Source organism: Aphis gossypii, chromosome X (genome assembly GCF_020184175.1).
Source record: "Aphis gossypii isolate Hap1 chromosome X, ASM2018417v2, whole genome shotgun sequence".
In the NCBI taxonomy this organism is placed as follows: Eukaryota; Metazoa; Arthropoda; class Insecta; order Hemiptera; family Aphididae; genus Aphis; species Aphis gossypii.
In genome coordinates this window covers 12,052,170-12,196,348 of record NC_065533.1, presented here as the reverse complement: position 1 = coordinate 12,196,348, position 144,179 = coordinate 12,052,170, and the positions used below count along the sequence as shown (strand labels likewise).

Genomic DNA, 144,179 nt, shown 5'->3' with positions numbered 1-144,179 from the left:
TTAGATGAGTGATGCAAAGTGAATATCCAATAATTTGATACACATCACTTCATATATCTATATAGTATATAATATTATACAAATATTCATAAACACTAGATGAATTTAATTACTGATTCTTTATTTTAATTTTTTTACAGGTACATCGTAATGCTCAGAAAAATAATCTACTTCGGAATTTGAAATAAAAAATGTATATTTTTGTTTTAAATGGTAAAAAACTAGAAATTATAACGATTATAACGTTATTAAAAAAAAAATTAACAATTTTGTGCCGTGAATTTTTAATTATGTAAAAAAGAAAAATAATAATAATAACAACACATAAATAAATGTTTCGTGATAAAATATAATCACCCTATATTATAACGTTAATACTTGTTGGACATTATTATAAATTATAATATCCTCGTTTGGGATTCAAATGCACCAGAGCGAGAGACGGGTTGATTATATTTTTATTTAGTCTTAAGCTTTGACAACATTAGTTTTATTTAAAATACATTAGTGCAATATTTAAACGAGAACTTATAAATTATATTATTTCAAAGGGTTTTATTTTACTTGTGTAGAATTAAATAATTACGTTCAAATTACGTACTGTGATAATTATATATGTGTAGTTCAAGGATTTCGTATAGGTGATCATTGATCGGGTAAGCCATTTATTCTCTCTCTCTCTCATAAAAAAAAAAAAAGGAAAATACAATTTTTTTTTTGGTGCAATTTAATTTAAAAATTTCAAATTTTGTACGGGAATCAATTGAACACGAATACCTTCCGGTATCAGCTGTATATATATATATATGGGAGACGTCATTCAGTACAATATTATTTTTAATTATGTGCTTTACGCTTTATTGACGGGTTACGACTTGTATACCTACAGATGAAAATCTAACAGCACATTGATAATATATAACATGTTTTAACACAGTCCAAAGTCTATTGTCGACTTTGCGCCGTATTGTGTTCTTATACATTTCGTACGAAACGCGAAGGAAAATATAATATAAGAAATCAAAACTCGGGTGTTATAAACGGTGCTGGGCAACCCGAGGCGGTTCGTGGGCGTGTCGGTTATAAACGTTACGAGACGTGCGGGAAAGGAGAGCAGCAGGAAAGGTAAACCGCAAGTTTATGCGGCGCGATTTCCGCACCACTTTTACTTACATATTATATAGGGCATTTCGTGTATAGCGTTATGCCGGGACGGCGCTCGTCGGCGGGGGTGAAATAAAATAACAACTTCGCTCGATATTTGTTAGCAACTATGCGAATTTTCTTCGGCGCAGATTTGATTTTGTTTAATAATAAATATTATATTATATATATACTTATCGCTAAATATTTTACTATACACGTCGCGTTTGAACACGATTTGCACCCGGACAATAATAATATTATAGTATGTAATACCAATAGAAAAAAAATAATAATTTGCATGTGTATATAACTGTGCAGATAACGACAACAACAAATCCCTGAAAAATCCTGTAATTATTATTACTCTATACTGGTATTCATATCGACAATAATATTGTTAGTGGGCGGCGGAGGAGATGATAAAGTAAAACAAAACAGTATATCATACATCGCAGTGACGCATCCAAAAGTGGAGAGGGGGAGTAAACGTACAAACAAATCCGCTGGTTTTTTTTTTCAGAGAAATTAATAATTCAATTGAACAGTGCCTATTATTATAGGTACATCGATATGGGTTTGTTATTGTTTTTTATTATTATTCAAATCGTTAATAAATACATTTTATATAGGTACCTATTAAAAGGATAAATCGTACAGTACAATGTGACACGTTTATGAGTAAAAAAAAAAAAAAAAATGCACGAGAATAATATTTGTGTTTTTAAACGTAAACGTTTTATATATGAATGGTCCCTCAAAGATTTTCATTTTGGAGTCGTCCTTATATCAGTACCTATATTGTAAGCACAACAAAATAATACGCACGACTGTTGTCGATATCTGAAGCAAAAAATAAAAATGAAATAGCTACAATAATTCAATTTATTGAATAGGGCCGGTCATATTAAATGCCCATCCGTCTATACTAAAACAGTTAATCGTATTGAAAACTAATGTAACGTATAATACGCCGGTCGCGGGTAAAAACAACATATTTGTAATTTAATTCAATATAATATTGTATCACTGAAAGCGATTTGTTGTGTAGGAAAAAAACTAATTAATTTAACTTTTAATTTTTTTACAAAACGCGTAAAGGATTAATATTAAAATCCATATAATACTAATTATATATTATATTTGTGAAATATTATAATATACGCTGTACACAAAATTCTCAATTTAATTTGTAATGCAAATTATGTAAATTTGTTACACTACATACACGAAAATATTAATATTTATATAATATTATATTAACATTATGTACCTACATTCAAAATAGTCATTAGGGTTATAGAAGTAAGTATACGTCTCCCCGGACCGGAATAAAGTGATAGGATTAAGGTTTGTGAGATAAAATAACTGTATCAAGTTTATCGCATGAATTTTAATACCTATAGTTTTGTTTTTTTATTTCAATTTTTTTTTTTTTTTTAGATATTATTTATTAACTTTATTGTTTCAATCAAACACCACAATGAACATAAGTATATATTACACTGCCCATCTTTTATTGTATAACAATACAATATCGAGCATTTGTTGAACGATAAATAATTGTTGTAATTTGCCCTTTTGGCTACCAGTTCACTCTGTGTACACCGTAAAATCGGATGATACCGCACGAGAAGTAATGTGGTCTACCTATTCGGAATTTCAATTTTAGAATAAACAACATATTGTTTGTCCGTTAATATTATTTTCGGACTGAGTAAGTCCAAATACGTTCATCAGAGTTTTTATATCCAATTCAAATTGATTCTTATCATAATAAATTATAATGAAAATCCATAAAAAATAAATATATCGAAATATTATCTTTTCCGTAAGATGTTACTTCTTTTCCTCTGCCAAAGTTCTACCTCTTAAAATAATCAGTGCTATATTTATATCGATTTGAATTTAATACTTACAACACAGTATAGTGTACCTAACTGTTAAAATATTTTTCATGCAAAATAATACATTTTCTTTTCATAGTTAAGTCATTACGAATGACTTCCGAGAGTTATTCGATCATCAAGGCCATTATTGCATTTTGAGCAATATCCTACCTATCCATCTTCAAACCTTCATAAGTCATAACCTCTATCGTTAACATTCCACTAGAGCAGCCGAAAATGTGTGATTCATTATAATTTCTAGCCGACTGCGGAATGATAATATAGAAATGAAAAATTTTCATTCGTAATAAATCGCAAACACAATTATAATTTATTTTATTTTACTACACACAAATTCGTAACGTTTCTTAAATAAACTAAAAGAAATTCAATACGAATAATATTATTCAATTGAAAACAATGTGCACGGCGATGGTCTCATGTTTGATAACACACGAGTAGAGGTACGCTGCAGTAATGTGCAAAACAAAACTATATTTATTATTATTATACAATAGGTATCCAATTGCATTGACTCTTATCACGGTGAACGAGTTAAAAATTAATTATAACTTACAAAACCTATCGACACTTACAACTTCACAATAACTGTAAGCACTAACAGCATTTGAGATCGGAAACAAGTCATGTTAAATCCAAAAAAATAATATTGATTATGTTATTTTTATTATTTTATTAACAATAATAAATATCATGAGTTATGGTAAATGGTAAATTTGTACAATTATTATTATATTAAATGTAATAAAGAAAATTACGATTTTTATTTATTTTGTGGTGCATTTATATAAAAAAAAATCATACCTCGAGTTAAAGGTAGTGTGTAGGCGTAGTTAATTAACTTGGAAAATAATTAATTATAAATAATCAATAATCCATATTCAAAAGAAAATAAGTCAAACAATATATTATATTTTACATTTTTAGGATCTGAAAACTTCTAAATATTCTAAAGACACGAATAAAATAATAGTCAACAATATACTATTATTTTATCATATTTTGTATGTTTTAAACAGTTATTTTTTTATTTTTTTTTTTGTCTCCCGAAAATTATTGTGTTTTTACTCATTCCCTTTTATCCATACATTTTTCATAATATATATCATTAGTCATTATAGGTGTAAAAAGTTGTTGATTATAATGTATTCAATTATTTATTTAGTCGTAGGAAATAATAAGATATCAGATATGTATTGGCAACATTCTTCCTGCATGCCTTAAATATCGAACGTAGAAAATAAAAATAATTCGACAAAATACCTTTATTTCTCGGAAAAATTATTTTCTCATATGTCCATTTTGTTATGCTTTGTGTGTGTGTGTGTGTGTGTATAAGAGCGAACGAGGGAGAGAGAGACAATAACGCCTACGTACACAGGAATAATGGTAAATGAAAGGTATACTATAATGGCCAAAGCTTTTATTTTGCACAAATATAAAGTAACAGGGGCGAATTTAAGGAGGGGGCTAGAGGGGCCTGCCTCCCCCCACAGCCCAGAATATGTGGAAGAATAAAACTATGACATAAAACTTGTAATCACGAAAAATTCAAGTTTCTGATTTTGTTTATTTGCCCCCCCCCACACAAAAAAAAAAACAAAATCGTAGAACCACCACTGTAAAGTAATAATTAGGTACTTCATTATTTTAGAATTTTTAGTTGCCTATATAATTTGATTAATGTCCTAATCTATAGGAAATTTGCGTGTATACAACCAGTGTGAAATACCTATAAAGAATAGATATTTTGGTATAATATCAATGAGTAATAAGAAAAATATTATAAAAAAATTTAAATTATTAATCTTAATTTTTTCGGACGATATAACTAAATGTATACATGTGTATAAAGTCCGCTAGTCTTATACTTCAGATTAAAATATTTTTTCATTAACTATAATTTATTTATTTTATTTAAACGTTCACTTAGGTACTTACATAATTTTATTTGCTATTATTTGAAATCAATTAAACGTTATTATACAGGCTCTTAAAAATAACGTAAATAGAATAACATTCTTGTTTTTGCTTTGAAAATCATTCAATATTTTTATCTTTTCATTTCTTAAATTCAAGTGTCACGAAGGGTTTCATTTTAACTCAAAATACATGTACCTAATCTATTTTTCCGCTCAGCTAATTTGATTTTGGCTACCTTCACTATTATATTATAATCTATAATCTCCAGCATCTGCAATTAATTTCAACCGGATTCGAGTTACTTCAAATTCGCCTAAAGAAACTATAAAACTAGTTCAGTCTTTGGAGCATTAAAAAAAAAAAAATCAGCCAATTTAATCATTCTTATCTACTTATATCTAACCAGCAGTCTTCCATCACTTTTTCTAATAATCCGACTCATCAACTATAGCGTAAAGAGCCCAAAGTTTTCACATTGTACGAATATTATGTAGGTAGTAGTCTTCTGTATCGTTTGATATATTTTTGATACTTAATAATCAGCTTTTGTGTAGGTTTCTCCGGGACTTTGTTCAATAATTCCGAGCAGTTATTTTACCTCTTTGTCAATTGTATGTATAGACGTAGACAAATAAATAATAGTATTTAAAGTATAGGACATCACCGACCTGACAATTTATATTTTTTCTTTTATACGTATTATTTAACGTATTTAGCTCTTACAGATTACTAATTATAGATATTTTCATTTTTAATAAAAAATATGTGTCCAACAGATAAATCGTAGAAAATTGGGTTCGTCGTGTAATTGCGCCATAAACCATGCAATAAATGCAAGTCTACGATGAGAATCACCTGGTACCAACTTTTGTACTAAATCAGACCTATACGGACGTAATTTATTTATTTTTTTTTAATTGTATGAACTTCATTAATAGAAACTCCAATTTCGTTGCTTAAATGTTGCTTAAAATCGAAGAACGAGGGTTTAATTGAACATATTATGCTAATACCTGCAATTCGTCCTGTATGTTTGCCTCTCTAATCACCTGTCTTTGATTTCGTCGATTATTACCTTGTCTTGCATCAGGTAGCTCACCACTATCTCTCAAAGACGATTCGATTCGGAGAAAATAACTGTGAGGAGGGTGATATTGTTTAGGGTATCGTTCTGCATAAAGTCTAACGGCATTACGTGAATTACGCTGACATTCGCCATAAACTAAAAGCATATCAACTTTTTCACTGTTACTTAACATTTTTAAAATTTCAATGAAATACATGCGTTACATGCGAGTTTGAAACTTGTAATGACTTTTAATAACCACATTTAAACAAACGCTATAACTTAACAGTTATAATAAGTTATCAGTGTCAGATTTATACGAACTTTAAGATAATATCATTCTTAGCACACGATAAATAAATTTGGTTTATTTTAGTAAAGGCTACAAATAAAATTATCATAGAGATTACAATTAATTACTCACTTCTATCACAAAAAATAACAATAAATGATATAATTAATAATTTAAATTGAAACTTTATTAATAGAAGTTTAGAGAATAAATCATATCAGTTTATTTAATCTTTTCTTAGTAAATTAAACATTTACGTCTAATTGGGGTTAATTTATTCTTCAAAATTAAATAAAATTGATTTAATAATGAATTAAAATCTACAAATACAAAATAAAAATACTAAACATTAATGACAATTCATAAAATTCTAGGATGATTGTTAAAAAATGCAATAATTTTAAATAAAACTTTACCTCGTTGTCATTTAGTCAATTTTGGTTTTAGAGCTATGGTTAAGAGGACCAAATTGACTTAGAAAAATTCGATCTATCTGAATTTGGTATTCAAAACACCTGTTGCCTTTTAAAAAATGCAAGTTTCATTGCGCATGCGTACACGGAAAGATCTAAAAATATAAAAATCATCAAGAAATATGTAATTTAAGTATTCCCTCCCAAAAACTGCATATCAATCCGATGTCACTTGACAGAATTATTTAGTGTTTTCTTTAAAACGAAACACACTTTTTATAAAATATGCTAAATAACACACACTGAATAATAATAATAATAATAATAATAAATTGTGCGACAAATAATGTGTTGTTTTAACTACTTAGCGGTAAGGAAAAAATGTAATAGCGCGTTTTTACTGTTTTTAGACACACATTACAAAGCATAGGTACGCAGTTTGAACTTTGGTTCGCGAAAATTAAATAATGTTCACGAGGCAATAGTGACGTTTTAAATCGATAATATTGCCTAAATGCATGTTTTCATTTAGAAAACAGAAATGTCGCAATTGATGGTTTATAAATAAAGTAATTACGTGGTTAAAAGCAGCTCTATATATATACGGCTGCTCCTCTACCACAGTCATTAATATATTATTATATCATATATAAACACTCGTGTACTCGTACTATACACCGCAACTACTGCGCGGGATAACCGTTCGAAAACGACGCCTCTGAACAGTATATATTATATATTATTATAGTCGCTGCAAAAGGTTCGTATTTTCAAATGCGTTTTTTTTTACGAGAGCAAAAAAAATAAACGAAGCGCTCATAAAATATTCATCAGAACACACGGTTTCTTACGGCGACGATCAACTACACACTTTTAGTAGAACTACACCGGGGACGTTTTCGAAAAATTGTCGCGCGTCTGGAATCCCGTATATACTTAGACGGTACCTATATGCGACTGCGGAGGCAGCGTTGTCCACTCGACCGACTTCGTATGTATTGTATAATGCATGGGCATACGTTTAAACAATGATATAATATAATCGCAGCGAGCGAGCACTGGTCCTATGTCGTATAGGTACCTGCTGCAGATAAAAAAAAAAAAGCGGAAAAGAAAAGAAAAAATAAATAACAATAACAATTTGTCGCGGCCGTATCGTATACGTACTTGTGTAGTTTAGGCGTATATTATTATACGTTTTATTATATTGAATAATTCAAAATGACGAACCGTCGCGCGGCTGACGTTCGATATCGCGTTTTTTATAATAATATAATATATATTATGTATTTCAACGAATTCGTCGATGTTAATTCGTTGCGTCTAAAACCCGCTGCCGCAGCAGCATATTATAGTATTATAATACACAAATATTATATACCTATACGTCGTATTCCTATTATATAATGTTGTTATTATTATTGCAATATCATAAATGTATAGTTTGGTACAAAAAACAATGGAAACTGTTTTTTTTTTCAACTGCCGATAATGATCTGCAGTAGGTGTATTATAATATTCTAGAAGCTCTCATTTCTCCCTCCCACACGACTCTAGCACGTGTTGGATAGCCATATCAACCCGCAAACGAATTATTGTCCTGCACGTCATATTTATTATAATATTATTATTTTGTATTATGCGGTCGCGTACACGTGATTTTTGAATGTCGGCGGGGGAGGGGAAGAGAGTATCGGAATCAATTAACTATGGGGGAAAAAAAAACTTGGCCAATAAAATGATAATAATTGTGTCAGATATAGGTCGCGGCGTACGTATAGATCGACCAAAACATTTTTTATGCATTATAATAAATATCTACACGGAATAACCTCAGTTCAAAATGTCTATATGATAAAAATCGTATATTTTCCTCGAAATATAAGAAACGCTATAGATTTAATAAATTATAAAATATCGAATAGGCAATTAATCAATCAATTTTGAATTGCCACCGATTTAGTAAGAAAATTAAAAATATGTAAAAAAACACAAAGCGAATACTGCATTATTTTAATAGCATACTTCAAAGCTCTTTTTTTACTCGTATCTATCCATTGTCTTAACAAAAGTTTTGAGTATACGCAGGGTGTGATATTTAACAAGTAACACTCATAATTTCGGAATATACTAACGTTTTTGAAAATATTACTTTGGTATTATTTTAAGTCATTACAAATTATATCTGTTACAACATTTTGGGGGGGAAAAATGATACTTTAACTATATTTTTTTTTGTTTTTCCCTCATTTTACAACATGTAGGTATTTTTAATTTCATATTACTAAGCAAAATATTATTCAAAGTATTATTTTATTTATAAAAGTCAAATTTTGGCCAAATAAATTATTAGTTATAGTCTATAAGTATTGACATTTTAACGAGCTGAAAACCTGAACCAATATTTGTGGGGTTGTACTCTTCTACAACTTCGATCAAAGCTCAACTTAATTTTAAACACTTATATTTTAAAAAATTTTGATTTATGTATAGAAGTGTTCCAAAAAAATGTTCTTTTTTGGAATAAGAAGATCAATATGAATGTTGACATTTTAAAACTTTAAAAAAATAAAATGTTTACAGAATAATATTGTAAAAAAAATTTTATAAAAAAGTTAATCATTTTATAAATAATGATAGTGTCTCACATTAAATTGATCACCAAATATATAAGGCGTAGGTACTTGCATAGTTCTTGACAACCTACAACTCCATAACCTAAAAAAAAAAATAAAATGAAACATACGAGTACACATTGAAAAAATTCTTAGAATGCCAATCACTTACGTTGTGTATACTGTATACATTTAACCAAAGATGTTGAAATTAAATTAATTCCTAGCTGCATTTATTCTTATGAGTTGCAAAGAAACATATCGTATTGAGTGTCGGATAAAGTATAATATAATATAACCTCAATAGAACTCATACATTTATTAAAATCTGAAAGTTCAAATAATCAAATTTAAATAACTGTACATAACTTTAAAATATTTAAATATTTAATTTAATTTGTACAGTTAAAACCCCAAATTACATTCGATAATAATTATTAATATTAACTATTATAGTTTAGCGATTATTATTTCATTCATCGAAAAATAAATAAATTATATAAATAATTTGATAAGTGAAATTAATTTATTATTTATATTTATTGTTATGTTATAGTGACTTGATAAAGTATTATCAACATTAGTCAAACACTTATGCGATTATATGATAACAAACCAATGTAAAACTTTCTTTGTAATCCAGTTTGAATAAAATATGTAAATTTCGAAATCAAAAAATATGACTACAAGTCGGATTTAAATTTTAAGCTAAACGTAGTACTACTAGTACTATAATATGATTTAATGTATAATATTATATTCTTTTTAATATATGGTAAAAGTGTAATGAAATACAAAATAGTTAAGTGTCTAAGAAATCGAATGGTGTTAAAATATAAAGTATGGACGTTCACACACCGTGTTTTTTTAACATCATAAAAAAAAAGATAGATATTCAATTAAATAAAATCATATTTAAAAAAATAGAATATTACTTAAGTTCAACGAATGTAAAATAATTTGTTCAAGTCCTAACTGATATTCGTACAAGTATAAATCGACTTATCGTTCTTGATAAAAAACTAAGACGAAATAAATATACAATGAGCTCAATTATTGTTTTTTTTTTTTATAATTTTACTTGCTAAACATTTTTTATTAGTGCTAAGTAGTAAGTACCTGTCTCTTCTCCCCCACACACAGGCGATTATTAATTTAGTTTCGTTGTAAAAACACACCTTTTTTTACATTTATTTATTTTTAATTATTTCAACAAATGTCTGTTTTTAAAACGATTTTAATAAATATGAATTAAAAGTTAAATTAATTTTTTTAGTTTACATTGGATGTATAATATTTTAAACAAGCAGGAAATGAAATTTATAAAATTAGGTATAATGTATGAATGTTAGCGAGAATTCAGATTCAGATAATAATCTCGATGTTGATCGTAGAAATAGAGACATCCTGTGGAAGGCGTATGATAGCACTCTGCATATTATTGTTCTCTTATCGATTTCATAGAGAAAGGCTTCTTTAACTGAGTTTAGTTGTAAGTAAAAATGTTTTATTGGTCTTTGATTTATATGTACAGTTGAGGATATTCCAATGTCGCTTTGGAACCATCATAAACCGCTATGATATATTTCGATCTATAGAGTTTTGTAAGTCTATAAAATTGTACTTTCAAGATTTTTATTCAGTGTAATAATAAGGAGTACATTAATAATATTGAATTATTTATGATTTTTTTATATCACATAATACAATAATATATTGAAAAATGTGGGTCCGAGGACTGATCTTTGTGAGTTTTTATTTGGTGAAAAAAAAGCCACTAAAAGAAGTAATCTTCATGACGCTACGAGAAAGGGAGTACGCACAACTGTGAATCGTATTTATAGGGACATCTCGATTTCCCATCATTCTTCCGTGTTGCAAATCGAACGAAAAAACGGTAAAAATATATACGGTGGGCCCTATACATATTATATTGTAATATATATCGGCGCCATGCCAGCTCGTGTCACGGATATTAAAATGTAAAAAATACCGTTCGCGTTTACCTTATCCGATCGAATTACCCGACGTCAAAAATATAAAGCGTTGATCGACGTTCACCCGAATGCACGCAAGTGGTAAAAGGAAACGTATTTTGGCGGGGCGGAAACGATCGCTCGAGGGCCACAATACACCGTTGTATAGACGTGTGTTCAGGCCAAATAAACCCAGAACATTAAAAAGACTGAAACTATATATGTGTTTGAGACCCATTATACCTACAAGGAATACCTATTATAATATTATAGCCACCGTAGTGTGTGGTCTGCGTAAATTTCATATTACATAATATACGAGGTGATTATTTCAACGGAGACCCGAACGAGGGTGGAAAAATCGGCAGCGGATGGGCGGACGCGACAGCTCTCGCTAAAATACACCATGATGATTATATAATTATACTATATAAATATTGCAATTGTTATGCTGTGTGAATTATATATTGTATTATGACAGTAAAATGAATGTAATCAAAAAAAAATGGTCGTAGATAAAATGTCAGAATTTACAAAAATTCAAAATTCAAAAAAATGTAATACTTTTCAAAATAATGACCGTTTACAGCCGTTGAATCAATATAATATTAGTTATTCAATGCGACAATATTGATTATAATATCTTTATACGTGTCAGTATGTTAATTACATTATAACAATATCATAAAATATTTGAATAGCTTAAATAATATAATATTGTCTATTTACGTAAAAAACATAATATTTTCTACCACAATATTAGTAGGTAGTGAAGTGTCACTATAAGTATATTTCATGGTATGTTTTTTTTAAGTTTTTTTGATATAGCTATTAAAGTAGTTTATTATTTTACTATTATTACTGCAGTAGTCTGATTTAATTTTTACCCCAAACATTGGATTTATATTACATTATTAATACAGTGCAGGAACCTCGATAACTCAAACCTCTATAAGTGGAATTTTCGATAGCTCGAAGGAATGCCTTTGCCCCTGCCTTACAATATGTATTTTATACATTTACTGTAAGTCAAATTCTTGATAGCTCATTGTTTTTCCATTTTTTTCATTTGTTTTTCCGCCTCCAACTTATTGGACTTAATTCACTGACTCACTGTATATTATTGTCATAAAATTTTAAGTCAATTTCATATTAGTGTAAATCAGTGTGAATAAGTTTATGGTATAAATATAACATAATATATTAAAATTAATCTTCAAATATTTTGAAAACTACTTTGTGTGTACTATAATAATACAATTCATAAAATAAAATATAAAAGCGTCAATAGTATCTATAAACAATATTTTGGAATTATTACACGATATCGTTAATTATAGCTAGGCAGTTTAAATTTGAAAATTAGTTCAAATTAACTTCAAATGTCTAAAAAACAACAAAAAATGCTATGTATTATTAATATTTTTAAATAACTATAGTAAAAATGTATAATAAGGAGCCTTTTATTCAAATCAAGCAAAAAGCTTAATTAAAAAGAACCATTCAATAATTTTTTATCAATAATTAAAAAAAATTTTAATTTTTAAAACCTATAAATTACTAAAAGAGAGTTAAAATCTTTTATAAGTTTTACCATATATTACATTATATAAAACCACAATATAAAAGTTTTATGAAAATGTCATGTATTAAGGATAGTTTGTTTTTAATTTATAACAAAATATTAAAAACCGATAAAGGTGAAATAATTATTTTATGGGTGAATATCCAATATCCTAATACTTTGAACTTCAAACACTCATAAACATTTGACGAGTCTGAAGTAAACTTTTTTCTATCAAGAAGAAAACTAAGAAAATGTATGTATGTACGTATTATATTAATTATTAAAATCTTTGATATAAAAAGAAAATGTTTATAAATTTCTAATTATAATATAATTTTACTAAGATTTTACGAATTTCGTCAAAATTCTAACTACACACATATAAAAAAAAAACGTTACCATACATGAAATATATAAGTATTTTGTTACATCAAATAAATAAAATTTCATCAATATGTATAAATAAATTTGAAAATTTGTGATAGCTATTTAGCTCAAAAAATATGAAATATTTAAAAAATTACGGTATGAGAAGAAAATTCCATCATGAATATTAGGTGGAAATATATATCTGCAGTTATTTGTCTTTAAGTTAAAAATAAAATCGATTTTGACGAAGTAATCTTATTAAAAATTCTCGTTCTTTTAATTATTTTTTTTCTCGTGTTATTTTAAAATATACTGAGAATGTTTTTCCTTTCGACACCCCCACACAAATTTACCAACTAAATTCATTATCGTACCAGCAATCACCTCCAAAGTAGAAGAAAATTAAGTTTTTGATGCCCAAAAGGCGATGAAAGTATACATAAAATACACACATCATTGTAAAATTAATACTTTCATCACTCTCTCAAAATCTAAAATTAAATATATTCATTTTATTCTTTTTTTATGATTTGGAAATTTTAGAATCCTAATCGCCACACACTTTAAATTACACAATAATATTATTTTTTTTCTCTTATTATGATTCTTTTTATTTTATTTCTACATTTTCTTATAGTTTTATTTTTTTATACATAATTTGATACCATTGAAAAAATATTATTAAACATTTTTACTTATTATCAAACACTAGCATGTTATATTTTTAATTTTATATTTCCAGGCAGAATATTTTTCTGAGAATTTTAAATTTCAATGTGTTATAAAAATCGTTTTCAAACAAGTAGTTAATAACTTATAAGTATTTAAAGTTTTGACGAGCACCTCAATATTTTACGGAATAACTCATCTGGGCCACTGCACTCCACTCATCTAAACTCTGTAAATACTTTAGACTAATATTGTAAATTGCTATATTGTAAATTATTGAGATAATAAATTATGAGTATTTACTGTCTCCTCAAAAAATTATGGTGGAAATGCCTATATAGCTATTTAGGTACCGGCAGGTGTGTATTCGTGTGTTCCTGATGGATTTGACAATTTATTACACGTTTAGATCGCTGACAAATCATTCAGCTGACATATTATCCTGTATGCGTTGCTATACATCGGGCTAAAAGGGCACAGTAAAGTTGATACTATATCGAACTACACACGCGTCTGCACTATCCGAGTATACCACATAATAAACCGTCATTCGTTATATGCGAATTATTCGTGAAATCAAAAAGCAAAAAGCAATAAACTCAAATAAGCTTTGTCTGTACCGATAAACTGCTGAAATAAAGGACGTTAAATGATGTATAGTGCCTACCTGATGGAAACTCTCTGAGCGTGTAATAATATTTTTAGGAATTCTATTGCGACTCGTTTGCGCACCAAATTTTAAACAACGAAACCCAATAAGATACCTTCATTAGACGCGTATTGTAACTCCTGCGAACGACTTCATTCACCGACACTGTGATGAGTATATTTTTATTACAATCGCACTATTGATAAATAATGCATCGCATTATACATTTTTGAGTTTAATATTTTTAAGTTTTTAGTGCATACATTGCAAATTTATCGAAAACTAAGTAATTCGCTAAATATTTTTTGTGAATCAAGGTAAATACCTATGATTATTTAATTAAACTGTGAATCTGACGATAGTAAAAAATATTTATCTCAATGATGGATTAGAGTATAGGTACAATATTGAATATAGTTAAAAACAATAAAGTTTATCAAATCATTTATTAAGCTTATTTTTGTTTTATATTACGGATAGTACACGGTAGTATGGTACAATAATTATTTAGTTCATCCAGTGTATTCGTCTATCAATCATCGAGTGTTAATATTTAACAATATACCAAAAAAAAAAAAAATTGTAATTTATATATTAATTAATATATTATATATTTAGCACATATTTGAATATTTTTAATTTTGTGATGCATATTTGATGAATTTTTAGTTTGTATAATTTTTTATGGATACAGAGAAAACACATAATAAATATTAATCACAGAACGTAGTAGGTACACGCTCCAGTCGCGGTTTTTAATTCGTCGAATATTATAATTATTATTATTACAACTCAATAATAAAAATATAAATAATATTAAAATAACCAAGCTGTGCAAATTATGTTTAAAAATGTTATTTATAAATTATAATCAATATAATAACCGTGAAAGTCAGTAGTCACTATATATTATTTAGTAGGTACCTATGTCGTACGTGTCGATTGTAGGTACCTCGTCATTGAGTGATTCAGTGTTCTGGATGTGTTGAATTTAATTCGAATTCAATGAAAAATATATTATTCACGGTGAAAAACGATCGGCTTATATTCCCAAAGAATATTTTACTTATGTATTTAAATATCTGTTCAATAAGTAATTTATTTCTCTGACAATAGTAGTACGGTAGGTTGAACAATATTTTGCAAAACAAATCGCGTATCATATTATTACAAGCTATTATTAACCTTTAAGTCAATATCGACGTACTCTAGAAGTTTGTTGAAGTTAGGTAGAACGGTGTAAAAAGGTTCATGGTATAAATAGCTTAAATTTAATCTAAATACTTGAAAAATTCCATTGTGTACAGTAAACAATAATAATATTATACATGGTAATATAAAGTTTTAAGTTTCTATGAATAATATTTTTTTGAATTAAATTTAAATATGTTATATTATATAATTATTATTTAAAGATACTTCAAGATGATTATACTTCATTTTACTAAACAAATTCTTCGAAATTTATTCTTGAAATGTCCGATTCAAAATATCCACGCATTTGCGTATTTATGGGATTTTAGGTTTCTGTAAGGATTCCAAAATATTATGCTTTGTAGATATAAAAACCAAAATTGTTATACAATATGTTCAATTACAAAATTATTTGCATATTTACCTAAGTGATTTTTGTTACTTCAATGATTTTTATCGGCATTTGAACAATATGATAAATAATAATATTAACAATTGCGCCTAGCTGTGTAATTGTATTCACAGATATATTATAATAACTAGATAGTTAACTGATGATATATGAAGAACTATGATGAAGAAGTCAATGTTTTTGTTTATTATCACTTTATCAGTTCAAATTTATTGTCATAATATTATATTGTTATTTGTATGATGTATTATAGTAACATATTTATGGCTAAATCCAAAATATAGGTAGGTACCTACTTCTATGTATTTAATCAATATTAAAAATTGATTTAAAGTTTTCTAAGTAGTGTCTACTATATGTACTAATTACTAAGTAAAAATTCCGACTATCTGTTCAGTTCATCGCTGTACAAATTATTGAGCAAATAGCAAAATCGTTTTACAATACATATTTAAAGTGGCTTTAAAACAAATTCTCATGAAAAATGCAATCAAGTATAAATCAAACGGTAATTGTTATAATTTTGATGATGATGTATTTTGTGCATTACTCGAATTCAAATTTAGTAAAAAGAAAGATATATGTAACATAATAATATTCAATGTCGATGAAATTTATCAAGAATTTCTCAATAGTATTTTATTAATTTCTACTAACTCAATTGTAAATTACGCTAAATCTAAAATACACTCTATATCATATAATAGGTGTGTAGTAAAAAAGTTTCACTTCATATTGATCGCAACAGTTGCATTGAATCACTCATGAGTCCAAATTCCAGAGAGCACAATTATTATCATCTGCCACCAAATTATTCAAAATTTATTTCTATAAAATAACCAAGGTGGATTATTTTTTTCATATGAGTGTTCATTCAAAATTATTCATGCTGCAGAACATTTATTTTTATTTCTTACTGATAACTTGAAAAATATAAATTTATCAAATTTAGAAAAGAAAATAATTACACATGTCAATAATAAATTTTTTCTTGATCATAATATTTTTAAGACACTGCATTTTGAAAATGTTTGTTTATCTGATAGGCCCCATAAAATGTTATTAATAACACTTTTCGTAAAGAAGTTTTTAAGTGTAAGATTTCATTCATAGGGAAAACTTTGTTCGAGTGACATATTAAATTCTGTTAGTAAAAGGCAAAAACTAATCAAAACTATACTATTTTATAACCAATAAGGCAACAACCGTTTTCATGTATATTATAATAGAATCCGTTTTTAGAAAAAGTTATTATTATTCTTATTATTGTATTCAGTTTTATAAAAGTTGTAATCATTTTTTAAAGTATTTTTGGACCGATCTTCAACTTAAACCACTTTTCTAGGAGCAAAGTGAACACAGATCGTACTTTAAGTGACCGAAACCTAAAATGTCCTAATACTTTTCTTATGTGTTATCTTACCAAATTATTTTTATTGTAAATAAATACTAAACTTTACTGTGTGTAAGTAAGTATTATATTGGTCGAGTACTTCATGTTTTTACCTGCAGGTTATAGGTACTTGTTTAATCTCTTTTATATAATATTATATTACATAATTATTTACACTCTTTACTCGTAATTAACAATTTTATAATTTTATAATAAATTATTAACACTTTAATTTTATAGTGATAAGAAATGATAACAATAATTAATGTTAATAATAAATTACTACCATGCACATAGCGGTTGACTTCCAACTGTTATGCTAGTTAGTTATCTACATAGTTATTGTATATATCTGTGATTGTATTGATCATATGTGCCTTTTTTTAATTATTGTAATAAGGCAAACTTATTAAAGATTTAAATGATTTAATATTATATTTTTAAGCTTTTTAGAAGAAATTAAAAAATTAAATATTTGTATCAATATTTAAAAAATAAAATACAAACGTCTATGCTTAAATAGTTTGAATATAAATATTTTAAAAATTTTATCGTGTAAAGTAAATGATAGCTTAAGTAATAAATAACATTTTTCATATTTCTACTTAATATAGAAAATCATAAAAGAATCAATTATATTATTGTTAGTTGTCAAAAAAACTTCAATCGCTCAAACTTAGTGTTTGATTTTTTTTTTTTAATTCCCCAGTAAAATCTACTTATGATGAGTTATATTGTATTACATTTTTAAATCTAAAACATGATCATTAAGTATTAATAATATTAAACTAAAAATAATTTTCAAACGATGTTGATAAACTTTTTAAAACGGGAGAAAGAAAAAATTATAAAAAACTTGAAGTACAATTTTCAAAGTTTTTACTCTAAAACAAATATTTTATAATGCATAAATTGAAGAAAAAAATCACAATGTACTTTTATATTTATTATTACGTATTATTTAAATGTACGTCATGCATTATTTTCAAATTGTCGTAAATGTCAACCATCTTTATCAACAAAAAGTGACAATATTCTAGACAATCAGGCTATAATTAAAACGTACTATAAATCCTACTTTAACAGATCCGACACTAAGGCGATTTATATTGGCAGCCTATAGATACATATTTTATTCACTCACTGAACTTGTACAAATACATCAAATGATAGAACAACAGATACACTTTAATGAACGGTTTTTATAACGGTATTTTTTTTATATTATCTCTTTTACATTATTATATAATTTAATGTTTGATACATATTTTCATTCATACCTAATTAATGGTTTGGAAAAATATTTCTAATATCACGTTGTTAAAGACCATAAATGTTTTACTATGGTTTACGTTAAGACGACACAGACGGCACGATTTTATTTATAAAGCTAAAACAAAGTAGGTAACCCTAATTATTGACCTATTTATTAGATGTCTTATAGTAAGTGTATATAGATAATAATAATTAAGAACATATTATAACAATTAAGAGAGATTTGTATTATAAAAATATTGTAATTATTTATTTATGATTATCGTTTGAATCACTGCATGGAAAACTTATGAAGTGTCTTATATTAAAACGTTAAGCTTATTATTTTTACCGATAAATAAAAAAAAAACACAAAAAATATCACGAATTTCCATGCAAAACCAATAGTATTTATACATATATATAATATATATATGTATATATAAAATAAAAAAATAAAAATAAAAAATTTACCAAGAAATCTACTAGATATTTCAAAATGCTGTACCATAATTTATTTTTTTTGTTTAAGACTTTAAGTACTTACACAATTGCACATATTAAATAAAATTATTAACAGGTACTTTTATGAGATAACATGTATTTTGAAATTAGTTTTTTAGGTGACATACGAATTTAATCTTTTTTTAATCTTGAAATTCGGATGCAACCATATTTGTGAATTGAGTCACATCTGTGTGATCTAGTTTTTTTTACCCTGTTAAGTATTAGTACAGTACATTATTTAATGTATCTCTAGAGTAAAATTACCACAATTCAAAATGGATAATTTTTTTTTTTTAAGAAAAGCAATTTGAAGTTTAAACTAAGATATTATTTCAAACGGTTTTTCATATTTTCTTGGAACCAAAAAAATTAGGTACCTACACGTAAAAATTAGTTTTTATATGGCGCAAGAAAATAACAATTCGAAATAAGGCAGTCTTGAATTTTGGCTCCAGTGATTAATAGGATAAAATATTAAAAAAAACCTTTATTGCCATAAAGTAGGTAAATATAGCTCCGTAATTTGAAACCTAGCTAGAAATCTAATAATTCAATACTGACACGTATTTTTAGTTATATTACTGTTCGAAAGTAGTCATAGCTCAAAATGTATGATTTTTTTTATAACTGTGACAGTTTTATTCTAGAAATGGGACATGTCAGAGTCAGAGATTACAATAATATCATCGTTACGTGATGGCATCATCTTAGTTAACATTATTATTTATTATATGTACTTTTATAACCAATCACACGAAAATTAAATTATTATTAAGATAATTATGTTTTAAACACAGGTCGACAACCGCGACGGTGACAGAATATATTACATCCGATACATATGATTATGGGAATGGTATGTTTATTATTATTACAATAATTACACTTCAAACCTTTTTTATCTGAAGGCGACACGAACAATTTTATTATATTACTGAGTACTGACCCAATACATTGTAATATAGAACCTATACATTTTAAACCCAACAGCACATTTAACTTATTCGTCATACTATACTGATATCAATGTCGTCGAATCCCAAATAATATGCCTCAGACTTCGTAAAAATCGAGTACCTATAATAATAATAACACAACTTAATAATAAAATAAGAGCGGCATAGCACTATAAACACTGATAGACTGGCTACCTAGTGGTTATATACGACACAATAAAACACAACCCAAAATATCGTATAGATATTTTTAGGTTTTTTTTTCAGTGTCTCTTAATAACGTTTTCTCCGTAGTTATTTGTTCTCGTGCGCAAATAAGTTATACGTGTTGTTTAAATTGATAGTTTGAGTTAGAAAGTATTGATTTTTCTTAAGTCTTATAATAATTATACTTATAAGTATAATTACAGCCAGTGTAAACTATTGAATTAGTTATATATTATCATAATATACATCACACAAAATATTAAGTGCATACAATATACATTATACATACTATAATAATTATACTCGTCTAACTACAACTGATTGTAACTAATTTATAATATATTATTTTTTGTTTTTCAAACAAGAACGGAGCAAAGTTTTGCAACGGAATGTCTACTCAGTTTTTAGCGACATAAGGTGATGCACATAGTCATAGTAGAAAGTTATACTGTGCGCATAAACCTAATCACATCTGTATAAAACCCAAATTCTTATGTTCTATGAAAAGTATTTTAACGGTTGAAACGCCAACGGTGAAATTGTTACTATACTAGGGAAATAGTTGGAAATCCAAAATATTTCGCATCATGACAGGCTGAGAATATTTTGGGGTGATTTAGAACAAATTTTTGGGTGAGCCAATAGGTAACGTTAGACTTTCGAGACCAATCGTGCAAGTAGGTACATAAGAAATATAATACTAGCTAAATATTGACATTGGATAAATTGCAAGAATTTAATTTGTGACGCGAGCAGAGTGGGAACACGCTAATATGTCACTGACATGCCCACTCTTACTAAACTTTAAAGCACACCTATTTGAAATGTGTCGTGCAAATTCTTGCTATTTACATACTAAATAATCGCGCAAAAAATTACATTTTATACTAGAAATTTATTTTTATTATAATATACGAGTATAACATCGCAACAAGCGTAATGTGACATGTGCTATCGAGTTATTTAAATGTTTGAAAAAGACAGATAAAAGAAATTCATTTTGTTCCGGAGTACTGTCGACTTCATTTGATGTATTTTAGAGGGTAGAAATTATTTCCGCCGTTCCTGGATATATTTTACACATCATATTGTTATACATGACACATCCGGTGTTGTTCGGGATGAAACAATTCGATGCGGAAGTGGACGAGTAGCCTTTTGGAAGTAGAGAGGTTTGGACGTCGATATTCAACTTGTATATAAATGTTAACGTTTTCAGAAACATTTGGACCACGTCAACATAAAATTAAAACAAATATTTACATTTAAGAAATGATTTCGTAGATTTCTTTATGTACAAAGAAAAAAATTGCTAGGTAGTTGGCACCATATTTTGTAACTGTAAAAAATTATTAGCCAATTAAGCAACTTCTTTTGGTTGACTTAAGGAGACGGTCAATTACAAATTGCAAATGTCCCTTTCAACATCGCTACATTTCCACTAAAAATTTGGAATTAATGAATCGATCAATGAATTTTTAAGATACTCGTAGGTTAGGTAATATTAACAAAAATAAAAACCGTTTAGAGAAGTAAAATGTTATAGACATTGAATCAAAAATTACTATAGTCTTCACAGAGTTCGAGCTGGACGAAATGTATTTTGCAGTCATCTTGAAGATCCTATTAATTTATAACATTATATAATTTGCAAGTGTCGTAATAAGTTAATCATTTCATAAAGTTTCGTCATTGTTATCGATCACTAACAAAATTCATTTATGAATTTATAAAAAAAAAAAAAACGAAAACGTGCTAAACAACATTTCCATCAACTAATTTATATGTGTTTAGTACCCCTAAAATCTGATATTTTTAATGTGTTATAACTTATAATTTACTATTTTCAGGGATCGTTCTAGGACAATACATTCCAAGTACATAATTCACTTCACGTAAAGGATATTAAAAAATACTTTGAAGGTGAGACATTTATTTTGCATGTTTCGCTTTTTTTTTATATTCTTAGAGCATTTTTTTCGGCATTTTCAAGCTTAATTAATTTTTAGCACATATACATAGCTTATATTAACACATTGTACAAACTTAACGTAAACGAATAAATTCAAAAAATAATGTTTTCATTTAGTTGTTCTATTTATGAACGCGATAACGAATATAGGTAAGATATATATTATTATTTACTATTTGCGTGCGTGCGTAATAACAATCGACATAATTATGAGCATATATTTTAATTTTTTCAAAACTTATTTATACTCGGTGAGAGTATTAGATGCGATGTCCCTCTCTTTCCGAAAAAAAAAAAATGATTTACGCAGGTAGGCGTGCACTGCAAATTATTGATAAGTATATAGTGTTACGTATCATTATTTCATTTTAACACGTCAACAAGTGCTTACCGCAGTACCAACTTATACCATTGTGAGTTGTGACAATGTTCAATCCAACACTGCATTTATATTAAATAATGAAATAAATAATATATCATTACATTCATGTCAGACAGCGATAAAAACGGTGTTGTCTAACTGTGACGTTATTTAAAATACATTTATCTGCTAATAATATTCGCCGTTTATAACTCGGCAATATACTATATAAATTATTTGTTTTCGAGGCAGAGGCTACGACGGTGCGGAAAGCGCTAAATAAAAAATTCACCGTAACAACTGAACAACAAGAACTGCGAGTATAATAGACACAACGTTTCGACGTAAAAATTAGATTTTTCCTTTTTTTCCCATCCGAACACTGCACCGGTACCTAATAAAACGTTTGCGACTATAATATAATGATGTTTTTTAATTAAATTCGTATTTGTTAGCGATATACTTAATAACGATAAGTAGGTATATAATATACTTCCTACCCATTTCGACTCATATTTTTAATTACGATTTAATATCACGTTTAACGGGTAATCATTCGTATATTATATATTATTATAATTCACTGTTTACTCGCAGTGACTTAAATAATAATAATACCTACTCCGTTTCAATGAACCGACTTTTTTTTTAAATAATAACCGGAAAAAATCTTATTGATTCTCTGTACAAAGAAATGTAATGTATGGCACGCGTATCGTATGACATCGATATATTATGCTAATAATATATATACCTATATTACATTATGTCGATATTTATTGTTCATTAAATTCGCTTCCCCCTCCCCTATAATAATAAATGCTAACAGGTCATTAGTTTTACATTATTATTAACTATTCACGATTTCACGGTACATATATCTGTATATACGTGTACAAGTACGTATGGTAATTTTATCGTATAATACACTTATATACATTACCGGTATAATAGTATTGTGTGCATATCGTTATAACAATTATATTGCAATATATACGTACTATTTAATAGGTAGCTAATATAATACTGTGATTGACTGTATAACTCGTGGGACTTTTAAACGCCTATGCACGCTATATATAATATTATATCACCGCTGTACGACCACTTTATAATATTATAATACGGAGCGAACCGATGATAAGTGTCCAATAATTAGCGAATTATTACAGTGTATTTTATCCCGTACGAGTATCGACGCGTGTAAATGATTAGAATTTGATGATGTCATATTGTATACGCTAATAATTATCGTCATCGGTGCCAAATCTGTCGACGAGAAGTATACACATTGTTATGATTTTCTTTGCACGTCAAAACCTTATCGATTTAAGTATAAATAATTATCATACGACATGTATATTATAATTATATAGGTTTACGATATCTACTGTATTGGACACGATTTTGGGAAATCATAAAATATCATCTAAATTATACATTACGCGCAAATACTGAGTATTCAATAGCATCACTCCACGGATAAAAATCAAAACGAATGTAAAAAAAAAAAATAGTAATAAAAAAATATAATGTTACCGAGATAACTTAAAAAAGTATAACGATAATAACAATATCGTAGATAAGCTTACGAATTATTATAATTATATTATATTATAATATATGTAACGTCAATCTGGTTATCATAAAATAACGTATAATTTCAGAAGACACGAAGTGAGTCGCGTACACACAAACTACGGACGATTAGCGATATTATAGTTTTTATTATCGTATACCGATCGTTAAATAATATTATAATATCATTTCTATGGTGCATGATCGTTATAGTTCAACGACTGTTTATTTACTTTTTGGAATATTTCGATGATAAAATCTTGTCGTGTTGTGTAACATCATCACAGTACTGTCGGCAGCAGCTGCAGCAGTAGCATACTATTATAATAATTATTATATTTATAGTTGTAAAATAAAGATTACTGTGAACATAATATAGGTATGGTTTTTATTTCTGACTGGCTATACTTTACTACAACTATTTAGATAATAATAATAATAATAATAATACGATGTTTCACGTCCGCAACGGCTTAAAACGAGAAATCGTAAAAATCCGATTGGGAAACCTTTGAGAAAATGACGTGTCGTCGCGGTCATTCGATATAATAATAGGTGTATAATATACTGACGATTTTTATTGTTAAATCTATTGCGTCTTTTGCGGGTCACAATATTGTTTTTCAAACGACGATAATAATAATTTTATAGACGACGACGACGACGACGACGACGGTATTATATTATTATTATTATATTATTGTATTCGTGCTGTATTCGTTTACATTAATATGTATAATTATGCGGAGGAGTTGAAAACAAATGTTTAAAACAACGACCACTCCGAAAATACAATAACGGTGGTGTATTACGTAGGTATATATATATATTATATATATATATATATATATAATATATAGTCATAACGAATTCAGCGCCGGGCTACACATAATACGGTTATTGCTTTCCGTATTGATTTGTAATTCTGCCCCGGTAAGTTTATAAATACATCATCGCCGTGCGAGCCGACGGACGTACATCATTTCGGCCATGACATTATTATTCCTATTACCTATACCTGTATATTATATTGTGTTTAATACGGCATTTCCGAAACGCATTTTATGGGGGGGGGGGGGGAATAAAATAAAACATCGGAAAATTATTCGCATTATTCATGTGCTGCGCGTGATATATGGCGCTCGTGTTATTATTGCCGGAACCGTGTTCGTCGCGTATAATAATATGCACATCGAGTTCTCTCGTTATTATTTGTTCGGCACGCAACGATTGATAAGCTATACATATTGTAGACGGTACTTATGCATGCTCGCGCCTTTGTGGATTAGTTTTTCGTGTACTGAAGACGCGAGCGAGACGCGCGAACCGTGGCGGAGCGGGCCACTGGGGATGGCGACTCCGCAGCCAAAGACGCGTCGTTATATATCATATTATAATGTTTCCGGAGGTATGTTATAATTCAATATAATAATATGTTAGTAGAACACGATGTATTCATATACATATATATATATATATTATATACCACGGTAAAAGCCGGCATAACGTCAAAATCGATATGTCTTACAGAATTATAGCTGAAGTATAAGACTTGGCGACGTGTATAGGTGTACGTATTATTAATATTATTGTACGGGTAATAAAACAGCTGCAGTGCGACTTGAATTTCTTTGGGCTTTCCGAAATTTTTCTGGAAAACTTAGAAAACATCAAAATTGCCTTTTTCAATCGTAACAATAATAACAATAACAATAATAATAATACATCTACCATCCGAGCAGTCTGGATTTCTATATAATATTATAATAATGTATATAATATATATAGTGTATAGATATTTTACGCCGAACTTTTAGAGCACTTTTTTCGCATGAAAACATGTTGATAAACGAAAGCAACTAAAAAAAAATTCAAAAGTTATAAAATTAAAACCAATACTTTCATTGTAAATAAGTTAAAATAGCGTACAAAAAATACATTTGTTTATATTTTGGTATGAGAAAAAAGTCATTAATAATGAAAAAATATTAATACAAACCATCTTTAACCGTTTTATAAAAAACATAATAAAACATCTAATAAATAAATCGTTAAACTAAAAACTGTACTCGGAAATCAATGAATGATATAAAAAAAAAAGTACCTGCTATTTAGGTTTGCATGAATAATTGTGTAATATGGTATCATTGTATATAATAATAAAAATAAAAAATAAGTTTGTGTACTCTGTTAATTATTCGTTTTAAAAACAGTATTGTCTATAATATTATGGTAAATATTTTTTAAATATTTATTTTACTTGAAAATCCATTATTTGATAATTTATAAAAGGAGTATACTTAATTAAAATTGAATTGTCTTTTTTAAATCATATTTTAGTAACTCCCTTGAATTATTTTAAATTCTATAAATAATAATGTTCAAACTTTTATAAAATCCATAAAAAAAAATGTGTAAACTATTTTGTAGTTAGAAATTCATAAAACACTTAAGATTCAAACATGTAATATAGAATTCTACATACTATACTATTTTTTCATAAAAGTTAAACGAAACTTTAGCGTAAGCCCACATCCATTTTTTTTTTTTTTGAGTAACTAAAATTCAAATTTTGACGAAATGAGATATCATAATATGGCATATTATTTAATTGTGATTTATTATCTAACGATTTTTGTTATTATTAAAAAAAAATACTAATCTTAGGAATTCAAAACAATTCATTATTACTTAAATAATCATTTTTTATAAATCTCATATTCAATTTTTTCAAATTTTCTAAGCGCTGATAAGAAAATCAAGGTTTATTCAAAATGCTTAAAAATGTTTACAATTCTTAATTGTTGTTAATAAATTTAAAAATATTAAAAATATATCTTTTTACCTATTATTTATTTTTTTATAAGCTTTTGTACCTTATACAGTATATTATATTGTATTTTAACAACATTTATCTAAACATTCTAAACAACGAACATTTAAAAAAAATATACAAATATCACAAAAAATATATATATATACCTAGCTAACGTTCAACAGTTAAATACAAGGTTCCTTGTAAATTATTCTTACAAAAACCAAAAAATCTATATGAATACATAATTTGCACAATTTTTTTTATAGACAATTCAAGTTTAAATTTTGACAAAATTAATATCCATAGAGACTTGAACATTTTCACTACTATACGTACATTGTACATAGTTATTTATCAAAGTATTAAAATTAATTGTTATCTTTTATTATACATGAAGTATGAACCCATTCACACTGTTCTACGTATAGTTGATAGTGACTTAAAATCTAATTATGGCTAGTCATAATACTGTATCATATACGATTTTTTTTCTGCAAAAGTTAGTTATAAAAAAAAACTGTTATACCAATTTAAATATATAAGTATTATAATGAAATATCCTATGATATTATTTAGGTTGATGTTAATAATTATTGATATATTAGCTTAGATCGTATTTTATATTATGCAATGTTTTATCATTGAATTAAAATTTAACACATACATTAATACTGTGGTCGAATGATGAGGTGCACTCAAAATTTACCATATAGCAGGGTGACTTCTCCGGAGTATTTTACTATCTATTATTATTAAAGTAACTTTCGAAATTTCGACCAGTGCAGGTTAATGCTATGCAATTGTTAAACTTTTATTTTTACTTTTATTATTATTTATCTAATAAAATACTACTGATACTAGCAATATAATATAGTATTTATACTCTATTGTGAATGTTGCGGTTTATATAAATGTAGCTATTACATATTATAGTACCTACCTATTTACATTGAAAATGACCAAAACCTAGAAGATAAAATCTTTATTAAAACCAGCAATAATGGTTTCTTTTTGTCATATTTTGTATAGGTAAATATAATTTTACAATGAACCTTCTGTGAATCAAGTGGGGTAACGTAGTTTTCGTTCTTCTTTAGCTAAAATTTGCATTCCCTCTAGTTTTATTCCAGAAATTGAGGAGATGTTTTAAATATATATTATAAATAAATATACCTACAAATAAAGCAAAAATATAATGTATGATGTGTATAATATAAATGATAAAAGTAATATTATTTCAATTTATATGAAACTATATTTTATATTATAATGATTATAATCAGTTTCGTATAATCGCTGTGATGATATCCTGTCGGTGATGTATATTATCATTTTTTTTTTTTAACGAGACAGTACTATGAATTATCAATTTTAGAGAAACATTTCATAATATCATGAAATTGATTAATCGTTTATTATGACCAATATGATTGATAAATCTTATCAGCTATTTAAATTCATAGTTTATAAATTTGATGAATATTTTGTTATCGTATAAAAATATATAATTAATAAGCATGGACCACATTATATATTAAATGTTATTATATCAATATTAGTAAATATGTATTTTTTGTAAAAATTTAAAATGTTCATAACAAATCAATTAGAAATATTTTAGTTTTTAGTGATTAATTAAACACTTTCAAGGTATAAATATTGATTAGGATTTTGAAAGAATATTTTTAGTAAAAATATTATAATTAGGTACTGTATAATTATTATAATTTTGATGAAAAGCAGTTTGTGTCAGTTTAATATCTACTTCTAGTGAATTATCCTTTCGACTTATTAGTTGTTGTATAAATAGCAGAGATTGTAAATACCTCGTTCATTTTAAAATGTATAGGTATTTAAAAAAAGAAGAAAGTATTTATGATTCAAATATGGTATAATAAATATAATGCATTAAAAAAAATAATGGTCTGGGACGCTTATAATTTTTATTATCTATATATTCTATATAATCCCCTCAGCGATTTTTTCCCACTTTAACTTCTACGTCTATACAGATTAAAAATTTGATATTGCGCAGCTCTGTACACGAAAGTGCTTATTTTTTTATCTGTAGTTTTTTAGAGTATTGTGAGAATTAAATTAATTCAAGAATTATTTAACGAAGAGACTAACTGATTTTTTTATAAGAATTATGTTATTTATGAGACCTAACATTTTTATTGATTATTTATTTTAGAGTTTTTCATTGTTTCTCAGTTTTATGCAAAACGAATATACATATTTTTATTTTTATTTTTTTGTTTTTTAATTATTTATCTAATTTGTTTGTTTCTAATCTATTTAAACATTTCGTTTTTTAAGCATTTAATCTAAAATTAAATTTACCACTAAACATAGATGCCAATAAATAACCTACATTTTTGTTTTGTTTAAAGGCTTTTGATATTAACAATGGTATATTTTAGATTTGAAATCTGAAAGTTTAAAATAAAAGGTAAATTATTATATTATAATGCTAGTCTATATCGTAAAACTTTACGATAATCATAAGACATAAATTCTGTAAGTATAAATTATGAAAAGATTGGTAAATTCAATTCAGGAGTCCTACAATCACCACTACAAAAAGCATTTAATATTCACATTATTTTATACGTGATAGTTCAAGTTTGTAATTGTCAAAAACAATTCATAAAAAATATGAAAGTATATTATATTCATTATTCGTTTATTTACCTATACGTTACCTAGTTACTCAGTCCATTATCAACAAAAAAATCATTTTATAAATCATTAATGATAATAATTAGGTATTTAAAAACAAAAAGTCTAAAATAAAAGTATACATTCAAAGAGGTGAATGTAAGTTTTTACACGAGACCTAGCAGGTAAACAAAATACATATGTTAGTTCCTACACAGTAAAAAGCAGGAACATGTGTGAGTTCCTACACTAGGTACATTTATTACAAGTTATCAATCTAAAATCATTTATATCATATAATACTGTCATACATTTTAAACCTTTATTCTATATAATACATAATTTATAAACTATCTATCTAATTCATTAAATTTAATAATTTTAAAAATAATAATAATTTATAATTGTAAAAAAAAATAATATTAATAATATTTATTAGGTAAATTATTAAATATTATATAAAATGCATTACTTATATTTTTTTTTACATTTATGAATTATTATTTTTTAAATTATTAAATTTAATTAATTAGATAGATAGCTTATAAATTATTTACTGTAGGTATGGAATAAAGGGTTAAAATGTATGTAAGTATCATATGATATAACTGATATAAGATATTAATATTGATAACTTATGATATACATAGTGTAGGAACTAACATACGTACCTTTTTTTTTTGTGTGTAGGAACTTGCGATACCCCATTCAAAGTATGGTACAAACATTTGATTGATTTTATAATTAATTTTGCTGGCATTTGGTATTTATGACTATACTCACAGTTTATAATTCTTATTTATTTTTTTTTTAACAAAACAAAGATACCTATTAAACACACATTTATCAATGTCTTTTTAAATAAATATCAAACAATTGGTGTTGAGAATTCGACATTATAATATGTTACCTACAGTCGATTTTAATTTCTAAAAATATTTTCAAGTTTTTTGTAGGTCAGTAAATCTTCATTAATAATGTAAAGATTTTTATATACAGTTTAATAAAATACACTATACAGTGCCACAGTGGAACCTCTATTTATCGATCTTAAAAAAAATACGTATTGAACAGAAGATTCGTTGAAAATAAATAATATTTTTTCACTTAAAACGTTTATTTTTAGGGTACGAAATATATATAAACAATAATATAATGTATAGTATTGTTAAATTAGTTTTTTTTTAATACATTTAAATTATAATAAGTATGTAAATTATACATTTTTTTTATTCTTTGTTTTCAAAAACTTTCTGATAACTTGTGTCTTGTTGAACTACTTTTGTACTTTTGTTCTACTCTGATTATAAAAATGCTCATACTTATTTAAATAAATGTCTGATTTATGAATATGTACTTCATAAATATGTAACAGTACAATAATTTTCAAATTTTCCGTAGAAAAAAAACACAAAATGAATTCGTTAAATGAAAATGTTTTTGTATGAAAATGTTTTGGTTCCTTTCATACCTACCTTCAGAGAATTAATATAAGTTTTGTTTTAGTTGTAATCCAATACAAATTACTAAACTTATTAATAATTATTTTATGTTTATTTATTAATATATTCATTAACTCGGTATGCTCACCAGAGTATAATAAATTATCAGTTATAGATAATTATATAACATTATAAATGCGTATGATATTTTTAATATAATTAAGTAGTAGCTGACCGTAGCATACGTACAATTAACTATACATAGTAAAAAATTTAAAATGAAGGTCGATAATCTACCAAATGCGTCATACCAACAAATTATAAATAACGATTTACAATCATTATAGTTTTTTTTTTTTTTTTACTTCATTGTAGTTTTAAAATTGTATTAGCACGAATTTCTTCCATAATAATTATAATTTAATAAATCGTTATATTTTGTTTATTTCTGATGTTGCGATCATACACTGCGGTCAAGTACCGTAATATTTCTGAAAACGCTTAAAATATCGGCATTACCTTTTTACTTATATTTGTATTGAAAAATTAAAAAAATCCAATAAGAAAAAAAACGTTTAAAATGAATCTTTTTCTGTCTAAAATAATCTATATATGTAATATAATAGTTATTATAGTTTTAACATAATAATATTGTAGTCATCACGCGGTATACCGATACGCCAATATGCCATCGTGTTCATGACATTCATAATACACATTGATATCTATGATGTCGGATCCCATCTATTGTTTCAAATCCGAGTAGCTGACATACAAAGATATTACGTGTCCAAATATGAGACCATTATCGAGTTCGAATATTGTCATATTTAATTATGACGTTTTACGTCGATTGGGAGCCGGATGTTTGAAATTCAAAATTTGATACATTTTAATGGAATTATTGAAGATAATATTATGTCAATATGAATTTTGCATAAAGTCACACTGTACAAATGAATCCGTGCAGGGTTTGGGAAATCCAGCAAGTGATTAAATCCAAAATTAATATTATACCATTATTATGCGACTAGAACCCGAGTAAATCCGTTGTATGTGGTTCTTGCCCATGGCGGTATGATATTGTGAAATGTATAGTAGTTATAGCTTATAAGAACTAAAATTTTAATAATTGTATTTGCCTACTGTTATTTGTTTTAATGATTTATTTTTATTGACTTATTGTCTTTTTTTAGTTGACACCCAAATGTCTTGTTTACTCGAATATGTATTTGTTTTTATTTATTTATAAAAAACTTATTAATATATAAGGGTGGCTGAAGTTCAGTTATCTATAAGTTGTATATGACCTGCGGAGAGGATAGTTGATATCAGATATACTCAGTGAATTATAAATTCACGATTTTGAGGAATGTAAGCACGTCTTACCGATAAGTAAGACAAATAAAAGTGAGCAAGCAGATAATCATTCTGTTGTACAGTTCAAGTACAAATTACTGTAACCCATTATCGCGAGTAACTGCAATAACAATATATAGATGCGCAACCATCGGATTCTTATATAAACATAAGAGTCTCTTGCCGTTTTCTGCTTGAGTTGTTACTGATTGAGAAACTATTAAACTATTAAAATTAATTTTTCATTTTTATTTTGAACTTTGGTAAGTAAAGTCTACCAAGTCATCAATTTGATTTTATCTCCTTGCGCATTGAAATGCATCAAAGTCACAAACTTGTTGATTTCATATCTTTTTTTTTCGTGAAAATAAAGTATATTAAACTTATGCTTTCATGGATATGTCACAGGCATTTTATAGAATTTAATACGAAGGACTTTTATTCAAACTAAAAAACGATTTTCTCGTAGAGCCTTTATTATTATATAGGTATCTACCGTATTTTTAGTTTACGCTGTAGAATAGCATTTAGTTTAAAGGTTGTTGATGCAAATAAGCTAAGACGTAAATTTCGTGTATTATGAATGTTATGATAATAAAAATAAGTTACGATTTTTTAGTTTAAAAATCATAATTCACCTTTTTAATGTTTTAAAAATATATACAATTATGAAATAGTTAAAGCTTAATAAATTACTCGAGTAAAGTATTTAATTATTATGGGTGAACGTATTTTTATTTTCATTGCTAAATTAATTTTATTATTATTTTCTTTGTTTTATTTCTTGCTTATATGTTTAAAAACATTAAATTAGTTAAAATTGTATTTTATTTTTATGCAAATTTTTTATCGAAATTTATTAACGATTAATAATTACTCAGCCATTCTGTATTTTATATTAGGTAGTCTTTAAATACTATACTTAGGTAGAACTTTGAACGTTATATTACTTTTAACAAGTTAATCGTACTTGGTCGTTATTTCATTATGAAATTTATAAATGTCACATCAAATGCACACTACAGCCTAAATCGACGGATTAATAAAAAAAAAATCTGAAAGAGAATTTAAAAGCAACAAGATACGATTTTAACGTCCTAATAGTAGAAGCAGCTGTCATAGCCAAAAGTGTAAAGTTATGTCATTTTCCAGTTAAAAAAAAAAAATGTCATAAAGTTTTATAATGTAATTTTGATGAACTGTAGTTCAAATTGACGTTTAATGTGTCCCAAAAGTTTATATTTCACAACACTATTTTTTAACATACTTTGACGGTTGGACGTCTAAATAAATTAAATTAACTAATATTAGGTTTTCAAAGGTTTTCAGGAATCAGTGATGACTCGTCACTGATGAGTATTACGCTGTTGTACGGCTATCTTTTCAACATAATAAAATATAACTTTTTTTGAGTACTTAACTTTTGGAAGTAAAAGCTTCAAAATGTGTATTAAAATCACTTAAAATATAAAATACAGTATTTGAGAAGTTAAATTAATCGTTTAAAGAGGATATAAATTTAAGGAAATCAACAAATAACTTTTAACTTTTAATTATTATTTCCATAATAAATGTTTATATCTATGAGAAAAGTAAAAAAAGAATTTTGAAAATTATTTTTTCGCTTCGTGACATTAAATATAATTTAAAATGTAAATAAACCAATAACGGGTATTATTGAAATATTAATATTAAAATATACCTTTGTTGTCTTTATATAATATATTATATGCGTAGCTTAAACGGGGTCAAGTAGGGTAAAAAACTCATTATAAAACGGTCATTATATCGGAAATGGTATGTATAGTTATACTTACCATTGAACGGGTACCTCTACTGGATTGATTGAATGTTTAGCAATAAGTCAATCATGTCAATCACTTAAAAAAAACATCTTCATTTTACACATTATCAATATGAATATTACTAAAATATCACAGATAATTAGTAGCTAAATAACAATGGGTTTTGACTTGAAGGTATGGTTTTTTTTTTTTTTTTTTGGTAAGAAATAGTTAACCTTCCATAAATGTATATATGCATATAGTAACAGTATAATGTATACTATACAGTATAGTCCATTTTATATAAATATTTCATCGTTTATGTATATTGCTATACGTAATATTGTTTTCTATTAGATTCCTACAGTAGGTTGAAATAATTGTTGCCAAAAACAAATCGCATAATATATTAAATAATAATGATTGTTATAATGCGACTAGTCGTAATTAACTTATAAATCAATACTGTCGTATCGTAGAACAATGGAAATCCGTTCGTTATAAATAGTTGAACAATAATCAAAATATTTTCAAACTTTCATTATATATTGTGAATAATAATATACCTAGAGGTAAAAAGTTTCAAGTTTCAAGTCCCAGCGAATAATATTTTTTTAATTTGCAACAAAAAAATCGTCTATTAAAAAAAAAAAAAATGTGATGCATATTTTCAATATTGTTATAGGTTATATTGCTTTAAAAACAACTTACGAGGAACTATAAATTAAACGTTCAAGATTTTTTTAATTAACTTGAAAATAAATTGCATAACACAATATTCAAATATTTAAGAAGTAAAATTCTACCTATCATAATATTATCTGTACAATAATAATATTAATATTTTATGAACATTTCTACAGTTATCGGTTTTAATACAAATATAAAAAAATAAAACCGAGTTGCTTGACCATTAGTTTTGATTTTTGAATATACAATTCCTATTTTCTTACGTTTAAAATTCTGAGTGGGGTGGTGAGTAGTTATATTGATTTTATTTTAATGATGTGTGTGTATGTATTCACGATAAGTAGTGAAAAATAGATTTTGATTTTCAACTTAAAGGATGTTTTCTGATAAAAATAAATGGATTTAATTTGTTGATTAAAGAAGTCAAAATTATAAATTCCCAGTATTTCAAAAAATTAAAGGAAAAATAGTAACTTAAACGCGAAATCAGTACATATTAATTGATAAAATCGATTTCGTTTTATTTTTATTTTTTTGTGTAATATACACACAAATAACTGTATATAATTTAAATTTTCACAAAAAGTATTTCGTACATATAGTATAATTTTCCAAATACTTTAACTTTTTTTTAAGCTATTTATAGATATTTTAAGTCGTCCATTTCTTTTTTATATAAATTTCGATAAAATAATTTTAAATTAGTCAAAATTTTAAGAATTTAGATGGTGTAAAAATGTAGTACAAGGTTCTTCTTAAATTGTTCATTAAATAAAAATAAGTAAAAATTGTTGTGACTGTGTAATAATGATTTTTTATAAACTTTCAACTTTCAAATTTAAAACTTTGATAAAATTCATAAATCTTGAAAATTAAAATGATAATAATAAATGATTTTCAGAAGACGTAATACAAATCTTACTGAATAACATCGTAAATGTTAAAGATAAATAATTATTGTACAATAACTAGAAATTATTTAATTAGATTTAATTTAACTAATTCTTCATCGATGTAATGTCAATAAGGTAAATTCGACTAATAAAATTAAATTGTATTAAAAGTGGCAAATTGGAAGAAAAAACGGCCCGGTAAAATCGCAGCTCAAGCTGCCCAGATTTAATTATAATCATAGAGTGGTATTTTTAATTTAATATTAAATTGTTTACCTAAAATGCTCATCATATTATATTTCATTTTTATTTCTTATTTTAAGCTAGATATTCTAATTTTTAAATCAAAGGAGAGATAAAATTATATCTAAAACATAGAGATTGTAAATATTGTAGTGTCATATTCGTAAAATCACTGATTTTATATAAATAAGTCGAAATAAACATTTTATGAAGAGAAATTAATTCGTGTATATATTTTTATGAGAAAACATTTAAAAAAAATCATGATTGTTTTAATGTAGTCCGAGTTTTACAAAAACTTTTGGAATTTTGCTTTCAGTTTTTTTTTTTTGTTTGTTTGTTTAATGATATAGTGTTACGCGGTAGGTAACTATTATTAAAACGTCGCCTATCTCTTATACACGCGGTGTGTCAGTGATAGATTGATAACGTGGAAACGGGCATCGCCCGATAGATTAATACCAAAGAGAATTTACGTATGTTAATCACAGATGATGACAATCTGCAGTTATGCCGAGTAAAAGTTATAACGTTTATTGAAATAAAACGTTAATATAATGTTATATACTTTTACTTTACCCCGATAAAGCGATGAAACGAGACTGCTTCGATACTCGAATAATATGTAGTATAAGCTGGTAGACGACTTTATGATTATACAGAACGAATTTAAGACGACACATATGTCTAGTCGTCTATACATATATAAATATTTTAATGGTGTGAAATACCATTACAATAGCACGTCATGTCACATTCGAATACGTACTGTGGTCCAACGGGAATTTTCACGGTTTTTCCGCGGCCTGGTCCGCCACTAATCACGGAACACGATTATAATATGTATTTTTTTTCCGAATTTACTTAATTATATAATATTATAATACCAAACCATCACGTTAGTGTTATTATAAACTTTTACTATAGTATATCACTATAATATGTATACATAAATAAATATATAGTATCTATCGTATATATTATTATATAGTTGTTTAATATCGATTAGTTTTGATTGGCGTGGTTCAAAAAGTCAAAGGTTTTTCAGTAGCTGGTAAATAAATAATAGATAATATTCTTGTCTTTCTCGTTTTCTACACTCCATTTAATAATAAAATAGTGAAATAGATTACTATAGTTTATAATAGACTTAAACACTTTTGTCATTAACTTGCAGTTGTCAACTGCTGCTTCTGATTCGTCCATATCTATACTCGATTGTCGTAAAATACTTATATTGTACCTACTTATACAATGATAATAATATATAGAACGGTATAAAAAGTAAATCGTTGTTATCAGATTTTTCTTTGTAATATTCGTATCCGATTTATCGTAAAATTAAAGTCTTTTTTTTCCATTTTAACACTGAATATAATAAAAACGTATAAAGAATGATGCGTATAGTATAATCTAATACAAGTAGGTATACAAATCATGGGATAGATCGGTCGTACCATTATAAAGTGTGATGTAAAAAAACATATATATATATATCACATAATAACCGATATTCTTTAGGTAATTGGGTGTAACAGTATACAACTAATAAAAAAAAAAAAAATCTCAAACGTGTACGTAAAATCTTATACTTGGCGGTACACGGCAACGTCTATTATGATCCGTTTCACAAAACTGCTCGTACCTACGCCTTTGTGCACGTTGTATTTTACAAATTATTTCCTCGGTACGGTTTCTGCACGACGGGGACACCGCCGCCGCTGCCGCCGCCGCCGTTTAATGTGAAAATTGTGTGTATAAACGGCCGGGACCGTTTCACGACGTAGTATACCTACTCCAGAGAAATTGTACGCTTACACTATACACTACATAATATTATATTATACACTTTGGGTATAATGATCAATAATTACGGAAAATCTGTGCGACTTGAAACATTATTTCGTATTATTTGCAGTGTGCAGTTAGTACTTATAGTAGGTACAAACTATATTATATTATAATATATACGAACGCAGACGTATATATAGTTTACATCCGTAAAAATTTTAATACCAAACATCACGCGCGAACATAATATTATTACTATTATTATTATTATTATTATTATTATTATATAGCTAAGTGCACGTTGTATTATTTTTGTATGTGGACACATTATTAATGGATAGAGTCAACGTACGAAAAAAAGAAAAACCGTACAATGCGCACTAATGGAACACGCCGCGCAGATATATGGAGTGTATCACTATTATTATGCTCGGCGCCATATTATAATATTATATTTTATTCAACCGCAATGCGTGTGTTTCGCAGTAGGTATAGATAGTTGTTATGTGTGTATATACATACGCTTTACGCCGGTGTGCCGTTTCGAGGTGTATATAAAAAATAGATACATCCGATACACGTAAGTATAAGTAGGCGGGGGCGTATGGTAACGACGTTATGTCGTACGCGTTAAAACACAACGTAATAGCGCACAAACGACGACCGCTGTCGATGGGTACACGCGGTGTATGACAAAAGTCGGACGGGCCGTCTGGTAAAAAAGAGGAGTTAAGGGGATTGGTGACGGTGATTGCCTGTCTTTGTCTAACACACGCGCAACATAAGAATTCAAACGTATTTTTTGTCCAACGTACCGATTGATACAGTAAAGCGATAAGAATTCTGAAAACAGATTTGAATTCGTCGTCAAGTCTACTTGAGAACGGCCAGTCCACATTTTTAATATTAAAATATAACTTTTTAAATAATTGAAATATGACAATTTTTTAATTACTCGTTTGTAATATAATAATTTTAAGATTTTGGCAGATAATATCAAAAATGTGGACTGACCGTTCTCAAGTAGACTTGACAACGAATTCAAATCTGTTTTCAGAATTCTTATCGCTTTACCGTATCAATCGGTACGTTGGACAAAAAAAACGTCTGAATTCTTATGTTGCGCGTGTGTTAGACAAAGACAGGAAATCACCGTCACCAATCCCCTTAATAATACGACAATTTCGACTAGGTACCTACAACATTAGTAATTTACTAATCGACTCGAGGACTCGTCCGGTTTAATGACTCGGCTTACTTTTTTCAATCGATTTAAATGAAAAAATTTTTTTGAAATTTTCGATTTCAATGGTTTTATAAATTTAATTCCTGTATACCTACGTAGTTCTTTTTTTTTTTTTTAATAAAAAACATCTAATATTATTACAACGGTAATAACGCTATATTTTTTATAGAGTAATATTAATCATTTTTTTCCAAACACTCTTTGTGTGATCTGCGCCTACTTATTTCTATAATGACTTTAATCTTATAGCCAGTTAAATTCATTACTAATTGTTAACTGTTGACTTCCAATTTAACTGTCTTGTGCTCGCACTTAACTTGATTTATCTCGAGTTTACTGTTTTCATTAACTTACCAACTTTTGTATATTATGATGTAATTAGACTAAAAACAAAATAATTATAATGCATACTACATTTGACAACGCATCTAACACATATCATATTTTAATTGACGTAACAATTATGAAAATAACATCTGAGACGTGTTTACGGAAGCAGATAACTCGTATACAATATAATAGGCCTGTTTCTCGTGTATTTTTATTTTATTTTATGTTCTAATTTTGCACGTATTGGCTTTTAATAGGAATAATTTGATATCTGTTGACTGTTATCTACAAAAAAATTTTAATACACCACTGCGCAATAACTATAAAAAAATCTTATAATAGATATAATATTTACAAATAGCGTTTAAAATTTAGGAGTGATTCAGTTCGATGTATCATAGCTTCTATGATAAATTTTCTTTGCAGTTGTTTCAACTAGGAAAAAAACAAGAAAATACGGTAAAACAGAAATATTTATGCAACAGTTACGGTTTTCGACAAAATCGATTTTATTTCAATTCATAAAGAATAGCAGCAGAAAACTTTAAATATTTATATAACCTTGAATTTTCTAGACAGTAGACAGGGTATGATTTTTAAATTATTTTGGCTCTTTTTTTAGTTATTTATAAACATGTGTAATTCGCTCAAAAAACTTTAAAATGTACTACAACATTCGTCATAAGCGTTTTCTGCTTATAGAAATTTAAAATATCAAAAATTATGAACGCTTTATTTGTCAATTTTTTTTTTTTTTTTAGATAATCATTATACGTATTGTATTACCTACAACCTAATATAATTTACATTTATAAAAGATTATTGCATATTTTTTAAGTGACAGAGTGTTCTGAATGACCTATGTCGATGTTAATGTGGTTGATGATTTCAGATATTTTTTTATTTATATTTCAAAAGTTGGTCTTTTCTCCGTGGGCGTGAACTTGGCAGGAAAAAAATTTAAAAATTAATTTTATTAAATGATCTAACACTATTTCTGGACGATTTCCAAATGAAAACTAGCTGTTGGTTTTACTCGTTTATAGACATGATAAATAAATATACAAAAATATTAACATTAAATGCTATGATGTATAATGACATTAATCGCAAGCATGCTGTCCGTCGTTTAATACTATGATAAACATATTATAATAATATCATCGATAGACAAGATTAATGGCATACAATTTGTTTTTTCACTATGAACTGTTCATGATAATATTGTTTTTACTATTTTAGTTAACTTGTTTTTATTTATTTCTAAAATATTTTTGACACATAACAATTTTTGGAGGACTCTATAAGCGTACTATTTACACGTATGAACATCGTTTTGAGATAGTTCACCGGAACGTGTATTTTATTTTTAATGTTACTTCAGACCGTATAGTCTTTAGAATACTCATACATATAATATTATGTATCTGTCCGAGTGTCTCGACATGTTTGACGTCAACCTTTGACACTGACTGCGTGTTAACATCCAGATTTTATTTAAATATGTTTTATTTGGTCATTGATTCAATAAAACTAGTACCTACTAGTTTTAATGCTTAAAATATATACACTATTGAGCAATAGCTACGTATGCATTATATACGAGATTCCTCAAACTACACTTGTTATTTCAAAATCTATTAAAGTTTTAAAAAATATTTTTTCACTTGATTTATAGTTGAAATAAAATAACACTTTCTAAGTGTTTTCATTTTATTGAATGGCGACATACATTTTTAATTTCATATTTTGAAGCAGAATATTTTCCGGAGTATTTCGATACAGAAAAATTGTGATTCGGACGAGCAGCTCATGAGTTATAATTATTTAAAGTTTAAGTGAGAGGAGTGGAGTGGAACGAGGATACTCCGCAAATTGTTTGTCTACTACAACTTCGCTCGTCTACACTTTAATACTTATAACTCAAAAACTATTAGTCCCGATTTCGATTTTTATATGTCGAAATAATCTGCTTCAGAACATGAAAACAAAAATGTATGTTTTCGTTAAAAAAAAAAAAGAAAAAATTTTAAAATAAAATGTTTTAGTTCGACCTGAAATCAAAAAAAAATAAATAAAAACATTAAAATAGATTTTGAAATAATGTTGTTCAACAAAAGAATTACCCTGAAGTATACTGTTCAAAGTAGCTTTAAACTGACGTTTTCAATACACTAAATAATATTTAATCAATTACAAATCCTATAGTGTAGACCATAGAATAAATAGATAACCCATTACAAATATGTTTACTTAGTGTGTAATTATCAATTGAAATCAGCTCTTTAGAGCTTATTCCAAAAATTCAAAACTAATCATTTGATGATCAAAAAAAAAAATATATATATATATTGTATGTAAGTACCTATTATTTATGATAAAAAAATTTTGATTTATAGTAATATATGTACAACGTATACATGTGAAACATATGAAATAATAAATTCAACAAAAACACTCGCTCTATTCAATATTTATATAATAAAGTAAATATGTAGAACAGATAATTAATAGTTGTTTAAATACTAAAATTGAAAAACTATTACATGGTAATTATTTTTATTAAAATTAAATTTCTGTTAATATTCCTGATGATTGGACTACGGATAATAGTGATTAATCGAATCGGCTAATGGTCTGTCAGACTACATTATAGTCACAAAATATAACACGAGCCGTGCAACCGTATATACGATGGTAGCATGAAGTGCACGTGCCACCTGAAATATTTTTATTTTTATCACAGCAATACGAAACTTCTATAATTCGTAATAAATAATTTAAAGCAAGATGAACCTATGATGAATAATTTATAATTTGTATCCGTAAAAGCTTCATATTGAATAATACTTTCGTTTTTCACTTCATAGCAATCTTACGACCGACCCCGTTGATTACGATAATAATAATATATTATTATTATTATTACTACTATTACTTTATTATTGTCTAGGGCTCTAGCAGAGTTGTATAGACATTAGACACGATAACCGAGGTTTATTATTTTCAAGTTTTGTTATTTTTTGATGGAATTCTTTATTCGTTCTTGTTTTTCAAACATACAATTAACTATCTGTATTTGTATTTTTTTGGTCATCTGCAATGGTTGTGTTATCTCATTTACAATTTTAAAACACAGTATACACAGGTAAAATAACATTTGAATTGTGTTTATTACCACTGCTCATTTATACATATTAATATAGCACTATTACTATTATCTTCTAAAGTTGTGTTTCGTCACGTTTTTAATCATTCATTTTTTTTGTATATTTTCTTTATTATCTGTCTTTTTATAATATTCTCACTTATGTTGAATCAGCTATGACTTGTTCTACATTAAATTGTATGATTGATACGAATTTTGATTAAATTATTTTATTAGTCATAGTTATATAAGTTTTAGTGTCCGGTTATCGTAAGTCAAAACTGCAGGATATCATAATTGTCATACCTAAAATGCAAAATATAACATGAGTCACTATCACATAAGTATTATATCTCAGAACATAATATTATTATAAAGTATAACTTTTATTTATATTTCTAGTTTTTTATTTTTTACAGATAGGTAGAGTTAATTTTTAATTTAGGTAAGTTTAATGCATAATTCTTGTATATTATAATATATTTATAGGTAGTTAAATTACAAATATTTTTTCATTTTTATCTATCTGATAAATAATTGAAATTTTAAAAATTACATTTTTTCATTTTTTTCCATGAACCTAAAATTAATCTATAAAGCATCAAGTTTATAAATTTAAAAATGATATATTTTAATTTGATATCGTACTTAAAAATGTACTAACTAAAAAATAATAATAATAATAATAATAAACTTAATAACGTCACATGGTATTTGAATAAAAAATGTGTCACGTTTACATTGAATATAATTAAAATAATAAAAATATAATGTATATTAATTAATTTTTTATCACGTCTGGAATATTATGTAAAAAATCCACACTTTTTTTTTTATTAAGCTAAAACTTGTAGATATTCGTGCTCTCCAAAATATTTTTTACACTTACTATGCCTAATATGTTCATATAAACCGAAAGGAAAATTTAGCTTGTAAACTATATTATAAAAGCCAATAAACTAATATTGCTTGTAGGTACATTATAGATACTGAAACCAATATTGACTTTACACATTGCGCGAGGTTAACTAATATTCATAATATAGTCAAGTTGTATACAGCACAAAGTTTGATCAGCCTCAAACAAGTGACCTTTGAAAAATAAAATATTTTAAGAATACGTTTTGCGATAATATCATAAGGGTGATCATATGAAAAATAGATACCTTAGACCAGCGCTGGAACTATAGTAACTAATCCGTTCAGTCGTTACATAGACAATCATTTTGTACTATGACACAATAGTTATATCATACGTCAACAAAATAATAGTCATAAAATCGAAATAATTGTGTATCACATTATCAACATGTAAAATTCAAAATACCAATAGAATTGTTCAATTTAATTCGAACAGTTATATTAGTTACGAATTTGAACATGTATTTCCGTTTAAAACAAATCCATCAACCACCGGTCGACTTGTTATTAAAATATCATCACTACGGCCTTTTACCACGTCTCATAGTTTTCGGTCAATCGTTTGACCGCAGAATATCAACATATAGTATAATAGTGATAATATATATCGTTATTAGCACGCTGCTCTCTACATTTTTAAGAAAATACATATTTTTAGATGTAAATACAGCTTCATGGAAACATGTCAAAAAAAAAAAAAAAATCACCAAGATCTTGACGTAAACGTTAAAAAAAACACATTCATCTTCAATTCCGGCGGAACTCGCAGTAACACGCAGTGGACCGAAGTAGCAATTTCGCCCTACCCTCCTATCTCCACTCGTCCCACCGTTAACACCCCATTTACTACCTTTGTTTATATTTCTCATTGCATTTAAAAACTAAATTTTCAAGAACTATCCTTCCCTTTCGGTCTCAAATGAAAAATATACATTATAAATATGAAAGTAAATTACTCTTCTGACGTTTGTGGGGCCGCCGCGAGACAATTTCGCTAACTTAAAAAAAAATAAGCTCAACAATAATTACACCTTTCACATTTGTAATACATTTATTTTTTTTTTATTTCGTGTTGATTGGTCAACAATAACGATAATTTGAATGACAAAATTCAGCATGACGGTCTGCGGCAATCAAAGTATATTTTGTTATTCTCGTCGTTTATTTTGATAGAACGTATTCATTTCATCTAAAGATTAAAAACCAATTTTATGGATTTTCATTTGAAATTTTAAACGATATTGTTTTTGGTATAGGGTATACAAATACCGCAGTAAAGCGATCCACTCAATAACCTCATTTTCCAAATAGCATATGTCAATATGTCACAATGAATAATTTTTAACTAGTCTTGTCCACTTCAATCAATGTCAATTTCCTGGTAGACTTCAAAACCTGCAATGTATAAAATCCACCGATTACGTTTAAAATAAACATCAAGTGATATATATTCAATATTAATACTCCAGTTTGTAATCGCCTTCATTTCTATTGTATTGTATCCATTCACAGTCAATTTATTTTGGTATATCAGAAACATGTATTTTTCTTGTAATTGTGTTTAAGCTGTAAAACGATGACACAGATCATACTTGGACTATACTTGAACTGCAGTAGGTACTGAACAAACAAAAATAATCCTATATGCTGTTTAGGTGTAGTATTACACGCCATTATAACACAAGTGTCGGTATGTCAGGTATGTCACAGTATTTTGAAACAATATACACATATATTATGTGTAAGTAACGTAAGGTAAGAACAAAGTGAGGTTCTCGGGCATATTGCCCATTCATTTTAAGCAACGTTAAAACATAAAAATAAGATAAATTTTCGGGTATAAAATTGCATAATAATATAGTTAAAAAAAAAATAAAATCAATCGTTTGGTTTTTATCATTCCAAGACACGATATTAAAATACGTATTAAATACGTAGTGTTAATCATTGTTAGTTTGTATTTTTCATATAGGTGACTATATAATAGTATGCATATTATACACAAAGAAATTTTTCAAATATAGTACATTAATATGAATAATATACGTCGTATGTATTTTATTTTAATAAAAATAAAAATTTACCAAAATTCACTATTATCAGTCATATTTTAATAATTAGTAGGTACCTATGTTATTAATTATTATGAATAGATAGATTATTAACATAATATTAGATAATAAAACATTGGCTAAAGTAACATAACAATATTGTGTGCAATTTTCTAATATTTTTCCTCTATATTTAGGATATAAACATTAGAAGATAGGATATTTTAATTTAAAGAAAATGCTTACACTGATGATCTATATTTTTAATATGTTTATAAAATAATATAACCTTTGAGTATAACGTGTATTTTATTATAAGTATTATATGTATAATATAGGTGTAGTAGTTATATTATATTGTTTAGGTTTTACTGTACAAACCATAATTTAGTAAAATTAGGTAATAAATATGACTAGTAAGTATGGGTTCTTACTAACACCCTTAGATTACTATAGTCTATAAGTACTAATTTTTAATGAACTTCTACACCCGTCAACCACATAATATATTTATGATAAACCATAAAATTGCAATTTAGTAAGTAATTCCAAAAACGTTAATAGAAATCTAAATAATGGTATTAGTAGTGTACTTTAAAACAATAAATGCCAACTATATATTATATACTTATTCAATAATTATTTCATCAAAAAAGTATCATTTACTTCTATTAGTTCCATACGTTTTAGTGGAATTAAGATGTAAAAATATGTAAAATAAACATGGAAAACAGAAAGTATTCAAATTTGAAATTTTTTAAAATCATTAAAAAATATTTATAAAAATGTTTTTCAATCAGCCCAATAATATATCATCTAAAAATTTGATTAATACCACGTGGGATACGTAAAAACCCCATTATGGATTTTAATTCACTTTTTACTTATTTAAATTATATGTACATGTATAATATATTATATTATATACAATGGATATTGAATATATATTATGTACGTATTGTATATCCAGAAATAGTATTAATAACTGTTTAGACCATGATTTTGTATAAATTAGTAATTCAAAAATAGTGTAAGTATACTTATACTTACGCTAAACAATAAGTTTTTTGATAATTTTGATAGAATTTGTATTATTTTTTGATTTATTTTAAGTACTTTATATAGCATTTTAAAGAGTTTAAGTACATCATAAAAATTCTAGATTTGTGACTTGTCATATTTTCGAAGTTATATTATTGACATGGCTGTACTCAGTACACGCTTTAACTTCAATGTGCATTAGTTTGAACGCAAGAAAATAATTGTGTATATTATTACAGTTTCACATCACGTCGCGGTTGTATTTTAATTGTGATTTTCTCAATTCAATCGGAACCAAACGAAAACAATGTTTTCGTATATTCAGTCAGTTTCTATAGCCGTATATTTACATTAAAAATAAAAAAATCATTTGTAAAATTAAAGAAGTGAAAATAACTGTAATCAATGTAACAATTATAAATTAATTAAAATATATTAAAAATTATACTTATTTTAATGTGATTTTAATTATAATTTATTCAGAGAAATTATGAAATTTATTACATTAATACAGACAATCAATTATATTACTGAAAGTAACTCCATTAAAAATCTAATACGGTTAGGTACCTAATACTTATTGATTTTTAATTGGTTAATGTATTGTATATTTGCATACTATATTATGATAAATGTTAAAATTCAAAAAAACATCATATTTTCGCAATAAAAAAATATAATTAATTTAGTCGATGAGTAAATTAACCAAGATGTTATAACATTTTGTAAGTATTTTTGTTGATTTAAAAATATTGTTAATAAATGCAAATATTAAAACACTGCTATTCGTATGACATGTTTATTTTCAATAATAACGTTTGTATTACATATTATAATAATTACTTTTGTTTGTATGTTAATGTTTTGTCTTTAAAATGCATACTTCAAGATCTTTTATAAAATAACCGCGTAGATTAATATTGTTCGAATGATATTTTAGCCATTTAGGTGCATATATTTACATATCTTTAAGTGAATTGATTGTTGTTTTAAAGTGGCATAAAATCTCAAATGAAATAAATAAAACTCTAATAATAATAAAAAAAAAAAAACAACCGCCCTCAAAACAGTAACCAATGATGCGTTGAATGCCAATGTCCACATTTTTTTTATGTTAATCAAATACTGCATTTGTTTGTTTAGTAATACAATGATGTAAATGTATACAATGACTCGAAATCACATTTTTTTTTGTTTTTTTTTTTCAATATACAATGCATCGCATATATAATATTATGTATATAAGTATAAGTATAGATTTATTAAGCCAAACATAAATATCCCCGGACGCACTTATCTACTGGCTGCTATATACATATTTTATAATAATTAAAACCATTAAACTATAACAATCGTACCTATTTGAAATCATTGTGACAGTTTAAATCCATTGTTTTTATAATTATATTATATCTCAGTACCTACAGGTACAGTATTTGGTCATTAAAATAGTTGACTTTTATCGACATTCAGAGCCGTGTTAAGGATACGGAACGGCATGCAAGATAAAAATTGATGGCGATGCAAATAATAATATTAAAAGATTTATGCGATACAAAAATATATGATATTATGGATATGATATATGGACATGATGTCTATAATAGTGTTGAAAAAGAACGTAAAATGTGAGTGCTCCGATGCGATTGTTAGCGAAGCACTGCAGTCTGTGTTACATCAAACATTTATTTTCAACAAATCTATGAAATATAATTTAACCAAATATCGTGTTTTATAAAATAGGTATTTCGATAAAACTCGGTAACTCGCGATTCATACTATATAATATAATATATTTCAAATACGGTCTCGAATAACACTAAGTACAGTAAATACTTTGGTTTCACTTATCACTTCCCGCTAATTTTGACAATCTATTTGAAATATTTTCAAAACAAAAGTTTGAAAGACCGACGGTAGATAATTATATACCTATGCTCAGTGTTTTTTACTTTTACCGCAGTATAGTCTACTTTCGTTGTTCGTTATTCATAATATATGCGGCAATAAATGTTCCAATTTTATGTCGAGTGTGTCTAACATGATCCCTGCAATATGCAATTATAATATGTTCACATTTAATACACACATTGTACGAGGGTTTACTACACAGTAGATAAATTGAAGATACGGAAGATACAATTAATATAGGTACTTCACCGTGAACTTGAGTGAATAAAACATTAAACATACAAGTTCCAAAAATATATAAACCATTAAACTGTATAGATACCCTTTAAAATTAGTAGTTACTACACGTTGATTATATATTGAGTTTATATGAAGTTTGTACGAAAGTTCTACCAAAGGTTCTTTCGAACAATTTAACGCAATACATTATTTACGACGAATTCTTTTTTTCGTCTCAATATTCAAAATATAATGGTGAACACGTTTATTCTTTTTTTTGTATTCGTTTTAATTTTATAACGAACGAATTTTTTTTTAAATAATAACCATCTTATAAAAACAATGATTTATTCAATTTCTTTATTTTAAATTACATTCAAATACTTATCATAACTTTGTGTGAACGGTAAAACGATAATATTGGTACGATTTATTACATAGCACAAGCCAAATAAATGTCCAGTAAGATTATTGGAGGTAATAAATTTATATAAGCTAATATAATATTATTGTTGTAGGCTAAAGAGCTAAAATAAGCCGTTAAGTACAAAAACGAAGACCAATTATTTAACTGTACGTCTGTATACGGATATTTAATAAGTTATCTTTTTGATTATATTTTATTTTTTTAAATGACATCATCACGTGGTTGTTGGATTGATGTATTTGTATTTATTATTATTTAAAAAGTAATAAGAAAATATCATTATTTTAGTTTATTAGTTTGAAAACATTTATTCCGTAGAAAGTGCTTAAATTTTAAATCAGCATAACCTCATTTATACATATGTTCACTTACGAGTATCTAAATATTAGTTAATACAGATCAGACTGTTGTATATCTTATATCTCTATACGTCTAACACTATTAGTTACAAACAGTTCATCTTGATAATAAATTATTACTGACGATGATATTTTTTTTTTATTTTTTTTTATGTCTGAGTCTGGTGTCTGTTAGTATAATATGTTGTTTTGTCAAAGAATATTATTGTATTTCAAAAAGGCTTGAAAACCAAAACATTAAAAAAGTTAACAAACGACAGACATTGATGGTTTAACCATATTGACGACTTGATGGTTTTGGAAATGTATCCAGCACGAGGGAAAAAATTTGTTTTAGTGATTCATGAATCATCTCATTTATAGACATAGGTATCTATATATCTTATTATATATAATAACAATATATGAGTTCCAATCAATACACACATTTAAAAAAAATAAAATCTATATCAAATTATTATACTAAGAGTTATAAAAAATGTACAGATTTAAACAAAAATCAAAACATTAAAAGACAATAGCATTAATAAAATTGTAACAACGTTTTTTGAAAAACAAAATATGTGATTACATGTGAATATACTATATAATAGACTATATGATATTAAAAATAAGAAAATAATATATTACAAACGTTATGAAATGATAAACGATTTACCTAGTAGAAAAAAAATATTTTAATTGATGGTGAAAAATACTTTGTGGACGTTTTAAAATACGAGGTGTCACCTGACAGCCAAGATGAATCGTACAGCTATGCAGGATATATTTTAATATACCTACCTATGAATATGACTGGCGTGTGCTATTAATATAACTGACATATTATATACATAATATACATAAATGTATAATTGGCATTAATTTATCAATGCATAAATAAAAAAATATTAAACATAATATAATTATTATTAAATAGTAATAGTTCAATATGATATGTTTAATGTTTATGAAATAAAATTATGGTATTTGTAATGCGTTACCTATATATTATATAATATATGTAGCGTTGGTAGGTAGGTATAATAGAACTACATTTTTGTAATAATATAAATAATTTATATTCATAATTGAAATCCGAATATTTAAATAAACAGACATATTACAAAATATGATATTTCTGGTAAATAATAATCGATATAAAAAAAAAAAAAATCCAAATATTATAGTTAGGTATATTGTTCATAATATACAGAGCTTGAATGAAAATAGATTTTTTTTGTGCTCTAGAACAATGCATTACAAGTACATAATTCGATCCGTGTAACAGATACGTACTTCAAGTGTGAAATTTTTATTTTGCATTGTTTAGCATTTTTAGTACAATTTATACATTTTTCGAGTTCGTAAAGTAAAATTCAATAATTCAAAATAATATGTAAAGAAATAATTTTGTTAGGTTAATGCAATGCTGAAAATTTAAGATACAGAATTTAGTATAATAATATCCTAGTTTTATATTTTTACATGTTTTTAGAAATTATAACGATGTATGGTTGTTGTAATATTACACCAATACAACCTTATATTATAGGTTATGAAAAAGGGTTATGAAAGGGTATAGTATTATTCAATCGCCAATAGGTCATTTTCAAATGTTTTATAGGATTATGAAAATTTCTTAAATGTGTTTTAAAATGATTTTTGAAATAAAATATAAACATTTTCGAGTCATTTCTTAACACGTTGTTTGCCTTGTGACCGCCGGCGGTCACATGGATGTTTTTCCTATAGAGCACACCATTTACGTCGTAGCTTTAAAATGTTCTAAACAGTTTTTATTTACTTTTATACGTTAATATTTGGTAAATTATTAAGTGTATAATATTATATAATTCGTTTTAGAAGGCTATAGGTATAAAGTCCAATTTTTTTTCCTCTACGCCATCAACAAAAATTGTTCAAAATTTATTGGTTCAACGCCACAGAAAAATAAATATCCACATTTACAAATAAAGTATATGATTATGACAGCCCGCGATCATACGAAGTTTAAATAATAATAAGATACGATCACCGACAACCATAAAAATTCTTATTATAACTTTGGTACTATGCGACTATGATAAAGACATTATGTTGTAGTAAATTTTTTTTTTTATAGTAAATTTGTGATACCGATTATATTACGATTCGCATGGTATGACAATAACTACCTACAATACAAATAATTTGTATATAACACAATAATATTATCTTTGTTGTGCAAAGTTCACAAACATGGGGGTTTGGCCATTTGGGAATTGTAATCTCTCCACACAAACGTATTTTTTTTTATTAATTCAAATTTATCAACTTTTGAGGTGTACAACATGTGTGCATTGCAATGTTACGGAACCAAAAATTACAATTATACAGATATTATTATTCCATACAAGATACAACTGAATATATCATGAATTTTGACTATTGATAAATATAAATTTTTATTATATTAGTTTTTGACACTATGAAAAAATGCCTTATAATTAAGCACAAATAGTCTATAAAAACTGTAAGAAATAACCAAATATGAATCCTTTTAATCGATGATGTATCAGTTTCGGATACAATTTTAGGAACTGAACTTGATTCAATTACACCCCTTTGTTATAAATGTGCTGAGTTGACGATTCGATATAACATTATACGAAAAATGCACGCAATGGTGTACTAATACTAATATATTATTATGTTTTTTTTTTATTATTATTATTATTATTAATTTTTTTTTTTTTTGTTAAAAATATATTATCTATGGCCTAGGACACAATAAAAATATTAAATTAAAAAAAAAATCCATTTCTAGAAAATTTATAACATGTTGACTTTGATGACAGTTGTGCAAACTTACCCCTACTGATTTCTTATAAAAAAAAAATTGTGAAAAAGTGATCACGACTATTTCACTTGTAAGAGATTTGGGTAACCTTACACCTGCCACATTTATTTTTTTTTTAGAAATAACTTGTAAATTAAAGGTAGTGCAACTTCCAAAAATAGTCATACTAAATAATGGCATAGATTTTTCTATGTTCTGTGATGGCGGAGACCGTGTAATGTATTTGACATCAAATGTGGATTTGGCGTACTCATATAGTGATAACAAATTAGATTAATATTTAAAATTATAAATATTATGTTTAATTGCTTATTATTTAAAAAATATAAATTTCTTGGCAATTATTTCGATTATACTTCCTAAAAAACCAGTAGATTATTAAATTTCCAAAAGCCGTAACCTTGAGCAGTCAGGTCGGTACACTGTCTAACATATAATATTGCTCCAGGGCAGCATTATATTATAATATCAAAAATGTTCTGATGATACTATATATGCTGTGTAATATTATTTTTGGTACAGTTTTCTCCTGCGAATTAAGTTTGTTCTCATTGTAGCCCCCCATCCCATCCCTAAAAAATAAATCCAAAAGTTTCACCACTTTCATGCTTATAATATTATGTAATATAAGATAAGCTAAGCAATAATGTAACTTATCTTTATTGGTTTTTTTTTTATTTATTGTAGAGTTCTTTAAGAGAGAAAAGTGTTCTAAAATAATAAACAACAGACAATTCTGTCATCGGATATTTTTATCTATTCGATATTTTTATTAAATATGACATTTTTCAATTTTCTCAATAGTTTTTCAACCATTTTTTATTGAGGTTAAGGTAAACCTTCTGACTATTACATAAAATAAAAGAAAATAGAACGTTAACCAATTATTTATTTAAGTAAACAAGTATAAAAACTATAAAAGCCATTTTCCGACAAAACACTATTATTTTCAGCATTACTGTAAATTTTTATGACATAATAATATATTATACTACAAAATTAATATAATAAAAACTACAAATTTAATAATAAAAAAAAAAAATGGATTCAACATGTTGTGTAAAGTTTTTTAAGGGGCTTACCATTTTAATTATGACAAATTACTAAAAGTTTATATTGATAATGGTTTTTTTTTTTAGATTTTTTTAACATAATATAATTTCTTTGTAGGATATCAAAAATTAACATTTCAATACAAGGTTACTTGTATAATATTACTTCACTTTAATAAACATTTAAAATGTTTAATCATAATTTGCATGTTCTTGGAACTGTACGCACTGCTCAAAAACCTCCTATAATATACACTCTACATATAGTAAACCGATCTTTATACTCAGATAAGTTTTTCGAACACTATATAATATGGTTTATCATGATTGGATTTAAATTCACAAGAATATAAATAATAAAATAATTTATCATACGTAGTGTCCTGCGCTAAAATTAACGAAGAGTCATGAGTGCCTAATATAATATACCTGTCCGGTTTTTTCGTACCATAAGATTATGCCAGATACGTATAAATTTATGCGTGAAAAATAAATACCTTGTTACAATAATAATATGTTATTTTCGTTCTGAGGTATTTTTTTTCTTTTTCCTTTTCCTTTTTTTTTTATTTTAATAAACGATTATCACAAATACATGAAGTTAGTTGTAATTGATCAAGCAATAAAAGTTGTCACTGGTTGAAATTTTTTATTCTGGTGGTGAACCGTAACCTGCAAGATAGGACTATGATGGTTATTTCTCAGAAACGTCTACAGGATTTCCACAGAATTAATCACGGCCGAATCCACCATCGAATGATTTACACGGCGTTTGAGTATATTTTACGCCGAATATATTTTAATTAAAAATTCGTAACTTTAATGGAAGAATCTTATGAATTATGTAGATGACTGAAAAAAATAAGAGTCACTGTCATTTCACAGCAGGTTAAAATACCTGTTAAATTCAATTTTTATATTTGTTCATAACGACTTTGGCCGCATGGTTCTATAAAACATTACAAAAAGCATTAATATACGTTATAGAGGTGCAATTTTTTGCTATGGAACAAAGTGTACAATATAAATTTAATGTACTTTTTTATGATTTTCGATCCACTTAAAAATTATTATCCACTTTGGCTGCAAGTATATTTTTATTATAAAGATGATCTAGTTAAATAACCTTTAAGGTTATTTTAATTAAAACCATTTTTTATATTTTAATTTGATTACGAAATGGTATAATTTTTCAATTATTTGTATTGTATATATATACCTATAAACATTGAATCTACTACTTGTTGTTTTTGATATGAGAAATAAATTCATAATTATTGTTCTTTTTGGTTTGTTAATTAGACAAGTAATTAAATTTAAATCATACGAATTTTATAGTATACACATTATTTTTAATTGCATATAGTTACCTGCAGTTTTCTGGATATTTAATGTTTTATAGTTTCTTTGATAAATGTAAATACGTTTTCTTAATGTTCAACTGTAGTACCCTACGAACGCACAGTTGTAAAGTATTTTCGGTTCCTACACCGATCGAGTCACTTACTGGCTAGTTGCTAGTTAGCATTCAATTGAGACATTTCTAACTAGGTATAAATAAATACAATTATTCTACAATTTGTTTCTTTCTATGCATTTTATATACATTAACCAATCTACGTCGTTAATTTGATTGGGTCAAATTTCTCTCTTACCGTGTACAGTACACACAGTTGAACATTAAAAATCGTATAGGTAGGTTGGTATTTTAGGTACTTGATTTGGTCAAATGAAATACACTAAAATTAATTATAATATAAGATTTTTTTCCTCTTTGTGTTATATTTTACCTAAGTGCCTATTTAATATTTTAATTGATTTAGGTCAAGTAGTTGTGCAATACATATTATACTGATCGACGATAATTTTTTCATTCCTTTGATAATGTTTTTATAGTTACTTAGGTACCTACCTACATAATTTTTTTATTTATTTAATAATACCTAATATAAAGTATGCATTTTTTGAAGTTTAAAATGAGAATATTATTATTTAATATATGTATAGTAAATAAGTTAAATTCACTTAAATTTAACATATTAAAGTAAAACTTATAACGGCATGAGCTTGACTTAAAAATCTGTAATCTTTATAGGTACCACCACTTGAAATAAAATGCATGATACGCCTAAAATATATTATACATATTGTTGTATCAAATACCAATCAGTAAGAGTATATTTTGATAAAATCTTCTTATGAAAAATATATACTCCAAAAATATATAATTCCTGTAACCGTATTATTGAATATTACAAATATATACGCATTACATAGTCTGTAAAAAAATACGACAGGAGAACTACACTTTCTACCCGATCCACGCCTTGGTTAGAGTGAGTAAAAAGTACTAAGTATAAAAAATCAATATTTAAAAACGATTTAAAATTTTCAATTGTAGTAAATAAGTACTACATAATATATGCAAAGCATCAAACTATTATTTTCGGTTATTTAACAAAACTGACAGGTATAAAAATTTGTTACGGATGGTCAAAAAACAAAACAGAATAATTAGAGATATTATATATTGCGATGTATTTTATAGAATAATATTGTTTGAATATAATTACGATTAAAATTATTTTAATATTCGAAGGGCATTTTACAACACAAATTTCAAATAAATTAAATCTCATTTTCTTAAATTCATTAATAATCTGGTAACTAAAAATGTGGAAGTAATCGATACTGTTAATAATGTAAACAAAAATAAAATACTTAGTTTGAAAAAAGAAAGTAAGCTAGTAACCATTGTAATAAAACCTTATTCGAAAAGAAGAAAAAAGTATTTTCCGCTCCAAAAATTCACGAAAAGAAAATTAAACGAATGGAATAATGGTTAATATTAATATTGTACCCAATAAATCTTTATTATTTATTCAAAAGTTTTCATTTTATTGTTATGATTTTGTAATTTTGTAAGTCAAAGAAAAATTGATGGTATTGATCTACAAGCTGTTTTGTACAAATTGTTACGTATTATCTAAAAAATACAAGATCAGGCTACTATAAATAATATTATAGGGGAAGTAATCCGCAAACAGTCCCCCCTGCTATCAGTGGCGAAAAAAAAGGCTTCATTAATATTGCAGTATAACAATACATAATACAACAAAGAAAACAGATAGGTAGTTGAAATGCTTCGATGTTCAAACCAAATATACAGCTTATTAGACTTAAATAATATAACTTTAATATATGAAACATAGAAAATAAAATTCTAACCCAAAAATTTGAAAATAGCTAATAATTCGAAAAATCCAGATTCAATCATTTGATTGAATTATCGAATTCGGATATTTATATTTTTTCTTCCCCATTCCTATTATACCTACGTCTACAACTTTTCAAAAATTCTCCAGTAAGCAAATATTATTATCTTCATCATCGTCCGTTCTCCTTCTCTTCGTTTTATTCTGTTGCCTACTGTTCCATTATATTTCATAGTATTATACTGTAGTCACTATTTTAAGTACCTATAGTCATATAAGACCCAGATTTAAAATACATTTAAAACCGTTAAAAACCAGCCAATTACTCAACTTGAAACAATAAAAATTATATTTTTATAAAAATTTTAATAACAATTAAATCAAAAATTTTCAACGAACTATTGCTGGAAAAAAAATATATAATTAATATTGCGACTGATAATAAATAAAATCTTTGAAGACAAAGCTACTAAATATGTGAAATCAAAAATGAAAAATATAACTATTACAAATATTTAAATATTCGTAATTTTAAGTTCGAAATAAATATGACGTACCAATATTGACTAATTAAATGTTTTATTTTTCAACGGATTCTGCAGCGAACCGTTTTCATTATCGTTTGGTAGATAATAACCGTTATCGTAAATAATAACAAAACGACTAACGGGTCGTCATTAAAGTATTAAGAGATGCGACGAAATATTTCTATGTAATGAATATTATGTTATTTGAAATGAAATAATTCATTTTATATTAAATACTTTCTATTATAATTGGTAAAATGTAGAAATCATATATTGGTACAACTTAAAGGAATATTATGTGTCATTGTGGTTAAAAAAAATGTGTCCCAAATATACTTTCATGAATAAAAACATAATTATGGAAAAAAAAAGTTTCGATTTTTAAATAAATTGTTGATATAGGCGAATGAATGCGAAATTCGAAGATTTGTAAAGCTGCGATCGCCATTAAAATAATAAGCCCCCGAAATAAATAAAATAAATACTAACATTATCAGGTGTCGACATGTTGCTTGAGTTTTTGACTGTTCGTGGAATAAAACTGCCATCGGAGATGATTCTGTCCCTCTATTACGTAACGTTGAATGCTATATTGAAATTACAAAAGAAAAATTCCACTCGGAGTCGTTGATAGGACATACACAACTTAAAAGCAGTGTTTCCGAGAATAAACTCAAGGCACGAGGCATCGTTCGTGCATTCGTGGAACTCGATGGAAGTAAAAGCGTCTTCGCCGCATACAGTTAATGAAGTGTCCTTAACCCAAGTGTCAAACAAGTAATTACTAATGTAAAGTTCTTATGAACAAATACACAAGCCTCCATTGCTCGTTAAGGATATTAAAATATTATTTTGTGACCATCCGGAAAAAATGTACCTACCTAGTTAATAATGTATAGTAATAATATGACATATTGTGCGGAATAATTATTCATATTGCAGTTTTGACATGAAAGGCCAAACCAGATTAATAATTCTGTGAATTACTTCAGGAATTTAGAGTGAAAAAAAATTAAGATACTACCAATTTAATTTCCACTAGAACGTAAAATAATTAATCAACTTGTATATTGTGCAAAGCGGATAACTATTAATAAAACACGATAGACATTCCAACTAATAACATTTACAGAATATTATTAAATTCTGTTTATAATTCACACTGTATACGTATACACGTAAAGTCGGTTTTAAAACCTTAAAAATCATATTTTAAATAAAATTTTTATATTTTACGCGCGTGTTATAAGCAAACGTATTTATACGTAGCTATAATTGACAGCAAGAAGTGAATTCGTACTTTATGTAGAATCAAGATTTGCGATTTAAAATATCACATTGAATACATTATGAATCATTATTTCTGTGCTTTATTATATATATTATTTTAACAAATGGACCGTTTGGTTTTTGAGCGTATTTATATCAACGTTATATTAAGGTGGTATAATTACTTATACATGATATACAATTTATATAGAATAAGCAACTAATAGCATCCATGACTATAATATCTCAATGAAAAAAAAAATTATATTTTAAGTTAAATAATGTGTAGGTAAAAGTGTCTATGTAATAATATTACATACATATAGATTTATGTATAGGTACATTGAGCTATTTATCTTCACACCCGAAAAACCGAAATCAATTTTAAATCTTTGTATAAAATAAGATATTACATAAAACTTTTTAAGTTGTTATTATCATACTACCGAGTTCTTTTAAAAATAATTAAAATCAGGTAAAATTCAGTATAATACGGTCTAACACGGTTTCTAATCCAGAAATAAATTTTACTTATCTTCTCTCGTGTATTATATTTAACTACATTAATATCTTAGCTATAAAAGAAAAATATAATAAAATATAATGTAATTGTTAATTGTTAATTGTACCATATATTTATTGAATTGGTATTTTAATATTTTAACTTATAAGCCTCCACATAAAAAAATATTCAATAGGATCCATTATTTTCATATAAAAATAAATCTCTATAAAAATAAAAATCTGCACTAAACGGCTAACGTAGGTAGGTATGCGTATTTTTTTTTTATTATTCATAGTTTGTTTTTCGATTTTGCCTAGTAGATATTTTATTTCATTTTAAAACAAATATTATTAATATCTTGTAATCAACCTATGTAATATTTATCTTATTTATCTTTTATACTGCGTCTCTATTGCCAATTGGCAATCCACTTGGTGGACAGTTTATTAAATAAAGTCTTATTACATGTATACATAAATAATACTTCAAACTCATTGGAAGGTTATTATTGTATTGGTTATTATTAATTAAAAATGTTTTTTTCTTAAAGATTTATCTTTTTGATAAACCTTATTTCCTGCAGTGGGTGACTTAGGAATACGAGATTATCTATGGATGTGAGTGATGTGACAATTTAGATAACACTGCAATGGCTGGTAAACACGAATTTACTACCTAAATATATTTACTATGTAATGTACTATTACAAACCATCAAACTTTTTATCGCTTTGTTATAATGAATAATGTTGTATTGTGTTCGTACAACATAATATAAAAAAATAAAATAAACGAACAAAATCATTACTATTTTATCATTTAACAAAACCATGATCGCAGATAATATAAATATTTATTTAGAATTAATTATAAAATACAACAAATACAAACTTAAGAAAAAGAATGAATTTAATTAAAATGAAACTGATTATTGAAAATGCTAAATAGGATAAAATCAATTCAAATTATAATTTATAAATAAAGAGTCATGAAATTAAAAAGAACAGCATTTTTCTGTTGTACCATTGTCTAACTGCCATATCATGATTATAATGATATTGTTAAAGCAATTCTGATTTAAGATAATATATTTTTAACTACCTATTAACAAAACGAGCAACATTTATTTTATTTAGATACACAAGTTGTATAATACAGCATAGATATTAACAATTTATTATTAATTTTTCACTTAAAAACTAATTACTAGGAAATTATAGATTATCTCTCTTAATTCTAAATTTTCAACTAGAGTTTCTGAAGTATGTATACATACAAAACGAGTGCACATAACATTTCTAGTATTATACTCAATCTGATTTCAATAGTTATCATGTGCATATCATATAATATATCAATATACCTGCGAGTATTGAGTATGAGACGATTATTATAAATATCGTATACCTACCTGACCAAGAAAAAAACTTAGTGCTACATCTAAAAGGTAGGTAGACTAAAAATCACTCGAAAAGACTTAACTTTCAGCGGTTGTAACTTGCACACTTACACAATAATTATAATATTATGTTAGTCCCTCGCACTGAAAATATTTTATAACTATTTATAATATTTCTTTTGTCGACTTTTTAAAACAATACAAATTAAACGCTGTCAAGAACAACAACTCAGACCCAATCAGTATATCTGTGTACCTACTGTACCTATTGTTGTTATTTTAAACGACCAATTTTACCGTGTTAGTATTTTATTTCCTTCGGGGTAGGTATATTAAAAATTATTGTAGGCGCATTATGTAGTTCCAAAAGTAAAATGTTTTCATTGTTGCGTATATTTCCTCGTTTCAGTGTAATAGCTCTCGATGTATATGTCCATTCCAGCTAAGTGGTTATTTGTCTCAAGACGATTAAATAAGGACTTTCAAATAATCGTTTTACTATAAGTGTAACATAGATTCTGAAAAGAAATTATTGTTGAGTCGAAACTCAAAAGTGGATTGTGATGGTTTAGTAAATTATTTTTCAGTAACATATTGTACGGAAATGAATGGTGCGTTTTATTTCAGTTGTTTCATATTTTAATTTTTTTACAATAAATATTTAGTAATAATTAAATAATACAATTTAATAATAAATTTAATTTTTTTTTCCATAGTAGATTTACACATTTTAAAGTCTTTACAACACTTGCTATTGTATCCTTGTAGGTGTCTATTAAATTGTATCTGTGTACAATTCAAATGTTTATCGAGTTTTTTTTTTTTTTTTTTTATTTATTATGGCTTCGACATCGAAGGTCTTTAGCCTGCATTAAATTAATATACAAAAATGAACATTATAATTATTACAAGTATTTACATGAGTTTACAATTTGTGACTTATGTTTATATTATGGAAGAATACATTGATTGCGTCCGTATTTTCTTCATTGAGTGCTTGATGGAGTGAGGTGGGGTTTTTGAGGATCTTGCGGGCTTCGGTGTATTTGGTGCAATTTATGATGATGTGTTCAAATGTGAGTATCTCATTGCAAGTATCGCATACTGGGGCTGGTTCTTTTCTTATGAGATAAGCATGAGTTAAATGTGAGTGGCCTATTTTAGCTCGAGTAATATTTACTTCATCTCTTCGTTTAGTGTTAGGAGGGTATTTTAATTTTTTAATGTATAATTTTACATTTCTCAGTTTGTTAGAGAGGGGTAGGTTAGACCAGAATTTTTGCCAATCTTCCATTAATTTATGATGTATAATGTTGTAATTTTCAGATGAGGTAAGTGTACTTATCTTTGTGGAGGAAGGAGATGTGGTGGCTTCATAGGCTATAGAGTCAGCTTTCTCATTTCCGGGTATCCCAATGTGAGAGGGGACCCACATGAAGCTTGTTGGTCTATTTATTTCAGATACTAGTTTCTGGATATGTTGGACGAGCTCGTTTTTTGAATAGGGGTTAGATAATGATAAGAGGGCACTCAGAGAGTCACTGATGATAATGCTGCACTTTTCCGGGTTTGAAGATGATACAATTTTTAATGCTTCATAAATGGCGAAAGTTTCGGCTGTATATATGCTGGTGGAAGGCGGTTTATCGAGTTTATTTGTTCATTTTACTTCAACTACTAAGGTTATTGACTTATAAAAATAAATAGTATTATTATTATAAAAGGATATTATACACAGTGTGTGACTAAATTGAATAAAATTAAATAAAATTGAATGATTGTTTTTTAGAAAGGAAAGAATTCTCTTAAGGTTGTCTTCTTACTAGTAAATTTTGTTTATTCGACATTGTTATTTCTATATATTATTATGCTAAGATTATTATTTATTTTATTATTGTTCTAGATTTTAATACAATTAAAGATAAAATATTATGTTTAAAACTACAAGAAAGCTTTAGATTAGATTAAAAAAGGTGGGGAATATCTAGAATACCTAAATACGTATAATATAAAAAGTAAATAATATAAATAAGAACATTTCAAATGTTAGTTAAATAAACCATTGCATAAAATATTTAAAATATCTTGATTAAACATGTGAAGTTGCAACTTATAATATTGAGTGATAATTCTCAAGTTTTAACTATTAATGTGATTTGTAATATATATATTATAAATATATAAACAAAATTTTAAATTAGTTTTAGGACTTTTATGCTATGAGTAGAACCATTATACAGTCGTGTTTGACCATCCGTCCTTCTACAATTCGTTGCTATGGTAACTTATTATTACGATAATATTATGTATCATAATGTTAGGTATTTTTATTTTTGATATTTGTTATTTTATGTGATTATTGTAATATCAAATTAAAAGGAATTTCTTTTATTAAAAACTGTTTTGTCCGGAAAGAGATACTAGAGTCAGAAAGGCTATATATAATATTCCTAGATAAGAAATAAAACTTTCATGGTAATAAAAAATAAAAACATTGTCTGTGCAATATCGTTATTATTTTTCAATTTTTAAAATCATAGAATAATAAAAATTAGTCGGTATAAGTAATACTGAAAAAAACGATATTGCATAGTCAGAAAATAACTTTGATATGGTAAAAAACTCATATGGTTCAATGTTCTATCTCACACAATGACTTTTTCTAAATAACCGTTCAAAACCATATTATATAGTACAGAAATAAAATTTTTTAAATTGAAGTCTAATTATGTGTCCTATAAGAAGTCTTTTTAAAAAAAAAAAAAAGTTATCGAAATCAGATTACTCTAGCTACGAGGGTTTTTCTTGTAAGTTTTTAAGTGGAAAAATAGCTCACACGAAGTCCTTTTAATAACTGAGATTTGACAATTTATTATAAAGTTTCTTATAAGTTGTTCTTACAGAAACATAAAATCAAAAGAATGCATATAATTATACTCCATTATATATATAGTTGTTTTAATAAAATTAGATATTTTAACAAAAAATAAAGATTTAAGTTATTTTGTTGTAATTGAAAAAATATTTGTAACGACTTGAAACATTTCAATCACTATGTATATTATAATTTACTATAAAAAATATAGTTTTCAAAATATTTAAATTCATTTTAAACAAATTATACAACGACCACATACTGTTCTTTAATAAATTTATAATATTGATTTTAAAGTAAATAACAATAGTACAATAATAGACAAAACTGTAATAGACTTAATCCCCTATGATGGCTTCAACAATTCGTTAAATCTCACATAAATGAAAAATTACATATATTCTCGAATAGCTAGAACATAAAACTTAATCAGATCAAGAGAACAACTTTTAGATGAGAAAACCCTAATCTTACTAGAAATGATGAAACCATCATAAATCGACTAAGAATCAAACACTCGAGGTTAACTCATGGATATCTCATGTCAAAAGAAGAACCCCTAATTTGTTAAGTATGTTCACAAGTCACGATAAAACATATCTTAACGGAATGTCAACAGGTATGAACAGGAGCGAATAAGCCTCAATATAACTAAAGTTCTAAACATACTTCTAGGAAACTATTAAAATTAATAGTTGGGTTTAAATAATTTAGCACATAATATATTATATTGCTAGGTACTCTGACGGCTGACACCTTCTATACAGCAGAGTGACTTATTTTTTAGTGTTGTTTGATAGTGTACATTTTATATAATATTTTTACTATAAATCATAAATGTCCAGCGATTCATTTTCGGTACAATTAAATGAGTTTTCTGACCATGACTCGATGTCTCGATTGTATTTTATTAATTGGCTGCTTGCAATACTAAATCATGATCGATGAACCAATGAAAACAACATTTTTTAAATAAAATAGTAAAATACGCATCTAGCAAATAACATAATATTTCGTATTAAATCATATTTTTTTTTACATTTTTGCTGTTCAAATTTTGATGAGGTAGTGTATAAAATAACAAGTATGACATAATGTATAAATAATGATTTAATATTAACATATTTTTAAAATAACTTTTACAAAAAATGTATTTAAACGCGGAAATTTAATACGCTCAAAGAGTTTTCCTCACTTCTTCTTATTTGACATTCACGCATGATGTATTAAAATGATTTCGAAATGCTTATACGAGACTTAACGTATAACATTTTAACAGGTAAGGATGATCTGGTCGAAAATCTATTGATCGCAAAGAAATGATTAAAATGTCATTTGAAAACACATTATAGATTAAAAAACACTACACTGAAATTTAATCGAGTGGTCGAAATGTTATACATATAATCAAAGTATATTATGGTCGAAAAATATATAAAAGTATTAGTATAAATATAAAAAAAAAGTATTAAGTTTAGTGCTTAACCTAGACCAAACCTTTAAAAATCTAACCTAGATTATCCATGGACCTTTGTTGCACTCTTTTTAAGCATATATTTTGGAATTAAATTATTTTCTTGTATAATACATCAACTATTTTCATTTGTAATAAGTTATATTTGTAAATTTTACTTTGACAAAAAAATCTATTTGACTACAAACATTTATTTTTGATCATAATGTTTTTTGACTAAAAATTCGATCACATTTTATTGATCACTAAACCTTTGACAAAATAATTCACACCACTCAATTCCATCGTAATTTAACCAAACAATTTATTTTGAAAATATTAATAATTTTCACACTATGATCTATGTTTTATAAAAATACATTTCTGGATCACATACTTTAAATCTGAATTATAATAATTATTTTTAACATTATAATTTGTTTGAATTTTAGATTTTAATTATTTTTAATTTCAATATATAATCTTAATTATTATTAAATTCTATACTTACACATACCTACTACATATTATATAAACATTTTATTGTTATATCTGTCCGTTGTTTCAATGACTTAAGTTGTTAAAAAATTAATAATTATAACTGATGATAATATGATACCTTTTAACCACTAAACATTATTTAAATTATACAATATATTAATAAATTTTATTAATCATTCTCTTCAATAATATTGTGTAAAAACTAAAAATGTAATGTGTGCTATTTTGAAGCTAAATAACAATAACAATGCAACTTAAGCTTTAAAAAATTATACCTATACCCCCGATTACCTACATTTTAGAAATAAAATATCTGGATTAATAAACACATTAGCATTTAACTTATAACCGCCGTTAATGTTGCTAATTGATTTTAACGCAAGTATTTACTATATATAACACCGCATGATGGAAACATAAATAGAGTACAACAACCCACAGAATTTTAAATTTCTTTGATAAACTAATTATTTTTATAAATGAACACAGTAGTAATTATGTAATAAAATAAATTCGTGGGTTCTGGTTTAAAAAACAACAATTAAAATGTTTGACCAATCAACTACAGTGCATATCGGTGTATTCAATCAAAATATAATCAAATCTTTGAGCTAGGTAATTCTCTCAAGTATTACGATGCTAACATGATAGTATAGTAAGTTTATACATAAGTCATATATGCATTTAATTGAATTTAACAAAGTTCATTGTATAATAATAAATTATGTTAACATCATTGTACCACATATAAAATAAAGTCGAACTGTAATAATTTGGAATCATCTAAGGGTTTAATGGAAAGAAAAAAACTTTAAATTATTAGAAAATAGAAGTACTTTTGAAAAGTTACCAGAAGTATCATTTATGAACAACAGCAAAATAATTAGAGCAAATGAAGCCCTTAAGAAACACCTGCAGGCTACAAGGGGGATATAATAAGGAGCAGATAAATACTTTTTATTATACTTAATAAATTGCCTTCGGCCGGTAAAATAAGAAGTAAGCCATGCAAGTGAAGGATTTCTTATACTAAGAATGGAGTAATTATTAAATAAAAAGCTTTTAAATAGTCGATGAAAAAACATTCACTTGACAAACCGTATACACTAACCTAACCTAACCGTAATGTAGTTTTTCATGATATAGTGCATTACAAGCGGTTTATCAACAACATTTTGAAACCGTACTGTCTGGCTGTCGTAGTATACCTATTTACAGTTCTATGTAATATACTTAGGTACTGATGTGTGCTTTTTTCAATTATTATTCAAAGATTTTTTAAAAATATCCGTTAGCCAAGTCCTAAATTTCACTAAATATTTGACTTTTAGTTTATTCGAATAACTGCTAGGTTTAAAATGTTGCTTAAAAAAAATATATAATTATTTAAAACAATGTGATCTAAAAGTAATTCAAGGAAAATTAATACTTAAGTATTATAAATTTGAATCCTTTGATAAAACACTGTTATTATTAATGTAGTATTTTTATTATTAGGTATTTAGGCATCTGTATATATTAACCTACCTAATAACAGTGTTGACTACTCAGAACTGCGTTAAATGTTTCTCCAGGGTGTCAAGTGTTATAATATTTGAGAAGCTGAAAGATTTTTTTAGATTTTAAGATTTTAATAAACCCTACGATCAACCGTGGTTCCCGTAACCCTGCTGTATGACGATAAGAATTAAGAATGTATTTTCGAACAAATAGTTTAATTTTTTCGTATCGAAAATGGTCTGGGATAGTTTTCCAAATTTTATTTAGACACATTACACTGCTATCATAATATTATGTTACGCAATCTTTTCAGTTTTCAGTAACAACTTTAATGATTGTATTGACGAATGTAGAGCGTTATACAAGTTATGTAGGTACATTAATGTTTTAAAACATAATATAACACAATTTTCTTTTAAAATAACATAAAATATTTTAAATTTATAATTTAGATCAGGGGTTTCCAACTTTTTTACGATAGGCTAGTATATTTAAAGAATGAGCCATGAGGAGGTAATGAAATTGAAAAATAGATAATAGATAAGATTTATTTAGAAAAATGTTTTTTTTATTATTACTTAGTTTTAGTATATAAGTATGACTAAAATAATAAGTTGTTACTTGTGTTACAAATAATATCAAATTAAAAATAAATTTTATTTAATTGGTTTAATTAATTAAATACAATGAAAACTAATACATTATTTTCAAAACATAAATTAGCTCGGCAAGCTGATTCAAAAACATTGGACGGTCATATCCAGCCCTCGGGCCATGGGTTAAATATCATTTAAATAAAAGTAGAAATTTCTTTTTTTTTACATTTAATTTGTAAATTTACCATATATAAATATTTGTTTCTTTACCTATTGTTATTTTTATTAGCATAATAAAATAAACATTTGTATGAAAACTTTTTTTGTGTTAAGTGAGAGATGAATAAATTAGTATTAGAGTTATAGTATGAGGTGAACCGTGTAGGCTTTTTCTAGTTCTCGAATAATAGTATTTATAAAACGGAAAAATATATTTAGCTATTGAACGCATGGTTAGCTTAATGTAATTTCGTAACTACTAATATTATTATATTATTATATTATTATATTCATACTTTTAATTTTAGCAATGACTAACTATTATATTTTATATAATACCTACCTAATTAATAATAGTTATCATTGAGTATGATTGTCCGTAAAACAACTCATATTATTTGAATTGATGAATATTATTATTGGATAAAATTATGTAGATATTATATAGTGTGCTCATGAAGTTATCTAAGACACCCCTTATCTTAAAATTCACAATTCGATATTCAATATTCATTGTAAAAATTGGATGATAAGTGGGTATCGCTTTGCTGTACAGTAGATGTCAAGTGGGTCACTGAAATGGATGTGTTATTGTTAATTAATGTAAGTGTATGAAAAACGATTCTGAGCGAAAATTATTTGTCAGCTCATTTCATTAATAATATTTAATGATATTGCTATTAAAGTAATTATTTATTTTATTATTAATACTACTAAAAGTTGATTAAATTTTTGCCAAAAAAATTGCGTTTACTATTTCATTAAAATACCTATATTTAATTAATATATATAATAATTAATAGTTCATATTTATAACATACTAGCTGAATTACCCGAATATTATAAGATATTGTTATTAATTTTGATTCAATTCTACCTTATCTTAAAAAAGTGTGAAGGGTTCATGGTATTTATTAAAAGTGCCTAGTATCTTAAAATTAATCTAAATATTTTGAAAATATTATTGCGTATCTGTATCTAAATGCATGTATAAATGCATAATAATAAACATAAAATTATTACATATAGTTTAAATATGTAATTACGTCCAAGTTTGAACTTGATATGTTCATAAAAATAAATTATGCCTATGTATTTTAAATACTTTTAAATATTAAATAGCTATAAGAACAACTTGTATTGAATAACTTGTTTGTTATACCTACTGCTATGTTACACTTTCAAGCTAAAAACAGAAAGTAAAATTTGTTTAACGATATTCATAGAAATAAAACCAAAAAAAAAAAAAATTTTTAAAAGACGAATTATTAAACGAATCCGTTTCTTTTGGACAAGATAACATGGTATCAAAAATACTTTCTATTTACTTTTCAAAACTAATTTCGATGTGCCAGAACGTAACTTTTGACATAATATACATCTATATCGTGACATAATAGGTCATGATGAAAACATACAATGATAGCCGCTGCTGCTCGTATAGTAAATAGTAAGTAAAAGTCGTTGAACTGTGTAATGCCATTCATTATTATTCTAATTTTCATTTCGTATATTGGTTTTGCATTACTCAATCAAACATCAACTAGGTATTATAATAGCGCATAAATAGTCAATAGGCTACATAGTATACATCATACGTACTTGTTACATAATGAAATTCTTTCCTTTTGTGTTACAGCTACATTTGAAAATGTAAATACTTTACTATTTTGTAATTTTTTAATGGCACGTTTCTGGGAGACGCCACCCTTAAGCCACCGTTATTATTTTTACTTTAACTAACCATTAACACGTTCTCGTGAGTTTATGTAAAACACATTTTTTATGTATTTAAAAATCTGAAATCTCACCCATTAAAATGGGGACTGGGCAACCTTGTAATATCTATAAAACCTGCTCTCCATTTAATTTTGTCCTTTTTTAGATTACCAGGGATCTGGTAAAAGGGTTCTTCATACCTGTCTATTTTCACGCAAAATTTCGGGGTGAAATACACACTCCTATTTATATTGTTTGTTTGAGTACATCGTTTTTAGTTCCATGTTTCTAATGGACATAACTTTTAGGTCCATTTCCTGAAATCAAAACTCTTGTTTATTCTTTACTTTAAATACATAGATAACTTACCGTGAAACGGATATTGAAAAATAACATTTTTATTTAATAAAATTATAAAATACACGATTCTGTAATGTACAAACATAGTGTCAGTACTTATATAGATGATATCATAGAAGTTAATTAAATATCAATAGGTATTGTGTAAAATTCATTTGAACTTTATAATTATGTATAATATTTTGTATATATATGACATTATATTATATAAATATATTATTTATATAAGGTTGTATAACTTTATTATCTAGGTGGTATGCACAAATAAGTCTATATGATAAATTATTGATAAACAGTTCAGAATCAAAATATATATAATAAGAATAAGAGTACCTACTTATCTATCGTAAAATGCGTTGTTTATACTTTATAGTTTACTTATAATAGAATATAAAATACCAATTACACGTCTAAGCTATGTACCTACGTTCATTCATCCATTAAAATTAAATAATGGTAAAGTATTGTATAATAATAATGTCGACATTATATTATTATATTGTTTTAAAGATATGTAGTTCATATTGAGGTAAACTACAGTGACAGGCAATTACAGGCTAAGTGGTAATCAAAACAACTATTTGCCTATATCGACTAGAAGAAACTGTGATATTTTAAAGGTCACTTTGAAAAAATGAAACTATATCTTAACTATAAATTGTAAAAAAGGAAACAATACCTTTTTGTTGAATAAATAATAAATCATTTTATCAAGTATCAATACACTTTCTTCAATAAAACACGTGTACAGTATGTGAATACTAACAAAAGTACGCATAGGTATTTGTTATTTTGTCAAGTATATTATATGCATATTGTTTATAAATGTAACTATAAGAAATAATATAATTATAAAAAGAAATATAGTGAAAAACATTATTTATATAACTATACCTATAAAAGTGCTACCCAAACTTATTTTTCTCGTGGCACATTATTATTATTAGGCACCTACTAAAAGTTGTGACACACTTATGAACATTTTTTATTTCTCAATAACAAGTGTTTTTTAGATCCAGGAAAAACAAACGCCGCAAACCAAACGAAAATTAAAATATTCACTAAAAAATATTGAAACAAAAATTTGTATTATTTATTTTCCTAAAAAAGTTACATCATGAATAATATTAATAATTATATTCAAAATATGAAAGTTCAAATTTTCTTCACGGCTCACCAGCCACCTTTAACATTATCACTGCATGCCCTCTGAAAAATAGTGATCTATAATAATATACATGATGTATACTAAATAATATTACTCACTATATTTTATAATATTATATTTATAATGTTATTAAAGCAATTAAATTCACTATTAGTAATAAGGTAGATTAAATTATAAAATATCATATGTATATCATATGTATAACATATAGTAATATACCTTTACATTTTTAAGTAATAATTGTTTTTTTTTAATACAACAAAATAATTAAAATCATTATTCTTCTAATTTAAACATTTGATGAAAATTTCAAATAGGTAATGGTTATTCAGTTTTGAATTACAATAAAGTAAAAATGAAATATAATTATTTTACGTATGAATATCCAGTTTTTTAAATTTTAACTTAGACACCCATCAAAAATACTTGTTAACTTTTGCTCAACTTTATTTTTACCCCAGTAAAAACAACTTATAAAGGACCTTGTATTTAATTTTTAAATCCAAGTTATGAATGTTAAAATTTTTACGAATTTTTAACTACAAAATCATTTGCAAGTATTTGTATTCTTGATAAATTTCATTAAAATAATAACTTTAAACGTATATATAAATATACATTTTGTGACCATGTTTGTATTTAGTAATATATAACTTGTGAGGAACCTTATATTTAATTTTTAAGTTTTTTGACCAAGCAAAAAAATATTAATCGGTAATGATATAAAAAACATAATGTTAATATATAACTCAAAAATAGTCAAAATAATTTTTAAACATTATTATGTATGAACATAATAATATAAACATTTGAATAAAACCAAAAATACAAAATCAAGTTTTGCATAAAAATTGCTGCTTTTCTTAATTATTTTATTTATTTTGAAAAACACCATGAATATTTTACATTTGATCCCCAAAATATCAAATAAATCTAATTTTCTACTAAAAACTTTCTTCAGAAACTAAAATATATATATATATATGTATTACCTATTGTAAAATTAACACATTCATCGAAGCGCTCAGACACTAAACTACATTAACTATTTCTAAAATTAAAATACCATTCTATCACTAGTCCAACTACCTACTAGTCTACTCAACAAGAATTTATATAATGCACCTTACAATCAAATAGCTTTGCGTAATAAAGTAGGTACTCGGTAGTTTTAGTTATTATTATTAATAGGTTTAATATTTTTTCTTAGTTAAAAAACTAATTTCACATAGGTAATATATTTTCATTAATTTTGCATTTATTATGCATAAATTGTGCATGTTACAATAAATAATAGTTATAAGATGGCCGATAGTACAAAATATTTATGTACTTTTACAATATTTAGGTGATTCGGCAAAACTTTGTTGAAAACAATAATTTATCTTAAACTGTTCTGTAATTAGCTTTATTATTTTGTTTTTTATTAATTTAAAATAGGTATATATTGTTTTAAATTTCTACTGGGCCATTTTTCACATAAAATGCAACATGACTGTCGACTATATTGTTATAAATTATTACATTGCATGTGTTGGTAATCGATCCATTTTTTTTTTTACTTTTTACCTAAACATATTTTCAGATTTGATATTATTGTTACATATGACACATTTTGAGTAGTCATTTTTGTCTATTTTTGCTCTTATATAAATAACTTATGGGCCTGGGAAAAAAACGTAAAATACTAAATACGATTCCACAATAATTAAAAATTATCATATATACAGTATTACAATATTGTACTGTTAGTTTGAATTATGATATTTATGAATGAAAACGCCTGGAATCTTGACCATTCAAACATAAAACAAGGATCCTCGTTAGATGCAGTTGGACGGAATTTCAGTAACAGTATATATACTTAGTAAAATTACAATGTTGTATGTGAATAAGAACAGATGATCGAGTATGGTGATCGGGATTAGTGAATTAATAAACGATAAAAGCCCAGTGCAATCAATCAATGTTGTTAGATAGAAGATTGGACAGTAGGGATGAGAGATGTATAGACCTATGACATCGGCGTAAGACCTATAACTCAAAACAGCGTAAACAAATGAAAGTGTAATACAATTTCTGGTTCAATGCTTAAGTATAAGAGTATAGATTTTGCATTAAAATAAATAATAATAAAACATATAGCAAAGCACAAAATGTACAAATTAATTTTTATTACATTTACATCAATGTAAAAATATTTTAAGTAGTTTTCATTCATCTGAAACGTAATGTTTTTTTCTTATCAATAAAAGTTAAAGCATAAAAAACAATAAAGTCTTTATACTTAATAATAAGTTGCTATATAAACTATATAGCATGAGGAACTTTGTGTACCATTTTCAAACTGTTTGATATACGAATATTTATCAATATTTATAATAAAAAAATTATAGAATTTCAAATAATTTGTAGTTTAAATATTTTAAATATTTTATTTTTTTTTTTTATCGAAAATCATAATTTAATTAATAATAAAATGTTTGAAGATTGTTCAATTATTGTTTTACAAATTACAACAAAATAACTAAAATTTTAAGAGAAAAAAAATCATTATTTTTTTACGTTTGAATAAACAATTTCGTTAAAATGTTAACTTCAAAGCTTACAAAAAAATTGTAACAATATATTTTCTATGTTTTAAGTTGCTATAAGAATTGTAATACATTTACAAGCGTTTTGGCCTAGAAACATTTAACATCAAAAAAAAACTTCGAAACTTGTAAATATTCATAAAAATTCAAAACATAGTGAAAATATTTTGAAAATGTTGTATTAGGTGTCTAGAAACAAAAAAATCCCATTACAATAAATATTTGAATAACATTTCAAGTCTACAATCATTCATTCAGCTAATATATGTATATAGTAATACACTGAATGGTATATATAGCTAGGTATTATCTTAGATTAATATAGGTTATGTTTAAATTTTTAGATCATACAATTTTAATTAATTTTATTTTTGGTTGAATTTAATAAATTGTAATCTTATAATAATCTCTAAATAATTGTAATTGGAGCTTAGACCTTCTAATCATACTGAGCCAACCAAATTACATAACGCATCGAGACAGCAGGCCAGAATGTCCATCATAAGGTATAGATTAAAATATTTGCATTTATTTCATATGATGTTGCGTTGAATAGATTAATGATTTTCAATTTTTATGATTTATAATCTAAGTAAAATTGTATAACGGACATTTGAAAATATTTTGAAACACTGAACAGTATTAAATTTACAACTTCAATAAATAATAGTAACAACCAATTATAAACTTGTTTTGAACAAAAATTGATTTTTTTTTTTGAATACCTAGGTAACAATGATTATATACAATACATTTTAAAGGCTATTTAAAACTATGTTGTAAAATGTTCAGTTAATACCTAACCACCTAAGTATAATATTGTTATTCAAAATATACATAATATATTAATATAATAGCATATTATGGTAGGTAGTATGTATACTCAATACATTCAAATAAACGTATTCAATTTTACAAAAATACAATTTTTTAAAAGTTAATTTATGAAATAAATCAATAGAAACTGAAATACGTTTATAACTTTAATGCATTTTTAAGATAAAATGAATTGTTATTAATTTCAAATTTCTTAGCTATAGTATAGCTAAGTATATTTAAATACAGTACCTATAACAATTTGAAATGCATAATATATGTTTAATAAAAAGATATATTAAAAAAAAAACATGGAAATTATTACAATGAATGATGAATTAAAATTAGTCTCTTTGTGAATAATTAATAAACGTAAAAAAAACGAGTAGAAGGTATACATTTTGGTTATAATAAGCGTAAACTCATACGGGTTTGATTTTTAAAAAATAAATATACAAACGCTCAAACATACTGGAAATAAAATTTATATATTATGAACATTAAGTGAACAAAGAAATAGTGTATAATAATTTTAATTTATTTTTATGTTGATATTGAACGCATAAAATACTTAATAATGTCGCCAACAAAACAATTCTGATGTAGACGTATAATTTTTTTTAAATTATAAATCAATAAAGACATGACGTATAAGTGTTCACGTTTTGAGTTAATGATTTTATTGTTATTTATTTTAATTATTTAAGTAGGTATAATAGATATAAAATCAATATAAGTAGATATAATTTTTTCATACTTCTTTAGAACAATTTTTAATTGGTTTTTCAAGTGAATTTATCTAAATAATAATTCGTCATTTATCTTTAAATAATATTTTTATGGTTGACTTTTTGTTGTGCATAGACATTGAAATCAATGCAATATTATATGGTAATCGAAAATGAAAATAAAAATGCACTGAAAAAATATTGTTTACTACCTTTATAAAATATTATACATTGAAACGTATTAATATAATTGATCTGATATTTAATTATTAAATAATTATGATATTTTAAAAAAAATAAGAATTTATCGATAAACTATAAAATATATAATAACAATAAAATTCTCCCAAAACAATTATAATAAATCATAGTCAATCATAAGATAATCGATTCTAGGAACTGCTGTTATTATGTTATAACCCTTCTTTAATAATATAGGGCATAATCGCATAATGTGTACATAATATTATATTTATAAACAGTTAATTTTTTTAATCTTTCAAGATGCTATCTTTTATGACATATATATATATAGAATAGTGTATACTATTGAATAATTTATAATAATATGTGTATGTTTAGATTATAAGTTTAAACCATCACACCACATTAAAGTAAAAACGTCAATGTCTTCATGTCACGACCGCTAACGTCAGTAGTATTTTAAATAATACATAAGCAATATTCGACCGTCACTGAAGCAACTATATATAATGTTGTCTACATTTATTACTATCAAGACCCCATACGCATACAAGTACAGCCGATTGTAGAATAAATAGTGTATAAAATACTGACATAACCATCGACCTGTTTTAATAATTAATAAAAAAAAAAAAAAAATCAGTATATAGACTTTTCAACAATACAAAACAAGGGGATGGAAATTTTATTTATTTAGAAGAAAAAAAATAGATACCGTGATACTTTTAAGGGGTAGGTAAGTAGGGAAATAAGTTGTAGTATACTATTTTGTTTTCAAACTATCAAATTTAATTTGTTTTACCATCCTTAAAATAATTATAATAATAGTGTAATCAGTTCTTTACCAAACAGCAAAGCATGCGCGCATGACAAATAAGCCAAGAGTTTATCATAATTTCAGACCGTTCATTTTTATAGATTTTCTCTGTAAAAATATTCGCCAACATCATTAAGTCTGATAAGTTTATTACTCCACGTTCGTCCAAGAAATTAGTTTTAAAAACTATAATAATATATTATAATGGACATAACTGATAAAACAAACTAAAAAAAAAGTCGGTCAAGTGGGTACCGCTTTGCTGTACATTAGGTGCCATGTGGATCACTATTTCATATTATAGGAGTGTTAAATTTCAATCCAATGGTAGGTATCATTGTATATGAAAAACGATTCTGAACGGAGATGATTTGTCAGCCTAGGCCCTAGGATATAATTTCCAGTGCTTGGTGAAAAGGAGGCTTATGTTATAATGACCTGAATACACCAACGTTTAAGTTTTTTATAATTATTGTAAACTAAACTTATGGAAAATATTGTATTAAATTTTCAACTCTTAGCTACTTTGTACTTATACAAAAAATATTATAAATTATACCTACAAAATAATTTGCAAATATTCATTATTTTAACGAATTTTTGTCAATATTTGAACTTCAAACGCTAATAAAAATTGTGCCTATGTATTCTTATAACTTTTGAATCACTATAAGACTAACTCATGAGGAACTTTGTATTAAATTTTCAAGTATTTTGACTTAGTTAAAACAATTTTATCGATATTTATAAAAAAAAAAAAAAAACTAAACAAAAACGAATATTTCAAAAGCCTAAAAATAGCATTAAAATAAGCGAAATATTTTGAAAATGCCAATCTAAATAACTGGTGAAATTTTCAAGTATCTACGACTTATACTTTTTGAATAATAACAAATATTTAAAATCGTATGAAGATAAATCGTTATCGTTATGCAATTTCGTAAAAATTTAAAATTCAAACGCACATAACATTTTTCCTATACCTAATGACGTTTCGAGTTTTCTCTACAGCTATTTGTTGGAAAACTTATGGAACACTTGATGTTGAATGTTTTAACCTTAGATATAAATACAAAAAATTTAATTATTTTTCAATTACAATATTATTTGCAAATTTTCACGATTTTGACATATTTTGTAAAAATTTGATCTATAAACATTAAACGCTTATAAAAAAAAATTGTGACTAAGAATTTTTGATTTTTGTTTTAACTACAATAAGAACAACTCATAAGGAACCTTGTGTTAAATTTTCAAATTTTTTGGTCATATAATTTTTTTTTATTGACATTTCAAAAAAAAATACTTAAATTAAGTAAATAAGAAATATTCTTAACTAAAACCATAATAATATAAACCTTTTATACTATAAAAGTTTGAGATTTCGATGATCTGATAAAAATAAAAACAATATAATCATTATATACTTATAGTTCACAATAATACATAGGTAGTCGTTAGACTTTTGCATGGTTACCATTATTTATACAGATGATTTATTCGTGATATTAAAATATAAATATAAGTATATATATCGTTTTTCATAGCTTAATTAGTTATTCGGACAGTTAATAAATACAACAACATTTCTATCCATAATAGTAGACTATTTATATGTAGTAAAATTTTTATCTTAAACCTACTTATACAATCACTGTTTTTAGTAAAATAGTTTAAAAATACATGAGTATATAACTTAGTCACTCCCCTCAAAAAAAAAAATCTTTGTCAGCTTTTATCGAGTAATGAAGTAGGCACTTATCATTTTATACTTGTGCACTTATACCATGAAATAACGTGAACAAAAACATTTATATCGTTTATCACACTAATACTGGTAATAGTACTTTACAATCATGAGCTTCTCCGTTTGAAATTGATTGAAAGCTTAAGACAACTGTATTGTATTACCTTCCTTTGAACTTTGAAGGCAATAATCATGATTTATGAGTTATGACTGCCTGATGTCAATCGCTATAAGCTGTTTTATATTCTTCCTTTTAGTGTTTATGTTTTAATCGAAATATAATGTTTATTAGGTACAGACGTACAATAGGTAAATACATTTTATGATACATTATGAATGCTTAATATTATTCATATTAATGATAGTTTTAAAAATATTGTTATAGTTGAATTCAATAATAGAATATTAATAATATTATACAAAAATATGTATTTATAAGGATGGAATGATTTTCTGTTCACTTATCCATTAAACGAAAAATAAATATTTTATAACTTTATATAGTCCTCTTAATTTCTTAATATTGAAAATCCTTTGTATAATTGTATATTTCAAGTATACTATATGATTATTTAACGTCGATTAAAGTCAGTACTATTTAAAAAAGAGTTATTACGTAACATAATTTTTGATTTGTTTCACTACAAAGTTCCATAGTTCACTTCACAAGACTATTAAAATTGTTTGCCATTAAATCTACCCATAAAGTTATTTTTTCAGTAAGTACTTATTTTAGTATAGATGTTAATTTTTTTTATTATTCTCTTACTAAATATTATGGTAATACGCCTATACCATAATGGCATTGATTTTTATGTCACAAAAAGAATTCTTAATGAATGTATACATTGTGTTTATTTTCACGAGGATAGTATAAAATATGCACCCTTTTGTAATAATTATTCAAATTGTATAAAAATAAAATACATTCATAACAATATCTAATGTTATGATTTTTAATCTTATTTATATACGAATAAGGTCTTATAGTAAAACAGCGTTTACTCTAGAGAAAACGTTGGTAAAAATAATATTACAATATTAAAAACAATATTATTATTTGGTTTGATGGTGATTCCGTTGTATACAGGTTAATAATCATAAAAAACAGTAACACTTTAATGATATAATATAAAATCAGAACATCCACAGAGACACCAGAAATTAATGATAGGTATTAATTTTATATACATACCTACCATTGTATAAAATTGTGTAAAGTGCTTTCCTATTGTCTAAAAACGGCTAAAGACGGCTACATACAATTATCTGTCATAATTAACAATAAAAAAATGACAATTTATTATTGTTTTTATTATTCAAACCGATTGGTCAAATTTCCATAAATATATCAATTAATTATCATCATAAATTATTTCTAAAGAATTTAGATCAAACATTTACCCGGAAATTGATTAGAACACTATTATGTGAAAGTATATTATAATCTCATAAGAAAAAACGGAATTTGAGATAACGTACAAAATTGTGTATGTAAAAAATTCTTTAGAAATAATTTATGATGACAATTAACTGATATATTTATGGAAATTTAAATAATACACTAACATTTTCAGAGAAAAAATCTGGAATTTCGAAATTTTTTTATTAATTTTTATACACAAATTTATTTACTATGACGTGTATCTTGAAAAATTGTCTTGTTTTGTTTAATTTTTCTTTACCAAAAATTTTCAAGAACCAAAAACAAATATTTATAAATTTAAAATAATATTATTATTTGTTAACAAATCTTTTATTTATACCTTATTCACATAGTATGCTGTATATATTTTTAGCTTTCAATGGAAATGTATTCCTGTAATTGTGTTGGTGAGTGTAGAATGAGTGTTATGTGCACTAATTTATTTAAAAGTTTTAAAACAATTAGCTTATGAATAACATAAACATTAAATTAATATCAATCATGTAAAAGGATTTAGATTGAATATTTGTAGAAGAAATAATGTAATTTAGCAAATTCTCAGTTATTTTTTAATGGAGGAAAAATCAACTTTCATTAAACTTTTAAAATGTCTCACTGATTCTCCACTATTGATAGCATTCCATGATATCGAAATTTCAATGCGGATTTGTTGTTGTATTGCTGTATCTAATTCAAGTGGAGAATGATCGTTTTCTATGTTGAAAAAAAAACTAACAAATAATCTAGGATCCACTTTGATAAATTAAAAAATGTCTGCGTTCTCCATATTAAAAATAAAATATGATTTTTTAAAACAAATTGATAGGTTAGACTGGTTAGAGATTATCAACCAGTCTGTAACTATGAAATCAAGAAATAAAAATTAATATAAAATTAACCAACGGTTATTTGACAAAGTTGTATCTAGATTTTTTAAATTTATGAATAAGATAATTATATGATAAATATAATTTAAAGAAGAGTAGATGATTTGTTTTTTAAACTGTGTTCAGAATAATATACTTGTAGATATAATTTGTAAATTTACTGTATATAAATATTTGTATCTTTATTGTTATGTTTATAAACAAAATAAAATAAAAAGGTATAAGAACGTTTTTTTTGTTAGTGAGATATGGATTGGGATTTGAGTTAGTGCGTGTGATGAGGGAGGAGGGTCTAACCCCCCATTAGACCCTGTAGAATTTTTCTAATTCTCTATTAACGTCTATTTGGCTGCAAAATATATTTTACACCAAATGGGCAGTTTAGCCTAATGCGGTACTATTCTTCATCGACATTATTATATGTACTTATATATAATTTTTCTACTTTGTTTTAATGACAATCCACGGCAACAAAATCGACTCGTATTAAAATAAATAATGATACCAACTTGAAAATATAATACGAGTAAATATACATATATAACTCAGGCATTGCGATGAGTTTAAAAACACGTTTTTCTTTAAAACCGTCATCAGTATATGACGAATACTCTCATATAACTATATTTAATATTGGTATGTTCAATCAAGTATATCAATTGATAACGGATTTTAGTATTATACCGATACCTACTTTATGAAGTACGTACGATTTCAATTACTCATATTGGCTTATTGCGCGTCATAATAAATAGCTAATACATAATATTTTAGATTGAATATTGTATATTGTTTTAGATACTATACATTTTATCATTATTATTTTGGTTTTTAGATTAAATTATAAGTACCGGCACTTGATTTTTAGTACTTTATAAGTCAAATAGGCGATAGCACTAAGTCATAATATATAGTATGTATATGTGTGTGTGTGTGTGTGTGTGTGTGTGTGTGTGTGTGTGCGTGTGTACGGTAAGTATAGTTTAAAAAATCCTATTCTGGACTTAAATTGTGTGCAGTAAGGTATTTTACATAATTAAATACATTTTAATCTTATGCACCATGAATAATTTTGTATTTATTTTTATTACTATCACAAATAATTTCTAATTGAATGAATATTTTACCCACAAAATCTATAATTTAGTAAAACACGGTATACGTAGGAATATCCGTGAAAGAATATAACAAAAAAGAAGTAATTAGTAATTAATTAAAAGCTTATACAATTAATATATGAATATAATATAGTATAAACTTATTTTAAGTATTTTTAAAATTTTATTGAGTATAGAAATCACTAAAAATAAATTAACCATATACTTAATAGAAGTTTTGAAACTTTTATTACGTCAACATTTTGTTTTTGGATAGAAAACATCACGAACCTCATCGTGTAGCTTTAAATTATTCGAAATTGGAAGATTCTTAAGTAAATACTTATCGTGTTAATTTTGTTTAATAATTTTTAATTTATCATATTTTTTTTATAAATCCCATTAAAATATTTCTTTTCTTTTTTTTTTTTTCAATTTATATTTCAATAATTCTTTTAACAGAGAAAAAAATAAAACTACTAATTTATAATGTCAAATTTTGAATATTGTATATATAATGTATAATATACATATTTAAGGTGATTCTTCAAGCTTGCTCACTCTCGTTTTTCCACTAATAAATAATTAATTGAAATTCTGATTTTTTTGAATTATTAAGTAAATATACTTAAAGACCATAATTTCAAAAGAACCATCGCCTTTATTCCTGTAAATTATTAACTAGCAGTTTTTAAGAATTTTTAAGTTTCTTAATCGAAAATCGAACTAAGTGTTTCATAGTTTTTAACTTCGTGTATTAAGGATAACGTCTATAACCAACAATAGTTTTCTCCTTTTTTCGCCTCTTGAAAGATATAAGGACTGATAATTTGAAAATGTTGGTAATTTTTTAATTATAATCTTTTAATATTTTATTATTTGTAATATTTGTATACATTATCTGCAGACTATCTGAATATATGTGGATTGGCGAATAATATATATTAATTACATAATACAACATATTATTATAAATTATTAAAATATTATCATGAAATAATTCTATTTTTTAGTAATTTGTAATAGTTTAAGACTCTTACGTATTATAAGTAGGTTAGTGAGTATAGTTTATAGGTTGAAAAAAATAAGCAGCTATATTCACTGGAATATTTCCGGATATTCCGATTACCTATATTAAGAAAGTTAACTAAACCATTCATTTTTATTGATAGCGATAATGATTTGGATTATTTTAATAATTCATTATATACAATAGGTATCTTACTTCAACAAATAAATACCAGAGAGAATACTAATATACTAAAAATAACCATATAGTATTATACTATAAATTTATACTTGATACTCACAGAAAATAATAAATGATAATATATACCTGCAGATAGCTGGTGCTCACCTCTTATTTCTATTACACTTTTATTTATTAGTAAATTGTAATTGTGTTACAAACATTTAATAATTAAATAATAATAAATAGTATAAATTATAATTTATAATAATTATTATTATTATTAATTTTTACTCGAGTATTTATTATAATAGGGAACTCGAGTCTGTTCCTTATTTTCTTCGCTTACAACTCCCCCCCCCCTGATGTGAACGCTGACACTCGTGGGGCTTATCCCCCATGACATAAAGGTCACCCCCACTTGTATCTTGAAATTTAATATCTGTAATTTAAAATATTTAAATATGAAATATTATGTAGAAGATAAAATATACAAACATTTTTTTAAATAATAGAGTGTTTTACTTCTAAATATATAATTAATAATAATAAATTACTTTATTTTTGGTTGTTATGGAAATAATTAGGTATATTACGTAGGAGATAAAATATACAAACCTTTTTTTATATAATGAAGAGATTGTATAATATGTATATTAGTCAATAATATATAATATACATATTTTGAAACATTATAGAGGTTATTTCACATAAAAATTGTATTTTATAGGTACTCAAACTGAGAACTTCTTTTAGTTGGTAGAACTTTAAACTTTTAAGAATAAATTACAATTTACAAGATAACCAAGGGATATTTTTAAATATGTAAAATAAAATAATTATTATGTATTTTATTTTAATAATTTTATTGACTTATTTTTCTAAACTAATTTTTTTCAACAAATTGTATAGGACGTGTAGGTATACATTATTTGATATCGATTTTACATAAAAATTATATTGCATAAAAATCTCGACATACTTTGTTTTATATATGTATATAGGCATAATATTAAAGTTCATGTGAATCATTACAAATGAATACACTATTTATTATTAAAATGAACTGCCCTTAAAAAAAATGCTGCATACAATTACTCAATCCTCACTAAGTCGATACAGTGAAGTTTTTTCTATCAGAAAAATCTGAAAAGATGGAATCTCTATAGGAAGTCTGTATTGGAAAAAACCATCTAATTACAAATTGAATGATCTTTTGATTTATTTGGGAATGGTATAGTATACGCATTGAATTCAAACCAATAGCCTTGTAAATTGTAATAACAAACACGGATCAATATTATTGTCATATGTTTATTCCTAAATCTTTCGTTGAGTAGACAGTGATCAAAACTATAATACTGTTATAGATACACAACATTTTATATTATATAAACATACTATCCCTTTGAGTTTTGATGATAATACATATTAATTGTGTATAGACCCTTAATGAAAACTATTCAATATAATTGAATGATAGATTCATACAGTAGGTATGTAGTATTATAATATGTTATACACTATACACTTAATTTTATACTCGTACAATGATATATATATTTTTTTTACTCAACTATATACGTTTCATTTAACTATACATGGATTCATATATACTCTGTGCTTTTTTATGTATATAAATAAGCTTGTTAAAATATGTGTGTGATTCAATACACAATAAAATAACTTTGAGAATTTAATTATCAATCTCTATTCTTGATTGTATCATTCAGTTCTTGGTACGAAAAAAAATGTATAATTATATTACTGCAGTTAAATGGTACAGCAGTGATAAATTATCATGTTTCAAGATAAAATACTAAATAAAACTTCAACTGTATACTATAAAAAAAAATGCATAATGTTACATATGGAATATATGCCTAGTAATAGTATTTTATTTTAGTTGTATTCAATATAGACATTGTAAGAAATAATTGTATGCTTTACAGCCGGCATAATATAGCCTTATAGCTAATAGGATGTAATCCTTTCAATGCATTTAATTGCTTATATTAGATGTGGTATTAATGTTTTAAGCATATAGAATAATTTTATGAATTTGTAAGTGCTAATACAAATTTTAATGTATATCGATAAATGATGTGTTTCATATATTTTAAAAATACAACTTACTGGATCATTTCAGTATTTGACTGGTTAGGTATTGTATAAATCACATTTAGTTTTAAAAAATATATCTTTGATTATTATTGATAATTTTTAAAGGAAATGAAATGAAATTTGTCTTATACTTAGTATGATATTGAAATTTTATTTTAAGTTATCATTCTAAAAAAATATGAAATGTCAATCAAATAAAGTTGAAATAATTTATTGTTTGAGATATACCATTATAAGTTTAACTATATTATACTTGAAACATTTTTCACCAAATCAATGCCCAGCATTTCTGTTAAAAGACTAAAAATAAAATGGTGTCGTGACCTTCCTGTCAACTTAACTCCAAAACCACACACTAAGTATTCAAATTTATTAAGGATGATAAGTCTTATAAAAAATTTTACATTACTATATTATACCAAAAGTGTATACATGGCTTAACACAAATAAACTATATTTTAGATTTTGAAGTGATTTATATTCTTGATTCATTAGAAATGTACCTATTGATTTTAAAATGTGTATTTACTGTGTATATGAGTGTGTGTGTTTTTTTTAGACTCTGAACTGAGTGAATTGACGATAAAAGTATTGGTTTTATATTGATATGTTTGTGTAATTGTGCGTGTTTATCATCATTCGTCACGTTTTGGAAGAGAAAAAATTTTTAATCTTCAACTTGATTTGAACTTGATTTCTGAATCAGTAATTTAAATCAAATGTAAGAAAATCGCATTACTTTTCTTAATAATAAGAAAAACTGACAAAAATCATCGAAAAATAAGTAGGCCATAATTGAGTTCTTTAAAGACATTAAAAATTTGACTTTTTTAGTTTTCTTTTAAAATTTGTGTTAGTTAAAATATATTGAAACTTGAAATGTAATACAAAGTTTATTCCTATAAGTTTACAAGTTCTTGAAGAAATTATTTAACCATCAAAAATATATTATAGAAATAAAATAAAAGTTTTTTTTTTAAACATTCAAATTATAAATTTTGACGAAAACGTGAACAACGATTTTAGTGTGTAATTTAAAAAATATTAATCTTATAGGCACTTTAAACTTTTGTTATTACATACCTAATATTTTATATTTTATTTTCTATAAACAATTAAATTTTCAATATATTAAGACTTATTTTATGTCATTTTCACAAAAGATAAAATCATTAAAATCACAAAAAAAATGTTAACTATATTGTAGTGAAATTCTTAAAAATGTTTCATTTTATATCTAAGGTTTGAAATTTTAATATAAAATCCCTTATAAATTATAAGTAGTTCATACTGAAACTATAAAATCTAATAAATATACAAAAACAATTATTTTTTTATAGTGATTTCAGGTTCAAATTAGGACAAAATTACTTATTTACACAATAAATAACGATGTTAATTATTTTGTTATAATTTAAAAACATTATTCGTGTAGAGAACTTAAAACTTTTAACGTATACTATATTATTATAAATTTTACTAGGTACCTATTATACACATTGTCACATTGTCGGATTGACATTTTTGATTTATTTCAAGATATTATTTATTTATAAAATAAACCTATTTTTACTATTTTACGGTATTTACAGAAAAATTTTATTACATTTTGAGTTATCTAATTTGATAATATAATACGGCATAAATACATAATGTTATTGTAATAATTCAATACGAAAAATTTAACAAATGTAAAATTTTCGGAAAAAATTAAATCAACCTACCATAATACTAAAATTATAATAAATGATTAAATAGCTATTTCAAAAAACATATCATGAAAATAATATAGGTATACTTATAGTGATATAGACTGACACTCTGCCAGACCGTCTCCGCTCAGAATCGTTTTGCGTATATACAATGATATATCACTGAATTAAAATTTAACAGACCTATAATAGTGATTTTCTAGACAACTAATGTACAGCAGATCGGTACACACTTGCCAACCTTTTTTTTTTTTTTAATTAACTTAATATATAAAAAGCATGAATACATTTATACATTTCAAAAATAATATATTAAGAAACATAATGGAATACTTTAACATTTAAAATATAATCATGTGCAGTAAATTGAACTCAATTTAAAATTATTTTTTTTAAATCCGATGATTTATCATTCCATTTAAATTTATAATGGCAAAACATCAAATGTTCAATTATACGCTGAGGTATTTTTTTTAATACGTGTGGCTAGTTTTTTTTTATTTTAAATGACTAAATAAGCACTCAACTGCAGTTTCTATTACTTATCTTCCCGAATTATAGGTATAGATAACCATTGTGTAGTGAAATTGTTCATATATAAATATGAACTAAATAAATAGAAAATCAACTGATATATCTTTATGGATAAGAATAAATGCAAGTGGTAAATTATTCTTTTTTATACAAATACTGTGTATAGGCACAAGATAAATTATATTTTACAACAAAAGTTAAAGGCATTTTGATATTTTGTATGGGTAACTTATAATTGTCTTTACCAATCTGCAAACATTTAGCTTTTCATTTTGAATTTTTGTGCTAAAAATGCTTTTTTATATTTTATAAATTATATAGATATAATAAATAATGTGTAATGCATGTAATATAACAGCATAACAACGCAATGGTATTCGTTACTTTTAATTCTATAAATAAAAAAATAAATAATTGAAGTAGATATATAATATAGTATTTATGAATATTATTATCTTACCTCATGAATCATCTTAAGTACTATATTCTTTCATCTTTGAAGAAATAATTAAAATATTATATTATTAATAAATTAAAAACTAAAAAATTAAATAGGTATAGAATATAGGACATTTTTTTTTTTAAATTATTGATGATAAGATTTATGTGTAGGCAAAGATCAGAAGGCTCTTAGAGGCTAAGCACCCCTCCTCCCCCCCTAAAAAAGATCAAAAGCTTTCCACCAAAATTATTGAAAAATTTTTAAAACATAAAATAGGTACTTGTTTTGAGATTGTCATTAAAGTCTACCTAAAATTCAATGAAATCTCCGACTATAGATACGTGGTTTACTGGTTCATGAAATGTTTGGAAATATAAAAATGTCTATAAATACAAACAAATTATACATTATTATTAGTGTCACAACACGGACACATACAATTATAAGATATATATATAACATTGCACCCATTTATCGTATGTACATAATATTTATCATTTCAAAAATGTTAGTCAATAATTAAATATATTACAATTATTATTAAAACATTAGTTTGTTAATTTCTGACATTGACTAATTATTCAGATGAATACCTAACTATAATTTTGTAGTTGTAAAATATTGATACAATAATTTAATATTACACAAACATAAACTCAACAATTAAGTCATTTTAATATAATATAATCATTTTAATAGCGTTATCTAAAAAATAGCTACAGCTATTAATATTTGCGATTTTTAAACTATATATACGTACATTTGTTTTGTTTTATATAATATTATGATCAAGTTAAATTAAATGCATCTTTAAAAAAAAATGTTAAGTTGTTAATATGTGACTGATGACTTATTTATGGTGTATAATGTGTTGCCACAGTAACTTATAATATACAAAATTTGGTCATGCTGTTCTTAATATTTAAAAAGTACCAATTATTATTTATACAATTGTATTAGTTAATGGTTAATACGTAACTTCAAATATCAAACGAAAGTGTTCTATACCTAGATATGGGCAGGTCTACAGAAATATCCTCAGCGATAAATTTAACTTTTAGTAATATACAGCCGACACTGGTTATAAATATTATAATATTGTTATGAAATCAATAATTGTATTTTAAATATCCGTGTAGAAATTAATAAATAATAACTATGTCGTTCAACGTTTCAAACTGTGAAAATTGTTTGATTAATGAAGTATATGTTTAGTGTTTACCCGCATATACTAAAATGACAAATATTCAAGTACCTATATATGGACCATAAAAAGTAATTTATAAACCTACTAATTAATGAGTGAGTTTGTTTTAAAATAGGAAATTTATGTACCTATATACCTATAGGTACAGCCATACTCTATAGGTATGTTTAGAAACTAAATATTCATGTTTTAGTATCGTTCGCACACACTACACACACGACAATTAATACGGCAGCATAAAAAATGTATATATTTTCATATTGATTTTTAAAATATTTTTGCACGGTCGTAAAATTAAAAAAAAAAAATCCTGAACGTGGTCATCGCACAAGATAGACTGCAGCAATGCTGTATTATACGATATAATAATAATAATATGTACCTAGGCACAATAGGTAATACGAAATTCTTATACTCGCGAGTATAGGTCATATAATAATTATTGACTATAGTACCTATAGCTGCAGGTTAGGGCTGTTTGAAAAATCTGAATAAAAGTAACATCGATTTTAAACGTATATACCTACCAACGCGTACGTTACGCGATCGCTGCAGCACTGCAACTACGTTAAATCGGACGCAAAAAAATTGCTCGCTCGGAAATTTCCGTACATCACGTACAGTAGCCGTACACGAGTATTACAATATAAATCGTATAGATACACGCACGCAGGAAAACTCATAATAATAATAATAATAATAATAATTAATATATTCAACAATTGTATATTATCCTGTTATAGAGTACACGCGTTTTATGATTCGTGCATAATAATAATATAATAATAATAATAATTAATATATTCAACAATTGTATATTATCCTGTTATAGAGTACACGCGTTTTATGATTCGTGCATAATAATAATAATATATTATTATTATTATTATTATTATTATTATATACTAAACATTAATGCGTATACGATCGGTAGAGGGCGCGTACAGTTCGCGCGCACACACACACGGACACGGACACGTACACACGTACGCATATGTACACATAAACGTAAACATAACATAATATAATATTACCTATATACAATATATATATATAAGTATTAGATATATATATATATATTATGTTTGTACGTATGTATATAACGTGCATCTCCTCGCCCAACCTGTCGACCGCCACTCACCTGTTTGCCATCCCCACCGCGCCGCGCGGCTCGTTCCACCCGGCGGCGGCGGCGGCGGCAAACAACCCCCACCACCGCGGCAGCAGCACCGGCGACAGCGACGACGGCGGCAGCAGGTGGTTTTTTTTTCGTCCATCCATCGAGTACGGCCGACTGCCGAGCAAGTGCAACAGTTTCGTTTGTTCAGTCTTATTAAACTGTAGTGGTTTAGGTTATTTTTTTTCCTCGGCTCGCGCGATGCGTACGTTTACATCGTATCGTCGTCGTGTCTAGCATCTTACCTACGCAATTCGTCTATCAAATCCACATGCGTCTTGTCAATGTTACGTTTTGATTTTTTTTTTGTTTTTTGAACCCGTTTAATATTTTTTTACATACCTACATTTATTTATTTTTTTTTTAAATTTAATTTAAATCGTTTTGCTTTTTTGACTCGTTAGATTTTTCTGATTTATTTATTTATTTATTCGTCTACAAACGATTTCAATAACTGACCACTAAACTATTACATTATATTATACAATAATTAATTGTCGAGTACGATTCAATAAAACGTTACACACTTGGAGATCGTGGATCGCGACGTCGTAAAGTAATAAATTATTATATTATCTACACTCGGCCGAATTACAGAGAACATTATCGTTTGCCGCCAAACCGTAAATCCAAAGAACCGGAAACAAATTAACCACGACGAAGACGATATCATCATCTTCAGGTGAGTTTATCGTATTATTAACAGGTTATATTATCACAGACAACAATAATATTAGTCTATACGCAAACAGTACCGCCGAGAGTAGGATGTTTACTTAGTACTTATAGAATGTGCGTACACGACAAACTTTTTTACGTCGTATAGGTAGTTATAATAACATTATAATAATATAATAACTACAATAATATTAAAATTGCGTAATTCATTACGATAATATCGAAATCGTATTTATTTATTCGGCGGTATCTGTCCGTAGTACCTAGTAGGTATCTATTAGAGATCGGAGAGAGATTATCCTGCTGCGGAGGTCGAACACGGCCGGTTACGTATTATTCTGCCGCTCTACCTACTCACACACACACACAATACGATATAATATAATATAATATAATAGGTATAAGTCTTCTAAACGCACGCGGACACGTGATAACGATATCATTGTCGCCGTCCGACTTAACGCGTAGTGTCCAGAAAACGGATTTTATTTATTTTTTTTTTTTACGTTCAATCTTCGGAGATTCGCAAACGGTCGGTCGTGTCGTCGATACACAACGTGATAATATTATTTTGTAGGCCGTTAGCTAGCCAGCGACGGAGGACGGAAGAGAGCGAACGCGCCGCGAGAGACGATGACGGGTCTGGCGGCATTTCCGAGAAACGACGTCGGGCCGGCCCCGACGACTACAACTCTCGTCGCCGACTGGCCGCCGCCGTCACCGCCGCCGTAGCAGTACACCGCGTCGTGTGTAATCGCGGCGGACTCGGTATCATTATCATTATTTTTATTATTATTGTATATTTATAATAATAATAATAATGTTATATGGTCGGCGGCGGCGGCGCAATGTTGCCGACGTCGGTGTCGGACGTCGTAAAATTCGCGATGACGGCCATCGGTGGCGCCGCATATGGTAATGCGATTTGGCAACGTCGGAGGAAAGTAGGTGGACGACGAGTGGACGAGAGGTGGGGGTGCCGGTGGAGTTGGAGTAGGAATAAACATCAAAACACGACTGACCCGCCAGCCCGCGTTTTCTGCGCGTGCATAAATCGCTGTTACATATATTATTATTATTTTTATTACCGTCATTATTATTACCATTGCTATACGGACGAGGAGCGATAGTAAAAATGTGCATTGTGCACAAAGCGACGTAATATTTTTATTATTGCCGTCGTAAGATTTTGATCGCGAAACGCGCCCGCCCGGGCCCCGGTGAGCGGTACGGTGACGTCCGTCGCCAGGAGAATTGGTTTTTTTTTTCATTTTTTTCATTTTTTTTTTTTATTTTCGGGCGTGCGTTAAGTAATAACAGTTTTTCTTGGTACAAAGGCACGACAAACAATATACGTTGCGTAGGTAAAAAACGTGTGGACGTTTTTTTCATGCCAAAAACACGTTAGAAATCATAAACGTCATCGTAGCCGTCGTAGTTTACCTATATATCAATGGTTTTTCGCCGTTGTCGCCTGGGCGTCGCGTTTTCCGATCTATTGGTTTCAATAATTGCTTGCTGTTGTTTTCCGTAAATCGTTTTCCCACAAGTCACCGTCGCCATTTACGATTTAAGACGATTTCTCGTCGTCTGCCCGTCCGTTGATGTTATTCGCTGTTCTACCGTCATTATCATTAGTAGTAGTTATTAACCGTCATTATTGTATAAGTTATAAACTTAACTTGTAACTTATAAGTTTAACATTCACGCACCATTCGTTCGTACTGCGCATTCATTTAGTCACCGAATACACGCACGCACGAATTCAATTACGTCACGCATTCACGCGTCGTCGCCATCTACTTAATAATATCGTGAACTTGTGACGATATTAATATTATTGATTGTTCCTAATTATTATTGCTTACCGTTCAAAAATATTTAGGTCCAACAATGCAGTTTCACAGGTAACAAATTTACATCAAAACGACCTCTGTAGTAATCTATGAAATATAATTTGTAAATTCATATAAACCATTATAAGTACCTATTTTTAAGTTTTATCATCAAATATAAATTTGATAATATATTCAAAACAATGTATACGCGAGGAATATTACTGTAATTTATTGTTATGAAAGTTATAATGTACTGCGCACCCTATACTATTGATATTACACAAGCATTTTATATGCTTTAGTTTTACGGTGTCTATAAAGTATAAAGTCGGTTTTACGGTTTGTCTCCTGCTAATTAAAAAAAAATTAAATTTAATGTGTAGTAAAAATAATAGTATGAATTTTACAAGAACAGACAAAGTTTAAAACACCATAGATTACTTACTTACAATTTTCACTAGAATAATAATATAAAATAGCTAAAATTTAATATTTTTCTCTATAAAAAGTTCAAATAACAACTTGGTAAAATTGAAAGCCCACAACAATATGGGACCTTCTATTTATATCTGTCCCTTCCGACTTCTTCATAATTTGATCCTGTTTGTAAGTGTTCCTGTAATCAACTTTTCTGATCTGATCAGCTTATAACTGAAAAATATGTACTTTCACCGCAAGTAATGAAACAGTTAGGGAAACGCTCCGCTGTTAGTAAGTTTTGATTGAATTTCGTTAAAGAGTAATTGCTGTAGCCTGTAATAGATGTTTTATTTTAATTCCTTAAGAAGACTTTGTATCCGTATGTGTTATCTCGTCTTATAAACATATACCTAACATTGCAAATTTGCGTTCAGTAGAATTCATTTTGTGTTGTTAGTTTTAACATTAGATAGGATTTTTCTATCATCATAAATTAAAGGTAAGAATATTTACAATCTGTACCTTAAACTTTGTTTTTTTTTATGCTTTAATTTATAAACAAAATATGAGTTGTAAATATTACAAATTAAAATATTAAAAAAAAAAAAAAACGAAACGTTTAAGCACAGATAATATTATTACCTTAATTTTGATGATAAAAAAATCCATTCTAATATTAAGCTAACAGAAAATAGGTTCTGCTGAACGATAATTTGATGTTGTAAAATGCAAGAAAGGGCAACACATTCAGTTACATGGTACATATTATATTATTATAATATTATTTGTTTATATCATACCTAATACCTATATCATTATTGTAATTAAACTAAGTGAACATTGCAATTTAAATTATCAAAAATAAAAATTTACATAATTCTACTTTTTGTATTGAAAATTAAATATTAAGAACGACATGAATAATTCCAAAATAACGATACGAAAAGTATCGACGATCCGTGTTTTAACTGCTTTTTAAAACATTAAAATACTAAAAAATATTTTCAAATCTCAACAAAAAACAACTTTGGGTAGGTCGTGTAATTTGTATCAGACGTTTCTCGCGGCGTATACTATGCGTTTACAATCGACCTTTGTTTGTGTCACGCTCTCTATGGGGTTTCTGACCGCTAACCGAAAATGTGTGCCTTTTTTGTTATACTACGATACCAATCATCGTGTTCAGAAAATAGTGGTCTTAATCGCCGGTCTTAAATGCAAAATTCGTAATTGAGTTAGTCGGTAAAACACGTTTTGTAAACCGAAGCGTAAAATAAAATGTTTTATAAAAATATGTTGTGAAAAGATTACATAATATTATATTAGTGACATTAGAAAATAAAATACTAATAGTTTTATAGATGTTGTGTTATTTCATATAAAATGCAAATTTTAACTAGTTATTATTATACCTACTTATACGAGTCTTCATTTAAGAATAAAACATTTCAATATGATCATCTGTAATATTGGAGTATTGTTATTATATTGGATATCGGAATTTTTAATTTAACGAACAATTAAACACTATAAACAACAAAAAGCTATTTCATGTTCGAAATTCTTAGTTAAAATAATATAAAATCATAAAATATTTTACAATAGTTTTGTTTTATTATTGCAATGATTTATCATTCGTCCAGTGGCTGGTCAAAGGTTTTTGAACAAAGGACGTATCTAAGTTCTATAGTTAGTCAACGATCCCATTGAGATTTTTCGCGCTAAAAATATTCATTAAGTATCAAAACTTTCCTGTCGTTCTGTGAATCTTCAAAAAATATAATGCAATAACAGTTCTTCGACGAAAATTCAACTATTCAACGAATATGCTTTTACACTGTGGCAATATATATTAAAATAGTATTCCGAGAAACCTTAACGATTGTCAGGTACCTAGTACCTACTATTAAAACATCATCTATATATATATATATATATATTATCATTATATCATATTATAAATTATATATATTAATTTAATAATTTCGGTTTATTAAGAACTGATATATTTACAGCAGAATTCTCGATATTGAAATGTCATATTCCTAAAAACGTCTAAACATTACAATTGAATATTCATTAATCATTATTTATCAGTCAATGCCCTTATATATTATACTATTTCATGACAGTTGATCATAATATTGTACGTAAATGTCTAGTACACAAAACCAATCGTAAATATATGGGGCCATATTTTATTCTTTCACAAAAATACGCGTTGTTTTCAATTTTTCCAGACATGACATAATATCGAAACATAATATTACAGCGTATTTCCGGCTAACTGAGACGCACAAAAGGATTGAAATCAACGTTCTTGACTGTTTATTATTATTATTTAATACAGTTGTCATGCATATTTCGCGTACACGTCAAAAATGAGTTTATACGACCTTACTGACCGGGAGGAAAATAAAAACGCATTCAAAGAGAATGTATAAAATATGCTAGTTTGAAAACACCACATGTGTTTCAAATGAGTGGCATTTTTTCCCATTATTTTTATTTCTATTTGAATTGAAAACGTGCTTACGTATACAATATTATGGTTTATCCATCCGTTTAAGATAACCAGCGTTTGAGATTAAAAGTGAAATGCTGTATACCGAGCTGAAGTCATTTAACCCTTATTGTAGCAGTCGTCTGACATGTGGAGTGCATATCGAACGTACGTGGTGAGTATACATCTCGACTGTATTATTTATTATTTCTTGTGGTCTGTCGACCGGCAGTTAATATTAGCTTCGCGTAATAATAATGTACATAATATAATGTTATAATATACTTGTTACCATTTCGACGAATTCCGAACGACAATAATGTTGTATGATATACAAAACGTGCGCGTATTTATAAACGTATAAAATAATTAACAAATAGTGCTGGGAGAGGGTGGAATTTTAAATCTCATCATAAACCCGTGTCTGGCTGCGTCCCTCCCTTTCCAATTACTACCTATTAGTAGGAACATTATGGTAAAATAGCTACAAACAATTGATAATTTATATTTCAAAAAACAATTTTTTTTCATTAGGTATTTTTATTTTTATTCTACATCAAATAGTACTATAAAATTTACTTAAATTTCGTCACTATGACTGATAATTTATGTGCGTATCGATCATCTTGGTTCATACAGGCTAAATATTCACATAGATAATAACTTAATAACTATATTTTATTTTATTGATTTTTAACCGTTTTAAATCGTTATAACGACTCATAATTTATGACTTATGAGTATATAATCATTTTCTCGATTTCTCTCTTAGTGATCCTCACCTTAGCTACTACAGTAGTAGGTACACCTTAGTAATATTTTCGGTTTTTTTTTTTTTTTTTTGATCATGCGAAGTATGAACAACATTACAAAATACACATTCGTAATTATTACGGAAAATCTTCTTGGTTGAAAATATGACGAACAATATATTAATTAAAAGAAACGCTGTGCACGACTTCCGGTCGTCGAAATCGAAATCGAAATTCAAGAGTGTTTAATATGAGCATACAAACCATAATCGTATTGTTATAAAACATCTATATAGAATTACAGCTGTAACGACGAAGCTCTAAAAGTCGTGCGCATCGGAGCTGCGAATGGATCGTTTTTCGAGTCGATAAAAAAAAAAAAACATTTCGATAGCGCAAAAAAAAATGCCTATCGTTTGTTGTACTCGTACAAACGGCGTTTTTCATCTAAAACTGCAGAAAAGTAGTTAATAATGGATATTATTAATTCTCGGAATTATTACGAACTGGTATAAAAATATTACATATATATTATAATATTATTGTTGTGTGTGTAGGATAAACAAAGGCGGACGGCCGAATGCTGGCGTTGTAATATTTTTTTTTTTTTATGTATCTATCCGTACGTGATGTATTTTATTTTGAAACGCGTTAACTCGCCGCCCGGGCACGGCAAAAATAAACAACAACACGGACGGAATATACGAAAACGCGGGCTGCCGCCGATCGGACGGCAGAGGATAATAAGTAATAAACATTATTGTTATCTCGGTTTCTGTGAAATGACAATACGTGTACGTGTGTCCGAAAAACGATTACAAGCGAAATGCTGCGAGTCTTGCTCGGTGGAAAGCGTTTTCACGTGAGGTTTTTGTTGCAGCGGTAGACTTATAAAACTACCTACCTATTGTGATCATTATTGTAATAATCGACATGACGTGACGTCGTCGTCGCCGTCGTGGATTAATTCAATTGTGTGACGGGTTATCCTCCCAATCGATGCGCATCGGCCGTTTAAGTAAATATCTTAGGACTCTTCGGTATATTGTATGCGAATGGCTACTACAATACGTCTGTCGTATAATATGTAATACGTATTATATTATAGTACGCCGTGTGGGTGTGGTGGTGGCGTGTTTCGTGAATACTTCGTCCCTCAGATGTCCTTTACGATAATACGCACGTATTTTATATAGGAGAGCGTTAAAAATATAATTCGACCCAGATTATAATCTTCAGATGCACATAATATTATCATTTATCTCGTACGTATATTATAAGTATCGGTTAGAGGCATTGTTACTACCCTACTACTGTTACTACTAAAAAAAACTTCTTTTGGTCAATAGGAGGCGTAAATCGTTAACTGCTGAGATTTTTTAAAATTCCTTATAATTTTCGTTTCCGGATAAAAAAAAAACCGTAGTAGCTATACGACTATAATACATACGGTTTGAACACCCAACCGAGCCCGCTTATATAATATAATAATCTGTATACTTACCTCCGGAACCTTTTTTTTTTTTTCTAAATTCAATTTGTTACGCCGACTCATGTGGGGATTCACATAGCACATGTTTGGTGTTCCATTTATTGTGCAAGAGCACAAAAATTGTTCAGAATATTTATTACCGTCCATCTATAGCTATACACACAATACAAATGATAAAAAGGTTCGTTTTGCCTGGAAAAACGGTCCATTTTGATCCTCTATAAACGCCGAAACTCGGTGTCTCATTGTTCTAATTATATATATACGTCTCTGGAGAACGCGGATAATAATGGCTTTTTAGTAATTTATACGTCGTTTTTATTTAACCGTTAGGTTATTTATTTTTTTTCTTCATACGTTTCCGAGGGACCGAATTCCAAAGATTTTAAACACTTATTTCGGTTATTGTATTTCGGTCCGTCGAGAATAAACGAATTTTGGCGTTCGTCACGAGTCGCAGCCACTTGTAGGAGTGTGTGGTTTAGTGTTTTTTTTTTTTTTTTCAATTCTACGTGCCCGCGCGTGAACCGAGATCCATTTTAGTCCCCGACGAACGTGGTCCCGTACGGACGATGCGGCGGGGTGGCTGTATTATAGTTAAGTAGCATAATGATTGTGTGTGTGCGTGCGGTTGTCCGTTTCTCCCCTACGACCCGTGTGTGTATTTGCCGGTTCACAAATCGCCGGTGCAGCATATTATAGAGGTATACATTACCCCGCGTGGGCGGCGCGGTGTAGAAATCATATGATCTGTGGCGGCGGCGGCACCTGTACACCATTGTGTGCGATAACAATACGACAAATCTGCAGTTTCGTAGGGGCTCGCGGTCGGTCATTATAAATGTAATACGTCACACACATCATATTATTATTATATTATTGTTGTTGCAGTTTTATTGTGTCGCCCTGCAAATTATCGCCATACATATACCGCGATAAACCGCGACTTGCTGCTGCAGGTGTGCACATAATATTATAATAGTGCGCGCGAAACTCCTCAGGCATATACGATTACACTGCACACACGCACACTGCAGCACCACCGTTGTGCACTGCCGGCGGTGCAATTATGTAAATCGTATTTACGACTGCACGCGGACGCGTCTGGTGCACCGATGCGCTTTTCCGCTCTGTCTCGTTTTTTTTTATATGATATTTATTATTGTTCAATATTTTTCATTTTTAGTTTTACTCGCGCGCTTGTAAGATAATATATTATTTAGATTAGCGTCGTTATATTTATATTATAATATTATTATCGTGTATAGGTACGGCGCGTGTGGGCCACGAGCAGCCGCTCTCGTTACGTGCTTTATAATATTGATAGTGGCGACACGGGGCACGTGCCAACCGCAGTCACATGACGCTCGGCTCGCCGCCGTCGACCCGTGGGTGACGGCGAACCGCCGACGCCGCCGGCGTGTGTATATATATATATGGGCGGCGGGTCGCGGGGTACGCGCGGCGGTCAGCGGTCTGTGCCATTCGATGCGCGCGGGCGGGACGGCGGAGCCCCCCTTTTTCCGTTTCATTTCGCAAGCACTTACCCCGGTCGGCCGGGATCGCCGCCGCCGCCAATGCCGCCGTGCCCCCTTCCCCGCGACCGGAGGCCTCGTCGAACGGCCGACCCTCCCCCGCCACCGCGTCCCCGGCCTAAAGGTATTTTTTAATAATATATAATATTATCGTTATTGATATTATATTGCCGACGATTTGACGCGAACCGATAGGTCATCGAGAGGGGGAGGGATGCTGCGAGTGGTTCACGCGCAACGATTAATTACCGTGCACTATGCCGATTAACGATAGGTATATTACGGTTATCCCGGTTCTTGACGTCGGAGGCTGCGGCGGCAGCGGCGGTGGCGGTGCACATATCGCGCGGCGGTGCAGCGGCAGTGCATACATCGGCGGCGCTGCAGCTCGCTCTCTGTGCACTTGCACCCGGCGTGTCGCGTCGGCGGCCGCCGGGTCGGACGGACCGCCGCTGCCGCCGCCGCCGCGGTGGGACGTCGTCAATAATGATTTCAATATAAATAGTAATTTTAAGAAAAAAAAAAAAAAATTGACGTCGTCGGGTAATAATAATATCATCGTGACGATATTATTATATACGTCTCGGCTCGTCGCGGCGTGTTCCGCGTGACCGCGTTTATGCGAATAAAAACCACCTGTATAATTTCGCTACATCGATTAAAATCACCGCGTACCACCTATATACGCGAAACGTACATGGGATATTAACTCGAGTGCAACACTATACATATACCTACTGCGGAGCACTGTCCAACAGCTCGTAACAAATTTGTCGCGGCGTTTAGATATTTTATTTACCGCGGCGCGGCACGGTTAGACGTGTCTATAAATTCAAAGCAGCCCGCCGCGGTTTAAAAATCCGTCCACAAAACGACGATAACCGATTGTAATACGCACACTGCATATTTATATTTTATCGATGACGCGGCGGAGAGAAGGGGTGGATTTTTGAGCGTATGGCGTTTAAATCGCATATTATAATATATACATCGATAAAATATTATATATTAAAACGTCACGAATACACACATTCCGTCTACAACAGTTAATAATACATATATTATAATATTATATACGTATATAATGCGCGTGACTCCTCTGGCACCGACCCGCGCGAGGCTCTTTTCCGTTTGCGGCCGCGGTGGCGCGTTTTATAATTTAATATCATTAATAATTATTATATTATGTACCGTCGTCGTCGTCGTCACCGTCGTCGTCGTCGTCGTCGTTGTCGCCCGCGGCGGCGGCGGCGGGTCGGTTTGTCGGGATGTTCGCCGGGCGCGGGTTGCCATATACTTACCGCCCGGTAGGCCGGCGGGCGGCGGGTGCCGCTCGCGCGCCCGAGTGTTGTGCGTGTATGTGTGTGTGTGTGTGTGTGGGTGCGTGCGTGCGTGTGTGTTGTTTGACTTTGCGCGATATCGATTCCCGCGCCCGCCGCACCACCCGTCCGTCCGCGTTATTATTATATAATATTATTATTACCTATTTGTATAATATTATAATATTATTATTGTGTACATCGCGGCCGTTACCCGCCGCCGCGGCTGCCGTGCCGCCCCGTTACAGACGTTATTACCGTCGTCGAAATCACAACATTACCGTCGTCGTCGAAATCACAACATTATCGTCGTCGTCTTCATCATTATTATTATGATGTGATGTTCCGGCGGCGGCGGAGTGTGCCGGTCGGTCTGTGTATGATCGTAGGAGTGATATATAATTGAGCGCGTGCGATCTGACAATCGGTTTTCGGTAGGAACGTCGCGTTTTTTATGCCGACCATCTCGTAAACTGACGTATATTATTGTTGTTGTTGTTGTTGTTGTTGTGTTGTGAGCGGCGTGTACCTATTATAGTACAGTTGAACTCGTTCGTAGTTGACACAATAACATCGTTTTCCCGTCAACGGATAATAATAATAATAATAATATGTGACTTATACACTGTACAAATATTACCGATGATCGATAACCGTCGTCGATATAATACGCGGTAAAGATAACATTTTCCAGATTGTGAAACGTGGTCGAGTCTAGTCTCGTGTGCGCACTTAAACGTGTTAAAAGACGGTTTTAAATTTAGCGTGCGATCGTATTTGAAATAACGTTATTATGCAGCACAGCAGTACGCCTTTACGTTTTTTTTTTTTTTCAATTTACGCGAATCTTTAAAAACGCCTTGCCCGCACCCCTTTATATTGTATTATGTTTAAATGAGAGTATTTGACAACACGACGCGACGTATGAATTAATAATAATATTTAGCACGGTTTTAATTCCCCAATGTCGAAATCGACAAATACTTAAAATGTTTTTTTACCTATCTGCAACGTGTTTGTAAGTAGCGTCGCGAAAACAGCGCAGTGAAGTACAAAATTAATAGTAAAAAAGGTTTAGTGATTTTTAAAACTGTCGATTACTCTGCGGTAACTGTATAGTGTTAAGAAAATCGTAGTACAAATAACAGTATAGCGAACCACTGCTGCTGTAGCCCGTTGCTCGCCGCTATCAATCATGACCCATAATTCACGGCGATATCGAATTATGGTATTACCGGCAACGTTTTTTTTTTGTTTTTGTTCTTAATAAGATTTTTTCGCGGTCTTGTTATCGTGACGAACATAATTTATTCGCATTATGCTATTTTATTTAATAATATAATAATAATATTCGTGTAACAAATTACGAGTATTACATCACTTGTAAACATATTATTTATGTACGTGTTTACACCGCGATCTGCGACCTTCCCGATTACACAATACCCATCGTAGACATAGCTCCGACTTGATTTTAATGGTGACATGTCACTCGGAACAAACGGCGAAATTCAGAAGACGATTGTTTCGGAATTAGGATTTAATTATTCAAATATTCTCGAAATAAACTCAACGACGAGTGCAGTCTGGTCTCGCCGATCCAATTACTGTATTTAATTTAAATCCGTTGTTAATACTTTAAAGGTTACTATTATTAAAATATTTAAGTGTATCTAAACTCTAAAGTGACCGCACTACCGGAGCATCAAGTATTTAGGTCCCCGACATATTTATATTATTTATCGTTAGTCATTTAAGAGTTGATAATTATTTTGCTTTTAGATATAAGTGTCAGACGTCAGTACCGTAAAATCAAAACTTTTCAGCCGACTATTATACATAGCTATATAGTATCTATTACCTACCTATTAAATTTATAACTATTTTTAGTGACGCAGACGTTGAAATGTCATTAATTGTTCTCGGGTTGTGCACAAATTTTTAATCCGAATTTTTTTAAAAAAACCTATTGTATAATTAATTTTTTCTTTTTGTACGACCTATATTATATTGTAGTACAAAAAAGTGCGCGTTACCATCGCTCATTGTATGCTCATTTTTCGCTATCAGCAAGTGGCGTGTTCGTATAGACCTGCCATCCAAGAGTATGTGCACGGTTTTCTCGTTTTGGATATATATGGTCATTGTATTGGAAGTCACTGAAAAGACAGCTTTTGTGATTGAAATCTCTATATATATATGTTCGAGTCCCATCCACGCGGGAGGTCCTGCGTGTAGGTCGTCAAACCCCGTAGGGACAGTTCTATTATACGCCTTTTCGGTGAGTAAGTACCCTGCGTAGAGAATTCAATGATATACACAATCCATTTATACATAGGACGTGTATACACGTCCTTGTGTATATTGAATTCCAGTGCGTTAAATAGGTTAGGTTATAGTAAATGCGTTTTGCAATATATAATAGTAAATTCTCCAATTAATTCGTTTACAATTTCTACTATTTTGTTTACGTTTATTATGTGACCATTTAATTGTGTCGTATCTGCACGTACGATTTGTTTGCGGCATTTAAAGTATACTTAACGTCTTAATAGTGCTGCAGCGTTTATTATTGTATCGGTTAGCAGTCACGCTGCCAGGAACTATACTCGGGGCTCGGATTTGGACTGCGAGCCCGCTGCAGCTGTAGAAAATTACTATACCCGTGACCTAATAATTATAATATGATTATACTCAATGAGAAAGACCTTCCGGTCCCGGATGTCCGTGGGGCACCGGTGTCCGATATCGATACGCGTATTGAAGTCCGTTTGCTTGTGTATTATATTCTCGTGCCTTTGATGTGAACGCATTTTAGCGGTCGGCAAAAATAAATTCTAACCGCCAGCCGTAAAATGTCGCCCACTTGTGTTTGTGTGTGTGTGTGTGTGTGTATACGATATACATATACACAGTGTAATGTATCATTTATTCATTTGTACATTAAGGTATTTATATATTTTACCCGCGGGACGACGGTGTATATAAGCGTCCTATATATCGATCCTTCCCAGCGCCAATCGAGCATCCTCGCGCGTGCGTTTGTATCATTATTTATTTTTTTTTCTTGAAACTTTATCTTGCTGTAGAATAGACGCACGACGGGGAACCCGCGCCATCAGAAACCCCGAATCTGGGTAGGGTCGAATAACACGCGTATTTTTGCGTGTGTGTCGAGGTTGGACTCGTGTTGTAATGTTTGAACGTCTTGACAAGGGATCATTTTCGTCCGACCGATTCGACAGCGCCGAGTGGTGGTTGACGGCCGTCTTGGCGTCATGTATATAAACATTATGTATTTTATAAAATGTGCATCATATTAACGCGCGTGACGTACGAATGTAAAATAATTGAAGATTTGTGTAGTGATTAACTGTTTGTAATGTAGGTATCGGAAACCCTCCCCCAATATATTTTATGTATAAATATTAATATTAAAAAAAATTGTCCTGCTTAAACAAACTACACGCGTAAAATTAATTCAAATATGCTTAAAAAGTATCATTATAGATATGTTGTATAAAATGATATACATAAAAGTTTCAAGTCCCCGCGAATTTTTTTAGATTTCAACAAAATAACCGAAATCGTTCTTTAATGCTTAAGTATCTAATTTCGTTCAAGTTGTAACTTCAAATGTATGGAATTATTTTCCACAGCAACATCATTAAGTTAAATTATATTATTAGTATTATTTTCTAACTAATATTGTTTTTTTTTCAAATTGTTAATGGATTACATGTATTGTGTATAGTTTGATTAGACAGTTGACATCAGCAGTTAATGTATTTATGTTTTTCATAATTTAATATTTTAATTCATGATATATGTTTTTAACCAAAGAACAATTGTCCGCAAAAGTAATCTTTTTTTTCGGAACAAAAAACTTAATTTAATTGAAGTATGTATTTTAATTATAGCAAATATAAAATTCCTTGAAGTATTATTTATTTTGCATTAAAAAATTTAAGTTGAATCAATTGTTTTTATTTCTTAAAAATTGTAATAACTTTATGAATATAATTTTAAATAATTATACTCACCAACGAACTAGCTAGTTAGGATGACCATTTTATACTCAGTGGCAACTTTATATAAACCCTACCCAGTACCCTCCTTAACAAATAAAACGATGAAACCTGATTAATTGATGTGTGTATACTTTTTCTGGCTTAGGAGTTTTACAGTTTCTCTTTGACTTAAATTGTATAGCACACAATTTAAAACATAGCAAGTATTATTCAATTATAATATATAACAAATTAAATAAATTTAAGAATACCTATAAAAAATAATAATATATAGCCGTCATATTGTCTGAAAATAATAAAATATTTTGTTAATTATGATCACGTCTTATAATGTATTTAATCCATAATACAATGATGATTTATCTGGCGAATCTTAGTCCACAATGTTAGTATTTGTATGAGCATTGCACAATGGTAAATAACATAAAAATATTTAATAGTAATGAAAACAATAATGTGCCATCCCTGGATGAACTAAAAATGTGCAGCCTCAGGCTACACTTGCCCCTCCTAAGTATGGCACTGAGAGTAGGTAAATACGAAAACAATAAAAACAAAAATTTGTTTTCTCAGAGTTTATAATAAATATAAAGCCACATGGTAATAATAATCGATAAAACGCATGTTTATGAAAAATAGCTTTTTCTTTCTCAAGGGTTATAAACGGTTTTTATTGTGGTTATTGTTATTATATATTACCCTGTCAATTCATCGTTATTTTACACCCCTTCAATATTTAGAGAAAAAAACCTAACCATTATATTATTATCTCTGATATTATGCGTGTTTTTTATGGGCTTTACCTTGCTCATTTTCATTGTCGCGTACAATAAATCTTACTTAAAAAATTATTTTTTTCCTCCGGTCCGATAAATATAGGCATTTTAATTGTCGACAGAGAACCAAATGTTTATTACATATTTTCAAATATTGAGATTAATTTAGGAATCCCCATACCCCCTTAATGCCTTACGATTATCATTTCATTTTACCGGTTATTTTTTTGTTCTTATGAATAATAATTTAAAGAAAATCCCATTGCACTCAACCATCTTACACTTAAAGTTGTAATACGGAATTTTTGGAATTTAGATAACCATCTAATGATGTACTTTTGCTTTTTGAGAATTTGTTCAATTTTATTATTCCAAGTAATTAATACGAATTCTTTTCAATACTCTAAAATTATAACATTTCACTTTTAATTTCTGCATTTACTAGAACTGTATCTGTATATCACGTTTTAGTATCTTGATTAATCGGAATATTGCATTGTTACATTTTGTTGTTTATATTATATATTTATACATTTTGTTAAATCTTATACATATCGGTGTCAGTTCCGCTTAACAATTATGAAGTTTATGTCCGCTAATGAAATTATATTATAATCAATTACATCAACGTTTGATATTAATTATGTATTGCGGTTTTATTTTACTTTTACGCGATGCTTTGGTAAATAATTGAATGGCATTGGAAACTTGTTATTTGAGTACATCGTTTTGTCGTATACCTATATAGACGGTTCGATTACGAATGATTGATCATCAATACTTTTCAATGTTTATATTAAATTATAATTCATTAGCCATAACGATGTCTTTCGATTTACCTATATGTATTTTTTTTTTTTTTTGTTCAATTAGACTAGGGATAACGACTTAAAAATATGCATCTGTATTACCAATAGATTTTTTTAACGAAACTCATAATATTTTTCAATCTTTTTACAGTTATTATATTTTGATAATGGTTATTAAAACATTAATTTATCGACTGCACTTTGACCTTATTGCGGTTATATTCCATTTAATTGTATTTTTTTTAACTACTCGTTAGTCCATTATTCATTGCTTATTAGTAATATTATACATATTATAATAATTTTAATGCTATAATAATATAATATCTACCGCTGCAGGTGCTACTAGCGTGATAAGAAAATATCTGATAGTTTTCATAACTAAGATACGGTTCACAATAAATACACAATGAATTACTTATACCTACATTATGTTATGTAACATAGTGTAACATATCAGATTTCAGTGGTTTATGTTGTATAGTTGTATATTATATTGATTTTAGGGACTTATATAAGAACAGCAGTGGCATGTAAATAATAGGTAAACAATAGATTATATTATTAGATATTTTCGAATTCTGCATTGTAGGTAACGGCGGTGCTTAAATAAAATCGGTGTACCCATAATAATAATATAATGTGAACTCCGTTTGCAAATGAAAAATAATTACAATACATGTTATAATCTCTCTATGTATTATTTTAATTGAAATGTTTTTCATAATATATTATTATCGTACCCTTTCAAAAACATAAATTCTGTTAATCTCTTCCATTGAATAACCTTTTATACGGAAATCATTACATTCCTTGACACATTTCATATTATGTTTCATATTTCATTGACTACGCGTCTTTTTTTTTTTTATATATATAATATTTCGCCGTTCGTTCTGTTGTCGGTCTCAATGCTATTTTATTTTTCAGTCAAAATACAAATTTTATGCACCGTAGTAGGTTTTTATACACCGCAATAATGATGTAATACACGGAATACGGTTCCCTCCACCCTTACATATTATTATTGTCGCATATAGTATATTATGGTATAACAATAATTATAATAATTATCGACCGTCAAATATGATAATTCGGAGTGAACAGTATTATAATTCGTAATGCTCGTTCGTACAATAATAATATAATAGTGATAACAATAATAATTGTTGATAAGTATTAAAATTTTGCCGTATAAAAAAAACTGGGCTGAAAATCGTCTCGACGAATTGGCAACACCGCATTACTTATACCATACGAACACAGTAGCCGGGTATAACAGCGACACACTATAATATAATATTTTACGAGCGGCCTCCCCGGCGGAATGTCGATCTCTCGGTAGCTGTTGGTAATCTCGGCAATGCACGTCTACAACAGCACGACAACGATCGTTGCACCTGCTGCCTTTGACCGTGTCTTTACCTTTTATTACTATTTTTTTTTTTTTTTTTTTTTTTTTTTTTAAAGCGCATTCGTTTATTATTATTATTACATCAATTTTGTTTCATTTATATATTTCGTCCGCTGCACAAAAACTACCTGTTGAATTCGATATTATTGTAACCAATACCCTAGTATTATATGGGTACGCGCGCACTCACTTTGCATATTTTATTTTATTAAACGCAGTAATATTATTACGATTGAAATTGTCTCTTTAAATACTAAAATTTGTCTCCAAAAACGTATCGGTCGTTAAAACAAATAATAATAATAATAATAATAATGGTCATTCCAAAAGCGGTTAATTTATGCCGAGTCGACGATTATTTTTTTTTTTTTTTTTTTATTCGATATTGCCCCGTTTGCGGTTGCCATCGAGGCATCGCGTAGTATTGCGCCTGCATTACATGTCGATATACGTATATCGTATAATATGTATATGTATTTTACTGCTATTTACGACGAAATTACAAATATTGTTACAATGGTACTATTTTATTATTCGTCAATAATGCACATAATATATATTAATAATATTATGCCTAACCCATTGTTTGCTCCTGTCTATATGTATACCCAATAATAATAACAATAATAGTTGATGATGGTCAGTTAAAATATTGTATTTGTAATATATTTATTGGATTGGATAGGTAGTTTTTTTTTTTTCCGGGGGGCACTGTACTGTACATACATTGTATTGTACATTTTGTTATAGCGCTGAACCACTATTTTACGTGCATATATTACATATTTAATAATAATAATAATAATAATATTAATAATAATTTTCGAATACTCGGTTGTTACGGGGTAATAGGGGAGGCGGCGTCGACGCTGTAGGGGGTGGTTATATACCGTTGTCGGTGTTGGCCATAAATACAAATTATATGTATATGTATGTAGTATGAATATATATATTGTGTGTGTGTGTGTGTGTGTATACATACATAGCAGCGAGGGCGGGAATATGCTTGCAGCAGTAGTAGCATCGGTGCAGGATTCAACCTTGCTAATGCAGCCCCCGGTGTGACCTACATAAATCAACCCCCGCGACCGGCCTTTGCTTTCGTCACTTGTTGCCTTTGTAAAGACTACCGTTCCCAATATGCAGCGGACACGGGTGGCGGTGCGGGCAATTACGGATGATGCAATTATTAATTTTAGTGTTCAGCCCGTAGCGTAGTGGTAATACCTAATAATAATTATAATAACAATATAATCCTATGGGTGCGCGCCAATACAATAATATGGAGATTTGATACAACTATTTTTTTTTTTTTTTTTTACGTACACTTTTCGTATTTGATAAAAATATATAATACATATAATATTACCTACGCCAATACGAAACACAAGAACAATTCCTCGATGATGTCATTAATGTAACAAATTTATAATATAGTACATTCTCGATATACGATACGCAAGGTATGGGTAACTGCGATGTGTATTGTAATAATATTACGTCTCCGTAGTTACTTAATATATAAAAACGGTAAAAATATTTTTATCTCTGAAAATGCCTATTACCATAATATTATTCCAGTTATATTTATTTTATTCGAACAAAAAAATAAATTCGTCAAAAATAGTTGTATTCTTTCTTTTGTTATATGTTGTGCTTATTTATAAAACAACTTTCTATCAAGTGCTGTAAACGTAAACCTAAAGCTTTAAATATTGTACTTCTCTCTTGTGTATACATCGATATTTTATCCTCGTATAGTCGTGTTATCAAAAAAATCCCACTTCTGTGCATAATATATAACTATAATATTGTATTATATTGTACTCTATCGTGTTGCAGCTTTTGTTAGATTTAGAAAATGAATTAATTTTTTTTTTTTTTATGTATTGTAGATATTGCCTATGATTTTGGTGATATGACGTGTACAAACAACTATTAAATTACTATTTTGTTGTTTTTATCTCTTGAAATGACACTACGTATGCATATCGTATATTAAGTAGTATCTATATTATGCAGCCATCAATATATAATATTTACATAGTATATAAAGTATTCACGAGTAAAATGGGTTATATCAACATTTTGTCCAAAAGGAGTTATTTCAGTCCAATGTACGAACAATAAACAATATTTCTTCTGTATGCATGTTAGGTAGTTCATTTAAATGTAGTATTGTTATACTCAAACGTGTTATTTCGAGTTGTTTGAGATTTAAAAAAATTGAACAGGATAAAGAGACCGCGCCGGGTATTGTAAACCCGTCACGCTTCGCTTACCCCAAACGAAACCGATGGATAGTTTATAGCGTGATGGTGTTTAATTTTTGTAAAAAATTTAAAAGCAACATTCCCACTGTTTTATTAGTTCTTCCTTACACTTAGGGTCATTACTGAGAAAATCGTACAATAACCTCTTCAAAGTTACAGCATAAAGTTTTCGATTTCCTATTTGCGTTGCTGTGCATGAAATTTTTATACCTATTTTACTACCAAAGTAATTTATTCACATCACTTCCAATTCACTACATTGACAATTTATATTACTGCCTACAGAATATCAGTGGTAATATTAATATTTTATTAGATATAAGTCATTATATTGTATAAAAATTCTTAATATAATTCTATTCCAAATTTTGAAATGGAAAATACGCCTTATTTTATAAAAACGAAATGTACACATATTTGTGGATTATTTTTTTAAGGGACTAGAATTATTTTTGCAGAGAGAAGTTTTCAGCATCATCCGATTACCTAATCATGTTTCTAAACTATTTTTAATTATCGCATGCATCAAATTCCCAAAATATATACACAGAATAATTATATTTTGTACTATTCCGATAGGTACACGTATACTTACTGGGATCATATTTATCACAATTTTTCAAAGAAATCTTAACAATAATAACCATAACATTTTATTTGTTTAATTTAATAGTGATTAATAATTACTAACTAAATTCCACGTTAAACAAACAGGCGTTTGGTTGCTCCGCCCACTACGCAAGGTGTTGAAACTTAGCATTTGTTTGGCACACTATTTCTGATTTAGAATAACTGCAATACTGGTCCATTCGCCGCTTTTTTCTTATTGCTTAATTATTTCATTATTATTCATTTATAGTATTAAAATAATATTGGTTATAAATGGTTATATTATTAAATAAAATTAATATCTATGTTCAGAAAAAATAAATATTATTTTATTATTATTATTTGTTATTAGATTACTGTGTAGAAACTAGAAAGTAAATGTGCATTTCAATAACTTAGAATGTTAATTAAATCATGGAATGTGATATGAGTATTTCCTTTACACATTAATTGAAAACGTTTAACCTTATTCTATAAAAAACATATAAAATAAATATTTTTTTTAAGAAGAACAAAAAAATTAGGTTTTATTTAAACCTATTACCTATAATTATATTGCCCTGATTATTTTATAAAATGCTGTAAATCAGATTCATATACTTTATTCTTAACATATGATATATGTTAAGATATATGTTATATGTTTATATAATATAATTGTAACAACTGAAAATTAGACACCATTAAATTATGTAATAATTAATATAAGTTTATATTACTTATCGTATTTTCGTAAAGGTTTTACATCGTTATAGTTTATTAAACTTGTAGGTACAATAACTTTGGTTAAACCTGCAGTGCTCTATCGACAATCACGTGATAACAAAAACCATAATAAATATATCCATAACACAAGTTCGTCGAAAACAAAAACTAATGCATAAAACACGTTGAAAATTACGGTAGTAAGCATATATGTATTATGCGGTACAACAACAAATATATTTATAAATATAAAATATATGCATAATATGCACTCATTTGAAATTTGAAACCCAGGTATTTATAATATCATAATACGTTTCTATTCAGTGAGTCAGATTTTATTGAACGTTCCCTAAGAAAATAGTTTATAAACTATGGTGTCTGGGAGACATTTTGGTATTATGATTATACTGAAATAAATTGTACCAATGGGCTAAACTGTTTTTTAAATTTATTATCGTTAATTGTTTTAATGTTATATAATTTTAAATAGAAATCAAATATCCAATTTAAAATTAATTTTCAATAATATAAAAATTTTAAGTCCTTTTTCCTCACCTTTTCTACTCGCATTTCGCCTATATAAAAATACTTCTGCAAGGTAGTAACCAAATTAATTTACGATTTTGATTAAAATAATTGGATTAAACTAACCTTAATCCAGCGTCATTCTGCTTCATTGGGTTTTCAGATTTTAGCAGTACCTATTTAATTTAATTATAATAGAAAAACATAAATGATCATTTATAACAGCCAAAAATGTAATTTAAACAAAATATTTCAGATATGAAATTAATAAGTAAATAATAAATTAGTTTCTTTTTTAAAATAATATGTAAGGTGAGACATAACAATTAAAACATGAAAAAAAAGAAATTTTCATTTATATCACAAATTGTTGCGTTAATTAGTGTTCTCATTTATGGCTCTAATTACGATTTATTTTAAAATATTATCAGTACAAATATCTGTACAGTACTACGTATCATACATTTTAATTTTATGGTGGATGATTTCTTTAACAGTGATTATTCATGATAATTTTAAAATTGTCATAATAAAATTTTGAAAAAATACTACTTTTTTAAAAGAAACATTTTAAGCAAAATATACCTAGTTGTAAATATTACATTTGCGGTGGTGTATTGTTACACACCTCTTCTTTCATCTAAACTACTCGAGTACTTATACTTATAAGTTATAACTAATCAACTATCAACTAGTTCGAAAATTGATTTTTTTATACATAATATTCTTGGGAAATGTTCTGCTTTGCAATGTTGTATTAAAAATGTATAGCGTTATTCAAAAATGTTATTAACTTAAAAAAAAGTGGTAAGCTAATATATTATTTCTCACATTTTTTAATAGGAATTGCCCATCTGAAATAACAAAAACCTAGATAAATAAATAATTAAATATTTAAAATATTGATAAAATTTTAAAGTTTAAACAGAAGACTAATATAGCAGAAAATGTATTATTTTATTATTGCATTTAAAATATAATGAAACAAGTTTTAATATGATAGGAAAGATGGGGGGGGGTATTGCTGTTATTACCTATAATTTTTAATTTATACCATATCCTTATATTTTAAATTGTGTCGTCAAATAGACTTTATATTAATATGATTTTCATTTTTCAACAAAAACTTAAATAATAGGATATAAAGTTTATTTTGTGTACATTTTCTCTGATAAATAGTTTGTAATGTTGTGTACTACAATCCACTAATAATTTTATGTTATTTCTCCACATATTTCAATCATTTCCATACTGTGTAACCTCCATGTTTATAGAAACTCTTTGAATAAATTAAGTACCTTCTCATATTTACAAAAATACTAAGCTGGGTAAGGTATAAAGGCTTTAGGCACTTTTCGTAATAATTCCTTTTAGTTTTAGATACTAATAATAGCGTATTACTACATCAATTTGTCGTGTATTTAAATCTAATATACGCTTATACGGTTTAATATAAATAATGTAGGAATAATAATTTCCAATCGTTTTTTTTTTGTACTAAAAGTCGTACTTAAAACTTGAAAATTTAATTCATAAGACGGTGCTCTTACATTAATTCAAAAATATCAAAATACATAGTTTGACAGATTTTTTTTTATAAGTTTGATTTTAACATTTTTGACAAAATTGGATATTCAAAGTAATATATTTTTACTTTAATGATATTAGTTATTTTATAGTAATTTAAAAGTATATATTAACTGTAATAAAAACTGTACTAAACATTAAATTGTTATTTTTTATACACAGTACAATTTTCAAAATATTTTAATCTAATTTCAAGGTATTTTACCACGAATCTATTCACACGATTCTATACGATATGTCGATATTAACTTAAAAGCCGGGTTCGAGACTTTAGGACTAGAAATATTAAATATATGCTTCGATAATATGTAAAGTATGCGATATAATATGCCTCTAAAAACGTAAAATATTTGTTATAATATAGGTACTCAATGAGTATGGTTTAAATATTCAAATAATAAAATATGTATTACAATTTTTTAAACATAATTCTATGCTAAAAATATCTTTGTTATTTATTGACATAAATACATTTTTAAAACAAGATTTTTATAATGTGTATGGCTGGTAGGTTTTTATTGGTTTTTCTTGTTGATATTTAATAATATGTATGTTTTATTTTTATTTTTAGGTATTGTGTTAAATTATTTTCGTGTCTTAGTCAAAAACTTATATCACTTATACTAGGTCACTTAGAGAAATTAAAAAAAAGATTGTAATTATAGAAGTAGTATATTGAAGTGTGATTAAAATAAAAAAAAAGAAGATGCTCCAATAAAAAATTTACTTAGCACGTTATTGTAAATATAATGCTAAAAGGTTAATTATTGTCATATTTTATTATATTATAGTTGGTATAGTAATAGTAGTTGGTTATTTAATTTATTTCGTATTAATAATGTAGGTAGTAGGTACTAGGTACACGGATACTAGGTATCACATGGTAATAAGTAATAACTAATAACAATAATAATAATCCTTTATTAAATGTTATCATTTATATTAATGTGTGCATAGTACATACCGTATCCAACGCGTATATAGTATTATATGAGTTTTAAGAATAAGTAAATAGCGATAAAGAGTAAGTATTTTGAATTTTCGGAATACAGGTAATATATTAATAATTTCCTTGTATAGATAATACATGTCTAATAAACCGATTGATGGAGGCCCGAAAGTTTGCCTCTGTATATATTTTTGTGCATGAAAAAAGAACATTAATCATATATTAATCAAAAATTAATGATTATTATTACGGTTATTCCTTATAAGTTCTTTATTCTATTCACTTGGTTATATTTTTATTCGTTTACGAACACGGATTGATTTTGACAGTGCAATATAATGAAATTCCAATTTAATGTAGGCGAGTTTATAATTTGATTTTATTGTTTCGTATGTGTATTTGTATAGCACAATATTGAAATGAAATCAATATACCATGTACCTAATTTCGTTGTGCATATTCATCTTATTATATTTAATTCAAATATTTAAACTAAACTTATACTTTGGAAACTTTAAAAAGGACTTATTAAATTTTATTTTATTTTTAAATTTCATAGTATAAGTATGAGATAATATATAGACTAATTTCTCGGTTTATTGATACGATGGATTAATTTCTGTAAATATTTCGATACATTTTGAATAAAGATTGCATTGTTAAGTATTCCATAATATCGTTTCTCATTTTGATCCCATTTCTTTTTATTCACAGTATAAACTTTGTTTTTGGAAAACTAAAACAAAATGCTATTTTTTTATTTGGTATGTTTTTTAATAGGAATATTAGAAACGTTAAATACCATCTGTAGGGTAAAAACATATTGCTAAGCAGCCTGAGCCAATTATACGACATATTAAGCCAACCTATGAATATTGTAAGACACTTGTACTCACGAATACAGAATAACACTGTACAATAATTGATACTTGTTAGTTTCTTATTGATTATTATAATAATTATTGGTAAAAGTAAATTCCAAGACTTGCCATTTTGCCAAGTTAATGAAAAATATTCGCAATACTGATAGTGGATAAAAATAAAGATGTCTAAGCTTGAAATGAATAGTTATTTGTTTTAATATTATAACTGTTCATTTAACAAAGCAAAAGAAAATTCACTATACATGTGTAATATAATGGAATATAATTACGTGTTAATAAGGCACAGTTGTCCTTTTATCCACACGGTAAAGGTCAATAATAAATTCCATAAAAATTATATACAATTATGAAAATTAATATAACACTATTGTATAAATTGGCGTAGGTGCAATTATATATAGTTAGGTCCGTGAAATATGATTTCATTTGGTATTGCCTTGTCATTTTTAACATAGATTCATTCGTTTGTAATTGAAAGTGTATCGATAAAATCGACCTTAGGATAATGAGTAAAACATTAATTGACTTGACCCTATTAAATACTTGATTTTGAATTATTATTCTTTGTATAGTTATGTTATAGCTATCAAAACAGTCACTACCTACATATTTTGGCGGAGATGTGATTTAATTGTTACTAAAATAAAATCAATGATAATTTTACGAGTGGTAGTTTACACGAACCAATTAGATATATACTCCAAACTGACGTGATTAATTTCCGGGTGTATTGTAGTAGCTTACGTATATATATTTTTAATTGGGTCGGATTTTCACAATATCCACTAAGTATAGGTATGGGTTAAATTATCGTCAATAGCAAATAAATGTCAAACTATGAGGCATCGAAATCATAAAATACAGTACCTGATATTTATACAGAACATACACGAGCACCATATAACACCCATAATATTAATACCAAAACCTACAATAGTATGCCATTCCCACAAGCTTGTCGTTTTGATTATGTTTTTACAACTATTCTGCTTGTTATGTTTTTACTACTTCGTGATAAATCCTCCGAGAAAACTTTTAAAAGTCATTATGACATTCAACTATACTATGCGATTCATTTAACTTAAATACACGACGAACTTTTTACGACAATGGAGTTTTAACGTCTATGTGACGTTGATCCTCCACAAAAATTCGTCATGACCTATGATAATAGCTATTATAGTTAAAGTACTTTATTATTTCTATTTTTAAATGATATAATAATTATTTAACTATATTAGGTATAACAATTAAAACAAAAATTGAAATCTCAGTCCAAATGTTGGTCGAAATTATTATGCCTAGAAACGTCGGATAATATTTCAAAGGTAGATAATTAAAAGACAATCAGTTAGGTATTGCAGAAATGTGGGAATATTATAGTTATTAATTAACATAGCTATGAATTAATTTAATAAACCATGCGGAAATTTAACTTGCTTTGTATATTGGCAAATCTAAAAGGCTAAAGGATTATTTACATAATAACATTTCTCATCCAACTATTTAACGTATATATTATACATATTATTATATATATGTGTACATATATTGTGTTTAGACGCAACTCCGTGGAAGGATGTTTGAAGTAAATGCTTTATGATTAAAATGAAATTGATGGTTCTCGTAGATTTTGTATATTTATACATATATACATAAACATAGTAGACGTTTTTAAATTGTTGAGTGGGCCGTTGGCTATTATTAACTCATTGATTTGTAAATGCATTTAATATAAATATTGGAGATGCTTTTGTAATTCGTAAACATTTCGTTCTGTGATAGTAGCTCGAACATATTATAAAACGTCGATTTTTTTTTTTTAATTCCATTTGTTATTTATTACAGGTTATATTGAACGCAACAATACGATAATAGCAATGGAGATGTAAACATGGGGGAACGACAATACATAAGAAGTTACCGACACAGTTGGTGGCCACCAAGACCGCCATGGATCACACTGATGTGGGTATCATTATTCGTTAATTTGGCGTACACTTCGATAACCTGTGGCCCGGGTATTAAATCAGCTGGAGGTAAGATAACGAATTTCTTTTAAACATTTAGCTGTTAAATATCTTAGTTATGGTTATATTATAACACTATTAGTTGTAATGCAAAAGTATTACATTATCTGACAAATTACGATGTCTTCGTCTACCTATATATTCGCAATATTCTCAGCTATGTGATTCGTACCTATATAATATTACTGTATATTCTCCTCACAAGCTTCAGCTGATATGAATCGATAAGAAAAATAACAATTGTATTTTAATAAGAATATAATAATATAATATGCTATGCAGTGTATACGAGTGTAAAATGAAATAATACAGACTTAAAATAAAATTATAATTTATAACATAATAATATATATCATTTCATTTTTTTTTATATAAAATAATGTATGTATACAATTATAAATCATTGTTCGAATTTTGGCAGTACACTTAGCGTTAATATTGAAAATATTTAATTTCAAAGTTGAACGTATTATCAATTAATAGCCTCCACTGAATGTAATACATATCGTACTTCATTATTCACATCAAAGTAAATGACTAATTAAAATCACGACATTGTAAATGTGTACTACAAAATAAACTAGATAGCTAACTCCTGTTAGATTCATTAATGTACAAATATTGAAACTGTTATTTCTTACTTAGTCACATAGGTGGAAACTTATAAGTCAGACATAACTTAAAAATGAATTCCAATTTTTTTATTTCTATATAATTTCATTTAGAACTTACTTTGCTAAAAATATATTATCCACAGTTTTTATATAATTTAGTTGCACTTATATTATGATGTTTTGTGTACAAAATGGATACACGTGTATTTAAATTGTTCAATATGATATACTTTTTATGTACTTAGCAATGCAAAAGTAAAAGAGTTGAAAATATTGATTTTGTTTTTAGTAAGCTTTATTTTTTTTGCATTCATTACAAATCGTTCTCAATATTTTTTATCGCTCCATTTAAACATTGTACCTTTTGAATGAGAGAAAAGACAGCCGTTTAAATATTTCATTTTTGATAATAAATCAATTATTTTTAATTTTATTCAACTTTTATGGAGATATAGGTGTTGCCTTTTTATTTAGACCAATTCGATAGTAATTGATAATTACTCAAAAAATTTCATTATTTTAAATAGAATTGATAAAAATAATAATATTGATTTACCAACTCCAACAAAAACCATTATCATAAAATATTACAATAATACGAGTAATATTAGGTACCCTCTATATTATGTAAAAAACCAAAAACAATAATACAACCTTTTTTCACGCTGATATTATGCAACATATGATTTTTGAAATAAAATCCCTAGGGGAATGCAGTATCTTAAAGGTACACGTTAAGATTTATCGTAGTGTAATACTATAGATAATAAGTAATAATTAATAACTAAAATAATGTGACGCACTGCTGTTTTTTATAATAATAAGTATTTCACAATATTTAAGTTGATATTAACTCTCATTAATACTAAATTTTAAAATAGTAACGTTGAAATAGTTTTAATTTAGATACACGAATATGCGTTTTCTTACTGATGGTTTAAGTTATTTATTTACTTGAAAAAATACAAGTATCCAAAACTGCATTAAGTCATCACTCATCATAATATTATAAACATAGTAATCGAGTATAACTAGTAGCTATAAAATATCTTTGTACAATTTATACTCGATAATACTATATTATACTGATAAGTCACGTTTATTTACATTTTATTTATCGACAGATAATTTCAACGGATTTTTGCCTGTATTGTGATTTCAGATATCGAATCGGTTGTTTCCTTACGTTTAGTTATTTTGTTTGTTTTACTATAGTTGCAAACTGCCTGCGAAAGATATCTTCTTCTTATTGGTGCTTGTAAAAGTGACAACGTTGTGTCCGACTACGATTGCACTATAGCCAGAACCTCAAATAAAAAAAAAAAAATGTTTTAAAAAAAATATTGAAACCATTAGCTTTTGTAGTTTATTGCAAACTGTAACATATTAATACGCATAGTACATGACAGCACCATTTAAACACCACCAACTGGCTGGACTAATGGCTTATTTTTACTACTTTGGCGTATGACACTAATTATTTGTATTCTAATTTTAACACTACAATATTATTATTGTACATTATATATATATGTATTTTATAACGTTTCTAACCTGCTGCGGACAGCATGACGAAGTCTCTTTGTTTGAATTTTGTCGTGGTCGAATAATATAAAAAAAAATACACCGTGGACATCACGAAATTGAAATAATTAGAAACGCCAATTTCAAAAACAACGAAGACTATTTGTCACTAAGTGTGTCATTTGGGATGTGGATGGTTTACAAGAGATTTTTTTTTTCTGATCTGTTTCGTTCGGATATCGAGTATACTGGTCAACACGCTCTGTTTGATACTCGCCGTTCTACGAATTGCAAATTTATACTTGTAGCTTCGAGTGGTCTTCGTAATTTTAGCTTTTATAATTAATATATGAATTGATAAACGTCAAATGTTTATATTATTTAATTTGTCTTTTACTGCCCGTAGAATTTCACGACACTGACATCAATATTGTTTTTCTGTGTAAATATTAAAGTAAATTATATAGATACAGGTACTAGCTAAAACGTGCATCATTATAAATACATTTTGTTAGTCTCATCTTATTTTATATAATTGTATACACTTGTATAATATTGTTGATCTAGCATGTTTCATTTTTTTATTTTGAATCATTATAGACGTAGGAAAAGGTTATTTTATTGTTACCACAATATGTATTACTATCCCGTTACTTACTTTAACCATTATTGCTTATTGTTATATCAATATATAATACATATATCATTGGGAGGTTATTTTTTTTATAAATTAGCGTGCGTAAACTGTCATTTTTATAGTTTCGAAAATGTAGACCATTTTAAAGAGGAAAAAATAGTCAACCAATTAATTGGAGTAAGAGCTTTTTAATTATTATGTTAACTGAGGACCAACAATGAGTGCGTCCCTAAAAATGTTGCCAACAGTGATAAATTATAATTATAATATATTGTATATCAGGGAAAAAAGTAATTTAATATGCATATCATTAAAGAGATTTTCAATAGTACAGTTCTGCAATATAGTTTTTCTGCATAATATTATTATGTAGAATTAAATACGACGAATTTTAGCGGAAAAAATATTTTTAAATACATTTAAAAAGTGTTTGAACTTATTATAATCTTGGTATTTTATATAGGCGGGTATTTAATATAGAAATGCGTATTATCTTAAAAGGAATTTTAATATACATAAACATTATTTATTTATAATAATTTGTGATTGGTTTTTATTTTAAATAAATAAATGCTTTAATTTGCTTATACTTTATGTGCCTATACAAAGAAAATTTGTAATTAGAAAATTGAATTTACATTTCTCAATTTAGTATGTTTTACTCACGAAACTGATTTAGATCTATTGTAAATGCTCAAATTCCAAAATTCTAATGTAGTGTGTGTGTTAATCGATGTGGTGTTGATAATTATTTTAGTAACTATTCCGAGAGGCGACATTGTCATTGAATACGGCACCGGCGTCCCCTTGGAAATCACTTGCGTTTTAGACCCGGATAATGAAAAAGTGCGGAACCTGTATGGGAATGACACCGCTGACGGCGGTGAAGCTTATACACCGAGCCAGCGGATCTTGTTTTACAAAAACGCCGAACGCGTGTCTCGACAGTACATGACAATCATCAACTCAACAGCGGCTCAATTGCGCATCCCCAATCCGCCGGCCGGACGAGATACCTTCTATTGCACGCTGTTACTTGACGATCCACTACTTCCTAGTCACGACAATAGTAGTGATGCACAGTTATCTACGCAGTCTAGTGACTTGTCGACGTTTCCCACCCAGCCACCAACGAGCTTGGAAACTAGTGGACCCCCTTCGCTGGTATCGCAAGCATCCGAGGTCGGGGTGTGCCTCAATAGCGTTGCCGTTGGATGTGAGTTACTTATTTGTCTTTTTTCAGGGCGGTACTTGTGTAAAATTTACCAACAATTATTTGTTATAAAAATCGTTGTAAACTGTATAATAATACGTGTGTTACGTGCAAAAATTAATTTCACATGAATTTCGATCGAAATTCCATCATATTTTGAATGTTTAAAAATTGCTCGGTTTTAAAATATTTAAATATATCGGATGGTATGGCAGCTGTATATAATGATAATAAATACACCGATTATTAAAATAAACTTTCGATTCAGGATGAAATATTGCAGTTCACCTTGTTTAAGTGCTGCAGTAAATACAAATAATATTTCACCGTTTTATCATACCTAGTTCAAGTGCAATCGTTCAAACTGTAATTTTCTTATCGGTCCAAGTCGAGACAGATATGCGTTATTCTTTGATTGATGATTAAATTTTAATTATTTATCTTAATTTTGTTTTTCTTGAGTTAAGTGGATTATTAGCATTATTTATATAAGCTTTACACTTCGCTCTTTTCGAGTACATTGTTTGATTTTAAGAGCTTTTAAATATTTATTATACACACTAAAGACTAAACATACGGTGAGGTTATATCCTTAAATTGAGTATCCAAAGTTTTTTTCATTTTAGTTTAAACAATTCATATACTTGCGACAATTATACACGTATCTACTACTTAATATACAGAAATAAATATTATTTTAATTTTGTATAGTTTTTTATTAAAAATTGTTACTTTTTTAGATAAACCGGCAATAATAACAAATTTTTCTTGTATATCTGATAATTGGGTAAGTTTGACGTGTAATTGGACCAAGCCAGAGAACCCAATTAAAACATCATATAAGTTATTCTTCAGATTACCTGGTCGTGCTGGAGGCAGGTAATGTATAATATAGTAATTATTTAGTTGGGGTTATAACACTTATAACTAAACTGTTTTTCCTATATTTTAATTTTTTTTTTTTTTTTTAGAACTATTATAAATTGTCCTAAGGATTCAGATTCCAGAGAAAATACTTGTTATTGGGATTTCTCTACTACACCAATATATAGACAACCATACGAATATTATTATTTTACATTAATTGGTGATAACATATTAGGAAACTCAACTACGACTATTCGTTTTCATCATTACGCCAATGGTATATTACATATACTATTTAAATTTTATTTAACTATGAATTACAAGCATATTCCGTTTAGATTTTACATTAAAATAATAACTTTGTATAAATCTGTTATTTAAAAAAAATAAATAAATGTTTTTATATTTGTTTTAGTTATCCCCGCGAGCCCTATTAATATTACAGTGGTAGATAAAACTCAATCTAGTGCCATGCTAAGGTGGTCTGTAGGCACAATGACAGCCTTTCCACGAGAACTAATTCATAAGATTGAATATAAGTCTCAATGGGATTCCAATCCTGAACATTGGCATGTAAGTGCTCATGCATTTTCCAATAAAAATAACAATTATACTATGTAACATTTATTTTTTGCAGTCTGTAAATGTGAGTGACGTTTGTAATTCATCATCAACGTCCAATCAAACCAATTCTTATTCGAATTGTCGAGAACGTGACACAGACTATTATTATTTTAATGTAACCGATTTAAAATACCCGTTCACGCATTACGATTTTCGCATATATGTGCGTTCTTCAGTTGCACGTGGGGAAGACAAATGGTCTCCTCCTGGCTGTATAACTTTGAAAACAAAACCTTCAAGTAAGTTAATTTATATCGTTATTACGCGTAGATTAAACAATACGACAATAAATTCAATTCAACTTAAAAATTTAAACAATATTTACCTATTCTTTTTTCAATAATATAATTGAATTGAATAAATTTCATAATATTTTTATTATTACCAATGTAATTATTACATTATTTATATAGTACCTAGAAGACCTCCACGAACTGATGTAGGAAGCTTTGAGTGTGTAACGTCACCTGTCGATAAATCTAAAAGAGACGTGTTCATTTATTGGCAGAATATTGAGGATAACGAGAAATGTGGTGAATCATTTGAGTATCGTGCTTACTATACTTCCACGACTTCAGATAATAAAACCATGTTAGTATTATTTTTCAATCTATTTATTTATTTTAATTTATTACTGAATTAATTTCGTAATTTAAATTTGTTTTACAATATAGTATTCATCGCAGTAACGAAACATATAAGAATTATGCCAAGTTTGAAGGACTCAATACCGACATTGGGTACAATTTTACTGTGTATTCATCAAATAAAGAAGGTTTATCAACAGAGTATTCTACAATTTTTGTTCCCAACGAATCAGACAGTAAGTACACAAATGTAATTTAAAATTGTTTGAGTAAGTTCTGTTGACTAATGTTGACTGTGTTATTAGAACTTGACGAACCGTTATCATTTACAAAAATGGCATTTGATGAACGAGGTGTATTTGAACTTTCATGGAAAAATGCTAGTAGTCAAAAATCATTAGCAGCTAATCAAGTTAATGATTATACTATATTTTGGTGTGAAAGTGATAAGGACCGTCCATACCAGTGTAATGTATGTACAATTTAAATATTTTAAATACTATCATAGATTGTAAATATTCATTATTTTTAAATAAATATTTATGTATGAGAATATGTCACGTTATGTACGAATGCTATCTAATAATAATTGCATTTATAATTTCTTTATATTAACGTTCTACTTTATTTTATGCTATTATATTATATTATTGAATGCACCAATATATTAATAGTATGAATGGTAGGTAAATATATTAAAGCAGTACTTTTGATTTTGATTATTTGTTCCCATATTTATATTATATATACAATTCATATGTATAAGAAAAAGTTAATTTGCATTGATACCTACTATTATCAAGTTAAGCTAAAACTTGTATTCACATTATTTTGTTGTCTTGCTAAAGGGTTTTATATAACCCGTTTATTTATAAATATAAATAAATAATCATAATTCATAAGATAAAAATTTAAGTTAGCCAAATGTAAATAATCTAAGTACATTAGCATATATTATTTATTGACTTAAGTAAATTAAATTAGTCAAAATTAAGAACATTGAATTATAAGTTGATGGCAAACAATTTACCTATTTAACCTCTAGAAGTTAAAAACTAATACAGAAAAAAATATTAAGAAGTGGTACGCTATTTGTTTTCTCTATGACTCATACGCGACTAATGTATTGATGTTCTTTAAAATCAATTTAATATTGTTAACTTTAATATTAGAGGTAATCGAACCATTATCTAATTTTAAGATAAAGAAATTATTTGTTTTTATACATTGAATTCTTTACGGTAATTTAATTTATATTTGAGCAAGTTAGTAGTATGTAAAATATTACAATTTAAAAATTCAGAAAAATTGAATTATCGTTAACATCCAACGTTATAGACATAGACAGATATAATATTATTAATTTTAAGTTTTATAATATGTCAGTTCACTAAAATATTAATAAGCCCTCGAGACATGGCTGGTTCCCCTGAACTTAAATTTGCCATACTACGCAGATTAAAGAGAGAAAACAAATAGTTCCCTGACATCTTTCTGACTTAACACAATTAAAAATAAGTTGATTTCTTTTCTTTTTTTTCAAATACCTAATAAAAACCAATTTTTATATTTATTAAATACCTAGCACGAAACGTTTAGTTAAAAATACATTCTACGAGGTACACATTTATATTGGCACACTAGCAGCTAATAAAAGTGAATAATTTGATCAATCAATGACAATTATTTGGTCATTTTATTTGAAATCAGTGTACAGTGTGTACACCGTGATTAAATAAAACAGTAGATAATTTTTTAAACCACAGTTATAAATATGTATCAACATGATTTTAACTTAAATTAAATTATTTTTATATGCACTTTAACTAGTTAAATTAAAAAGCAAAAAATAACAACTTTTTATTAATACAAAATGTTATGAGAAAATCGTATTTACTAGTTTTAATAGTCTAAAACATTCATCTAAAAATTTAATATTTTCGAACTCGTGACTTTTTTAACATATAAACTCCTTCCATCCCAAAATAAGTACATACTAAATTATATATATAATTTTCATCAATTGTGTTTTTTATGTATAGGGTTATATGAACTGGATGCATATACCGAGTTCAGAATCTTGCTACAATATTACTGTATCAGATCATATGAAAATTTATCAATTTGCAATAAGCGCTAACAGTCAAAGCGCACAAAAGACTGGTATTACTAGTGTTTATCAACCTCCCACTTATACTAGTAGTGGGATGGTATGGGCGTCATGCACAGTACTACATAATAAAAGTATGAACATCAGTAGCTTATTTTATTTGCTGAATTGAAAATTTATAGATTTTAATACTTTTTTTTTTTTAATTAGTCGTTGGAAAAATAAAAAATGTCTGGGTAAATATGATTGGTTCGGCATCTATGGAATTGAGATGGAAACTTGATTGCTCTGACAGAATAGGCGCAGTTCTAGGATTTCGTATATTTTATTGTCCTGTAGTATCCATAAATAATTCTGCGTGCAAAGGTAAGATATTATTATAATATTGAACTATCCAATTTATTATATGTATAACATATTATTACGACTTAATAGAGTTATTTATAATATTTTTTGTGGCTATATGTATTATTTGGAAGCAATATATGTTTATATATATAAACCTCTATGAATATATTTCAAAGTATTTCAGTATAAATTAAAGTAACATTTATTGTCGTCATTATACTTTTATTTCTACAGCAGTAAAAAAAAAATTAAATAATTTATTATAGTAGGTAGTGAACATATTATCTCACTAATATTCAACGATGAAAATATATATTTAATAAGTTTATAATATTGATTACTGAAATGTAAAGTTTTGTATTATTTATTTTTATTACGTACTTAATAAGTTGTGTATTACATTATTTATTATTATTTTTTTTTTTAATGACATTTTAGAACCTATGTTGAATAAGACTGTTAGTGGTGAGATGGCACAAGATAGCAGAGGAATAGCAAGCATTACGGATCTCAAGTCATATACTACATATATGGTTACCATTGCACTTATCACTAAACATGGCGAAGGGTTACATAGCGATCCATTGCTCAACACCACTTTAGAAGGAGGTATATTTGCATATTTGGCATATTATTGATTCTAGTTCAATTTTAACTGCTACTAGAGAATAATATTAATCATATTTATTAATAAATGTTGTTTAATACTCAGCACCTGATATTCAAAACCTGACTATAAATGTCACGCAACTGACCAATACGACAGTCTCTCTTCAGTGGTTGCCTCCTAAATTCACGAATGGTATTGTCCGTTACTACCATATTCATTATTATTTGGACGATATATTACAACAACAGGATTTGATTGATTCATTTGACGAACAACAAGTCATAAATGAACAACGTCGTATTACAGTTCATGACACGAAGGTATTTAAATATATATTTAAAAACATGTTTATATTAATATACATACTAATTCTTCATAAAATTTTTACAAAAAAATAAACCGCTCTAAAAGGTATGTAATAGTAATAAAATACAAACAATTGTACTTTTTAGTGTCGTCTGGATCACCTTGAAAGTTACAGAAGCTATACAATTACTATCACAGCATGCACAACAATTTGTTCAGAGCGTTCGCTTCCCATAAAAGTGCGAACAGCTGTAGGAAGTGAGTTAAAAACTTTAAAATCATACAAATACGATTCAATGTTATATAAACGTATTTATATTATGTATAGTGCCAGGAAGGGTTCCTCAACCAACTTTAAATTACGAAAACAGCACTAGGATAGCTGTATCCTGGCAGAAACCCGTAAAACCAGCCGGTCCGGTCGATTATTATGAATTAATTGTAGCGCATCACAGTGGACCCACAAATTCACAAACTACAAATGGTGGTTCGTCTTCGCCCACCGCTTTAGCTTCTACACAGATACAAGAAAATCCGAACAATTACCTTTACCGCAGCAATTGTAAATAACGTTGTACTAGACTTAATGTTTTTAATAGGATTTAATTGATTTTTTTTTTATTATTATTCATCTAGCAAACGTGTTTCGTGTACCTGTTCCCGATTGTAATAATGAACAAGATAGAGGTCAACAAACGTTTTCATTTGCTGTACGAGCTGTAAATAACAATCCACTCGATTCTCATAGGCCATATTTTGGTCAGTGGTCGACTCCTGGGTCAGTCAGTTGTGTGTTGCCAGGTAATTTTCAATGAATAATTTTTTTTAATATTTTTCAAATTTTTATATGAGGATATTTAATGAATTATTAAAAATATAATGCGCTCATTATATAAAAAATCAACATTTGGGTAAATATTAATTTACTTGAACACAGCCTTATATGTTTTATTAAGTTAAAAATAAATAAAAACACGTGTATATTTCGAGTCACTGAAATCATAAATCTTAGAATGAATAAAGCTTTATATATTTTATATTTAAGAATAGGTATCTTGTATCTGAATACAAGATAATAAAATATAAATGGTTAGCAGATATTCTCAACGACGTAATTATCGGAACATTTCAGAAATAACGTAATATTGGTTAACAAACTTTTATTCTACACGTTAAATAAATTATATAAATTGTACAGTTCTGGTCCGTAAACATTGACTGACTCAAAACATCCACAGTTAAGTTTTAGAAAATAAAATTACTTTCATTATTGCGTTTCTTTTTTCCTTTTGTTAATGTCTATTTATAACTCATACTTTGAACGACATAGGTTCAGGAAAAGTTATTGATTTTACAATAATTGTTATTACTATTGATAGTTTAGTAGTTGGAACCTAAATAGATTTTTTTTAAGCATTTAATAAAAGTATATTCTAACATTTTTAGATTCTGAGCGGAACGATAAATGTATTAATATTATTTTTAAGATGTTTTCATTTATTTATTTTTTCTGTAGACACTTTTTCTTGTACAAAAAATCTTGGATTTATAACTTTAAAATTAGTTCCTGGTAGCAACGTGAATCCAGTTGGTACTTTGGGGAGGTCAAAAAATAAATTTACATGTTTTTAAAAATAATTAGGAAAAACTAAAACTAATAAAAAAACAGAGATTTTTAAGAAAAATGAAATTTGTTTTGGTAACTAACAAATTATTAATCATAAATATTTAATAATTAATATGTTCGAAATATTTTTTACTATTATTGAGCTATTATTATTTAATATAGGAATTTTATTTTTTATTAGTATTTTTCTGTAAGTAACGAAAACAATATTTTGCTCTGTCAGAGTATAGGATATAAATAAGTTGTTTGTATACTAATTAAAAACTATCAAAAATACATTTTTATAATACTATAAAATTTTAGTATAAACGTAACTATAACCTATTTACATAGAATTTAGTACCTTTTTTCGAATTTTACATTTTGTAATCTGAACATCTAGTAGATATGTGTTTCACACGTTAAAACATCTATTCTTATCTTAACGATTTTTTAATTCAATTTGCAAAAGTATAATATTTAATAATAAATTATGTAAAAAAATGTTTAGTAGCAATAATTCAACCATCCAATGTGGATTTAACTTACGAACTATCACTTTTTTTAATTATGAAACTTTTATGTTTATCATAATCTCTTATATAATTTAATTCCTTTGAAACCAGTTCCGACTTATAGTAACCTAACTTCGTGTTCTATATTTGAAATAAAGTTCCATGTCCAATAAAAATAAATTTAAAATTTTTGCTGATTAATAAGTAATAATTATTATATTATTATCAAATGTTAGTTTAATAAAACACAAATAAATACAATATTATATAATAAATAATATTGTAGGTATGAAAATAATTACTCATGTATTTCGATTTTCGACAACAATGATATATGATTGGAATAGTATATGCACCACGATAGCATAATTAAACAGTAGCGGCATCTTTATTAATAGTACCAATTTTATTAGAGGCAATAATTCATTTAATTTTGTATGTCTAAAAATAGGCGCATATTGCGTGGGACGGACGAAAAAGCTTTACGGGTCGTTGTGACGACTTATTTTTTATTTATATAATATAGGACGTACATGATGCGCTAATAAAAAAGTTGTATATTGTTTTAATTTCGTGAACCATCCGCAAAAAAATAGGGTCTGGGTTGCTGATCCACATCATGACTCCGCAGGGCATCGCTTCAGTGTATTATTATAATAGTACCAACTCCGGCTAGTCAGTTTCGTACTATAATATAAACCTGCGTTGAGATTTTAAAGCCACTTTTTTCCGGATTTTAGCCTAGGGCCACTCAAAGGACTGCCACTTAATTTACCTGGCATTATCGGTGTAGTACCGACAGTGGGTCATATTTGTACTAAAAACGAACAAAATTATGTGAAATTTCACTGCGTATAGTTTAAATATATTATAATATTAATTTAAAATTATTCGTGAATTTACACTTTCATATTTCATTAAAAAACATTTAAGCATTTAATTATTTGATTTGTTTAAAAATATTATTTAATATTGTACGTACATTAAAAAAAATCTTTAGTTGTTGCGGTTTTTGTATCCTTAATGTCTATGTTTGCACATTTATTTAATTTTGATTAGTTAGGTACTTAATTTCAAAGCTTTTAATTGTAACCAAGTATTGACAATTTAAGTATTTTTTTAAAGCTAAAAAATATCTTAACTTCAAACATGACTAATTTAATTAATATATATTTTCTAAATTTAGTCTTTTAAACGGCGTTTAAAATTTAAGTAAGAAGATAGGTACTTTCAAATTTGTTGTTAATAGAGTGCATTATAGTTATTGCGTATTAACGCTTTCATTTATATTATATTTATATATAATAATTAATAATATTAATCGTCGTGAAGCACACTAAATTCCAGTCCTCAATCATCTGTAGCCTCTACTAAACAATTTTTAGGATAAATTTTAAATTACCCTAGAAATTATAGCTTGAAGACAATTTATCTGTTTACTGCATTATTATAAAGTACCCTTATAAATGAAGGGATAGGTACTATTTTTTCACAGCTATGGAGAATGGAGATATATATTTTTTATTTTTGTAATTTAGAGCAACAATTATTTATAAGCTTTTAAGAGAGCAAAAAATAAATACCGAGTGCAATATACTTATTACATTAGATATAAATATTAATATAACGAATTCCATGTAAGGTAAACTATTATACTATTACAAAGTGTATGTATAACTTCACTCGACGGTTGAAAAACAGACTCGACATAGTAAAAAATTACCGTTTTAGATTTAGGAGATTAAAAATAAATTCGATTGTAGACTACACGATAAACAAAATTATAAAATCAACAAATAAGGAACAACCAAACAACACACATTCTTGGAACATGCAATAAATAATATATTCTGATATTAAAACAAACCAAATTAAATACATGTGTTATAAACCTATAATTTATTAACTAAGCAATCATATGATGTAAAATATTACACGTATATTTTTACCATTTTAAAATTTTAAATACATTTAAAAAGTCAAAATAATAATTTTTTAAATATTTACAGAGCTATTACTTTTTGTTGGATTGCTTCCAAAGTCGTATGTAGATGCCAGGCCGTTGTCCCTGTAGGCTGTAGGTGTATTTCCTAGCCGTTGCTAACTTAGAATAAAATTATTCAAACAACTAAATAACACTAATATCCATTAAAATAATATGTCTTAAACCGTAAAAAAAAATATCGATTATTATTTTTTATAATAAAAGCAACTATTTGTCTTTCCGGCCGATAAAAATATAAAACGTATAAAATTATGTGTCTTAATTATCTACTAAATTATTGAAAAGTAGGGACGTACAGACGGACTCAAGCATGCTCCATTTCTTAGATACTATACTAAACACGCTTGAGTCGGAAATTAATTATTTAAAATCATGATAAAATTATTTTATTTTTCAAAAATATAAATGGTAAATAAAATACTACTATATTATATGATATTATGGTATTTAAAATCGAATAAAACACCGTCTCAATGGTTATTATTATGTATTATTATTTTGGGTACCTATATAATTTAACACAACTAGTGTTTATACTTTATATAAGTGCCTACTAAAATATTCTTGTTCCATTTTAATATTATATAATCTAATTCAGAATAAAATATTTTTATGATATTTTCGAATTATAATTCATTAGTAAATAAATAGTTGTATATATTGATAATATTTACTGCTCATTAGTAGCGTAATTTCAAAGTATATCTTGAATCAGAGACATAATATGAATAGTTGGTTTCTCAGATTATCCTTTAGTGATAAACATTTCCTTAAACGGCTTAAACACGTATTAAATCAACCCTGAATAGTACTGTGTGTACTTTACACAAACTTAAAAGTGCTGATATAATTTCCCAAGAACTTTTTAATTGTTATGTCATATTGACTAATTTCTATATTTAATATATGTTAAAAATTAACCAATATCATTATAATTAAGTCTTAAAATAAAATAAATATGCTGGTTTTAAATTAATTTTATTTTTATTAGTACTCATACTACTGCAATGCATTGTAAAACGTATATTGCGTAGACCTACAATATTATTGTATCATATCTCGAACAATTGTTTTTTAACTATATTATTTTTCTCTATAACTTAGTTATTGTTGTTTTTCCTTAGGTCTTCCTCTAGCGCTTCATTTAGTTATATGGTCATGTTTGTTTATCGTTTTGTCCACTGTTTCGACGTACTGGGGTAACAGGTAAATTTTACATTTAAAAACAATACTTATTATTTATTATATTGTTTTCAATATCGTTTCTCTTTAATATTGTTATAATGTATATTTATTTTTGTTCATAAGACTCTGGAGAAAATACAAAGTTATGCATAACGTAGAAGTAGTTCTACCACCCACATTGAATATCAATTTTAAATTTGTAAGTATTTATCTATTTTATTATATGTAGTGAAACTTTCGTGAATTTACTCTTTTACCCAAATACCTAGCATATAAAATGTTTTAATTGGTTCTGTCATGCGTTCTCAGAAAATATATTGCTTGTATCATATTCACTCTAAATAATTATTACAGAATCATTTTAAACTGCTTAAATTCGTGAGGTAGAAAATAAGAAAATTGTCGGGTTTGATGTGGTTAACTGGGTCAACACAAATGTATATAGTTACTTATTTACCAACGGTATTAGAATACTTTTATAGTTAGGAGTATACACCACAAAATTCATATTTGTGGTACGTCAAATATATTTTACCCGGTAAGATTTCGATAGCAATAATGGTTATGGCATTATAGGTAATAATTATAATATACGGTCCCTGTAAATTACTGCCTTCGAAAGCTTTTCACTGAATATCGCAACCGCAAGCCGAACAATAAGGGCGGTATACTTTATTATTATAGTTGTTCCGAAGCATAGTAATATTTAAACAACGACAGCGATATAATTACCGTAATTTTACTTAAATAGCTATATTCATACCTATGAATTTCGACAACGCGCTTCGTTCGTACCATACCCCCCTCGTACACTGATAGACATCTTACCTAGATACGTATTGTGCCGAATTTTTCTAATTCAACTCGCCCATCAATTTTTTATTTTTTCATACAGTATTTTAATTGTGTTGACCGTTCCACGAGAGTTTCCCATTGCATTAAATTATCGTTATAATTAATTATATAATTAATATTAATATTTTATAATTAATCACACGCCAATCTGCTGCAGGACCATTACAACAACTTTGACGAAAACGTATTGGAGTCGGGTCAACACTATTATGTGGAGGACGGTCACATTATTTACGAAAACGCTCCAGCCGAAGTTGACGCCGCCACTATCGCGTACTTCAACGGAAATTCAAATGTTTCGTCAGGGTCCAATCGCCGTAAAAACAGCAGCGTCAATGCCAGTGCCGAGCGTCTGCCGTCATCCCGGTGGAGTCCCGCGACGGCTTCGACAACCATTACGGTGGCTGAAGACGACGACTCTTCGTCCAGCAAACATCAAGTGATTATAATATTTTTATTATTGTTAGATATTATCATGACTTTTTATCGAATACACCGGAAAATAAACCGTCGGATGGCCTTACACTTATGGATTGATATTTAGCAAAATGTCCTTAATCTTTAAAAACAATCGCTTTAAAATTAAAATAATTTCTTTTTTCTTAAATAAAATTTTAAATTATTAATCAATAATAAATAATGAAAAATATTTTCAACTTATAAATAATTAATAGATATTAGATGTATAATACTTTTGTATAAGTTTAATTACATAATTTTTTATCAGTTTTCTAAAAAAGTTATTGAAATATTAAAATTGTAATTGATCAGAATAATTTTAAAAATATAGTTTTATTATTATGACCAAGTAGGAAAAATAGAAATTCGTGTATAAAATGCACTATATTAAAACGAAATTCGATCAAACTAAGTGATATTTGCAGGTCAGTTACGTTTGCTTTACGAGATCTGTCATTTAAATTAATCCGTCTCAATTTATAGGTTTTTTGCCATATTTGAATAAATCCCCAAGATAACATCATGTGATATTGGAAACAATATTCAAAATCCACACTGTCCAATTAAATAAATCAAAAAAAATCCAGAATTATACCATAAATGTCCCTCTCAATTAGTCCATAAACCTACAATTAATATGAAATTCGAGTATTATCTCTGGATGAAAATGTCACGATGAACCCGTATTATACATCCAAGGTGTATTTATTATTATATTTATTCTTACAAAAAAAAAAAAAAAAATTAAAAATTAAATTTTTATTTTGTACATTTATAAAGCATTTCACAGGTTTCCCTATACAAAAATATGCAAATTATGCTGATTGAAAAATATTAATATTATTATAGTACTCTTTTATACAAAAAAAAAAAAATAAAGATAAAAAAATTTTAAATGATTATAAAAAAATTCATAACATTTTTTTTAAATTTCAAATGCTTTTTAAAACTTAGATTTTCTCTTAAGTGATTTATCAGCAGTATCAAAAATACATAGTCATATTTTTTTTTATAGGAGTGCGCGTTTAAGTTTAGACAAAATTTGATAATTGAACGAAAAAGAAACAATTTTTGTTATAATTATTTTAGTCGGTTTGTTGTTATTTAAAAACTATTTATTTTTGAGGGACTATGTAACTTTTTGAAATTAAGTAATTATCATTACATACCATGCATAATGAAATTGTGATGAAATGCCCATGAACATAGATTAGGTTAAACCTATTCATACAATTATTTTATGATAATGTGTCTGTATAGAATATTTCATAAGTTAATAACAAAATAATTGTTATTTAATCAATATTATATGATATAATTTTATAATAATCAATTATTTTGTCAACATTTAGGTCAAGTTCAACATATCGTATTATTAATAAATTATTTACAGTTAATATAAATAATATGTATATTATCAACTATATCCTTATAGAATTAGAGTAGGTTCATAAACGAATTTAAATTTAGCATATTTCCTAATTATCTCTTCAATTACGAGATACACTCGAGATTTCCTATACGAAACAGACTGATTTTCCAAGTTTTTTTTATAATTTATAAATAATAATAACTCATTTTTTACGGATGTTATAAAAAATTATAATTACTTGATTATTGTTTTCTGGACAACAGTTTTTTGTGGACCGGAACAATCAAGATGAATTTTACCTTCGAATATTTTGCATGATAATCGAATTACCTATTTGGAATAAATCTTTCACAGTTAAAGGGTATTAGCTTGATAAGGCGGGGGAGATTTAGTTTTTTAATGGAGGATAGAGTGTAAACACAATGGATAATCATTAAAAAATGAAAAATAAAAAAAGTCATTATTTCGACCTCGTTTTTTAATACCTTTGTTGACTATTTACAGCTCATAATGCCATCGTCATTACCAAAAACGAAGAGCGAGAGCCTTAGCGACGGCAACAGCTTGAAAAGCGAAGAAGACGAAGTGCTGGAGGTTGTTCCGCCCACGGAACCAGTCATGCCGTTCTTTTCGTTACCGGACACGCCTACGATAACAGCCGTTGCGGCGACAACCAGTGGTGCGATGACGGCGCCGACCGGAAGCATCGCCCGCAGCGGTAACGGTTACCAGAGCACCGGTAACGGCTACCAGAGTAGCGGCAAAGGTTACCAGAGCGCCAGTAAAGGTTACCAGAGCAACGGTTACGATTACCGGACCAGTGGTAACGGTTACCAGGGCAGCAACGTCTGTCAGGACGTCGCGAAAAACCGATTGGTTGGCGACAGCCGCGGCGACGGTATCGTTCCCTCCTCGGCGGTCATCAGTTGTTTTGTGGGCGACCAGCGGCAGTCGAACGATAAAAACCTCAGCCGGTGTAGCGGCGGTAACTCATCACCTGTCCCAGATGGCGGAAGGGAATTTATATTTCCCGCCGTAGAATCTGTCACTGATGAAAATCGCTCACACCAAGAACAGGCGAGTGAATAATTTTCGGTATGACTCTTGAAGGTAGCTTTTTAAGTTATAATATTTCAATTGCAATATTAACGCGTTAGGTACTCTATACTACCACTAAGTGCGTACCATTTAAGTCGTGTGCTTGAACGAGAAAAAAATAAAAAAAACTAATTAAATAAATCCGGCATAAAAAAAATATTCTAATCGAGTCCGTTAATTGCATGGAAAAACTAAATATATTAATTGAATTAGCAGATTTTCTTTTATTCTGCAGGTGTATATGAATAATGAGTATATTATGTGTATATAGTGCATTTTTATGGTTGTGGTTAAAATAGGAATACCTACTCTGTTTAACACTGTTCATTAGTTCATTAACCGAATCTAACTAAATAAGATCATATTATGACTAAAGAAAACGAAATTATAGTAAAAATACTGCTGCTGTTACCTACAAATAAAAAAAATATGATTTATTAATTCGTAAAAAAAATTATCGCTAAAGTTTTCATTGGTATAAAATAATAAATATATGCGCTTATTGTTTTCAACTTATAACGACATGGTAGGTTATAATGGTTATATTCATAATTATACACATTTATCAAATTTTTATAAGTATTTCTAAATTAAAAAAAAACATTCTTTATTGATTTAAATATTTTTAATATTTAATTACTTATTTTATTATTTTAATTACCTATAATTATTTATATAGAATTTTTCTTATAAACAGTCCGTTTGCTAAAACTAAGTGAGAAGGAATATAATTTGTTTTTCAATGTATGACAGGACTCAGTTAATATAAAGACTAATAGTTGTACTAATTGTGTTTAGAAAATCGAGACTAAATTAAATTGTAAAGGGTTTATTGGGACTCATTTCATATGCACCATCAAGCACTCTTAACCATCACTAAGTATCCATAGTTAACGCTGGGATAGGAAGTGTGCAAGGAATACTCCATGACCTCTAGTTAATCTCAGAAATGAAAATACAAATTCTATATGACTAAATCGACGACATACATCGATCTCAGGGGACAGGGGATTGTTAAATACAATTCGTAAAAATGTCGAGTATACGTGTTATATAATGTTATAAAAATTCCTGGACTAGAATAGTGTTGCCGGTTGAAAATAATAATAGGCTGCTTTGTGTTACATAATAATATAATATTATGTATCAATTACAGAAACATAGCAGTACAAATTTGAACAAATTTATTGACCAACATTTACCTAACCGAATTTGTTCGGAATACATTCAGATACCCAAGTCATAGCATGTTTATATTTCCACTGTTTATTATATATATTTTATTTTATGTAAAATATTTCATTTTGGTGTATGGTATGTCTATCAAGTACCTACCCTACACAATTTTTTTTTGGAAGGGGTACAAAAATAAAGTTATATACATAGTACAACATATATTATATACTAGGTATATAGTGTAGAAATAAGACAGCTAGTAGGTACTTGAAAAACTTTAATACTATAATTGAGTATACCTACCGCCAAACAAATTATTAACAACTATTTGATCTTGGGTGGAAAACATTGTAGTATTATTATCAACATGCAATACTTTGCTCTAGTGTTAATTATAATTAGTAAACTTAATGTTTTGAGAATCCTCAATACGTATAAACTTTATCACGTTACACGTGTAGAAGACCAGATACAACACGCACGTGGGTTCGACGTCTTCTTCTTAACTATTATTTAATAAATGTCATTAGTCATTAGACTTGTCGTTTCAATCCTTTATAACATAATTACTGCGGTGAACGTTTAATTGATGCGTCGATGACGACAGGGTATAAATATAAAGTCATCGACGGTACGAGCCGGGCCTATTATAATGTACGTCATATAATACATATCGTTCGAGTTATACATATAGCATTGAAACAGCGGGCGTTGGGGGATGAGTACGCCACAAGTCGTCTACGTGTACTCTCCGCTTCTAACTATTCCTAACTTCTCCGTTTTTTTTTTTTTCTCTAAACGTAATCAGTCCTCCTCTCGTTCTGTACCGCTGTGGTGTACATTATATTTTCATATGTGCTATGCATGCGCTTACGATTTTTAACGTTCGAAAAAGACTCATTTCACAAATTTTGAATCGTCATTTGTCTTTTGGTCACAGGAAAGTGAACGGTTGCCTCGTCGCATCGACGATAAACAACGATCGCCACTGCAACGGCGGCCGCCACAACAACAACAACAACAACAACATCATCATCATCGACCAAACCGACACGACGGCTATTGCGGCAAACAAATGATGATCGCAGCGGCCGCCGTCGCCGCCGCCGCCACCGCCACTGACCTCGGCAGAGTCAACGGCTGCGAAACGACAACGCTGAGCCCACAGCAACAGTTACCGCTGCCGCCGCTACCGTCCACGCCGCCGCCGCCACAACAACAACAATTACAACAAAAACTGCTACAATCGCCTCCCCCGCCGCCGCCGCCGCCCCCGCCGCCTCCGCCCCCGTTGTCGGCGCATCAACAACCACCGACGACGGCGACGCTTCTCGCTTCGAGCACGGCGTACGTCATGTTGGACATGGTGACCGCAGCGGCCGAGAAAAAGCGACTGCTCCACATGGGCGGCGGACGAATTGACTACGGCAAACCCGTCGTCGTCGTCCAACTGCCCGCCGTATCGGTGGACTGCACCAGTTGCGGTACTTCCACAGCTCAAATATGAAATAATAATCGCGCCCTGTATAGAATATTAGTATGATAATGTTATGTTTTATATTATGATGTCTTATAAAAATAAACACATTTTTCCGGTTAGTAGTATAAGTTATAATTACTATTGCCCATACATCGCCAAGCGATTATCATAATAATTATAACATAATACTACCCGATTAAATAAAAATTAAAAATAAAATAAAAAACAAAAAAAAAAAAAAATGACCTAAAAATGTACAGTTTTAAGAGACTAAAAATAAATTCCAACATCGAAGTGACCACAAAGTATTATAATAATCATATTATGAACGAAGCCGGATCTTCTCTGCTGTACATATTATATTATTATTATTATTATTATTATTATTATTTTTTATAAAAATATACCGTCACCGCCCTAAAGTGTACATAATAATATTATTGTTTACTATAGTTAATTGTTATAATTATAGGTTGGTGAATAAATAAACAATTAGTATGCACGCCTAAAACACATGAATTATGTGAAAAATGCTCAATCATTTTTAAAATGTAGTGTACGTTAGTGAGTAGGTAGTAATAAACAGACGTCTATCAATATATAATGTTTGACAAATGCCGGGTTCGATTAGTGTTATTTTAAAAATAGCGATCGGTTATAAAAAAAAATGTTGAATAAATCATGACGAAATTAATTTTGAAACACGTCCGAATTGATTGAACAATGTGTCAGTGTTTTTTTAATTTTTTTTTTTTTTTTTTCATGTATGTCCATTAATACCTTAACGTCACTGATCAAAAGCACTAATATACTATTTAATCATAGTTGTAGTTGTTATATACTTTATGACTTTCAAAACTTATAGTGATTTATTTACCCACACGCATAATTATATGTACTGCATATGAGCATGCGCAAACAATTATCACCTACCTTTATTCTTATGGACAAGTAAATCATTTGTTACGTATAAAAATTGGTATTTGGTGGAGGGTCTCAAATTTTTGTTCTACATTAAGTTAAATAGCGCTCAATTAATTGTGTTCAGTCAGCGGTATTAGTACTGTAGTAGTAGTAGTATACACAAGCACTAATTATATGAATTTAAATTATACGGGGTTTTTTTTTATTGTGAGATTTTATATAAGTCTGTTGTCAACGACGGCTTTTGTTGGTCCAATCGTTTTTGACGAAAAGTGAGAGAAACGTATCAGTGTTTATTACACATACATACATACATACATAAAATATTTACTGAAAAATTTTCTTTTGTTTCATACATTGAAAAATTGTGTTTTTTTTATCTTTAAAAACTTACCTATTGTAATTTGTATTTATTTTAATGTTTATTGTTTTATAATGACATTATACTTTATTTTTATATTTATTTTATTTCTAGATACATATTATATATACATAAATATATATTATAATATATATCTTTTTTTTTATTATTTGAAATAATTAGAATATTATTTTGTTTTTGTTTATACTTTATTATTTTATTATATTGTACTTGTATAATATAAATGTAATATTGTCATGGTGCCATAAAGATTGATATTGAATTTAATATTGTCTAATTTTTTTTCATTTTTTTTTCTATATATATACTTGTATATATATATGTATAATGATTGTTAACATAAGAGGCTTTATAATTTAAGTCAATAACCTATAATTTAATTTAAACAAATTCTTTATTCGATGGTTAAAGCTATAGCTAAGAATTTTTATTTTACAATAATATTTAATTAGCATCATAGTTTTAACAATATTGTTACTACTGTTCTCGAAAAAGTTTTAGATAGCACATTATTTTCTCCAATTGATTCTTCCAGAAGGTATAGTTCAAGGTGTATCTGAGATATATATTATGTGTTTTAGACCTCATGTAATATTATGTTAATTATTGAGAGAAGTTTGTTCCATTGATCAAAAATTTGGGTTTACCTTATTTTTTATTTATATAATCATATGTAGTTTGAATGGCCAATTATTTCTCTAGTTTTGATTATATATTTTGTTTTGCATAATTTATAAGATAATAAATATTGTTAGGTTTGGTTTATCAAAAAAACTTTTTTATCAGAAAATCTATCAGTTTGGTCATTTTTCCTAAGTTGCTTTGATTGGAATAAAGTTATATGTTTTGATGTCAGTTGATTACTTCATTAAATATAAAAAAAGATGTTTTCTTTAATCTTTCATATAAGAAGTAGGGCATATTGGGTCTTTTATATAAGGAATAATGAGTATTATGAGTTTCCGAATTATTATTGGAAATATAATTTATATTGCCATCTACAAGGAAATAGGTACCTAGGTAACATAAGAAGTAACCCTCTTATCGGTCAATTGTCAGTGAAATAATTGGATAATACATTTGTTAAATTTTACTCAAGGCTTTTTGGTCATGAAGGAATTGGTAGAGGAATTTGAGCATGTTACCAGTTATTTTCCATTTTAAATACTAATGCAATGACAAACTCTCCAAACTCTTATCTTAGACCTTATTATTGTTATTATTATTATTTATTTGTTTATTAATGAGATGTAAGTTGGTGTTATAATGTTTGATTATATTATTATTGCCATATTGATGTTTATAACCCAATTTTAAACATAAAAGTGTTATATTTATGTATGTTGACACGTGTATTATAGATAATAAAATAATCTTAATACCTTAACTGCATTACTGTACTTTTTGCCACAAGTAATAATAAAAGATAAATATTACTGTTATTTTGTATTATTCATTGTTTGTGATAGGATTAATTATTAGTGAAACTTGGAACAATTTTTTTTTTATCAATAATATCAAGTTATCATCTTTAATATTTTTGTGAATGAACATATTTCAATAAAATTATACGTTATTCAATAACAAATAATTATGTCCTTTTTTGTTCAACTTAAAATATTATATAATATTCAACAATATTGGGAATGTTATAAAGGTAATTAATCTCTATTGTGATTTACCAGTTGCAAGGATATTGTAAAATATATTACCTAACCTAATCTACAGAATAATCTGATTAATAAAATAACTATTAACTCTGTAATAAAATTAACATTAAATGCATTTGCATTTAATGCGTGCTATTCAATATTTATTCTATAATCTATGCACATTAAGACTCTATGCCTACCTATAATTATTTATATTAATTAAAAATAATAAAATATTAGACAAATATACTTTACATCACAATAATTAGTATATTTTAACATGGTATTGGTTTAATAAAATGTTGTGCTCTACTACATTAGCACTGATTATATTAAATATACACAAAAGAGATGTATTTTATTTTACTTCTTTTTACTAGATTTTTAGATAAAAGCCTTATTAATGTAAAAATATTCAAAAAAAAAGGTATTTTATAATGTTATATCTAGTTAAAGTTAAATTGTATAAAATCAAAATTGTCTCCTTTCTGTGATTTTCAATCTATAAATTCAAGTGGTTCAACTATTATAAATTATAAAATAAAGTTAATTTTTAATATAAATTTTATGACACACAACTCCTATGTATATGAAATTAATAGCAATTTATTTAAGTAGCTCGTACGATTTGTAGGTTTTAAATTCTGAATGTATTGATTTTACAATGATGTCTGTTGTGTGTGTGTGTGTGTGTGTGTGTGTGTGTGTGTGTGTGTGTGTGTGTGTGTGTGTGTGTGTGTGTGTGTACAACATAACTTGTTAAAATAATGCTTTAATTTCAAACTTTGAGAGTGGTTTCCGATGGAAAAATGAATATCCTTGGTGCATTATACAGGTTGTAAACATTTTTCAACAGTTTATAAAAAATCGAGAAAAACAAAAAAAAAAGTGACGGAAAAACGGTAGTTTTTACGCAAAACCAATTTTCGAAAAAATCGATATTTTTGTATAGTTGTAACTCAAAAACTAATCACTGTAAATACTTGAAATTTTTACCTAATATCTATATTAGTGTTATCTATATTATACTGTTAAATTTTCAAAATATTTTGACTTTTTCGAGTTATTTATAGACAAAAAAAAAGTGTCGATAACAAAATATCCCAAAAAACTTGAGAATTCAATACAACATTTCGTATAAGTTGTTTTTATTGTAGATTAAAAAAAAATCAAAAATCGTATTACAATATTTTTTTATAGGAGTTTTAAAGATCAAATTTTTACGAAACACGTCGAAATCTTGAAAATGTACAAGTAATTTTGTAGATAGTTGAAAATTCATAAAATTTGTTGTGTTTATATCTAACTATCTAAGGTTAATAAATTTAACACTAATTTTTCCTAATTTTCTTCAAATAGCTATAGAGAAATTTTGGAGCGTTATTGCTCATTATAGGAAAATTTTATGTGCGTTTGAATTTTAAATTTTTACGAAATTGCGTAACGATAACAATTCATCCTCAAACAATTTATAATTAATTGTTATTATTCAAAAAGTATAAGTCGTAGTCATAATTCGTAGATACTTAAAAATTTCAACAGTTATTTAGATTGGCATTTTCTTTACATGATTTAATTTTCAAAATATTTCGCTTATTTTAATGTTATTTATGCCTATAAATTTATAGCTATAAATACTAAATCAAATGCCTATAGTGAAATATTTGTTTCTGTTTAGTTTTTTTTTTTTTTATAATAATATCGATTAATTTTTTTTTGGCTAAGTCAAAATACTTGAAAATTTAATATAAAGTCCCTCATAAGTAAGGTAGTCTTATAAGTTATAGTGATTCAAAAATTATAAAAATACATATGTACAATTTTCTTTTATTAGCATTTGAAGTTCAAATATTGACAAAAATGTGTCAAAATCATGAATATTAGCAAATTATTTTGTAGGTATAATTCATAAAAATAAAAGTTGAAAATTTAATACAAGATTTTCCATAAGTTTGGCTTACATTCATTTTAAAAAAACTTAAATTTTGGTGTATTCAGGCCATTAAAACATAAACCTCGTTTTTCACCAATCACTGGAAATTATATCCTAGGCTGACAAATCATCTCTGTTCAGAATCGTTTTTCGTATACAATGATACCTATATTATTTGATTCAAATTTAATACATCAATATTATAGTAACCTACTATGCAGCAGAACGTTACTCACTTGACAGCTCTTTTTTAAGATTGTAAAAACATTAAAAAAAAAACGAAAAAACCCTAATTCAGTATTGTTTAATAATACATTTTTGAATACTGGATACCACCGCATATGTAGACAAAACTTCAATACAATAATATTACAATGAACAAATTTTATTAATATTATAAATACATTTTAAAAAGTAATTTAATTTTAACTAAACGAAATATAAGGAAATGATAATATTCATGTTGATACTGTCCTTTGAAAAATATACATCAATACAATGAACGAGCGTTCTGTTTAACATACTGATCATGCCTTATATAATGTAAATCAGTATGTAAATGTGACGCATATCTGAAGATTAAACAAAATTATTTAATAAAACTCTTAAGGGAGTTGTAATCAAGTCTTTATAAATTGGTATTCGATAAGAAATTTATAAAACGTCGGTAGGTAGTCACGTACCTGCCTACTGCAGTTATGTGAAAAACGAGTAAGAAAAGATAATTTATATCAGCACCAAATATAAATTTTATACACTCGTACATATAACATTTATACGATTAATGTAATTTATTATTTATTAATTGTTAAATGTATTTAATACAAATTTAGTCCAAAAAAACTGACAAAACCATGTTGTCATATTTTAATTCTGTGTGATTATTAAATTGTTTAGATTATTTCTAGGTGGTTAAGTATTATATAAATCAAAGTTTAACAAATGTTTTATCATTTTTTTTTTATATAAAAGTTGTATAGTTAATATTCAAAAGTCTAAACTTTTAATGAAATAAGGATTCAAAAAGAATATTAATTATAATATCAAAAAAGTCTGATTATCTTAAATATGTGTTCAGAATCAAAATGTGATTAATCCTATTAGGTGTATTTTTTTCATGCTCTTAGGTTTACTTGTAAATCATGAAATAAATATATGTTGCTTCAGCCGATTATAAGGATGCTTTACAACTAATTGAGGGATTTATATAGACGATTTCTATGTATAGAATTGTCAAAGTTCCTTACTTCAATTGGGAGAGCATAATTTGTTATACTACAAAACTATGAAATTAACAAGACAAAACAGTTTCAATAAGAAGAGAAA

The 144,179-nt window shown here is 27.3% G+C and overlaps 2 protein-coding genes across 5 annotated transcripts; one reads left to right on the top strand and one right to left on the bottom strand.

Annotated features, from left to right (window-relative positions):
- Positions 1 to 25,809: 25,809 nt before the first annotated feature.
- Positions 25,810 to 140,710, top strand: LOC114119012 (cytokine receptor-like). Of its 4 annotated transcripts, none has more exons than XM_050208139.1 (22): positions 25,810 to 25,834; positions 116,590 to 116,780; positions 120,304 to 120,762; positions 121,500 to 121,638; positions 121,731 to 121,903; positions 122,042 to 122,199; positions 122,264 to 122,489; positions 122,664 to 122,841; positions 122,925 to 123,073; positions 123,143 to 123,309; positions 124,880 to 125,081; positions 125,158 to 125,313; positions 125,734 to 125,904; positions 126,008 to 126,225; positions 126,358 to 126,469; positions 126,540 to 126,773; positions 126,848 to 127,012; positions 131,462 to 131,543; positions 131,646 to 131,721; positions 132,535 to 132,816; positions 134,713 to 135,285; positions 137,423 to 140,710. In XM_050208139.1, exons 2-22 carry the CDS (start codon positions 116,636 to 116,638, stop codon positions 137,987 to 137,989), a joined length of 4,632 nt encoding a protein of 1,543 aa, XP_050064096.1. In that variant the 5' UTR covers positions 25,810 to 25,834; positions 116,590 to 116,635; the 3' UTR covers positions 137,990 to 140,710. The 4 variants fall into 4 exon arrangements, with proteins under 4 accessions (XP_050064096.1, XP_050064098.1, XP_027836266.2 ...); XM_050208141.1 differs by lacking the exon at positions 25,810 to 25,834 and adding an exon at positions 89,740 to 90,321 and having other exon boundaries at positions 134,713 to 135,318; positions 137,423 to 137,570; XM_027980465.2 differs by lacking the exon at positions 25,810 to 25,834 and adding an exon at positions 89,741 to 90,321.
- LOC126552343 (uncharacterized) lies at positions 61,473 to 62,192 on the bottom strand (the record flags this gene model as incomplete). The annotated part of the gene is made up of 1 exon (XM_050207033.1): positions 61,473 to 62,192. A coding segment is annotated over one exon (720 nt), but the record flags the coding sequence as incomplete, so codon positions are not given.
- Positions 140,711 to 144,179: the final 3,469 nt, after the last annotated feature.

Coding starts and splice junctions, on each gene's coding strand:
- LOC114119012 (XM_050208139.1), top strand. CDS start 116,636: ATGGGGGAACGACAATACATAAGAAGTTACCGACACAGTTGGTGGCCA. Junction 126,470..126,539: donor AGTGCGAACAGCTGTAGGAA/GTGAGTTAAAAA, acceptor TATTATGTATAG/TGCCAGGAAGGGTTCCTCAA. Junction 126,774..126,847: donor TTACCTTTACCGCAGCAATT/GTAAATAACGTT, acceptor TTATTCATCTAG/CAAACGTGTTTCGTGTACCT.